Raw genomic sequence first — 119,037 nt, forward strand, 5'->3', positions numbered from 1 at the left:
ATATACAATTTGTATATATAGATGTTATATAATCATATGATTAGATTTAAAATTATCTAATTATATATTGATATATTTTTTATATATCTATGTTATATATAAAAAATACGTATACATAACAAATGAGCCTTGTTCACCCATGACAATTTTTTTTATGCCCATTAAGCCGTTTCCTGAGTATCAACTATGTTTAAACCTGTCAATGCGGCCCAAATCCATGCCAAGACCAGCTCTAAGCCCAAGTGCAACAAAACTGATATGAATACATTGGGGTAAATAGCAGCCAGCTGTGAATGAGATTGATAATATCCATGGATACGATAAGCATAATTAAGGTAGTTGGGGAAATTCCATGGTGAAGAAGTGGGCAATTTGGCATTGTCAAGTGGTCCAGTGAGTGGAGGACTGCGTTCTGGTTCTGGGTGGACCACATCAACTTGAACTCAGTTGGCAACAGACACCGCTCAACATTTCTTAAATCTTGAGATAATCTTTAGATATATATGTGTGTGCGCTATATATTTTTTATATAAATATATATACATATAATTACATCATTAAATAATTAAATAATTTTAAATTAATTAAACATTAGTTTGGATTAACTATGAGAAATGTATTTATTGTACAGACAAATTATGATTTGCAGGGGTTTGTAAAAGTAGGCCAAGTCAAATTTAAAAAAATAATTTATTTAGAATTTTAAATAGAAAAATAAACGTGTGAGATAAATGGGATAGAAGGGACTATTGATTGGACGTGATGATAGATCATGGGAAGCAAAGGTTGAATTGGATTGGACTTGCGAACAAGATATGATGTGAGTTGGGGGCATTTTTATATATAATAAATAAGCTAATCAACCCATTCATTATGATATGATTGAATGATGTTACTAAAATATATATAAAAAAATTTGATCAAAATTAATTTATATTTGAATTGAAATTAAAAAAAAAATACAGAATTTTTAACCAAAATTGCTTCTTATAAAAGAAATCTTGAACAAAATGGGATAACAAGTTAGTTTAAAGTATTTTATTTTTGAGATTTTTTGTATTTCTTTTAATGTTAATGGTTTATTTTTTGGTTATGATTTTGTTTATTTTTTATTTTTAATAATAAATGTTGTGATTTTGAGTGAAAGTTGATGCATTATTGATAAAAAGGTGACTTAGGAAAGGAGTATGTGTTTTTTGATTTTTTTCAAAAAAAGAAAAGAAAGTGACATTAAAAAAGGGCAAATAGGCCTATTAAAAATATCAGGCCTATGTGACAAAATGGCTAAAAATAATTTTCTAGGTGTACAAATTTGGAAAGTAAAATATAATTTTATTAGGGAAACTTATATCTAAATGGTAAACGATATTTTTTAATCGGAGAAATGAGGAGTTTAATGATACTTTACGTATTGTGGAATAAATTATATACATAAATAACAAATATAAACTTAAATATAAATTATAATATATTAATATATTATCGTTTGTATTCAAATTTATATTCATTATTTGTATATATAGTTATAATTTTTTTATATATTACTATACGCTAAGTTTAAAGGGGTTATTAAGAGTTGATGTCTAGGGTTTTAATCGATTTTTTTGGTTTTAGGTATATCTTTTTGATATTTGAAATTTTAAATAACAAAAGTTCTCAATTTTTTGGATATACGGTTACAATATATATTTACAAGTTGATTAATTCTCATATTATAGTTGAGATTCTAAAATATATTTTAAATATTTTTTGGACATTTAAAATTAGATATTATGATTCATACTATAATGAAATCATTTAGATAATAATTTCATGAAATCAATTTGGAAATTTAATATTTTATGTAATAATTTCATGAAATCATTTAGGAAATTTAATTAATTTTTTAGGCAATAATATAATGAGAAATTTTTAAAATTCAATTAATTTCACGAAATAAATTTGGAAATTTAATTATTTTTAATCAATAAATCATCAAACCAATTTAGAAATTTAATTATTAATAATTTGATAAAATCAATATGAAACTTTAACTAATTTTTTAGGTAATAATTTCATAAAGAGCAATGCTATGTGTATTTACTTTTGGTATATAATTCGTAGTAATTGAATATTATTTTATCTTTAGTTTAAAATAACTTAATCATATAATGATACATCATATATATATATATATATATATTATATATATAAAAATTATGTACAAAAAATTGGTGTACATAGTTTTATTGTTTTACGAAATATTTTGAAAATTAATTATTTTTTATAATACATTCATGAAATCAATTGGGAAATTCAATTACTTTTAGAAAAGTTTTATGAAATTAATATAAAAATTCAATCATTTTTTTAAAAAGTTTCATAAAATCAATTTGGAAATTCAATTATTTTTAGGTAATAATTAAATGAAATAAATGAAATTAAGTTGGAAATACAAATATTATTTACCGCTACATGTCAAATATCTTAAGACCACCATTTCATTAACAAAGTAAAATCACATTTTAATCCAACAGGTATAAGCATATGTCTTCTTTTCTCAATTTCAATAATTTTCAAACTTAAAATCTTTGATTAAATCCCTTTTACCTCTAGAAAATTAGTCAAAATTGTATAAACTCCCCAGAAAAATTCATCTGTCGGCGTAAAAAGTGGTAAAACCCAGAAAAGGGTTACTTGAAATGGATCAAAAGGGGGAAAGCGAGTCAAGCAACCAAGTTAAGATAGAAAGAAAAATTAAAATTGCCAATGCCTTTATTTAATTTGTCCTTTCTCCATGTGCATCTTCGCCCACTTTCCCATATTCTACCTTTTCTTCATTTATTAGTAATGATAATCGAAGATTAATCCTTCATTATCATTACTAATTGCCCGTGTAAAGGTCAAATGGACATCTGGGTCGGTGCATGTGGAGGAGATTCAGTTATGGTAAAGTGATGTGATGGGTGGTTGCCATCACTACCCACTACTTCCATTTTTATAAATAATTTTATATATATGAGTAAGTAATATGTGGATATACACCAAAATTGGCATTGATTAAATATTTTTAAATAGAAAATAAGTTTGATGTGATATTGCAATAAAATGATTGATGAAAAAACAATTAATATATAAATAAAAAACAATTAATTTTGGCACATTTCACCCGTTCTCATAATATTTCATTCCAAACATCCCAACAAACTCTTTCCTATTTTAAAATTTTATATTATCTCTCTTCGTATTTAATATTTTATATAAAATCATACTAATATGTATTAATTATTAAATAAAATCGTATGTATATAATTTAGATATATAAATAATTTATCATTATATAATTATATAATTTTAAATTAAAGATAAAATAATATTTTATCATTATTATCGAACCAATTGCATCAAATAAGATAAACGTCAAGATCAGTCAACTAATCACATCGAGTAAAATAAATTTTGAATTCACTGATTGATCTTATAATTATTAAATAAAGTAACTCAAAAATTTAATCTTGATATGTCATTTAATGAGACATAAATTTATGCTCTTTTATACAGAGTGTCATATTTTATCACTCAAATTATCTCTTGGGGATAATTATTTTTAAAACTTTACATTAAACTCTCACTAATATTTATCCTCGATAATCTATGATATTATGGAAAAAAGAATAATACGTGTGTAAATAGACAATTGTTACACTAATTAATAATTAATCATGTACTAAAAATATAACAAAATTGAACCACAAGGCTTAAATCAATTTTAGGTAATAATTAATATTGTGACCAAACAAATAGAGTTGGGAATGAGAAGGATACCCACGAGAATTGACCAAGACATGAATTATGAGATATAATTCAAGGCAAGAAGAACATTATAGGTTTGTTTGGAGTTTCAATCTCTACATGGAAGTTGATATTTTTTTTACTTTATTTAAAAAAAATAATAGAATAAAGAGGAATACTATTGGGTTACGAGGATGGGGGAAGTGACATCGTATTCCACAAGTAGCCAGACAAATCAAATCTGTAGATTTAAAAAAAAAAAAAAGGGAGAAAAATCATATACAGCAGAGCACGATCCTGCTAGATATGGACAGCATTCCTTCAGTATTAAGGAGCACCCAAAAGCACAACAGAGTCCTGCTAGATTTTCAATTGATAGCCACAAGAGTTAGATAAGGCTTCCCTTTAAGCCGAAGGGGTTCCCTAAAGCATAGCCAAATCCTGCTATATTTTCAGAAGCAAATCTTCTCTCTTTTCTGTGCCACCACATTGCTTTGTATATTGTCTATGCCTCTCAAACTTTAAATAGATTAAAGGCATTGAATTATATAGTGTGTTATAAATAAAGGCCGCCTATAAAAAGAGAACTAGAAGAGGGTTGCCTTAAACAGTTGCAGAGTTAGTCTCTGAAACGTTGAGTAGGGGCAGCCGCCCTGTAGGCAGTGCTTTTGGTACATATAATATTTTTTTATTGAAAATAAAATATTCCAAGTAAGATAGTATTAAATATTATTGCAGTAATAAAATAATATTGACATATCACCCTGTTAAAATGCACTTTTATGTTTAAACAAAAGCCAACAGACTTATTTCCTCCCAAGATATATTGAAAGCATTAACTTTTATAAATTTAAACATTTGAGATAATTTTTGTTGAAATTTTTAATTAAGATTAAAAATAAAGCTATTGTTTATTAAAAAAATTAAAGTTTTATTACATTTTTTTCTATAAGTTTAAAAATCTCATAATTTATCCTATCTAAAATTTGAAAAATGATAATTTTTTCTTTTAATTTTTTTCTCTTTTCTCCAATGACGATTCACCATCTCCAATTGTCGATTGTTCTCTCTCCGACCTTATCTCCCCTCTTGGTCTCTCTCCCTTTGCTCTCCAATAACAAATTGACGAAAATCATTTGGTCCAAACGATTTTTGTCTGATATCATTGTTCAGACAATTTTCGTCAATTTGTCACCTGAGAGCAAATGGAGAGAGACTAGGAGAAGAGATAACGTCAGAGGGAGGATAATCGATAGCTGGAGACACCAAATCATTGTTGGAGAGAAGAGGAAAAAACCCTAAAGGAAAATTGTCACTTTTTAAACTTTGGGTAAAAAGAAATTATGAGATTTTTAAACTTGAGGAGAAAAATATAATAAACTTTAATTATTTTAATAAATAACAGTTTTTTCCCTAACTCTAATTGAGATTTTTAATAAAAATTATCTTATGGACAAATATTTAGGGTTTTGAAAGTTTGAGGATAAAACTTTGGGTTTTCATGATACCTCTTGGGTGGGAATAAATCTTTTAGCCTAAATTAAATAAGAGAAATATTATATATATCTAGTTTTAAATATTCAATTGAATATTCAGATTATGTGATTAAATGTTCTTCATCCTTAATTTAGAAACATATCATCTAGGTATTAATTGGACACTTCAAATTATATGCAAATAGTTTTATTGATTAAACAAAAGTGAACAGACAAGCATAAATTGTAACAAATCAAAGGCGAAAGACTAGAGGAGAAATGATTGAAGAAAAATTGACATAAATCCAAATAGAATAGTTTGCCGCATGTGTGCTATGACACTTTCTTCCCCACCCTCAATCCATGTCGTAAGAGCAGTTGTGGGCTCGAACAATCCTCTCATCTTGATTAACATTAACAACTGCTTCTAAATTTGAAATTTGGACATCACATGCTCAAACCATCTTTTGATTGTGATTGACGACTATTTCCAAGTTTCAACTTTGTAAGTGTAGGACTTAAACTATTTTCTCATCTCAATCGACATTGGTGATTGTTTCAAGATATGAACTTTGCGTATCTAAAGCTTGAATAATCTTTTCATCTCAATTAACACTAACACTTATTTCCAAATCAGCAAGTTGTGACACTTGAGATGGAATTGATACATGGTGATGGTGGTGGTAGTGTGAGTGGTGGAAGGGTGATGATAGTAGAAATAGGCAGCGATGTGGGTGGCGGAACAGTAATTTTAAGACATTTATGTTTTATTAATCATTTGAATTAAAGATAATAGGGTAAAAAGGTTACTTTTTATTTTAATTGGTCTAAAATGTTAGTAAAGATAAAAAATTAAGAGTGTGCCCTGGAATCTTTTGCGAAACAAACAAAATAGTACAAATAGATTTAGGATGATTTTTATTACAACGAACCTATCGCACCAAAAAAGAACTCAACAGGACAGTTGAAGGGAAATGGTAGTACCCACTTAAGCCAGCGACAAAGCCCGGATGATAGGGCCATCCCCTCTCCCTTTAAAGTTTTAATACCAGATTTTTGTTGAATTTATTTTTTGCGATGTATTTATAAATTCTTGGCTAAATGTTGGGTTCTGCGATGTGTTATGTGTTTGTGTCCCTCCAAAACTCCTAGCCGCCACCACCACCCAACAAACACAAATTTACAACACACACAACTCAGACAGTTCCATTTCTAGTTTTTTTCCTATAATTCTTCTTCGCTTTTGCTTCTTCAATTCTTAATCTCTACTTTCTTCTTTCTGAAATGGATTGCTGGACTTCATCTCTTAGAGTTGATGATGAGTATGAGAAGCTTGTGCTTCGAATGAACCCTCCAAGGTGTCTTTTCTTCTTGATTCTTTCATTTTAATTTTGTTCTATTTAATTCTTGTATTAAAGTTTGCTTCTTTTTTTTTATTGTTTTTCTTTAAAAAAATTCCTTTTCTTGAGCTGAAATGGCGGCGCTTGAAAGGTTTCGGCTTTAAAGATAAGTGATTTTGTTTCTTGGTGATGTGGGATTTGCAGGGTCACTGTTGAAAACTCCTCAAGCAGGAAGGCTACTTTGATAAAGGTGCTTGCTTGAATTATATGGAATTCTCTGGTTATATTACTATCAGATTCTTGACGATTTTTATCTGAATTTTTTTCTTTCGAATGTTCTGCAGGTTGATAGTACAAATAAGCGTGGAAGTTTGTTAGAGGTTGTTCAGGTTTTGAATGACATGGATCTTATAATTCGTCGAGCTTACATTTCTTCAGATGGGGAGTGGTTCATGGATGGTTAGCTTTTGATTCTCAAAGGCTTAGCCTTAATGAATTTTTGTTCTTCTTGTTGTTTGAGTTGGGCTTAATTTCATTGTTCGTTGCAGTGTTTCATGTTACAGATAAGCATGGGAACAAGCTCTCGGAGAATGACGTAGCTGAAAGAATTCAACAGGTAGATCTGCAGAAACCTTGATTTCTTGTAACCAAGAAGTTTTTTGAAACATAATTACATAGAGATCCAAGTTGGAATGGAATTGAGAATATAGTTTTGATTTTTATTTTTTATTGACAGACGCTTTGAATTTTTTATTTAGTTTTTATCTGTTTTGAGCAAACTTTAGAGGTCAAAATGACACTTCAGAGTAGATTCCATTGGTTTTAACCATTTTCCGGAACTATTATGGAATTAAAAGCTGCCTTGTACAGTTTTATACTATCCTTTCTTTAGTTCTCAATTTAAAACTAGAAGAGGGATTGATTTTATCACATTCATACTAAAAAAATTGCTATTCATCATTCTTAATCAGTGACAGATTCCCATCCTTCCAAAAGAGGGAAAATTATAGAGAGGACAGAAAACAGTTTTCATAAAACCTTTGCTGAATGCTTTAATGCTGGGAAAAGAAACATGGCCGGTTGAATTGTACATAGGTACATATATGGTTTTAGAGCGGTTACTGAATATTTAATTGTTAGTGGGCTCCAATCTCTAGCTAACAAGGACTTGTCAAAATTAATGACCTTAATTAAATGCATAAAGAAGTAGATAACTGAAGGACCAGGCTGAGAAGAAACAGTAGTTCTGTTTTAATTGCTTTGTGATGTCGTAGCTACTATTTTGTGGATCCATTTGTTTTCTGTGAGGCGTTAATGATTGATTTTCATCATACAGTCACTGGGACCAAGGGCTCGAAGCTTCCGATCCTTAAGAAGGTCTGTGGGTGTTCAAGCTGCCCCAGAACACACAACCATTGAACTGACAGGAAGAGACAGGCCTGGTTTACTTTCAGAGGTTTTCGCTGTTCTTACCGACCTCAAATGTAATGTGGTAGCTGCAGAAGTCTGGACCCATAATTCTAGAATGGCATCAGTGGTTTACATTACTAGTGAAGCTACTGGATTGCCAATTGACGATCCTGATACACTTTCTAAGATCAAACAACTTCTTTTGCATGTTCTCAAAGGGCATAGAGATAAGAGGAGTGCCAATACCGTTGTTTCTGTGGGTTCCACTCATAAGGAAAGGAGGCTGCATCAAATGATGTATGCTGATCGTGATTATGATATGAATGATACAGTCGGGTCAGCAAGTAAGCGATGCAAACCTCTTGTAACTATTGAAAATGTTTCAGATAAGGGATACACTGTTGTGAACTTGAGGTGCCCAGACCGCCCTAAGCTACTGTTTGATACGGTGTGCACATTGACGGATATGCAATATGTGGTGTACCATGCAACTGTCATAGCTGAAGGACCAGAGGCTCACCTGGTAGTCCTTAAACTCTCTAGTTGCTTTTCCAATTTCTAAATGACTTTTTCTATTTTATTTGAGTTTAAACTTTGCCTTTTTTCTCAAAATGAGTGGCAAGTCATCGCGAATGTTAAATGGAATTAATTTGAGGCATCTCATATTAATATTGGCTTTACCATGTGTAGGAATATTATATCAGGCATATGGACGGGAACCCTATTAGTTCTGACGCGGAGAGACAAAGGGTAGTAAATTGCTTGGAGGCTGCCATCAAGAGACGAGCTTCTGAGGTACAGGCATTTGGAGATCTTTATTAGAATTTAGTTTCATTTCTTCTTCACCTGATCACTGTTTAATGTCATTGCATTGTTTTTTATGCAGGGAATAAGTCTAGAACTTCGTTGTGAAGACAGAGTTGGCCTTCTGTCTGATGTTACTCGCATATTCAGAGAAAATGGTCTTTCAGTCACCCGAGCTGAGGTTACTACCAGGGGTTCCCAAGCTGCAAACATTTTCTATGTGATTGACACATCAGGAAATCCTGTGAAGAGTGAAACAATTGAAGCAGTTCGTCAAGAGATTGGTCAGACTATACTTAGAGTGAAGGATGAAGCTGACTCAAATTCTTCACCTCAGGAGAGTGGAAGATTTTCTCTGGGTAATCTATTCAGAAGTAGATCAGAGAAGTTCCTCTATCAGTTGGGCTTGCTAAAGTCATATTCTTGAGTTGCTCACTGGGTAAACTAGAAGTTGCCAGAGCATGTACATGTTGGTTTAGTTTGCCTTAGTTATAGAGCCACATTGCAATGCATTTATGTTAGTCCCATCAAGACCGTCAGGTCGGTCAGGCCACACGCTTGTTCCAACAATGTAGAGCTTCATGTAAATACATTTCATATTTGCTTCTCTTTTGTCTTGAAAGATATTGTAAATGCATACATAACTCTTCTTCTACTTGGTAGAATTTTCATTTCACATTCCCAGTTATAGTTCTATAAGCATTCTCACCGGCATAGAAACAGGTAATGCAGTGCAATACAGCTTGAGGTTGCTGAATGGGGATTTGTATCCTCCCAATTATTTCATCAGCATCTAATAAAGGAAAAGTTTGCGTGCAAGAATGTCACGCAAATTTTTAGACTTTTTATAGACTGAATCAACCTGTTTGAATTGGGATCAAAATCCTCTCAATGTCAGTATCCAAATAAAGGAAATGTTTGAATGCCAGATTTTCACGCAAAGTCTTGTTTTTTTTTTTTTTTTTTGGGAGTAGTAGTGTTTTGCCTGTGCAGGCTGTGCTTGAAAATGGGAATTTATTTGTTGAGTTGAAGTCAGCGATGTAGAGAGCACACATTATGCACATCAGTCACCACAAAAAGCAACGCAATAGAAATGAAAATCCAAATTAATATTTTGTCTGAGTGTGACATGAAATTTTGCAATTTGATTTCGGCATTCTGTAATCCAAGGTCAGCCTAGCAGAATAGAGTAGACGACAATGGTTGTCCAGACAGGAAAGGTACTGAACTTTTCCCAATTTAACATTGTAATGTAATTCCACTTGGAGTCTTAGACCTCTTGCCAAGCTTCAGGTTGAAAGTTTGGCGGCCTACCAGATCCTTTTTCTTCGTTTATGAAAGAAATGAAAGCAGGCTCTGAGATTCCTGAGGTGATTATGATGTTAATGATTAATTGAGCCATCAAGATTGATTGTTTGAAATCGAATCTTTGCCTATTGGATTCATTGATTTTAATCAAAGACTTGGACATGGTTGCTTCTATCTGAATCCAAAATCATAAGTTAATTTATTATTTAATAAATTATTAAAATCTTAATTTGAAATCACATAATTTTATTCATTCTAATTCTAATAGTAATGATGTGGACAATAATAAGATCAATGAAAGACAAAATTAATCCAAAATAATTAAAGAATAGAAAGGTCAGTCTCCAGTCTGGTTGTCGTTTTATTAAAGGAAGTTGTGAAGACAGCTAACACAAAAGTACAGATGCAAGATAGGGATCGCAAAAAAAGGCAAAGGAAAGCCGCCAGATACGGTGGGGACCACGGTTATGAACGCACTTTTGTATTTCGCGGTGGAGGTGAGCGGAAATTAACGTAACAGAACATAGTCCAGTCCACCATAAAGTCACGTGACTATCCTAATAGCGGCACGTGATGTTTGCCTGTCACCTCCTTGCAAATGCAACACAACAGACTTTAAAGGATATGGGCAGATAGTCATCCATCATTCCAATCTAATAATCATAATGCCATCACGCATTGACCAAAAAAAGTGAAATCATAAATTCTATCACAACTTGATTTTGTGGTAGTATTTTTTGTAAACCCACATCATCAAACAGTAAAATTTAATTCAATCGAAAGTCCGCTGTAGCCATTCATACATCTCAACAATTTGACTGGTAAAAATTTACCAGTATCAATTTTAACTACCGATTGATTAATCTTATCTACTGAATACATGGGACCATACTCGACTTTCAAAAATGGCTCCAATCCAAAGTCATTCAATACAAGCCCATTAAACTGGAAAGGCTACTCCAATATTTAAAGCTGCAGTAAAACAACTAGAATTGATCTCATCATACTTCAGTCATGGGAAGCTCACCACAGTCACTAATGACCACTTTCTTTAGAGGACGGTCTCCTCTGTCAGTCTCTTGCGACTCAATCAGCTTAACAATGTCCATGCCTTCCAAAACTTGCCCAAAAACAACATGCCTCTGATCTAGCCATGGTGTCTGTCATTTGCCAAAATATCAGAGACATATCAATATGTCCAGTCAAACAAAAAGCATCTCATGTGTGCATTACATAACTAAACTGTTTACTAGCTAAAGTTATTCACCAAGGACAATGTGGAAAACTTGCACCAACCATCCAGCTTAATGACAATCTGTGTCATAAGGGTGCTTCCATTATCATTATTCAATGAAACAAATTTCAATTTTGAAGTACCAACATCACAATGAATAATGAATAAAATAACAAAGACAGCTACAAGAACTTAAGTTCATTGGACAAATGCAATATACATGAGCATGGAACATTTTCTCTATAAATATACAAACAAGTACACATGCAATTTCGATATTATGACATTGAGCAAGCTATTTGTCTAGTGATGTCTTTTTGCATTTCTTTAGTGGAAAGTCCCTCAGAAATTTTCATAATTAAACATCAGAAGATACATAGGAACACCATGTTTCATACCAGCAGTTCAACCAGCACTTTTGAAATAAAAAGTGAAGATCAAATACAAGTTAATTTTGGCCAACATCAGAAGAAGAAAGATAACCATGAGAACAGATCAAAAGAATCAACTTTTGACATTTCCACTGAAATATCTATTTCTTGGAATGGTAAAGTTTGGTTGAGAAATGCATATACTATTCCTATTCTAATTAGTCAGGTAGGTAGTAAACTTTATCAAGCAAGCGGATTCAAATACTATTCTTCTTGGATAAAAAAAGATTATTCCAAAATGCAGATTAAAGATAGCAGTCAATTATTCTTACCTCTCAAAGGTCATCCTGGAATATACATACAGAATGTTAACATGAATTGCAAGCAAATTTTTAACTTGTAATTTTTCCTTTTAGTGGGGAAGAAACCTGCATACCTTCACAGTGCAAATGAAAAATTGGCTTCCATTAGTGTTGGGACCTGCATTTGCCATGCTAACTACTCCTGGTCCAGTATGTGCCACTGCAATACATTATACACGTCAGACTTAAACGTGCGGAATTAAATGGATATAGTGGAAAATCAGTTTAACATGAAAAGAAAGGATCATATCAGGTAACCTAAAGCGCCAGTCAGTAATTCCCACAAAGCCATAATCACTTTTTAAATTAAATATACTGCTATAGGGCAAAAGTCTTAAAATGAATGAAAAAATGACATTTAATCAGATGGTCCTCCAATAATCTTTTTATTTCCTCTTGAAGTAAAAGGATATAGCCTACAAGAGCTCTATTGAGAAGTGTGTTTTACACAAGTAATGTGAGAAGGATCAACTTACATTTGAAATTCTCATCTTTAAATGTACGGCCATATATACTTTTACCTCCAGTTCCCTACAAAATATTTCATAGTTAGAAGCAAAGTTAAGTGAAACATAAGGGATCTAACTCAAGCTCATGGTAATGACCTAAATGAAAGATAATTCATCAACATACCTATATATATATAAAAAATTTTCTGATACATAAATATTGATCAAAGGTAATTTGGTTGAACGATTTGTCATATCAAACAAATATTTGACAACTATTAGGGGTAATACAAGACAGAAATGGAGCAAAAGGAACAAATATAAAGTATTTGCAAATTAAAAAACTAGCCTAATGCCTAAAAGTCAGCACAGCATCAAAATTAGTCGCATCCATTGCTAGTCAAGGGACAGGGAGAATGAAAACAGAAATATAACACCTAAGTAGCAATTGAAATTCATGAGAAGCACTAGCTTCAAGAATTCAGATTAAAAATCATATATAAACTTCAGAAAAAGGAGAAACTTGAATACTATTGAAATTGCTGAAATGGACAGGCACAAGAGGAGTACTTTTCACCTGAGGAGTTGGCATACAACTCTACAAGTGATATGTTACCCTCGTCTGATATATTTAATTATTCAAACATTTTTAAGACTCTTTGTCCACAGAGTGATACTTTACACAATCTTGGCCCAAAAAGGTGATAGTCATTCTCTCAATATAACTTGGTGGCATCAAACAATCTTACAATCCTATCCATGCAAAAAGCAGGAATAAAAGTCCAGAATAAATTCATGCAGCTGTGCAGTGAATCCATCATATTTTCAATGCCCGAGTTCCACCTTCCTAAGAACTATAAAGGTGGTGTTGAAATAAACTTAATCCCAACCAACATTTTTACCCTCAAAGTTATGGATTATAACCCACTTGATGCAAATAACCAAGCAGACCTACATTTGTTTATCCTATTCAAAGTCAGCTAGAGTTTAACTCTAACCTTGTTTGCCCTATATAGCAGCCATTTTTGTGGCAAGGACAAGTTTTGTCCCAAAAAAAAAAATAATAATATACCAAATATCATCCCAAAATAAGTCTTTAAATTCCATTTCAGAAAAACCAATTTCATCCATCAATTAAGTTAAAAAAAAAAAAAAACCCAAAAGTAAAAAAATAGCTTTGGGATCAATAATATTAATTGTATTCACAGGCTAAACACACTAGTCACCAATGTTCCAAAAATGAAGAGGGCATTGACCTACCTTTATTTATAATTTTCATGTATTAAGGGGAATTGAATTGGTAATACAAAATGGATAAAAAGCTTAGAAACTTGATTATCTTAAAACACAACAAAGAAAAATAGTGTCAGCCTTATCAGTATGATGCAAAGCCACTCTACTAAGAACCTTCTTGGAAAAACATGTAGCTCATTTCAAGTAGGGATGGCAACGGGGAGGGGCAGGGAGGGGATATCAATCCCCGTCCCCGTTACGGGGATAACAAAGAATCTGCGTCCCCTCCCCGCGAAGGAAAATCCCTTTCCCGTCCCCGCGGGGAAAAATCCCCTCCTCATACCCGTAAATATAAATTTTAATTCCTTCCTATATTTCAATAAATAAAATAAATCATACTTTTCCAAAATATCACTTGCTACAAGAGCTACAAAATATTCATTGTTATTTTAGTTCAAATATAAAGTTTTCACAAAATTTAACAATATACAATAATCAATCTCTTCATTAGTAACTCTTTATGTTGATATCATCATTAATTCTTCATGTTGATATAAAACAATATTTTAAAAACTAACTTGCAATAATCAATTTTAAAAGCAAAATTAATTTAAAAACAACTTGCATAGGAAATACTAACGAATTTGTAATTAAAAATATTAAACTAATTAAAATATACTAGTATTAGATTTAGGGGAACGGGCGGGGCGGGACATATGTATCCCCGTATTATGGGGATTTTTTTCATCCCCAATCGGAGAGGGTCGGGGCCCCTAAAATCGGGTCCAAATTGTCATCCCTAATTTCAAAAATTCAACTAATTAAATATGCAATCCAGAACTGTGAGAGAGAACCCACATTTCCTTTGTCAAAATCTCCTCCTTGAATCATGAAATCTCTGATGACACGATGAAATGCAGAACCTTTGTAGCCAAAGCCCTTCTCTCCTACTCATAGACACACAAATGAAATCAAATTATAAATACAAAAACCAGACCACTCTGGAAAAAAAGAAAAGAAAAGAGAAACAAGAAAAACCTGAACTGGTGTTTAACGTTAATAAAATAAGAATCATATGAAACTACCTGTGCATAGAGCACGGAAGTTCTCAGCCGTTTGTGGCACATCATCACCGTACAATCCAATCACAATTCTTCCAGCAAGTTTCCCTACAGGATTCCCAATGCTTATGTCAAAAAACACTTTATTGGTAACTTTGGATTGTAAACTTGCTTCCTGAAACAACCCAAAAACACAAATCAAAACCTCAAGTTTTCTTCTCAAAATACTAATTACATTAGCTTATTATGTAAACCCTAATGTTCCGACTTCAATATCAGGGCTTTTACCATTTCATAAAATTACATAAGAGACCCATATCAAAGTCCAAATTCTCAACCTGGAAACATTTTGCTAACTGAGAAAACGTAAAAAAATATAAGAAATAACAAAACCCTAACCTCAGCACTAGCACGGACCAAGCTACGATAACCGGGTTTCTTGTTGGAAGAAGTTAGAGGAACCGGACGAAACGAACCAGAGAAGAAGCTGGAGCAAGAAGAAGCATTGGCCGGCAAAGCAATCCTTTTGGGAATTTTGATTGCATTACACGTGGCACCCAACACTGTTGCGTGACAAAAGGTTGTTCGTGGACCCGATACCGAGCCTACTACGTTGAACTGCGAAAAACAAAAAAAAAAAGTCAGATTTATTTTGCAGCGTAAACAGAAATTTAAAAAAATTAAAAAAAAAAAACGAGGACTGGATGGAAGCGATTATACTTGGGTTGTGAAAGTAGCCGCCATGTTGTGCTGATGAAGATAAACTGATAAGAGGATGGTGGCGCTACTGGGTTTGGTGGTGTTTTGTTGAAACGTGGAATTCGAGAGACGAGTTGGTTCAAAATGACATATGTATCCTCCGATGGTATCTTATCTATCCAGTATCCACCGCCAGGCATTTTTGGAATATCCGTTGCTCTGGACGTCAATGACATTTCGCTAAAATCATAAATGGTTATTACTAGTATTTTCCCTGCAACTATAAAATTTATCGTATAAACTAATGCCTTCAAATTTAAAAAAAAAATAAAAAAATCGAAACTTAACTCTAATTAGTTTTATATTTATGATCGCAACGATTACAACTATAATTGGACTGTTTAAAGCTTCAGCCTTTCCTCATTTTCACTCTCCAATCATAAAAAATCACCATCACAGTCTCTGCTGAAAAAAATGAGCTCCAATAAATCACAGACAAAATCTTTTTCAATTATCAAAACTATCGATTCACATCTACAAGTACGAGTTTCACCTGAAGATGGTAAGTAGTAATAAGCAAATGGATTTCAAAATGCTTACAACTTTTTTACGCTGTGAAGGCTGCCATAAATACCCAAACTTTCCTGGCCAAGAACCCCTCTTTATACCTGGAAATGTTTTCTTGCTCCAGGTAGGCTTCATATCTTTAGCATAGTTAGTGCATTATATGTTATTTACCATCTGATCTTACATGGGTTTGCATCGACTTAAAATTTCATGAGTTTTGATTCCTGATGTCGTCGGAATTGGGTACTATAAATGTTAATTTGTAAAAAAAAAAATGTGTGAAAATATGATTATATGGTGGCTTTCATACACTTGGAGAACCTTCTTTAGTCCATGTCCTCTTCTTGCCCTTCACCACTATTTGATTAGAAATTTACAGGCAAGATTATGATTTCAAAGGATACGTAAATTCTTATTACATTGATTTGTTGAATATGAGATGGTGTTGTTTTGTAATATTAACGTGACAGAGATGTAATTCTTTTATTTTTGTGTCTTTTTTGTTCTTTTTGTGCATGCCAGAAGCGAGTGTGGATGGGGCACTCGTGCAGCCCACTGATCATAAATTTGAGCATTCTTTATTGACTAGGTTTGTTGAGTTACAATATCGCAAAATGTTAAGCTTATGATTTTTTTTCTCTTTTCCATATGCATATATGATACACATGAAAATTAACTTGATGGTTTTCATTTATGGCCTTGCCCCCAATGAGCTGTGCTTAACCTGAAGACCCTGTCACTTCCTCTAGACGTCCAAGTGAGAGACACAGGACAAAAGGTCCATTTGGAAATGTAGAGGTGGTTGTTTCTTTACTTTAAAGCTATGTTCCATCTTAGACATTGTCTTTTCGATCACATGTTGATTCACTAGAGTCAATTAACCTCAAAGATTCATCAAATGGTATAAATATTCCTTCATTGACATGGTATTGTAAAGTGTAAACTTATAAATTTAGTTTCTCTCTATCATATCGAATCTTTCTTTCCAAATAATCAAACAATTACAGATTGATCTCTTGCCCCAACAAGATTTGCATAGCCCTTTTGAGGCAGTTTCTGAAAGCTGATAAGAAGGAAATGCCCACGTTAAGTTAAAAAAAATTAAAAAAAATAGACAATGTTTTCAACATGATTCTATAGAGAAATGATCAGTCTGTACAAGACTATGGATGTAAAAAATATCCTAGTCCTAACCAGATTTCTTCCTGTATTAGCATGAACATGTATATGAAAAAAAATCAAATAATTTTCATCTCAACCTATAAAACTAAAAAAATGGGCATTACATGGAAACTACAAATTTACTTGGGCTAATCATCCAGGCGCTGGATTTCACCCATCATGATGCGATTACTTGTAACTTTAAATCCCAGGAGAGCCGGATCAATTTGCCTTCCTTTCTTTCCCCTTTTTTTACCACTTCGACCACCTTGTGTCCCATCTTGATCTGACATCCCCATTGTTGCATGAGTGTCGGGTGTAACACTTTTCTTTGTATTACTCTTTAGCATGTCTATGAATGAAGGCTCTGAAGCTTCTGCATCGCTGCAGGATGAGGTGCGGCAAAACCTCATTTCTTTCTTCCCCCAAGTCATGTCTGAACCTTGGCTTACAGAATTTCCTCCAGCATTTTGCCTAGCTGAAGATTTCAAATATATAAATTATTTGCCGGACTAATAATAAGAAATTAATTAATCAACTTAAAATTCCTTCTCTACCATTGCTACAAAGAAATGAAATCACGAGGATCCTCTACATTTGCTTCAAGCAAAGTTACCAACCGCAAGGGTGCCTTGAGTAAGTGACACAGAATAAAATCTTTTAAGGATTATGATTAAAAATTATCACTGAACCCAGCCCGTCCCTCTGGGAAACATATACATAAATTAGGAGATTTTAGAGATATCAATACCATCAGCACTAGATGAAACTTTTCCTCTCAAAGCTGGATTAGAAGTGAGATCAGACAATCCTTCCTGGGATGATGAAGCACACGAGACCGGTGGATGTCTCGGCAAAATATTTTCTTGAATCGCGGATGTGACCTGCACCCTGTTAAAGAGGATCTCAAGGTGAGAAAAGCATTACAAAAAATGTTATAAATGTTGCATGCACGCGGGTGTACAAGCACGCGCGCACACACACACACCAACAAGAAGGCCACACAAATTGTTATAAATGTTGCACATTTACACACACACACACACGTGAGACTGGTGGATATTCTAAAATGCCCAAATCCAGGGTAAAGATTCAACCCCGTCAAATGTCCTACTGATCAGAGGCATGTTCCAGTCCAGTCACCAAATAACTATGCTATATTCCATCCATGTTTCAAGCTCATTCATCCATTAATTACACTATCATAAATTATAGCATAGCCATGAAATATTATACAGTCCGTCATAGAAAAGATCACATATGCAATGGAACAACAAACTTGCTAGCTTCATACACCCAGGTCCAACTGCAATTTAGCTGAGAGAAATATGTTCAGGAAGCTAAGTATTAACTCTTTTCCAAAGGAGGCCTATCCATGTTTTTCACTACAGTTTCTCTAAAAGTGCGGATCTATATGGTTTTGTTTTTGGTAATACTTTTTCCCACACCTCAACAGCAACGAAATTCAGGGAAATGATACTTACTTATCCTTGGAAATATCTTCTGAGAAAGAATCATAAAAACCTGCATCACTACCTGAAGATAGATAGAGAAAATATCAAAATCACTCCAACAAAATACAGTGCTACAAAATATGCGAGAGAAAATTACCTGCAACATGTGAATTATGTCTGCTAAGAGCATTAGTTGGAATCTCCACCCGATCTAAAGTAGCCAAACTTACTTGCTTGGCCATGCCATCTTGAACCTCAAAAATGGAACCCTTAATCATATCATCACTCTTGGACCCATGGTCCGTTGCATCCACATTGGAGAACTCATTGTTTACAGATGACTGACCAATCATGTTAGAATCAGTGTAAATTACCCGATCACCATCATTCACACCCGACAAAAATGATTCTCCCTCGGATAATGTTCCAGATTCAGGTCTTAACCATAATTTCTCACTACTATCAAAACTGGTAGCCTTCCTTTCAGCTACATAAACCTGCTGTGGGTCAGATGAATTAGAACTGTAAGATCCTACAGTAAATGAATTGTTTGGACCTGCTTCTTGATCAGGATGACTACAGAATGGGTAACTGGAAGAGCTTGACTCAGAGTAGATTCCCGATGCTGACCTCTTTCCAAATGGTACACCATTCATATCCATGTCCAATGACTCGACAGGGTGCTGACCTGATCTCTTATGGAGCAACTCCATCAACAATTGCCTTGACTTGTCATCATGGGACCTATCTGACATCCATAAACTTGGATCTTCAGAACCCATTTTAACTTCTGGCTCCCTTATCTGCCGCTCAGCATTAATGTGCAACTGTTGAATTCGAGATTCCACCCACTCATTCGCAAGCTGCCCATTGTTTTCAGACCAGTGACCCTCCACTGCATCCAAATGTGAAGCATTGAACTGGTTTGGGGCTAGATTATGAAGGTGAACACTTGAAGGAAACGTCCCTGCATGACCAGCAGATTGCATACATGAGCTCAACTCCTTTACATCTAAACCATGATGATGAGCCACAGCATTAAGTGCATCCAAATTCATCCCTGGAGCACCAGCAGGCAAAGACAAGGGCCACTCAAATGACAGTGAGCCAGGCTCAAAAATTCCTTGCTGCAGCTGCTCTTGTAATGAAATATTCCTTTCAACTTGACCCAGCTGCTCCTCATGAGATGGCCTCTGTTGCTGCTGGTAAATATCTAGTGGGCTAAACCCTGAGGAGTGAGCACCTGAAAGATTCCTAAGAAACGGATCAGGCTCATCGGCTGGCCAAATCGAATCAATATGCATCCCCTCATGCACATTGGTTCGCTGGCTTAATCCCATTGATAACTGTCTAGCTCTTATCTGGTCCTGAAGAATCTGATGATCCAGCACTGACGTTTTTCCATTTTGAGCACGTGACATTATCTCAAACAGTTCTCTTTCAATATCTTGCGGTGGCACCTGACCCAATTTCATTTGCACAAGCTGATCTAAAGATGGAACAAAATACTTTTGAGGATGATGACACCGTTGTTGTATCTCATATAAGAGGCGTTGCTCTAATAAAGCCTGATCAAGAACATTGTTTGCTCTTATTGTGTCAATATGTGAGTGCCCAAGGGCAAGATCAGGCATTTGACCATGCATCAACTGCTCAAAAAGCACCTGTCGCGCTTGAGATTGCTGTCACACCTGCAAAAGCTTTTGTTGTTGATGAAACTGCTGCTGTTGCTGCAATTGATGATGTTGGAGTTCAAGCTGACGCTGTTGTTGCAGATGAACAGTCAAAAGATGTTCCATATCAGGAGCCAGATGGTTTGTCAACTGTTGTTGAAGAATCAGATTCTGATTTGGCAACTGTTCTAAAAGTGATTCATTAAGGCGTGTATAAGAAAGCATATTTCGTTGTTGGAGCTGCTGTTGTTGCAATTGTTTGGACAAAAGCTGCTCTGCTAGATCAAAATGGTTGGATTCCTGTTCCATGCGTCGCATATAGTGAGCAGCCATATGATCTTGATACACAATGGGGTCAGCAAGCATGTTTTTTCTATGAATATCCGCACATGTCTCTGCAGCAAGAGTTGGATCAGCCATAGCACCATATGGGGCAGTTCTTCCCATGTCAAAAGGGACATTTGTAGGTCTTGTGCGAGTTCCTTCAAGCTCAGATGACAGCAAGCCAAAAGGGTGCAACTTATTATCATTCTGAACTGCAATGCCAGAATCTGTCAACTCAGTTGGATGAGAGGGCTGGACACTAGTATCATGAATGCTCCCAGAAGATTTTAGAATAGGATATCCAGTATCCCCTGTTTTTCCTGGAAACAAGATTTCTGGAACAAGTAAAACACAACCAATTAGCATGGGATTTTGGGGACAAGGTAAACTAAACAATCCAAAAATATCAATGTACATAAATAAACCTTCATCTTGTGCAGCAAAATCCTGAATGCTTTGACCTTCAGGTCGGAGCAATTGTAAAGGAGCTTCAAGCTCTGATAATCCTGACTGAATATGTTGAGTTGAGAGACTGTCAAACTCAGACAAAGGTAGGCTCACATTATTTACCAAGGATGAAACTGCAACTGCTGAAACAGGTGCAGAAACGGGTAACGCAACCTCCAAATTTCCTCCAAAAGAGTCCAATTTTTCCAGCTCAGAATTTCGGTCAATAGTACTGACATTCCCATCTTTATCTTTCAAATGTTGCCACACCTCACCCAAACTTAGGAAAGGTGTTCCTTCAGGAGCATCAGCCAGGCGAACAGGTAAGTCTGTCCCAAAAAAACCTTGTTCAAACCATGAAAGAATGTCTGCACCAAGAAATGGACCCTGAGTTGCCCCTTGAGGATCAATGTAGTACAAAATTTGTTGCTCTGGTGGAGTACCCCTTAATAAGTCTTCCCCCACACTTCCGAAGTGCTGCATATTGCTACCCTGTTTTTGCTCAGATGATGGTGTATCCAACAGAAAGCTTGAATCATCAGGAAGCTTGGATCTAATGTCAAAAGCAGCAGAGTCAATGTCATCAAACTGAGGCTGTTTATTCAAACTTGAATCCTCCATTTGCCAATTTTCATCATAATGATAAGCAGCGTCAATGCCTATGGCACTGCTGACACCATTGCTTTTTGAGAGAGTTCAGAACCTTCCGTCTAAGTCGAATTTATGTTCCTCATAATTAACCTCTCTTCCTGAAATAGTACACATCCAATTACTTTCAGTTGCAAACATGTATAAATAGCCTTGTTTCAACATTATGGTAACAAACTAACTTAACTGCTAAAGTCTCTTGAACTGAAATCAAATCTTACTTACACCAAGGTTGGGAATTTGGCTTCAGTTTGGGAAACTTAATATAATGTAGACCTCAGTTAAAATTAACAAACCTTTCTTGAACAAGATTTAAATAATCCTATTTTCAAGAACTAGATCAAAATATTAGTCACTGTCTGAAACATTCACATGTAAACCATAATTCTTCAAGGTACCATTGTCATCAAATTGATATGCAACATTTCCAGTTTCCGACAATCTCTGAACAGTCTCATCAAGATCTTCAGGGAGGACTCCCATCTTTCCTGCAGTGGATTCCATGTCTTCAGGACCTAGACAAGAGACAGGCTGTTAGGCTCAAACAACAAGTGCAGAAGAATGGAGTAAATCAACAAAACTTACATAAATACCTGAGGCAAAATCAGTTGATCTCCCCTGTCCCTGTAAGTTGTATACCACCCCAATATTTGTGATCTTTCCCTTCCAAATATCACTAAGGACAGCCTGTCAGCATCCGGTAACCAAAAGTGTGGGACAAAAAATAATTAATTGAAAAGTATTTTTTTGTTACAAATTAAAAATCACATATCAGACAAGTCTTTAGTTTTTACCTCCTCTTCAGGGTCGGGGGCAACAAAAGCCAATGGCTCAATAAAATCTACTTGAGTTACAGGGGATAATTCCTCCATTTCACTGGGCACAGTAGCAGAAGATGGATCAGTCTTTTGCCTACGATAAATGTCAAGAAGCTTCCCCCTAGGGTAGCAAAAAGTTTCAGCTGAAAGGCCAGATTTCCCCGGGCCACTTTCACCAATGGGGCCTACAGATGAAGCCCCCCTCCCAATAACATTTGACCTTCCTCGTCCAATGGTAAATCCCACATTTGAACCCTCCACTCGTCCTCTCTCAAGTCCAAATCCAGGTGCAGCACGGTATGAACTGGAACCAGCAGAATGAGTATCCCTTCTATGGCGAGGTCTCCATTTATCCTGAGCATCTGTGTCACGTTCAGAAGTTGACTGGTTGCTACTTACAAAAGATGGGTTTTCATTTTGAGCAACTTCCTTCTCCTTCTCCACATCTGTCCTCTTCACACTTCGGGCTTCCTTCTCTTTTTCTTCTGGACCCCACCTAGATGACCATTTGCTATCGCGTCGTGTGTTACCATCATGCCATCGATCAGAAGACGCTAAAGCTCTACTCTCAACTGAATCTCTAGACGAAACAATGTCACTACGACGATCTACTTTCCTGCGATCTCTTCTACAGCCAGGTAAACCAGTTTCCCTTTCCTCTTCACGCCAGCGGCGGCTACTGTCACCATCTGTAACACTCCTCCTCCAGTCCTTTTTGTCCTCCAACCCTTCCAAACGCCCGCTCTCCTTTGGGTTGGAATCAATGGAGTTTCCAACAGAAACAGAAATTGGAGCACACACATCCTGTCAGGAAAAAAAAAAAAAGAGAACTCCAGAAAACTGTTTCAACAAGACATAATCTCTCCTGAAACAACTGATTACTACATATGATTGATGTGTGATTCTTTATGATGTCCATAATTTCTCTAAAGAACTAGAAGTGAATGCACAGGAACAAATTGAATAATAACATTATACTACTTCACATATATCACTACATAAATGTAAAAAAAAAGGGGGGTGGGGGAGAGAGTGGTTCTACACATACACACATGACAAACAGAATTAAATTGGGGAAAGACCAAAACAAGCAATTTCAAGAAATTAAAAAAAAAAAAAAAAAACCTCATAACAATTAGTCAAATCTAGATGATTGATAAGTGAATTAGTCAACAGTAAAAAATGCAATTGATATAATATTCGCTAATAAGTCATAATAAGATATTTTGCCGCCAAAAAAAAAAAAAAAAAAAACATACCATCTTGTTTTCACTTGATTTAGCATAAAGCCACTGGGGAGACAGCGGGGCACTGCTTTCAGAGGTCAAAGGATCTGCAGTTCATTAATCAACCACCAACCAAATCACCCATAGGAACACAAAAGCAAATAAATGATAATGAACACAAAATGAAAGATATATAAAAGGTGTTCCACCTTTGGAATCATCAAGTATCCCCAAGTACACCTTACCCTCATTTCCCCCTGATGCAACCCCTGGCATTACATGAACTACAAGCACAAAAACAAGATACAACTTAGGTTTTTTATCCACTAAACAATCGAGCAAATATACCATAACGATCATCCATGAAATAAGATATCTGCAGAGTCGTTTTATAGACATTCAAATACTTAATGCCTCAATGCCGGATTCCAATGTTACATTATATAAAACAAAATTAAAATATTAAAAAAATTCTCAAATTGAAATCAATCAATCAATTCAAAAAATATAAAGCATTTGATACGTTTAAAGCAGAAAATAAAATAAAAAGGTGGGAATTAAGTGTTGACTGGAGATAGCGATTAATGGAATGAGATATAAAATAGAGAAAACCTTTCGAAGTCCAGGGACGATCGGAGGGTTTAGAGGAAAGGAGATCGTTGGGTAGATCCAACTTGCCTTCAGCCATCGAATACAGTGATAAAAATCGAAAGAAGAAATGAAGTAAAGAAAAACGGAGGGCGAGAGAAAGAGGCAGGCTGAGATACAAGTAACAAAGTAAATCGAGAAACAAGCGAAGGAGAAGAGACGTGAATTAATAGGAAGGATGTAAGTATTTGTGCGTATAAAATGGTTTAAGTTTTTTTTTTTTTTTTTTCGAAGTCTTTGTCCAAGAGCCAAGGGAAAGGGAAACGGAGAGGGAGAGAAAGATTGAGTTCGAGAGAGAACAGAGACAAAGGGTGAAGAGTGCTCATTACAGGTAAATCAATTTAATCAACTTGAGACTCGGATTTGAACTCGACTGAAATGAGTTTCATGTCGAATAAATATATGTTTTTGATAAAATAAATAGAGTTTGAATAATTTTTAATTAAATTTAAAATAAAATTAATTTTTACTTAATTTGAGTTGATATTAAATTAAATTTTATTTAACTTCAGTTGGAATTAAATATAAGTCTAATCATAAATTTATAAATCAAATTCAGTCAATAAACCTACTTTTTTAATTTCACAACATAATTTTTTCCTTTTTTTTGTAGGCCAAAGGACTATTTACCACATAAAGCTTAGTGAAAACATAAATTCACATCTGTAAATTTTTAAAAGTATAAATATTTATTTATCTATTAAAATTTATTATTAGAATCAAAAATAAAATTGTAATTTAATTAAAAACATTTAAAAAAATATCACAATTCTTTTATAAATTTAATAATTTTTTAAATTTAATTTTAAAATATTATCTTTTTGCTATTTATTAAAAAGACAAAAAGCAGATGATAAAGATCCCCTTTATTAATAAAGGGGATTAAGCATTTGGATATTTATAGAATTAAGTAACGGTATTAGATGCAACGGTAACTCCAACACAAACAACCACTAACCAATTAAGATACAATTGTATCTTCAAACAAACTTGTCCAAAGAATTATAGGTCCTACGTTTGTAGCAGGCTATTCGGGCGACCTTACTTAAGAATTATATAAAATTCACAAACATTAGGAGCTCACTTTCCAAATTTAATCCAGGATGAATGAAATGCATTTCCGGTGTCCAAAGAAATCTCAGTTAACCATAAATGCAGTTCCATTGCAGAAAGTGTCATATAATATCTCTTGCCGCATTTCTTGATACCCAGTGTCGTTTCACAGTAACCAATCGTCAATTTCTCTTTTTCTTCCTCCTCAATCTCTCACACACGAATGCTTTCTCCAGCTGCTCAACCCTATGTGATAACGAGCTTAACAACTTCCACTGCATTTTGTTCCTCTCGAATAACTGCGCAATCATATCCATCATCTTCTCATTGTCCTCTATCATCCTCTCCAACAGCTCTCTGTTCCACGTATTCTCCTCACCTGTTCCATTTTCTTTCCCATTCACTTCCCTATGTTCTGCTTGATGTGTTTCAAAGGCGTTGTTTTCGTCCTTCAATGATGAATTAACATCTTCATCGCACGCTTCGATCGAACTTTCAGGATTTGCAGAGGAATCGGACTGTGACTCAGTCTGATTCGTTTCTACACTCTCTTCTAAACGATCACTTGTCGATGCCTTCAATTCACAATTTTCAACAACTTCTTTATCTTTTTCATTATCCACAGGTTCAGTATTGTCTTTCAAAGAACCATCTAGATTTTCACCATCTTCGGCACACTCCATCACAATCTCATCGGCACGATTAAATTCCACGTCAGCATTACCAGAAACTATTGCGTCGACAATTTCTTGCAATGATATCGCTTTCTTAATAACGGCTTTTCTACAATCCCGAACTCCTGAATCAACGCCTCTCACCAAATCCAACTTAAAGAGCAAACTCATTAACACCTCATTAATTCTTAAACGCTCCTTTGCGTCTCTTTTAATCAAATCTACAGTCTCTTTCTCTGAAATCCGCTTCTCGACCTCCTCGACTTGGCTCCTTATCTCCACGATCTTCTTCACGCTTTTTCTGACGAGGAAACCTCTGAATACCTTCTGGATCTTCACGGCAAAACCAGATCTATCCACCCGCTGCTCTGATCCGACGAAGTGGACTGGTATCCCTCTGACAATTGGAGACTGGAGACGGTGAGAGGGCAAATTCCAGTAGCTTTTGTAAAACGGAGCATCCATTGTCTCGTCGCAAAATAGAGAAACAAAAGATTTTTTAATCTTTTGAAGTGCTTTCAATGTGTATTTTGATTTTGGTTGTGTTGTGAGAGAGCTTTCGTGCTGTAGATTTATAAGTTACCATTAGTTGCGATTGAAAGTTCGAGAAGATTCAGGAAGGGAAGATGTTTTCGGATGAACGGCTGACCGCTTTATAATCTAGAGTAGTGGAGATTCTTCTCTCATTTTAGCGCGAGAGTAGTAGGACCGCGCGGTTTACTGAAATCGGATCATCTGCTTCGCGCAAAAGCCCTAAGCTGCTGCCACAACTTATTGGATGACAAATGATATCATCTTACGTACCTTTTAAATTTCAATTGGGGGTGACAAATGGACTGGGCCAGCCTGCTTCGGCCCGGCACTTGAAAAAAGCAGGTCGTCCAATCCTATTCTAATTATTATTCTTCTATAATCCTTAGTGTGCTGGCTAAAATCTTTTAGACCCCTCAAAGAAGGATAGTTCAAGTAATTATCCTTTATATCATGTAAATCGGGTCAGTTCTAAAATATATTTGATTTAATGATATAGAGGAATTGAGATAAGTGTAATACAGATTTGGTTAATTACAAGTGATTCAATTATGTAGTCCAATTTCATCTACTTCGAAATTAGTTGGCCCAACTACTTTACTTGATCCAGCGTAGTTTTGAGGCTATCTGTTCTATCTTATATTTTGTACAACCGAGCAAGCCGAACAGAAAACATTTGTCAATCACTTTATTTTATGTACATTACAATAAATAAGAAATGTGACCATTCACTGAATTTAGTCCATGTTTTTAAAAGTTGCATTGCACCTTTTGCAACTGAAAAGAGCGGCCATGCACTAAGGTTTCCTTCCACCATCTTTTGTTAGTCAAAAATTGGTGCCCAACGATCCAATCAAAGAGGCTTACACATTTACAGAAAGTACTAGAAAGGTCCACCAATGTCAACTGAGATTAGAAGTGTCGGAAATATATGTTAAATTTATAAATATAAAAATTAAAATATATATTATATAAAATTAATTTATTTGTATTAAGTTTTAATTCACATAATTATATATCATTCATTTTATTTAGTTTTATTATATATGAGATTCTTTTTTGTTTAGTTGAGTGTCAACACCTCCGTTCAAGTATAATCACTATAAATTGTTAATCACTATTTGATTTAATATATTTTTTATTAATTATGTTGTCACTTATATTTATAAACACTTTAAATTATTAAATTTATCATTTGATTTATACTCTAATAACATATCGAGACTTCTTTATTAATAAGATTTTATTAAAAATAAATAAAGAAACTAAACTCTAGTTTATGACCTCGAGTCGAAGATGAGAGAGAGAGAGAGTAAACAAAGGGGAAGAGAATGTAAAACAGTAAAGAAAATACATTTTTTTAATTAAAATGAACAGCTAAACTATAGTACATACATTTTCACGGTTTTCAATAGTCAATAGACAAAATAACACTTTGACCCTTTGCCATTTACAAAATTAAGTGAAGCACAAAAATATTATGAGCTAACAGCAAAGCACAGACACATTACAGAAATAACACTTTCACCCTTACATAGTAACATCTCCCCTTAAACTCAACCTTCTATACTTTCCAACAATACTCCAACAAGAAAAGAGCAAAATAATTGTTCGGAATCAAAATCGTAGTACAGTATCTAGTATTAGGATTATGGTTTCTACCTAGTGGTGGGTTGAAGCGTTTGTAATTTTAATTAAATATAATTACATTTATTTCTTGAAATTTTATAAATATGAGTCAAATTATCGTAATAAATTTTAAGTTTATTTATTATTTTAATTGAGGACGAGCTATTAAAAATTAAGTAATGTTATATACATAATTTTTATATAAAAATAATAACATATTATTATTTGATTAGATAGTTAAAAATTAACAATAAAATAATATCTAATTATATAATAATATATTATTATTTTATATAAAATTATATAAACATAATTATTGTTAAAAATTTATGGGATATTAATTAAAATAGGCAAAAAAAATTTCGCCTGAACGTTTTTAGGCAAACATACAATAGTTTTACTTTTATAAATAAATTTTTTTGTAACTCCAAAAATACCCTCTGACTTATTGTATTATTTTCAACCATTTCGTGTATGGAATGTCAAAGGTCGTACAAGGTGTGTGAGTGTGTGCAGAGTGCGTGGGTGCATACAAAGTGCGTGGGTGCGCATAAAGTGCGTATATATATATATATATATATATATATATATATATATTAAATATTATAGACATATAATTAAATATTATACGCATATTATATATTGTATTAAAAAATGATGACTATAATTTTACTCCGCATGCACCACACACCCTGCGCACTCCGCACGCACCCCCCGCACTCCGCACGCACCCCGCACTCTGCACGCACTTAATCATTCTTTCCCGAGCCTACGTACCCTGTATGACACCTACAGAACTGAGAGGGTATTTTTGGAATTACAAATAAATTTATTTATAAAGGTAAAATGACTGTACGTTTGCCTAAAAAGGTTTAAGAGGATAAAATTTTGTCTATTTTAATTAATATCCCAAAATTTAATAACAAAGAATAAAATTTAAAAGAAAAAAATAGTTGATGTTGTAATCAATAATAGATTATTAAAATGTTTTATTACCTTTGCAAGCAAACAAGTGAAACAAATGTCAGTATCAAAGGAATAATAATCCACCAAATTCAGGCAGCGCAAGAATTGTTTAAGCACTAACAATGTCAACTGTGGTGTGTGTACAGCACGCGTGCTAATGACATGACATCTCCATTACATATTATTATATATTTTCAATTCCATATAATAATTTGAACTTTCTTTCAACTACAATACATATTTAAATATATTTATTTTAATTGAAACAAAAAGCAAGGCTAGTGACAACAAATTATAACCAACTCACATGGATCGACCTTATCTTATGTGCTTCAAATCAACATGCATGATGTGTGAAAAACTTCCAGAGGTATCAACCATGATGCATGTAACTTTAATAATATGTCCCTATCATCACAACCACTCTCTTTACTCGGTCACTAACCATATTAACTCGGCCAAAAGACTTATTACAACCTAAGGCTTGAAGCATTCCCAATTTTTTATTTGTAAAGGTTTAAAATTCAAATGTTTATTATTCTATTAAAATTTTTATTAGAGTTAAAGGTAAAATCATTATTTAATAAAAAATTAAAAAAATTAAAATTTTATCTTTTTTTAATTAAAAAATTAATAATTTTTTTTACTCAAAGTTTGAAAAATTATATTCTCCTTAGGATTTGATTTTTTTCAATTATCACTTTTCGACGACCACTCAATTCCGATTGTCTGTTGGACTTTCCACCATCTCTCCCTAGTAGTTTTCTAATTTGCAAACCACCCAAAATCTAACCAAAATAGTCAAGTGGTATAGCACATATTTATTCATTATTTAGCCATTTGTGCATCGTTGGTTAGATGATGCAATAATGGCTGAAACACAGTGGTTATTGAAAAATGGTGATTTAAATTTTTTTTATTTTTTATTAAATAAAAGTTTTATATTTAATTTTAATTAAAATTTTATGAACGAAAATTCAAGAATATACTAAACCTTAAATGGGAATAAGTCTTTTATCTTATGAACTTTGTATTATCGTTAATTAACATGAACAACCGCCTTTTTGCATTATTAAAAAGTTAAAATAAATGAATTACAAACTAAACCAAAACCGACAAATTATAATTGACACAGTCTTAGCATACAACTTCTTCATAACAGTACTTTATCATCCTTCTACTACTGTACATGCTTGTTCATTGCTACAGATATTTCGGGTAGGCTCTTGACTGAGGAAATTAAGTAAACACTAGTACTAGAAGTGATTTATGGTGATCATTCGCGACTGGCTGAGGAGGCGATAAGAGCTATGGCTGCCGGGAAAGCCACAACCTTGACGAATCTCATCTTTTTCTGCATCCATTGCTGTTAAAACCTTGTAAAATACTTCAACTTTGCATGGAAGTTTGAGAGGACCTTCACTGTTGAATCCATATTCCGATTCAGCTTCTTCAAGGAGGATGTTGAAAAGTGGGTGATTCACATACTCGGTTTTGATCACAAATCTTTGTTTTTGAGGTCCGACGTAGACAGAGAAGCAGCCTTCAGGAGCCACTCGACGCTTTCTTAATTTTGGCTGCTTTTGGTGATGATCTTCTTCATTATCTAGCGAGGCTGAAGAAGCATCCTTTACAGTTAGAACTGGAACTGAGCGTTTCAGTTTACTGCTACGCCCAATCGATTTGCATCTCTCCCATGTCTTGAGGATCAAATTGGCTTTCTTTTCTTTTGCTTTGCTCATTACATCCATGGTGATTAAGGCAAGAATTTATGAAAAAACACCTGTGGTGATTGATGAACAATTTATGAAAGAAAAAAGGAAAAAGAAAATGAAGCAAAAGGATTTAGTTAACCTCTGTCATAAACCATATAAAACATGAACTCAATCCTCGGCCTCATTGTGTTACTCATGGATTCTGGATCAAACAAAGGCAATTCTGACAGAGAAATAGGCCAAATAGATAGTATAAAGCAGAGTTGAATGATTCAAAGTGAAATAACCATTTGCAGAACAAAAAAGGGATACTGCTTCAGGATATGCCATCTCAACTGCATATATAAGGCCCCCAAATCGAAATAAACAAAAACAAGATAATCCACTTGTCAAACTCACAAGGGGCGATATTTTTTTCCTCTTTTTAATTCTGGGATTTCTTTCAATGTCTACAATGATGTGAAAACGCTAGTTTGTGTGGGTTTTGGAGCATCCTGCTACTTCTGGATAACCACAAAGGATGATGGAAGTTTACCACTAGCCGCCAATGAACTCCTCACCTCTCATTGTTTACCAAAAACTACTTACTTACTAATTTTGATAGTGAAATCATCATATGACATTTTAGTCATAGTTTTATCTGGAGACCTCAATGCACATAGGGTTCCATAACAGATGCTATTTCTAATGTGGGAACTTATTTTAAGAAACTTGAGTTGACTTTGGCAAATCTTGAAAATGTTTAAATTGTGTATCATATTGATAACTTGTTTGTGGTTCCAATCCAACATTGGTGGATTTAGTCAATCCGCAAAGAATTATTGATTTTCGAAATAGTTTTAGCATAATGCAATTTGGATTTTGACTATAAAAATAGTTTAAGTGATAAAATGACGAGACTTTAAACATAAGAATAAAAGTTTAAAGTGATATCTCTAAATTAAACTCTTCATTTTGGTACAATGATTATAAAATTAGTCACGAGATACAAAATTTTATTTATTTGATACGATTGAAATTCAAATAAGGGTTATTCTTTGTATAAATATATATCGGGGCTTCTCATATATCTAATATAATTTTGGAACCCAAAAACATTTTAATCATAATTTACTGTGCCCACTATCGGATGTCTCCCAATCAATTTCAATTTACATCCAACACGGTCATGCGGCCCACTTCCCTGCTAATCAAGATCCCCCTTGTGTCTCGTCCTCTTTATCTATTTCATTTTCGTGTTTCTTTCTATTCACTTTAATTGTAAATTATAAGTCTATCCAACAATGCATTTGTAATTGAAAAATCTTTTTTTATTCAAACAATAGCTTCATTTTCATGTATATTTTATTATAATGTTTTTATTCATATAATATTATATGTATATACACATGAATTCTACACCATATGTGACAACACTAGATATGACCAAAATTAATCATCTCAATTATTGAGTTTTTTTGATTATTTTTAGAGTACTTAAACATTGGTATTTAAAGCTTTTTTCTCCCCATTAACGGTATAAATTACATATTTCCACTCGAAATCTAACTTTAACCACTAGATGTTAGTATACATAATTATTATCTGTTATTTCATTATTTTTAATAAAATATTATTATAATTTTTTATTATTTAATAAATCAAATAAAAAATATATTATTGAATTACTCTTTATATTATAAACCAAACACTCTCTTAATATTAAAATGGCTTACCGTTGGAAATTATAATTGCAATTATACATTGCAATTAAAATTTTTAGAAAAATTTGGTTCAAACCTCTCCCTCTTAGTGTATTGGTTATAGATTTGATCACTATATTTTGAATTTGTTTGTCCATCTAATACGAAGAGAAAAATAATAATTGGAATAATATTTTTGATTTACTATTCAAAAGATCGAAATAATTGAAAAAAAAACAACATCCAAAGGATCTTTATTTACTATTCTTCCTCAATAAACGATAATATATCTTTATATAATTGAGTGATTTTGAATTAAAAATAAAAAAATTCAAATGATCTTCATTTACTATTCTTCCTCAATAAACGATGACATGTTTTTATATGATTTGGTGATTTTGAATTAAAGATAAAATAACATCCAATTATACAGTCACATATCATTATTTATATATATTATTTATACACATAATAGTACTCTTTAATTTTGGAAACATTCCAACCTCAATAGTTTTGGTTTGTGCCACATGTGCATATAGCTTTTATGAAAAGATCAAATGACTAAGTGTAAAGAAACTGATTTTAGCTAGCCCGTAAATTTCAGCACAATTATTAAAGTTGAATGAAAATTTTGTATTTTTTAATATGAAATCCTAGACTCTCTTGACATATTATTGTTGTATTTGAATCTGTTTTCAATTACACAAATAAAAGCATCTACAATGATCAATAATAACATGATACCAACATAATATAACAAATATAAACCCAATACTATGGCTTCTGGCTTCGAGGGTTGTTAGGAGATGGAGGGATGAAAGGTATCCAAGTGGGGTTTCCTTAAATTAAATGCAGGCGGCCAGAGGAAGAGGTGGTGATTGAGGTAAAGGGGGCCAGAGGAAACCATATGGTGGTAAGTATTAAGGGAGAAAGAACTGTGAAGAGTTATAAGAAGTTTGCATTTGCAATCCCTTTTTGTTATTTCCACACAAACTAACATTTCTTTTGAACGGTTTGTAACTCAGAGCTTTTAAGCTGTATATACAAAGACTATCTTGTTTTGATTTTACTGATATTTCATTTGTTGCCATGTTTAAACCTGGAACATTGCATGTTGAAGATGAGCTCCCTATTAAGCTTGCTTGGCACTTTGACTCCATTGCTGTACCATCCACGCAGTCAACACCATCCACATGGGGTATTTCAAGCTTATAAACTCCATATTTATCAGTCGTTCTATTGACCGAGAAGGAGATCTGCTCAGTGGTCTTGGGGGAAATCACTTTGAATGTGCATTGTATGTGAACATCCACTCCTGATAAATATTCAAAAGTTAACTTCATTATAAAAAAGAAATAAATTGAAAAAACCAGTTGGGTCTAGGATTTTGTCACCTGGCAAAAAGTAGCTGTCTTTAGAGAAAGAATTGGTTGAACATGTGTCACAAAAAACAGCACCCACAACAGTGATCCGAGAGGTGGATATAGCTGGTGGTGGTGATGCAGAAAGAGGATGAATAAACAAGATAGCAAGGAGAACAAAAAAGATTTGATCAGACATGGGAGAAGTTTGAAGAAGCTTCTTGAAATGCATCAATAATTGGTGGAAGCTGTGGATGGGTAGTGTATGAGTAGCACATTGAGCATTAATGTTCAGCTTGAAAAAAAAAGCATCTAATGGAAGCCCGTGAATAGGTGGTGTCAGTACCAACAGTAAGCAGATTGCTGAAATGCATTATCTATTCACTACGGACAAAGACATGTGAAGAAGTCTTTTGGAATTTTGTGAGGGGCAGAGGGAAAAAGAGGTATTAGCAACAATGTAGCAGATTGACATGGTAGTGGAGATTGATTTGGTTCTTGTAGCCACTGCTTGTTACTGCACTTGTCTTCCCGTTTGTGGCTGCAGCACAAATCAAGAGCCACAAGACAAATGCGTATACTTCCTGTAAGGTGAAACTGTAAATAGTGAGATTTATGATGCATGTTGGAAACTTAATTAAGCAAGAAAAGCAATGACTTGTGAGGGAGATTTTGTTACAGATTTCTTTTGTTTTGTTCAACGCCGGATTTTGCTGGGGGGATTCAATTGATAAACAAATTTAAGTTAATCTCCCAGTTAAGCTGCCTAATTTGTTAAATTAATTGTACTATGGCATGTGGGCATGTGCTATGTAGAGTGACTGAAGGCCTCCTCTGCCTCACAATTTGTTTGGATTATCAATAAACACTCACTCTCTAGCTACAAAATTTAAACACCATTTCGACATCCGACCCAACATTTTGGTTCACTGTAAATATAATATTCACTTAAAATATATAATTCATTATGGATTTATTTCTAGTATTTATGATTTAAAATATGTTTTGACAATTTAAGAACTCACAAATTATTCAATCATTCTTCTCTTACTATTCTCAAAATGATGTGAGATATTCATACTAAATATTTTTTATATACTTTGTTGATATAAAATTTATCTAGAGATATTACATTCATTGTTCTTTTACGAGATTCAATATACTCATTGAAATTTCATTAAGGAGGTAAATTATAGTAAATTAAAAAAAAAAAACTTATACATGAGATTTTTTCTATTTGCCTTAAGATCACTGATACGACTGTAAAAATCATGAACTTGATATGATCTATAATTTTGTAAGCTATGCCAAAGTCGTGTGACCGATAATGATCTACAATTTTATAAGCTATGCCAAAGTTGTGTGACCGGTCCAACCCTTTTGATATGTCTAGCTCTACAGCTTAACCGTGCAGCTTCCGCTAGATTGCAGCCCCGAGAACAAATTAAATTAGTCGATAAAAATACTCATTTCTATGGGCCAGTCAAAGAAACTTGGGCGCCAGACGTTCATTCTTTGGGCCCAGAGTCGGTTTCTTGTAAAAGTTCTATTCGCTGAAGAATATTATGATAGGCTCTCCGGTATGGACACCAGATGGGTCATCTAAAATAATATAAATAAAAATAGAGAGACCCTTGTCTATAATTGAATAGGTATTTTGACGATAGCATATGGTCAAGAAAAGATAGAGTGATTATGTAGGTATATTGAAAGGCAAGTAAAAATAATAGTGTTTTGCTTGTCTTCCGAGAAACACCTTTCTCAGCTAATATCATCATGTTTACCATATTCAACTCCCATTCCACTTTCTGGTTTTGGTTTCATAGCACTTACCTCATGCTTACATGGCATGATGTTACCAATAATAAATGTTAAGTCAAAGTATCCATTTTAAATACTTAAATAAATATATATTTATATTTATATTATTACGTAATTAATTATTATTTTATCTTTAATTCAAACAAATGAGTATGCTTCGATTGTTTTGTATGGGCACAAATTTACTATATAAGCGCATGCATGTTTCTGATTCTACACTCTTTCAAACCAATCATTTTAATATTACATGGCATTCAGTTGCTGGATATCATGTGGGGTCAGTTCCATTGTGTCATCACATCTTTACACGTGGCGTATTAGCTGGAGTAAACTTGACTCCTTCCTTCCCCCTGAGTTCCATTATGCCACTGTCAATGGTGAAGTCCCTATTAACTGATAAATTTAAGTAGTAATGGAAGTTTAACATACATTAATTTCATTGCATTAGTTATATGATTAAGCCTTACACATTCTTAGCTCTATAAATTAAAGTAAATTAATCTGAGACATGGAGATCATGAAAAAAAAGGGCTTTCTCCTTCCTCCTTTATAATCTGCATTAAAATTAGACTGGTGTTATTATCAATTATATGTGAAAACTCAAAGCCAAAGTGCTCCAGCTTCCTTGAGAAGAGGGACTAAAGAGCCATTAATATGGGAAGCCATGACTCGGTCCATGGAGCCAATGAGCTTGCCACCGATGAACACAGTAGGAACAGCCGACGAACTTCCAAGCAACCTCATCAACGCCCTCTCAATTTCCTTCCCTCTTGGATCATGATCCAGCTCGTAGACAGTCGGGTTCACCCCCATTCCGCAAAACAGCCTCTTCACAGCGTGGCACATGCAACAACTACTCAAACTGAAAATCACCACTGCACTCTCTGAAGCCAGCCTCTCAACCCTTTCCATTGGATCTTCCATGCTCCTGCTCCTGCTTCTCATTGGAACATAGAAACCCCATGAGTCAGCCGTCTGGTACTGCATTTTTCTGAAGAAACACTAAGGAATTCGACTAAAATTCACTGGGAGTAACTTGTGTGATTTGGAAAGTAAGGTTTGGTGGGGTTGGTTATATAGGGTAGTGAAGGGGATGGTATAATGGTAATTAAAAGAAGTTTGTCTGTTGTTGTCGCAGCGCGTGCCTGGAAGATTTTGTGGATTTTGCTTTAAAAGGATTATTGTCTGGAGATACAAGACACTCCATCTCCATGTATACTTAAGGGAGAACTTTAGTGGAAGGAGAGGCTTCAGTTTTACAAGACGGCTATGCAAGTTGTGTCTACTCTAGAGAGTATAGTAGACAGGCGTGAAATTGTTACTATTAATTACCAATTGGCCAAAGTCTTCCCACCCTAAATATTTATAAGTACATGTTTGTAAAATTTTAAAAATTTAAATATTTATTTATAATCTAATTTTTATTAAAAATCTCAATTATAGTTAAAGATATAATTATTATTTATTTAAAAAATTTAAATTTTTATTATATTTTTTATTATATTTAAAAATTTAATAATTTTTTTCATTTAAAATTTAAAAAATAACAATTTTTTTCATAGAGATTTATCTTAAACTCTTCCACAACAATTGTTGGCCGTCCTCTCCTTTAATGTAGATTATCCTCTCTATTAACGATCAATGCACAACAAAGAAATCTCGATCTTCTTATTACTTTGTCGAGCCATCGTGCGATGAAAAAATTTTGATCTTTTTTTCGTGCATCAAATAGTGAAAGAGAGGACTACAAACGACTGATAACAATGAATTATCGTTGGAGAGTTTAAAAAAAAAAAACTTTAAAAGAAAAATTATCACTTTTTAAACTTAAAAAAATATTATGAGATTGGAGAGAAAAATATAATAAAATTTTAATTTTTTAATAAATAATAATTTTACTTGTAATTTTAATTAAAATTGTTAATAAAAACTGAATTATAATTAAATAATTAAATTTAAAAAATCTTGTAAATATATCTTTATGTTTTCATTAAAATTTGGGTGCAAAATAGTCGGGCCTCACTAATAAACAAAAAAAAAATAACAAACGAGGGTTTTACAATATAACTTTGGGACAAGGCTGCAGCCTGCAGGCTTTTTCAGGGAAAGGCCCCGACGGGGCTTTATAGGCGGCTGTCTCCGTCCTCGTTGTCGGTTCTTCGGATTACGATTTTTTTATTTATGACGTGGCTCTTACGCGCATGTAATTTTAATAATTATAATAGGCCAAAGACTATTTTCCACTAAGGTAAGTTACAATCTCAAGTTTTCACTTTTTATCTTTAATAATATTAAATATTTACTCATAAGCAGTTAGAATTAATAGAATATTAACCCCTTAAAATTTTATTTTTTTTTGTTCCCTTAAACTTGAAAAACTAAAAGTTTTTTTCCAACCTAAGTTTTTAAAAACTGTATTTCTCCTCTAGGGATTCCAAACTTCAGATCCAATTTTTTCAATGACGATTGATGATCTCTAAGCATTTACTCTCTCTCTCCGATGGCCCCTCCTTCCAATCGTATATTTTCGACGTTGTACGACGTTATTGTTGATGAAAACGACAACTCCTAGGAGGGGAAGACGTCATATGATCAGAAAGAAGAGACACTGGAGAGGAAAAGATGTTGTCTGGAGATCATCGGTCATTACCAAAAAATTCAATTGAAAGTTTAGAAATCCTAAAGGAGAAAATATTATTTTTGAAAACTTAGGTTGAGAGAAATTATTAGTTATTAGAGTTTAGGGGTAAAAAATAAATTAAATTTAAGTTTATTTTGAATATTATAGATAAAATGATGAATTTACTTTTGAATCTATTTTTTTTAACCATTTATAGGTAGGTAAATGACTTTTCAAAATTAACAAGTGTAAACTTGCAGAAAAAGTAAACCTTGGGTGGGATAGGGGTTTGGCCATTATAATATATTTCACTAACCCCAACAATAAACGTGAAGTTTTAAGAATGATTATCATCTCAAAAGTCCTTGGAGATTTGCAGTTTCAGCGCCTTAGGCTTCAGTCATACATACATGCCCGTGGTCAAGTCGGAAACTTTGGTTGTAATATTTTAATTCTGAAAGCAGTTGAATTGCAGAGGGCCGTCTAATTATAGAAATAAATGCAGTCCATTAATGCCCAAATTTAATGAATGGACTTGAAGAGAAAGGCAGGAGGGTAAGGTAAGGTAACCGTTGGAGTATGTTTACCTAGAGCAGAGACAATGTGGCAGTTGTGATTGACAGAAAGACTTAAGGCGTGGCCTGCCACAACAGGCCTATTCGGACGGCAGGTACGGATGCGCCGAATACGGCAGATTACCAGGACCTTTATATTGTAAAGTGGGTCGGGTTAGATCCGACCACAAGTTTACATTTTTTGTTTTTTTCTGCTACCAGCTCAGCTGGCTCTGGCTTTCTGGTTTCTTAACTAGCTGCAATATATTGAAATCCAAAGTAGTGTAAAGTATAAATAGTTGACCCAACTGCAATGCGCAGAGGCGGGAGAGATGTATAAAAATGGCTAAAACCTTAATATATGGGCAAAGGATCCACTCAAATTTAGTTACATTCGCAAAGGTACGTGTACAAAGTTTAAAAAATTCGAAAATTTACCAATACCATAATTGTTATTAAAATTTTTGTTAAAAATAAGAATAAAATTATTATTTTATTAATAATATTAAAAAATTTAAAATTTATTATATTTTTTTTCTTAAGTTTTAAAAACTAATAACTTCATCATTGTTTAAAATTTTTTAATTTTGAAAAATCATATTTTCTTTTCAAAATTTTTTTCACCTCTCTGACCACTATTTTCAATGTTGATAACATTCTCTCTCCACCCTAAACAGTTAGTTAGAGTATGAAAAACAACCTAAAACAGATCTCTTTATCATCGGATCTCTTTGTCTCTGACAAAGAGATTTATTCTAGGTTGTTTCTCATGCATCAGTCAATAGTTTTAGATGGAGAGGAGAACTCATCGATGTCAGAGATAATAGCCAAAGGGAAGAAGAAAAAAAACTAAGATTTGAAGGAAAAATGTGACTTTTTAAAGTTAAAAAATTTTAGATAATGTTAATTTTAAAACTTAAAAGAGAAAATATAATAAATTTTATACTTTTTAATATTATTAATAAAATAATATCTATATTTTTAATAAAAAAATTTAATCTTAATTAATAAATAAGTAAATATTTTAGTTTTTCAAAATTTTATAGGTATTATTTTAAAAACGTAATTAAACCTTAGTGTGACATAGTGCTTTGGCCTAATATATGTATGCATCGAAACAGAGTCAGAAAAGAAACACAGAAATGCACGAATTTCGGTGTTAATATCTCTAAAAATTAAAGAAACACAGAATGGTCTGGATTCTTTGGCAAACTTGTGGAGGTCTCTAAGCTAGGAAATTCTCCGTGGTTGAATCCATAGAGTAAATGGTGTAGACTTGTTAGTTTGATTTCAATTTGGGCCTTTTCTAAATTGGGCCTTCAGTTTTACACAAGCCTAATACAAAATACAACTAAGGCCGAAAAGAGACTCAAACTTTCTATGCTTAACCCATGATTTTTTTTTATAAATAATTTTTGTGTAATTTATAATAAATCGTAATTAGTGGTGAGGCGTGAGTGGAGATGTGAGTAATTGGGAGCAAAGGACAAAAAGAGGAAGAAGCATAGTGGACACAGTCACACAGTGCCCACCTGAGTGTGCTTTTTAAGTACAAATTCTGGCCTATATAATATATCATCTGAAAATATAAGTATAAGCAGGCACTCTTTAGTCTTCATTGAGCTATTCATCTAATTTGGAAGCCTTAAATCATGCAATAAATAAATGTGTGTACATCACATGAATTATTCTACAGGCAAGGCAACATTCAATGTAAATTAGCGGTGAGCACGTAGAGAATTCTTCTTGACTGTCTTTCTAAAATTCAGTGTGAAAGCTTCTTGTAGCCGGCGGCCCTCTAGTCTTCCTTTCAGATTTTGATTTGGGAAATTCTTTTTGGTCAAGTAAATTTTATCTAGTCAACTTTACCGTTCAAAATCCATCTAATATTGGTTAGACAAAAAGAATGAGAAAGACTAGGGGGGTTTTGAGTGTCGGTGGCATGCCAATGATGGATGATGCTGGAGTCCAAAATTTGACAGTTGACATGACGATTTTGACTTTTGGGGTCATTTTCAGAGGGCTGAGAGCTCAGTTTACATTTCATCTACGCCCCACGTTTGGTGTCAACGAAAATCAACGGGAAAATCAATCATCCAATTTCCTAAGAAAACGCCAAGTTTAAGTTGAATATTGAGACTTAATGAACGGGAGATCTTTGAATATATAAATAAAACAAAATCAACTACCAGATTTAACGTTTTTATTCGGGATTTGGGATCTGACCTAATTGGTTAAGTAATGACATGGGCATGTGTTTGGTTGAATAATTCTTAAGCTCACAAAAAAATTCTAAGTAATGTTGTTAAAAAAATTTAAGACAAGTACTGGAGGCTACCTGTAATTCCCCTTGTGCATTTCGTCAATTGACACGTGTCTTTTTACTGCGGTTAAAAATAAATTACGGCTAGTTAGTTTGGTTGTAGTAAAAAGTGGTGATCGGATAAAAAAATATTAAAGACGCACGGTCTCTGAGTGGCAGGGATTGTTATAAGCATATTGCATTTGTATTGTGTACACAACTAGTGTCCAGGAAGCCGAACACAAAGCCGGCTTCGTTTCACTTCCAAAACTTCTCTCTCTCTTTCAGTCATCACTGTTTGGCCTATCCCAACTCGAAGTCTTTATCTTTTTTGGATTCACTTGTTTTTGTTTGGTGTGTCTGCGAGATGCATAGATGCTTATTGGGATATGAACCGTTGATTGTGTGTGAATAAACTGATTTTTTTTCTTTTGTCTCTTTATTTTTGGGGAAGAGAAGGATTTTGATTTGATTTAAGGAGATGGGTTGTTTTTCTTGTTTTGATTCGAGGGAAGAAGAGAATTTGAATCCAGTTAAAGAATCTGATCATCAAAAGCAAGGCCAACCTACTGTTTCTAATAACATTTCGGGGTTGCCTTCTGGTAAGTTTTGTTTATAATATAGTTCTTTGTTATTGCTATATTCTTTGGCTATTGAGTTGATCGATCTGATCTGGGCCTGATTGATTAATTGGTGATTGAGATAAGATGCTGATGATGCTTATTTTGTTTGGTTATTTTTATATTGTTTATTTTGTGTAGTTCTGCATCATTAATCAGGTTGTTTAGATTTAGGAGCTATCATCATTCCCTTCATTTTTTGGATCATAACTAGATTGATTTTTGTTTTGAAAGACTTTTAAAACTTTAAATTATGGATTGCGATAATTACAAGTGAGATCTCATGATGAATTTAGATCACTCGGGTTGATCTGATTGGTGATTCAGTTAGTGGGATTGGAAACGGTTGCTTAATTTTAAGGTCAGATATTGAAAATATAAAAATTTCGTTCAATCATCTTTACTTACCATGATTAAAGTTCGAATCCATTATCGTTTCTCGATGGTTTGGATTGATATTAGTTTAATCAATCTTTCTTCCCTTGACCTATGTGGTAAAAATTTGTGTTCTTCTCTGTCTTTTTAAAGATAAGGAGCTTAATTCGTGACCTTAGTTGCCTAGTTGGCATTAGATAGCAGTTAGGTTGACTATTCTTTGTTTTGTGGAACCTGCAGGAAGAGAGAGACTCAGATCAAGAAGCAATGGAGGATCCAGAAGGGAATTGCCAGTTCCCAAGGAACTTCCTGGCGGTGCCAATATCGCAGCTCAAACATTTACTTTCCGTGAGCTTGCAGCTGCAACCAGGAATTTCAGACCAGAATGTTTCATAGGGGAAGGGGGTTTTGGACGTGTGTACAAAGGGCGGCTTGAGAGCACTGGTCAGGTATTTATTCTTTTTTCACTTTATTTCATCTATCCAAATCTGAATTAGATTATGTAGCTAAAATAAATAGACTTGATATCATACCTAGATTTACTGGCATTAGGTCTTTCATTCTTGTTGATTAATTTATCTTTACCTACCTATAAAGGAAGAGTAGGAAAATTTGTATACTGAAACAGCATGATAATTATGGCAATATAAGGCCAAATATTTGAAAAATGGAATGGTTTTGAATAAATTTTACTATTGTGTATATGTTTTCCAAATATGTTCTAAATCCCTTCTAGAGCACCAAATTGGTGAATCTGTTTAATCTGATCAGGAGAATCAATAAAATTATCAAGTGGCAAGGCTTCTCCAGGCATTGACTTGTGATCTTTGTTGGCATACACCTTTTTTGCCTAAGTTCCTACCCATAATTGATTCTTGAGCGCATACCTTACACCTGTGATGTGATATTATTTGTGGGGTTACTGTTGTATCTTGATCTAGTCAACCTTTCTGGAAAGAGAGCAGCTTTCTTTATGTGTTCGGATGTGATTTCTCTATTCAATAATCTAGTGAACATTTGATTCAATGTTGCTATTAACTTCCTATAACTGCATGCATATGCATTAGCTGTGATTACTTAACCACTTAAACAGAAGAAACGTCAGGAAGATGTAACTACCCCTTGCTGTTTATTTGGTTAATTCATTCCTTGCTTTTATCGAAGCTGCAATGCATGATAAGATTCTCCTAATAAAATTTGTAACAATACCAAAGAGATCTCAAGTCCTTTAGCCAACGTAGGACAATTCAAAGATTTAGACTTTCTGATTAAGATTTCATTAATTATGAGATTTTACTGTCATGCCTTCATGGTACCACTGCAGCTTCTGATCTTGATCTTATGTATAGAATAGTGAATGTGTTCTTGATTTCTCTCTCTGTTCTTGGCAGGTTGTTGCAGTCAAGCAATTGGATAGAAATGGCCTTCAAGGTAATAGGGAATTTCTGGTGGAGGTGCTCATGCTCAGCCTCCTTCATCACCCAAACCTAGTGAACCTGATTGGATATTGCGCTGATGGGGACCAGCGGCTTCTTGTATATGAATTTATGCCCTTGGGATCTTTGGAAGATCACCTTCATGGTAACATTTTGTTGCACTTCTGAGATTCCAAATCTTATGCTCTTTAATTTATTCATAGTTTCACACACACCTTGCACAACTCTAGAATCTATCAGAATTTTATCATATTTGAATCCTATTAGTAGGTAGTTTGAGATGGTTAAATGACAGTGCTATCATAGGTGACATACTGCTTGCTGAAATGATGAGATAGATGATAGGTTGATTGAATAAGATATTAGTCCTATGATTAGTCAAATACTTTGTTGCCAATAACAAGTAGTTGAGCTATGCCTCTGTAGTAACTCATTCTTGTTATGTTTGAATTAGTGCGATTGAAATAAATGAACTAGCAATAGGCAGAATTGCTGAAATCCTATTTGATGGATATATATTTTTGCCTTATACTATTTGGAGTGTTTCTTTGATGTGTTTGTAAACATTAGGCATTGTCTAAATGAATAGTGAGCTATCATGTTTTATGGAAAAAGGAGAGATAATGCCAAATAGGTAGACACAACTTAAATAATGGACTTTTGATAATCATTTCATTCTATAATTTTGCTGTCAACACATGCAAGTTGTTTCTTTGTCACAGATCTTCCACCAGACAAGGAACCACTTGATTGGAACACAAGAATGAAGATAGCAGCTGGAGCAGCCAAAGGTTTGGAATTTCTGCATGATAAAGCAAACCCTCCAGTTATTTATAGAGACTTTAAGTCCTCCAACATATTACTTGATGAAGGATTTCATCCGAAGCTTTCTGATTTTGGGCTTGCAAAGCTTGGTCCAGTTGGAGACAAGTCACATGTTTCCACAAGAGTTATGGGAACATATGGTTATTGTGCCCCTGAGTATGCCATGACTGGACAATTGACAGTGAAATCTGATGTCTATAGTTTTGGGGTAGTCTTCTTGGAGCTGATTACTGGACGAAAAGCCATTGACAGTACTCAACCCCATGGAGAACAGAACCTAGTCTCATGGGTAATATATTTAAATGTTGTGAACTGTTATAACAACTTATCTGATTGTTCTATAACAGTTCTTCCAGCCAAAAGTTCAGTCATTTCTTTATAATTGAGACTGATAGTGGTTTTATGCATATATAGGCGCGTCCGTTGTTCAATGATCGAAGGAAATTTGCTAAATTGGCTGATCCACAACTTCAGGGCCGGTACCCAATGCGTGGTCTCTACCAAGCTCTAGCTGTGGCATCAATGTGCATCCAAGAACAGGCTGCCACTCGCCCTCTGATTGGGGATGTGGTCACAGCCCTCTCTTATTTGGCAAACCAGGCATACGACCCTAATACAGCTTCACACGGCTACAGAGGTTCTGGGGAGAAGGATGATAGAAGAAGCAGGGATGACAGAGGTGGAAGAATATTAAGAAATGAAGAGGGGGGAGGATCTGGACAAAGATGGGACTTGGAAGGGTCAGAGAAGGAAGACTCTCCAAGAGAAACTGGTAGAATGTTAAACAGGGATTTAGATAGAGAAAAAGCTGTTGCTGAGGCCAAAATGTGGGGAGAGAATTGGCGAGAAAAAAGGCGACAAAGTGCCCAAGGCAGTTTCGATGGCAATAACGGGTAGTTTTTACCACTCCTAGCAATCTTATCAGACAGTGGAGGATACATTGGAAGCTTAGCTATAATTCCAGCGGGTTCATCTGGACAGCTTGACAATGCTTCTCTCCTGAGTGGGCATCGTAAGAGACTTGGTGCAACCATCTTTAAACTTTTTTTCTTTCTGTTTATCGTTTTTTATTTTCTTTGATTGGAACATAGAGGACGAGGATGATTATGATTCTGTAAAAGAGTGTACATTATCTGCTAGGAGAGTGAAAGCAGAACAAGACGTATTTATAAAAATTTTGAGAGTAAACGCGTCTTGCTCATCTTGTGCTTCTTCTCACCCATGTCCTCTGTGTCTTTTTGTCTTCTTCAAAGTACACTTTACCAACAACTTTACATAATTTTATCAAGCAATTTCGTGTATTAGTCATGGTAGTTCATTTATGCATACGCAAACTTTCTAAACAACCCCGTTTTCTACCTAACACTGTTTTTGCTTTTTATCTTGTCTGATTGCCTTCTTGCCACTTGTTGCTTCTTTTAACAATTTGGCATCAAAGATCTCCGTCACTTCCATATTATATTAAAATTCCTTATGAATTATTTAATTTCTTTCGCGGAGATGAGATAATTGCTTGCTGAATTTGAGCTTATCCGCAAGGTACAACAATATAAAATGGAGTACCGTAGTGAGTTCCATCTGGCATAACATAGGTGGAGCATTGTATTGGGGCATGAATTTTCAACTCGTGCAACATAGACCGTCCTTGAAATGGGTCCATCAAATATCAAAGTGGATTTCCTGGGTTCACGATTTTGATTCCAAGCGTCCAGCTTGTTCATGTGTAGCTCCTTAGTTTCTATGGGGTATCTAAGTCATTGATGCTTCTATCAAGATTCATGAGCTACCAATTGTCAACTATTGAACGCACGAAATATTATGTTTCTATCTTGCAATTGCTGAAATAGCTAAATAGACTGTAGATTATAAAGAAACTGAACAGCATGCATAAGAACAAACTTGGACAGCAACTGTATCTGTGACATGGTTATTGAACAAAACAAAGAACAATTATGAGAGTAGCTTAATTAAGCTTTCATTTTCGATTCATACGTGCATATAGTGCAAAAAAAATAACAGGAAAGGGAAATACACAAAGCTTCTTTTGTTGTGTGAGAAGTATGTGGGGATTAAATAGCTACGCATATTTCATTTTGTTGGACGCCATCCTTCGAAATTACTTCCAAGCTTATCTTCGGTTTCTGGGGCTCCTCTATTTGTTCATTGTGTTTTGCCTCTTCAATCAAAATATCTCCATTAACTTTGGCTTCGACTGGAATATCAACTGGATATACTTCAGAAGCTCCCAATGTGCCAAGTATAACGATATTCTTCAAGGGTTCTTCAGGTAGCTTTTTCTCTTCTGTGATCTTACTGGCTTTCGTGTAAATCGCGTAAAGGATCATCTGGAGTAATCCCAGGACGAAACCCAAGATGTTTGGGAGCTGGAGTATTATAAAAACAAACAAAATATGAGAAAATTTAATGTTACAGATGAAATAAAAGCCAAAATACGAAGGAAGATTAAACAACTTACAGCTATGCAGATGTCTTTCTGGAAAAGGCCATAGCCGAACCACATAATTGCACTCAACGTAAGGAAGAATGATAAGTTGAATGGCATGAACTTCACACTTTTAGTTCGAATAACTTGTGCCTGCAAAACAATTAATCAATTAACCGAATGATAAGTATAAAATACCCAAAAAATGATCTTTTCGAGTTTGGTTGTTAATTAGTACTCACCACAATGCTCAAGGGTGCTGCAAAAACACTCACTGATAAGGCAACACAAATCCAACCAAGAACTTGTATCCGAGTATCATCACCATGAATAAGATAGTGCGTAACAATGAAGATAAAAAAGAAGGCTCCCAGGTTCATTATAGCAAATAGTTTGATAGTTGATTTCTGCAGCCATATAATTAATAGGGTAAGTTGATTGTTGTTGATAGTCACGAAATTTAAAAAATAAATAAATAAACAGTGCCGTTTTCCATCCTGATTACCCGGCCCTCTTTTGGTGCATAAACAATGTACATAATGATGTAAATGGTCTCTACAAAACATCCAAAAGAGTTGATGGTGATGAGAAGAAAGGCATTTTCTTTAAGCAATGCATAGTAGAGCCATAGCAATGAGCTGAACAACGCCGCAAGATAAGGCAAGGACTGGAAACTCTCGGTTGATTTCTTTTTGAAAATACGATAAAATGTCGGCCTGTGAAAAGCGTATAGCTAATCATTTTCTTCTCATATCAAAGCGTATATGTAAATAATATTCCGTTTCTTTTCAAATTGAAAAAGCTAATAAAGGTAAATTTATACTTACACAGGAGCAAGATACACAAGAATGGAGAGGATGTTGCCTGCCATCGATCAATCCAAAAAAAAATTTTATTAGATGAATTCATATAACAATAAACAAATATTATTACTGCAACGACAATCTATGTGTATGCTTGAACAGTATTTTAACTAATAAACATTTTTAATGGTTCACTAGTTTTAACTTTTGTGCATAAAATATAAGCAATAGATATGTTACTATGAGGAAAGTTGATCATCTTTTACATGCCCGCCTGAAATTTACCAAACAAATATAATATTCAAAATGATTCGCATGTGTTATATTAAAGTATAGTGCTGTGTAGCAAACTAGCTGAGAAATGGACAGACTGGTAACTTAATATGAACTACGGACAGATTGGAGATTAAAATACAAGAAGGCTGTATTGAGATTAATGGGATTTTTAAGAAGGTGAGTCTTTGAGAGAGCAGGATTATGAAAAATGAAGAAAGACATATGCATGGTAAGGTTGTATATATGTATATATACCTAAGACGCCAAATGCAACTCCCCATTGATGGTGGCTGATACCCATAAGAGCCATCTCTCTAAAACAAAAGTTTCACAGAAGATGAAAGCAGCAGGGGCTGAAACAGAACCCTAGCTGGCTCTTTCTGGCTCTGAAGCACCCTCAAAATCGCATGCAAAACTGATTCGAATGCAATGAGGATGGCCCTTGTAGGTTTAGGAAGCGGCTTTTTATATACAAATTATTGGCATATATAGTAATGAAAAAGAAGGAGAGTGTGCGTCTTGAACTCATTCTTGTTGCATGACAAGAGAAGCTTTTAGTAGGTGGCGTTGCTTTAAATCATTCACCCAACTATTTTTTCACACCACCCCCCACACCCACACCACGCAACCCCCCCCCCCCCCCCCCCCCCCCCCCCCCCAACGTGCCTCTCCTAGTCGCGTGTCACTTATTCCAACCATATGCCATTAATCTTTTTAACCCATTTTCACCATTTCAGACTCCAATATTTGAATTCCAATTAGTAACATATACCTGATTACTTACTGTAATTCTTAACATTATATTGAAGCGTAATAAGGGAGGCACGTGCCACGAGAAAAGCGTGACAAAATAGTTTGAGAAATTATTTTTGATTATTTTGACACATGACCTATTCCCTAAAGATTAGTAAAACTAGTGAAATATTAAAATTTTTAAAATAAAAAATCTGGATTTGAGTTTCTATCATATTTGTGAAACTTTAACTTACCTAGTACAATGATTGTGGAGTCAATCATTATGTCCTAAGTTTACCTATTTAATAAATACATCTAAGGTAAAGACTTGAGTTTAAACTTTTTTTACGTTTGTAAAACTTTGAGTTACCTAATATAATAGTTGTATGTCTGATCATTGAGTGTAATGGTTATGAATCTGATTACTGTGTCTTGAGTTTTTTTATTTTCCAATAAATACGGATGATCCCAATTATTAAAAAAAAAAAATTCACGTGGCCTCTCAAAATGCAGACACCTTAAAAACAGTTTCTTTAATGAGAGAAAGATGAACAAGTAAACAAAACACGCCAGCAGCGTCAGCCCTAGATGGGGTTATTGTTATTGTTTGTATTTCTGTTTGTTTGATAATGTTCATGAAAAAGCAAAAGGGAAAAAAGGGTTTCGTGTGTGAGAGGATGATGAACAACTCGTAACTTTTTTCTTATTTAAAGCCTTTCTTTTTTCTGCAGTTATATCAAGTTCTAAGTAATGGACAAAACTTATAACATAATACCAATCGTCATCTTATTTGTATACGTATGCCAGGTGGAGATTAAAGGCTTCCCCAGATAATTCACTCATACCTCTCTTTCTCTATTTCAGTACTTAGCCCTTCATTTCTACTGATTTCTGCAGTTAATAATGCTAAAGTACTCATGCGCTTCTTCAGCATGACAACATTCATGGAACTGCAAGCAGAGATTGATTTATATGACTATATGATTAGCTATATTATTTGATATGTGATGAACAAGTAACGCGTGGAACTCATATATTTGGATTTGAAGACATCTCAGACTCCTCTGATTGAGAAATCTAGCTGGCTGTTTGCATCAGAAACAAGATATGAACGTTTAGTCAATTAAAAATTCGATTCTAGTGTCGTTTTGGATCCCCACTCAGACCAATATCATTTGATTATTGAGGCAGATGAGGTAATGATAGCAAGCTGGAAAATTGAAAGAAAAGATGTATTCTGTATCTTGTGGTTGATCCAAATTTGTAGTTCTATTTATGTATAATTTTAATTGCGCGTGAGCTGGATCGCCGAAATTCCTGCAAAATTAAATGTTATTAATTAAAAATACATCGTATAAGCTTCCGTACACAACTCTCTAATCCAATCATTTAATTATCAAATTGAATACTCTACTGTTTTTGGATTACTGCTGTAAAGTAATATCCCACTTATTAATATATATTACATCATTTTTTACAAACCTTTAATTGGTAGATCCTCTGTCAATCATGTCAACCAAATATTAGTATTAATATTTTCCTATATGTTGTATGTATTATAAGATATAATAAAATATATATAAATAATGATATATTTTAAAAAAATATATTATATCTTATAATATATATTATATAAGATATATTATTAATATTAATTGATATATTTTTTTAAAATGTGATGATGGAGTAGAAGTGTAAATAAAAAATTTAAAACTTTACAGAATAATTGTGATGTTATATGAGATAATGATGTAACAATTAGCATTTTTTATTATTTGATTATTCATGATTGTTAAAATTAAAACGTATTTTATAATATGATACAGTATGTGATATACTATACAAAAAATTATATTTATACAATCTGATACATAATTTGATTACCATACAACCAATGACTAATAAATAAGTGTTACTTTAGTGCATAGCTCAAAGACTAAGCCTCGGATAGGATAGGAAAAACCCTCTTTTAAAAGCCACCAATAGGAAATAGAAAGTTATATGTCTTAACACTTGTAATTTATATTAGATAAAAACAATAACAAAACTCATAAATAAATTAACCAAAATTTTATAAGTAAATGTACAAATATAATCCTTAAAAAATGCAATTAGAATGTTGAAAATTATCAATTTACCAATGCTTGGTAAAATATCTCTCTCTCTCTTTTTTTGTGTGTGTAATATCATCTATTGATTTATGTTCTTTTATATATAAAACTCTCGTTTTTATCACTTAAATTACTTGATGTAAAATATTATTATCTCTATGATAAAATAAAAATAACCCTTTATATGTAAAATATCAACCAAAAGACTGTATATGTAAAATAACATCTAACCCCTTACAATTTTTTATTATTAAAAACATCATTTCAATCATTTTTTTATTTTGAAATACACTATAAACTTATCGAATAAAAATAAAAATAAAAAACACAATCATTAAATAAAAAAAATTTTGAGTTAATATGTGTACAAATGTCTGAACGTAATAAAACTTGTTCCCTTTTTTTGGATTCGCGATGTTGGAATTTGAGTGAAAGTGTAAAAATAAAATTTGTAATGTAGGGTTTGGTTGTAATGTTGGTTTGTACAACATATTACTGTTTATATCGAAGGAGGTGCTCATTTTAGTATTAAATTTTGAGTTTTGATTATATTCATATAACTCTTAAAGATTTGGTCAATTTCATATACACCCCTTTAATTTTGATCAAATAATTCATAACCCATTTCAGAGGGGAAGGAAGTCATTTATCATATATCCCAAGTTATCCTCTTAATTTCCATATAATACAATATTGTTTTTTAATCAATAAAACTATATATATCTATTTTAAATATACAAGTATAATAAATTTATAAAAAAAATTATAATAAAGATATATTATTTTAAAGATTAATAAATTTAAATAAATATTGTATTTTATTGTAATAATAAAAAAATGGTAAACTGTAATTTTATTTAAATGTCTTTATTATATTAAACTAAATTTATTAAGACAAATTTTAATTAAAATTATGGTTATATTAATAATTTTTTAATAATTAAAGGGAATAAAATAATCAAAATTTTCATATATTATTTATCAAATCAATTTAATAATAAAAAATTATTAACAAATTAAATAATAAAAAATCAATAATAAAAAATAAATTACAGTACTTTCATTCATAATTTACATGTTAGAAGATTCATTATTAACAATCATTGTGAGTTCAGAGGATAACATTGTAATTGTGCAGGAAAATTACAACGTGTGTTAGTGAACTAATATATACTGGATTGGACCTTCGGACATCTTATTTCTGGACCTGCCAATTTTAGCGCTCGCTTCAAAGCCCATTGTGCCAATTTTAGGGCTCACTTCGGACAACGTGTGTCTGCCAATTTTACGCAGACAAACTGAAGAGAATGATGTTGCAAGCAAAGATGGACTTCATTGAATTTGCTGTTCAGGTGGTTAATTTGTTTTCTATCGTTTCTTTCGGTTATTCTTTCTTCAAATTTGGTTTTCCGATTAGTTTCCGGTGAGTTGGAGTGCCGGTCTAAGGTTCCCCGTAATTAGTTCACCAAATAAATAAAAAATTTATCTTAATATCAGTTTGTCGAGTCTTAAACTCAGTACCTCCTCGTACTTAGAGATTCTAGGCTAACACTATTCAAGCTATCCTTGGTGATAGAGTGGAGAGTTTGCACATGGACCAAATTAGTTCGTATTAATCCTAATATATTAATCTAATACATGTATTAAGATTTTTAAGGAGCAGGTGGTATTTGAGTATGCCAAGGACAGACTGTCTTGTTTTTGAGCTTTCATCCCGGTGCTGCTCTTTTGTTCAGGTATGTTTCTCGACCAATGGAGGGGCAGGAACTCATACAGATGTAAGAAGTGGTTCTTTGGATGAGGCCATTAAGGTGTGCATGGTTGGTGGCTTGCAAGGGATTGTATCTGATGTAAAAGCTCTCTTTAATACCAGGGGCAATAGCAAGAATCAAAGGGTGCAAGCTTTCTCTTGTAACTTGATTTAATTCTAAGAAGTTAAATTTGACGTGGAATTTCGCCAAGTCAAATGACAATACTTGTTTCTGACGTCTGCACAGTGAGGTGGTGTTCTTGAAACCGAACGTTTAATGGGGGTTGAAGGGTTGATTTTTTTTTCCCTGTTCAAGAGACCACAGAGGCAGTCACAGATTTAACTAGCAATGTAAACGGTGAAGAAGAGAGCTTGTTTGGAGAGGATGGAAAGATGCTACTAAAAACAAAGCCCCAAATCTCAAAGGATGAACTCTCATTTGTTTTTACAAAGCTTATCCCAGAATCGATCCAGTCTAATTGAAGGCATTAAACACTTACAGATGCGCCCAAAACACTAGTCTTCTTTTTAACAATTCCATTGTAAATGAAAGCCTTTTTTGTTCATCTGTACTGATTGTAGTCCACTCAAGTATGAACAAGCTGTTACTTAAAGACTTTTCATGTTTTGGTAAGTTTGTAATGTATTTACTAAGAAGTAATGCAGAAAAATAAAATCTTTCAGGATTGTTAATTTCTGTTGCAGGGGCTATTGAATTAAGCTCAGCTTCGAAACGAAAAATGATGATGCATCCTGCTTCTCATGAAGTGTCGATCTGAAATACTCTTTTAACAGCGGCATCTGTACATTTCCTTGGATATCAATAATGCTATGGCTTGGTCTTAGGCCCAAAAGGGAATGTCACTGGACCGTAGATTGGTTTAGGCCCATCTATTGAAGTTCTTACATACTTGAGCCCATCCCAAATACCAGTACAAATCCAACAGAAAAACGAAGGGGCATAAATTCAACCGTAAAGTCGGGAATTCTTTATTGACACTTGTAAAGAAAGTAGGAACTCTGCAGGTACCCGTGTTGGAGCAACGAAAGAAAAGTTGTAGAGTTGCATTTTTTAGGGAAGAGGACAATTTCCCACCCAAATTTTGTTGAAATGATAAATATATACCTACAGCAAATGATAAATATATACTTATAGCTCGTAACCTAAGTATGACAATCATCATCCAAATTTAGACAACAAGTATCATCAAAATCTAGTTTTTGTTTTGTCATCCAGATCTACACTATCTGGATAAAGGAGCATCGTCTAGAGATTTGGATGACGAGAGAGTACGCTCTCTCATCCAGATCTCAGGATGATGGAGAGTCAGCCATTCTGGATGACATTCATCGTTTAACCTTTAATCACGTCGGTCACTGGTGATTGGAGGGAGGGTAAAAATAAAATTAGGGATTTGGGGTCGGAGGAGGGGGGAGTCACTTTTCAATGTTCAGATATGAGAGTTAAATATTAATTTTTTAAAATCTGAAAGAGAAAATGAGATAAAATTATATATTTTTAATATTATTGTTAAATAACAATTTTACCTTTGTATTTAATGAAAAAGTTAACAGTAGTTTAGAAATGGGTAGACATTTGAATTTTTTATCTGTTATGGGTATATTTTTTAGATTGAGTTAAAATTTGGATGAGACATAGTCCTTTGTCCCATTTTTTAATAGCAAAGGCACAGATAATAAAGTGGCTACATATTACATGAAAAAAAGGCTGGAATAAAGTAAAAAGACAGATGCAATATGCTTCTCGGGACAGAATTTGCAGCTTGTAAGTTTTGAAGAAGAAGGGAAGTTACAGAACAAGAACAAGAACATTGTAGCTTTGTGTGATACAGCTTTGGATTCCAAGCTGGTGAAAGCAGATTTCCCACTTCACACTTATTCTCTACTATGTAAATTCCATATACGATTATACGTAGAAGCATCAAAATCTAACGATGGATTAGTCAGTAATGAAGAGATTAAGATACAATTCTGGTAGGCAGCCGTAAGTCTAGAAGAAAATAATTACTTGTAATTTGAAGACCGTCTCATTTTGACAAATTGTGTTTTGAGGTTGAAGAATATCACACGCATACTCTTTGTTATTTTGAGTCAATTATGGAACGGATGGCACAGACGGTTGTCAGCCAGCCTAAGCTGAAATTAGTAAACCCATTGAAATAATTAGCCTGGAAGAAAAGATTTTATTGGATTGGCAAATTGCTTGCCGGATTGGACCCGACAGTTGCCAAAGTGAATGAAAATCAAATAAATGTCTGAGGCCTTGCGGGCACGGGTCTTATTGGAAAAAGGGTTTGCGTAGTAAAGTAAAGCAGGTTACTTGTATAAATTATAAGACAGCAATCGGCTACATCATCTGCAAGTTGCGGTGTTAGTCTAAAGTTTTAATGATGTTTTCAGATTTCCTAAAATAATGACTTGCCTTTATTTGAAGAAAGAGGAGCTACCTGTTTTTGTGTTAACTGTTGTGTACTGAAATGTTGACAAATCTTGCTTTAAATTGAAGAAATCATGCTGATATTTTTTCATATTCTACTGATAAATCCATGAAAAAAGATTTGGCTTGTTAAAGGCAAAGGAATGAATGATTAAATAGCACTAGGGTCAACTTTGACATCTATGGTCACTTTTGATTTTCTCTTCTAATTGGGTTTTTCATATTTAAAATACAATAAATCATAGAAAATAATAATAAAGTATTTCATGAATTGATGCATAAGTGGGCGATATGACTGGGTGATATACATATTATATGATTCCTTGTGAGGATTTTTTTTTTTCCACTTTAAGTTTTAAACCTTATCGAGTCAAATTGAAAATATACAATTTGAATATATTAAAATAATTTACTTTTAAATATATATTATTTAATAAAATTAATTAAATAATAGTTCTCTAGAATATAATATAAACATGTAAAAAAATTACAAAATAAATATGAAAAATACAAGTTATACATATAATTATTTATTAAAAAATTTTATCAAATATAATTATATATATGTATTTAAAAAAATATAATTTACGATTTTGTTAATTATTTTTTAAAAATTTATTAACTTAAACTAAATTATTTTATAAATCAAACTAAATTTAACTATAATTTAAATAATTTAATTTAATTTTATAATTTGAATCAAATTATACGTACTACTATTTAGATACCCAATTCTTTATTATTATTATTTTATAATATCAGAATCATAGTCACAGTGAACAAGGAAAGTAACCACATGACAGATCATGTATGATAAATAAATGATTGAAATAAAGAATTCCAGCACTATTTCAACATCATTTGTCTATTTACTAGTACTTAGTAATTAAATTAAGGCTTGATTAGGTAATTATGTTTGTCTTAAAGGCAATCTGAATGCTTTTTTTATCACTTTTATGGTTGAGAAGCCATGGCAGCCCCTTTATGTGGATGCCAAACTCATAATTTGAATTGAAAATATATATTTATTATTGAGAAAAATTACCCATGTCAAATGAAACCCGCCCCATTTCTTGAAAAAATGGGACGCTTCTCAGCAAACCATGACCAAATTATTAAAATAAGAAAAATGACCCAAACTCAATACCAAACTAAAAAGGTCATTATTAGAAAAAAAAAAAGAATGGTTAAAATTATAAAACAATAAATTTATATTTATTTATTTTAAATATATAAATAAATACGTTATTACATATTTAAATAATTTTAAATTAAAAATAAAATAATATATATAAATATATATATTTGTATATTTAAAATAGGTATAACATTTTATATTTTACTCAAAAAACAATAATTGCGGCCTTTGACGTTGCTCTCTTACTCCTTAAAACCCTCTCCTACACCCACACGCAAACTCCTTTTGACTCTCGACAATTTATTTAAATATAATATAATGAAACAAAAATGAAATGAAATGCAAAAAATTCTGAGCCCCAATTAGGGTTATCATTTAATTATTCTTTTCAATTTAGTCCCTGAGATTTTGATAATTTTTAAAGAAGGAGTTGCCCTTTTCCATACGGAATCAGCCTACGTCTTTTGTCAATGTTTGAGGCTCCTGCTCAACTAAGTCTTAACTGTCCCACGTTACCCTCCACTTTACTTTTTTGTCCCTTATGCCATTAACTTTCAAGCAGCTTAAGGAACAAGTCTTTTTCTTTAATAAAAGAAATATATAATAATTGGGATTATATCCACAGGTTTAAAGTTTAAAGGGCTTATGAAAAGCTGCAAAAAGTGCAAATTTACATGTTATATGACAGAAAATTCAGAGCTAATACTACCAAAAAATGGGTATATAAAAGCAAAGAACAAGTAGCAAATAGCAATGTCAAAGGGGCAAATGTGTCTTTTCGAAAGAGATTCTCATAGACGATTTCTCCTAAAACTCGCCATCTGACCCCGATATAGTGAGACAAGAAGATTGAGAAAATCTTTACATGGGGCATTGTTTGAAGCTGGCGTTTTTGTCAGTTACCCCGAGTCGGACGGGGTTGCTCGTCGTTTTGGAGGCAAGTAGGTCCCGTCCTTATCTCTCACCAGGCCAAACCCACTTTTAAATGACAATAATGCCCCTATTTTTTTTTTTAACAAATATATAATTAAAGTCTAGAATTCAATATCTTTCAGAGTTCTTTTTCGGCTAAAAAGACTTTTTCCCACCTAGGGTTAGATGAATTCTCACACTAATATTCATTAATTTTTAAAAATTTATTATTATATTATAATTTACTGTTAATATTAAAGATAAAATTACTATTTAATTTTAAATATTAAAATTTTATTATATTTATTATATTTAAAAATCTAATAATTTTTCTTAATCTAAAATTTGAAAATTAATAATTTTTTTATAAAGTTTCAAACATTAAGGAAAAATAGAATTGAGAATTTTGTATACGCATGTTATCCAACCCATATTATTTTTCTTATTAAACAATTCTATGTCTTACATTAAATATATATTTAATTTTTTTAGTTATAAGATTTTTCTTTTTCAACAACTAACCTTTCATATATGGTTGTTACATAAATTAAATATTATTATTTTTTTAAAATTATTTTGGGTGATAAACATTCAGGAATTTATGCAAGTATAGATTAATAGAAATAATTTTGAAATAATTAAGATTCTTCCTCCTCCGTTGTTTTTATATATGGGCAACTCTCCATTCGAAATTAAAATATTAGCCTATGCTTCTCCATTTATTGTATCATATCATAACATTTTCATTGCTTTTTATGACATCCAATTCTAAGAACAAAATCTAACCACCAATATTCCACGCTACACATAAGAATCCAAGTTTATTTCAATTTTTAAAAGTTGAGTATTATATCAAAGCTATCATATACTATACATTGTTTATACAAATACCAATGTCTCACGAAATTATATACATTACATGTTAGTTGTCAAAAATGCTCATTCAATTTTGTTATAAGAAGAGAAATATTAAAAAACATGTGACAATCTAACTAAAATACTTTTTTTTTAAAGAAAAATTGAACCCATGTCGTATGCAATCTAATAATTTATAATATCCTAATGTTATTATTGAAAGGCCAAAGGACTATTTCCCACCCAAGGTATGCGCATTTCCCAAGTTTCCCTCTGTTAACTTTAAAAATCTCATTTACCCACCCGTGCATGGTTAAACCTAACGGTTTCAAGGGTAAAATCATCATTTTGTTTGTATTATAAAAAATAAACTTAAATTTGATTTAATTTTCCCCCTTAAACCTTAAAAACTAACAATTTTCTCCAATTCAAGTTTTAAAAAATGGTATTTCCCCCTAGGATTTTCAATTTTTCAGATTCAATTTTTCGGTTCCGTTTCTTCCTCTCCGACAACCTCCAGCGATGGCTCTTCCTCTCCGACATAGTCTTCTTCCAATGGCTCTCCTGGGAGTGGTTATCGACGACGATGAGGAGTCTTCGTCGTTGACAAAGACGACTTGTTTTCTTCTCGACGAAGATAACTTGTCTTCATCGATGACCGCTCCCAAGAGAGCCACCGAAAGAAGACCGTGCCGGAGAGGAAGAATCGTCACCTGGAGGTCGTTGGAGAGGAAGAAACGACATCAAAAAATTGAATCTGAAAACTAGAAACCCTAGGGGGGAAAATACTATTTTTTAAAACTTGGGTTGGACTGAAATTATTAGTTTTTAAGGTTTAGGGAGAAAAATGATATAACTAAGGGACTCAGTTAATTTTAATAGTCTATAGGTGGGTAAATAAGATTTTCAAAGTTAATGAGAAAAAATTTGAGAAATACGCATACTTTGGGTGGGAAATAGTCCTTTGGCCTTATTGAAATATCAAATTTATATTTTATGGTATTGGGTGGTGTGAGAATCTAGCAGTATAATTTTATGGGAATTAACTTGAACTCTCCTCAACCTTTGTCAAGTTTTGTAGGAGAGGGGAATTGTTATTGAAAATGGAAGTTTTGTTAATGAAATTTCCATATTTTAATTTTAAGATTAAAATAGTTTTAGCGTGTGAAATAAAGTAAGGTTAAAAATGGGAATAGAAATCGTCAGTTGAGATTCAGTGAAACTGCAGACATTTCGTGAAAGTGTTGTTGAATCCTAAAACAAGCAACTAACAACATCATTTGTTCAGGGTTACTTCCGTACTTTCATTTTAATTTTCAAGAAAAGCTTTCGTGACCTACAGCTGTGACCATGACAAATGGTGACTTCACCCTTACGAGCCATCAAAGAGCCACTCTAGTCCGTCTCTTTCTAACCAAATCCCCAAATTACCCCCCATCTCGTATTTCTTGCAGACCCATCTTGCGTGCCAGGACTAAATTACCCCTCCCACCCTCCAACTTCTTGTTATATTTTTAAATGATAAGGGTAAAATAGTAATTTAAGGAGGAACGGACACATAAAGAAATAAAAAAAGAAAGTGAAAACAGAATAAAAAGGAGAGCTTTAACAGCTGCGGTTATTCCCATACTCAGCTAAGCTGAAAGACCAAAAGCATTCGGTTTCGTTTCAATAAAAAAGTTTTAACCTTTTCCCAGAGACACAAATTCACTGCTTAAACGTATTGTTAATAATAATGTGGCGTCAAAGATTAAAGGAGTTTGAGTCTTTTTTACGCCAAATGGGTCGTCCTTGTTTATTCCCTCTCTGCTTCGCAATATAAAGAACCCACCCTTTTCCCTCTCAATATGCCAACCAACCTCTTCACCTTCTAGCTTTCTTTCCTCCTTGTTCTTGTTTGATTGATTATGTTTATTCCCTGTCTTTAATTTACTTTGAGGGTACGTGTATTGGAACCTTTTATCTCTTGCTTTGGATTCTGCCTCAATTGGATTTCAACACTTTGAACTGGCGGCTGCTGTGTTGCTGCTACAACTGCAACTACAAGGGCTTTCTTAATTTCTTGCTTTAATTTGTGTGTGTTTTTTTGAAGATGGAAAAGATTAATTTTGTTAAGAATGGAGTTTTAAGATTGCCACCGGGGTTCCGTTTTCATCCCACTGATGAAGAGTTGGTTGTTCAATACTTGAAGCGCAAGGTTTTCGCTTTCCCCTTGCCTGCCTCTATAATTCCTGAAGTCGATGTTTGCAAGTCTGATCCTTGGGATTTACCAGGTTAGTGAATTTACATGCGTAATTAGCATCTTTAGTTTGGCTTATAGATAAACAAAGTTGTTTGATTTTGGTACACGGGGTCCGTGTGTTCAGGTGATTTGAAGCAAGAGAGGTACTTTTTTACCACAAGGGAAGCAAAATACCCAAATGGAAACAGATCCAACAGAGCTACTGGCTCTGGTTATTGGAAGGCCACTGGACTTGACAGGAAAATTGTAACTTCCAGGGGCAACCAAATTGTGGGCATGAAGAAAACTTTGGTTTTTTATAGCGGAAAGCCACCACATGGCTCTAGAACTGATTGGGTTATGCATGAATATAGGCTTGTTACTTCAGAGACTACTCAAAATAAAAACTCAATCCAGGTGGGTTTTCAATCTCACAAGTCCTGCGATTCATAATTAATTCAACAGATTGCAAGTTACAGACTTTCAAGTTATGCTTCATTTGGTCATTTAATGATTTTAATTAAAATATGCGCAGAGCCCTGTGATGACAGTTGAAAATTGGGTCCTATGTCGGATATTCTTGAAGAAAAGGAGTGCTAAAAATGAGGATGCGGAAACTTGCAATGTTAATGGAGGTCGTAAATTGAGGACCAGCAAGCCAGTTTTCTATGATTTCATGAGAAAAGAGAGAGCTGACTTGAATCTGGCTCCTACTTCCTCTTCTTCTGGAACAAGTGGAATCACTGAAATTTCTTCAAGTGAATCAGATGATCACGAAGAAAGTAGTTGCAATAGCTTCCCTTGTTTCAGAAGAAAACAGTAAACAAATTATAAATTATAATTTCCCTCTTTAGTTGCTGTACCAGTAATTGTTGATCTGAAGATTAGAAAATCAGAATAACCCTTTAGCAATCTAATGTTTGGTCATTTAAGTCTCACCTCTGTTTTCTCAGATTATCACTTTACAGAATGAGATACCAATGAAAGAAAAGCCAAAACAAAAAATCGGCATTAGTTGTTATCAGTAATATAATTTCCAGCATTTCCTTATACTCTGATGTCTCCCCTTTCCGTTGGGTTTATCATGCAGAGCCGATATGATACTAAAAGGCAAAATTTTTGAAGGAATAGAATTGGAAGAAAGACAATAGAGAAAGGAAAAGAAAAACAAAGATAGAAAAAAGAAGGTGAAAGTTTTGAAAGAGAAGGCGTATGTATATATGCCTAGTCTTTAACTTGTAAAAGAGAAGTCTTTTAGGAGGAGCACACGAATGAGCATATAATATTGGCAAAATCAGCTTTGCATCTAGCAAAACGCAACAATTTTACACCAAAGAAATCCAATTCTTTGATACTATAATATGTATCAAAACTAAAATGGAATCTCCAAGAAACATAAGCCTCCTGCTCCAAGTCAAAATCTTCATATACACTCTACAACACTGACAAATGGGTTCAGAGGAACAAACATTCTTCACATATTTTCTACAACATTGGTTACAATGGTCCTCCTCTTCATCTAACAAAATACAAATATATTGGGAGGGTAGGTGTGTTGATATAGGAACTTTAGGGCAACCTAAAATTTGTGAAATTTACAAGACCAGTTGGTGAAAGTTTAGAGCTAGAAGAAATCAACTCTGGGGATTGGCAGCATTTGAAAATGGATGCTATGACTTTTCAAAATTTTAAGATTGCTTGTACAACCCTGCAAGATTATTAAGTTGTCACTATGCTGTCAAAGAAGGTAATAATTTAAATGGTCTAAGTTACTTGTAGTACAAGGAAGCTCACCATTTTTTACTTTTATATCCGTTCAAATGAAAACAGAGGGGTTCAGGATTCTCTTCCCTTTTCCCCCCTCTAATTATTCAACTAACTCTGAAATTTGAACTCGGAAATAAGTTAATAAATACAACAATAAAATTATATATATTTATTTTAAATATATAAATATATATATTTAATATATAATATTAAATATTTAAATAATTTTTAATTAAATATAAGATAACGTTTAATCATTTGATAATATATCATATATATTTATATATATTTTTAAAAATAAATATATATAATATTATTTTAAATATAAATTGATAATCAAACCCGTGTCAAACATGCAAGGGCCAGTACCCAGTTGACTCAAAGGACGAAAATTGATAATCATAATAAAAAAAAAAAAATCCATTCAATTGATTATAAAAAAGTAATAAAAACGAAACTTGTAAGGTGGGTTGTCAGCTGAGAAAATAAAATGATATCATATTAATATGCAAATGCAAGACGGTTGGGTCACAAGGCGTCTAGATGATGCCAAGTGGATTCCCGACAGACAAGGGACGGCATATAATTTGTTTGTTAATATTTGATTAAGAGTTTTAATTGTCCTTAAGTGAGAGTTAATATTAGCCTGCCAGTGGAAAACAAATAAATAAATAAGCCGACTACATAGATAGACAGATAGAGAGTTCCTTGCGACAGTGGCTTACAATTATTTACCAAATGTTGGCTGTTGGACTTCTCTACGTCACTTTTTCTTTCATAAAAAATAATAAACATATATAAATAAATAATATATATATATATATATATATATATATATATATAATATGTATTTATTTATAAAAATAAAAACACAAGATTTCGTTTTTAGGATTTGTGATTGAATTGGGTTGTCTTGTGGATTGCTGACTTGGGTTACAAAATTTGTCAATCACGTGGACAGCCCGTCATGCTAGACCACAAAATTTTAGCCTCACCTGATGCTTCTGATTAGGTCAATTCCTTGAAGAAATTTGCATAATTTCATGTGGGTAATTTTGACATTTCATTTAATACAATTATTTAAGTTGACCAATTCCTAAACCAACCACTTTTTTTTTCTGCTAAGACAAATTTAGGTTTCAAGGGTTTGCTTGCTTTGTGTCTCTGCAACAATGACATTTAATTATTATTTTAATTAAATTTAATTCACATAGACATCAAGATCCTCCTCTACAACCAGCCTATGTGTCTATGGTCGAATCAATCTTAAACCAATCCATTTCCTTCATTAAAAAGGAATCCAATTAATGCAAGCTAACCCAATTTCAAATGAACCGTCTAGAAATTGAGATTATTGGGTCAATGTTTCTTCTGCAGCTGCTTGCCTGTGTCTATCTTTATATTGCATCAAATTGCTGACTTCATTGACATAAGAAAAGGTTCATTGTACTTGCAACAACAGCCCGCAGAACCCTAACAAAAATTTCAACTAAAATTACTTTCTAACCGATCAAGTACAACATTTTTGGCAAGAAGACAAGTGCCACAACATGTCTCGATTTTTCAATCTGAATGCCGTACATAACATAAAAGCCTTATAAGCAAAAGGACATTATGTGAATACTTTGAGGAGAGGAATTATACATGTGATGGTTGCGTGCAAGAAGGGAAAGTTGGAGTTGGAGTTGGAATTGGAATTGGAATTGGACTGATGGGTTGGCCGCCAGGCTCCATAAATCTCAAACCTACATTGACAAGTATACATTTCATTAGCCAATTATTCCCAATTTTCATCCTTGTCAATTTCCATCTTCTTGCACTATATAGAATTTTCAATTTTCAACTTCTCTTTTGGTGGTTCTATACCCATGTTACCATCCAGGCCCATTTTCAATTCAATGCAAAACAGGACCACTTCATCTTTATGACAAGATTCACTGCTATCCTTCTTATGACCACATGAAAGATAAATGATTCCGTCCATCCATCAACAAAATGGACCAGCATTATGCAAGGCCACACAAATACATTTAAGTAAAACAATTAATCCTTGGTTCAATCAAACACGTGAAAGCTAATATCTTAACGACTCTACTCAAGATTCCATTATTGAAAAAACAAGGTCCTTTGAATTTTCGATCCAAACATGTGATTTAATTTGTGATTATATAGACTTTTATATGCTCCTGTTGAGAAAAAAGTGTTAGTTTTAAGGCCGAAAGAGAAAGGAATGTAGAAGACATTCCATAGCCTCAAATAAGTTTACCCTCAAGGCAAAAATTCAAATCATTAGCATGAGCATACAGACTTTTTCATTATTTAGACCGACTTCTTCATTGTTATCGACTCCATTAAAGGGGAGTGCAAGAGTGGACCAATAAGAGTTTTTCATCGTCGACTATCAAGAAGAGATTGGTTGGCCGTCTGACCTAGCTTCAGTAGTCACTGAAGTTGGAGCATACAAAATCACAATTGATTTAGATCCAATGCGTTATACAAGCTTTACAACTAATCCTTGCTCAAAATAGGAACCTCATAAACTAATAATTAGTTCTATTAAAGATAAAATACAGTTCACTTACAAGGTTGAACTAATTTTCAATTTGAAACATAACAAAAATATTTGGCATCATGAAGTCAGGAATCACAAAACACCTGCTCTCCAGGTTCATCTAATAGTCTTACTCAGATTTTCTTTCAACTTAGCTACTCCCACCATCTTTCTCATCACTTCCCTTGGCACTAGGCTCTGAAGCTTTTGAAGGTGGTGGTTCTGCACATGCCCTTAGGACAGCTTCATTCTGAAAGAAAAGGGCATTTCCAGAACTTCAAAAACAGGCCAATATCACATATTAAGAGTTAACATAACCTAAGAGATGCACATAAATTCCTAAATACTTAAATCAGATAACATGAACCAAGATTTAAGCAAATTTTGGAGGTCAAGCAACAAAATAATAAGAAGATTCATGGTTGAGTTTATATGAATTAGAGTGCAGATTTATTGCACAGGGCTTCTCAATGTGTGAGCTTTAGTCCTGGCTAGGACAAAGGAAGGCACAAGAATTATAAGCGGCCAACAATCATGGCTTCATGTTCCTGATGGCAGCACATGCATTCCATGTGCTGTTTGGCTTATGTTTGAGTCAGGTATTTTACAAACATTTTGCTAATTTCATGAACAAAAACGCAGAATCAATAACAGAAAACAAAATTATGACTTGAGCAAAAAAAATAAAAATACAAGAGCTCAGTCCAGGAAAAAAAGAGTTACTACAATGAAAAGTAGACACAGTGGATTCATATGTTATCCAATCAACCTGACCTCGGCATGACAACAAACAGAGGGCTACTGGACAAAAAAAATACCAGAAACCTTAATTTAATTAAGCCAAGCTGTAGCACAGAATTCATAGGTTCATTTGTATAATTCACTATGCATCAGTACTACTAACTTCCCATAACTATGCTCACTCAATAAGTTATGATTATGACAGCTGAAGTAAAGTGTTCAAAGATTAAACTAGTATGATTTTGACAAGCCCTGTGCTGTAGAACACTGTCTTCATCTAACAGACCTAGATAATGTTGACCTTAACCTTCAAGCTCTTACGACAGGCAATGAGAACCTCAATTCCCAAAGCTATTCTTCTAAATCAATATCATGATATTCTTGAAACAACCATCCACTCTGTATCACATTAAAACACAAGAACTATTATAGAAACAATATAACAATACTGTAGAGAAACCTATTCCCAGTTCCAACCCAGGTAAAGCCAGACTCATCCAGCCAATGTGATAATCCAATCAAATATCTAGATTACCAAAAAATTGCAGAATTAAGCCAAAACAAAATTTCTCAAGAAAAATTTGAAAGCAAATCCTAATTAAAAAAATATAGTAAAAAATACGAATTAATCAAACAATGTGCACCAATTAAACCAAGAATGCTATATTTTTAATGCTGAAAATATAGAAACTCAAATCTAATAGTACGATATACAATAACTAAGACAATTAATTTAAAGTGAAAGTTCACCACATTAATAAGACTTGTAAGTGAACAAATTTCTAATTCGCATATTGTCAGCAGCTCTTATCTTACATTCTATAAAGACCAATACAGACTAGTGGGCGCTTCAATATAACCCAATGATCTAACTGAAGCCATATTAGTCCAAAACAAAAACTAATTTAAATAATTACATTGATTGTTAAGCATAAACCCTGGAAATTAAAAAAACGAGAGTAAGAATGTACCTGCCAAACTCGAAGAAGACGCTTCTTGGCGTTGGCTTTACGAGTTGAAGTAAGCTTAATTCTCTTCCAAACAAGTCCACCAGAATCGTGTTTTTTCACAATCTCCATCGCCCTTGTCCCCCAAAATGCTCCTACTCCTGCCATCTCTCTGCCACTCCCACTCGTCAGTCAGTCCTTGCTCATTTCTAGGTATTGCTCCATTGGGTCAGTCACTGTCAATGAGTATTTGGACCCTTCATGTTTATGGGCCTTTTCTCTTCTTCGTAATGTCCGTCCAATAGTGTTATTATTTTAGGCCGAACCACTAATTCCTACCAAAGGATTGATGAAATCTCAAACTCATATCTATAACTTTAAAAAGCTTAAATATCTATATTTTTATTAAAATTCATTATTAGGGTTAAGAACAAAAATATTATTTAGCTAAAAAATTAAAAAAATTATCACTTTCCTATCTAAGTTTAAAAATCTAACAACTTTTCTCTACCAAATGTTTTAAAAGTAACAATTTCTCTTTTAAAATTTCAGTTTTTTCTTTTCTTTTTCAATGATTGTTTTCTGGCCAACCTCTTATACTGGGACATCCTCTAGTCTTTTGGATGAAAATGAATTATTGACAGAAGTTTGTGCAATGCATAGATCGGGTAGACAAAAATGTGTGTGTATTATTAGAATTTTAGCCCTATGTATTTTAAATAAATATTAATATAAAATATGGTGATAATTTTAACATATGTTCATGGCCATAACACTTTAATTCACATTTACAATTGAAAGGAAGCCTTAATCCTGGTTTTATGTTAGAACATCATATAATATTTCCATAATTGAAAATAGAAACATGATTCATTATTTTTGTAAGGCCAAAAATCTTAGTCCAACCCAAGGTATAGTGTAATGTCAAACTGATACCTATTTATTTTTAAAAACCCAAAGTCTCACCCATAATCTAATTTTTGTTAAAATTTTCAGTTAGAATTAGAGATAAAATCATCATTTTGACAGTAATATTAAAATATATATAATTCATCATTTTTTATATATAAGTTTTAAAAACTAATAATTTTACCCCTGGATAAAGTTTTCTAATGTTGAAAAGTCGCATTTCCCCCCCAAAATTTAGGATTTTTTTTCCTCTCCTCTCCGGTGACCTCCACAAAACTCTTTAACTCATCTCTAGGGTGTGAGTTTATGAAATAAAATAATAAAATATATTATTTATTATTTATCAAATTTATGAAATAAAAATTATGACAAACTCTGGGTTGGGAGTTTTAAATACGCCGAAGGACTTATTCCCACCCAAAGTATCTTCTAATCTCAAGTTTTCATCTTTTAATTATGAAAATCTCAAATACCCACTTATAAAATATTATGTCTGTGAGTTTCAAAGGTAAAATCATCATTTTATTTGTAATATTAAAAATAAATTAAAATTTAATCTTTTTTTTCCTCTAAAACCTAAAAAACTAATCATTTTCCCCATAGACAAAGTTTTAAAAAATGACATTTTCCCCCAAGGTTTACTTTTCAAGCTTCAGTGTCATTGTCGGTGGTCTCTCCCTCCCAAAGTTTCCTCTCCCTTCGACAATCTCTCTTTTCTTAGTTGGATATTCAATCGACGTCGAATCAAGCTAAACAGACGAAAAGTTTTATCAAGAAGACGAAACTCTTTGTCTTTTCAAACGAAGACAAAGATCTCCGCCAGGAAGATAAAACTCTTTCTCTTTGCAAACAAATATAAATATCTTATCTTTGTCTGTAAAGATGATCATCTTTTTAAAAGTCTTTTGAAAAGATAATCGCCTTCTCAAACGAAGAGAAGATTTTCATCTTCTCAAACAAACCCTAGCTTGATTTGATGTTGATTAGACATCCAACTAAGAGGAAAGGGATCACCGGAGGGAGAAATACTTTGGAAGGGAGAGACCACCGACAATAACATTAGAGTTTAAAAACTAAACTTTAAGGGGGGAATGTCATTTTTTAAAACTTTGCTTATAGGGGAAATAGTTAGTTTTTAGTGTTTAGGAGAAAAAATAAATTTTTAAGGGGTTAAGGTTTCGTTAATTTTAACTATCTATGGGTGAATAAATAAGATTTTTAAAATTAATGTGTGAAAACTCGGAATTAGAGGATACTTTGGGTGGAAAATAGTCCTTTGGCTACTTTATGAAATAAAAATGATGACAAAGTCTGGGCTGGGAGTTTTAAAAAGGGCCGGTAAGCAAAAACTTGTTATGTTTCCTTCAAGCCCAATCCGCTTTTCTTTATTTAATTTTTTTGATTAGCAGTCCAATCCGTTTTTCACTTGCTCTGGAAAAAAAAAAAAAAAGGAAATCTCATCTTTCTCTGCATTGAGTATGCACAAGTGGCCGCCATCATCTTCGGTTCAAAACAGTTACGACTGATTACAAAATAAAATATGATGTCATTTTAAAAAAAAAAAATTTTTTTCCTCTGTAACCGAATATAACAGAATAAATGGGACAAAAACAAGCTACGAGCCTACGACTATTATCGGATTTATATGTTGTTTTTGTTTTAATAAAAATTATTAAAACGATAAAAAACATTTAAATTAAGTAATACTTTACCTTTTAAATTTTTATTAAATAAAATTTTACTCTAATAATATTAATTTTAATATAAAATAATAAAAATTGCTAAAGCAAACATAGATTAAGATGTCAATAATGTATAATAATATATTTAGAATAAATTATAATTTTTTAAAAGTATCAAGAGTGTTCATGAAAATTTTAAGAGCAGTTTGTGAAATTAAAAAAGTTTGGGATTGTTTTAACATTTTTAAAAATTTAATATTTCTCTCAATAGTTTCAAAATAATAATTACAACAAAAAAACTATAAAAAAAAACATAATAAATTAAGAAAGTGGATGTCATATTATTAATTATTGGGGCAATAGTATAATTTCAATATATATTATTAATTATTAAAAATTAAATACTCCCACCCGAGGTTTGTTGAATTTTAAAGTAATACCTATTAAATAAAAAAAATTTAAACCTCTATTTATGAACTGTTAAAATTATTATAATTAATTAATTTTAAAAATAAAATCATCATTTAATTAATAATATATAAAATAATAAAATTTTATTTTATTTTTCTCTTCGATTTAAAAAATTAAAATTTTTTTTTATGATTATATTTAAAAAAATTATATATTTTCTTTACTAAGTCTTCATTTCTTCGATGCTCTTTCCTTCGAGTAATTAGATTGGACCTCCCTTATCATGATGAAGATAACATTTTTGTCTTCGATAAAAACAAATCATCTTTATTTTTTATAAATTTTAATCATTTATAAATAAAATTTTAAGTTTTTAACACTTCATAAATATCAATTTAAAAATTCATCGAATATTGGATGTGAATAAATCTTTTTTCCTTTTATTAAATATCAACAAGCCCAAAAAAGTGTTGGTTAGTGGTTAGGCGCGAAAGCACACATGACAGACCTTACTTCACCAACCTTTTTTTGTCATAATTGTCAAATTTCTTCCTCAAACGGCTGTTGTTTATAGATTATTCTCTGCGGTCACACTCAGCCTCAGCCAAATGCAATTATTTTTTTTTTTTTTAATGAGATTGGAATATTTGCATAATTAATAAATTTTAAATATTATGGAAGGCACCGTTGTTTGATCACCATCTATGTCAATTTTAGCCGACGGATTTACCGTAGGTGACGTAAGATCAAATCTGGACAGCAAAATTTAAGTGACCCAAACGGCCTACTGTAAATCATAGCTCGTCTGATAGGTATCCGCGAAAAAAAGTCAAAAGCTACAAATTAATTTTTTTTTTTTCCGGTAAGTTCCACAAATTAAATTGCTTTTCGTGTCAAATCTAAATTATAATAAAATAAAGAACTGATACATCTTGTTCATTTAGAATAACTCTGATCGCCGATCGGATCCTTACTAACCTTCATCTCGAGGTGCATCTGCGTTCAAATCTCTTCCTCTTTCTTTTGAGCTCTAAATGTCTAACAACACTCGTTCGTTTGATTTGCGTTTCGAATGATTTCTGTAATTTAGTATTATTTTGTTCCAACAATAGTTTAATTTGCGGTTTTGTTAATTGGAGCAGCTTTTAAGGGAAGGAGATAAGCATGTTTGGAATTATCAGACAGAAAATGGCTGCTGGACTTTCTCCGGCGAGGGTACGCCCTTTTTATAATTTCTTTTTTTGTTTTTATTCGATTTAATTTTTTTAATCTCTCTCTCTCTTTTTTTTTTTCCAGAGAATACGCCCGGTTGTGTCGGCTTTTAGGAGTTATTCGTCTGCAGCTAAAGAGGTGATTGTGCCTTGTACCTAATTGTTTTTGCGTTTTGTTTTGAATTTGGCATCAGGATGATATGTTTGTTTTACGATTATTTATAGGTTTGCATTGGGTATTAGGTTTCTTGTTCATACTGGTTATGGAATTTTGTTACAAGAACGGTGTGATTTATTTGGGTTTTAGCTACGTGGATTTAATAAGTTGCATGTTTATCTTCTTAATAATTATTATGTATATTTCCTTTATTTAACTTTAAAGTGTTTTCCTTTTTTGGGAGAGGTTATTTGAGAATTCATCTCTTCTTAAAGTCTTTCTTCTTTTAAGGCATACTGTGCTACTTCCTAAAATAACTGAAATATTGATTTTGTTGGAGCAGATGACTGTTAGAGAGGCTTTAAACTCTGCACTGGATGAGGAGATGTCTGCAGATCCTAAAGTCTTCTTGATGGGTGAAGAGGTGAGGGGAAATGATCTTGAATTATGTCTTTCGCATATTTGTTTATTTTTCTATTTATGTTATTAATTTCATTTATGCCTTTTGAGTGCAGGTTGGGGAATATCAGGGTGCTTACAAGGTTAGACTTTCTCCTTAAGTAGATTATCTTTCCTTCTCTATGTTTCTTCGAGGCCATACAAGTGTATTTGCTTCTATTTATCAGATTTTACCTTTTTCTGAGACAGATATCCAAAGGGCTTTTGGACAAATATGGTCCTGAGAGGGTCCTTGATACCCCGATCACCGAGGTGATTGCTTTTGTTTGACTTGATTATGCTTTGTTGTTACTGATTTAGTTGAGGAATTATTAATGATCATCTCTCTCTTGATAAAGCATACTACTAAAGCTTTATACTAATCATTAAAAATATGATGAATCTAATTGTTTCAACTCTTGTAGACAATTATTTGCACATTGTAAATTTTGTTCCATGGCTTGGCAGGCTGGTTTCACTGGGATTGGAGTTGGGGCTGCATACTATGGTCTCAAGCCTGTTGTGGAGTTTATGACGTTTAACTTCTCTATGCAGGTCAGTATCTTCAGGCCTAAAGTTCAAAATTCTTCTCATGCCTCATTAGTTTTGCATATAGCGCCACTGCCACAGCTGGTGTGGTTTGATGGTGATTGTTGGTTACTTTGAGCTCCCTGGATAACATAGATATTCAAGTCAGAGAAAGAATTACAGGGCAGACTGCATTATTTGGCTCACTTACGATGCAAATTAAGCTCATTATAAATGTAGATCATAGGTAGGTTTCAAGTAAATAGCATAGCAATTATAGTTTCTTCTTTAATTTGGGACACTTGATTCAAATGAAACCTAACATCTAAAACTAAAGTTTAAGGGAACTTGAAACAAAAAGAGAAAGGATAACGAGTGCAACAATTTCTGGTCAGCCAACATCTCACCAACTATGGCTCTCACTTTCACAAATTTTGCAACTACAATTAAAACTTTTGGCTTAAAAGTAAAATACCCTAAAACAAGCAAAACACATCAATTTATGAGAAACCCAAAATTTAAATGATTAAAACAAAGATAACACCATTGTAAAATGCAAAATGTATACAAACTCAAACACAACACTAGTAACTATAAGGTAAAAAGGTACTGACAATTCAACATATGAAATTATGCATTAGTAGTAGTACCATGTCAAATTGTCACAATTTGCAACTAACAGGTCTTGGGCCAATCCACACATTTCTACGAAATAAACACAAGAATTTCAATTAGTTTGTTGAAGGCATTGAATGATATATCTTAGAAAGATAATAATTTGAGATTATAATTACTTTATGAGCTATACAAGTTACTTGAATCAGTCAATTTTGCATCCTCCAAGTAATGTTTGACTTGGATTGGTGTAGTTGAAGATCTTAACTAATCTTGTGCACAAATTAAGGCTTGCACAACAGATGGAGTTAAACAACTCCTAAATTGGTGACACAATGTACTGAAGGTTGACTCAGAAGCTACAGTAAACACCAAAATAGCAAACACATCTCTTGACATAAGAGAGAGAACCTTAAATTTTGTTGCATTCTTTTTCCATCAATCCAGTAGATCCGACTCACTTAGACCATCTTCACAGTCCTCCACAAGGTGTTGTTCCAACTTTGTTTTGTTTTGATCTTGTCCTTCTTCTTGCATTTCCATCACAAATGCATGCTTAAGTGTGTCTTACTCATCGTCATCACAACCAACAATGCTAGACTGATCAGTAGCATCTATGGCCTGAGAAGAACTCAAAGCTTCACCTTCTTGTATATGCATACTTGAAAAAACATGTTCATAGAAACCAAACGTATGCTCTAACACTTCTTTGAAGTTATCATAAAACATCTCAACATTTTGAAAGTCATTGCCATATACTATTTTTAGCAATATCTCACATATTTCAACTTATATCGAGGATCTAATAATACCATGACAATTAACACCATCATGTTTGTTTTATCAAAACTTCCATAGTACTTATCAAATTTGTCTCTCAATTTCTTAGCCATGTTGTGCTTACAAGGATTAAGGTCATGTTCCCAAGCATGCAAGGATATAATAAGACTATCTCATGGAAATAAGTATTAGATGTCACACATTTTGAAGCCAACATCCTTTTGGTGTCCTCAAAAATTTTTTTTAAGAATTTTGCAAATGCAGTTGCATTCTTCCCATCCTTAGCCGAAGGTGTGTCATTTGACAATTCAATACTAAAGTATGTATCCTCATCTTCCAATCTTTGAAAACTTTTTTGAATTTCAAGACAACATCTAACATTAGATAAGTGAAGTTCCATCTAGTTGAAACATTTTAAACACAACACCTTTTTATGAAATTTTCTCTTGCTCAACACATTTTTCAAGTGCATGTGCATTTTTCAGATCTGGTTCTGAACGGATATTTTGCTCACCCCTAGAAATGACAAAGTAGGATATTTTTGTTTTGTGATCTTATCATCGTAATTGTAATTTCAATAATGAAACCCTTGTAAACTATGAGATGTTTGATGCATGGGCACAACATTTATAATTTCTCTTTTAGGTGTTTTCTATCTTTTACATTGGTGGTGATGGATTTTTTACCTGCTTAGTATGATTTTTACTGTCTACGTTGTATTATTTCCTAATGATATTTCTTTTGATGAATATGTCTTGTTTGTTGTTGTTGCTTCTGTTACAGGCAATTGACCATATCATTAATTCCGCTGCAAAATCAAATTACATGTCTGCTGGCCAGATTTCTGTTCCCATTGTTTTCAGAGGGCCTAATGGTGCTGCTGCTGGAGTTGGTGCACAACACTCTCAAGTATGGATCCTCAAATTTGTTTTTGTCCTTTCACTTTATTAGTTGTCTTTTCCTTCCAAGTCTTAATTGTGTCTATTTGTCTCCTGTATGTGACCTGTAATCACCCTTAAATTGCTTATGATTTTTCTAAGACATATTTGGTTCTTAGCACATGGGTGGGCCTTTTATTCAATAATGCTTCTTTTGGCATGCTTTACAGTGTTATGCAGCATGGTATGCCTCTTGCCCTGGGTTGAAAGTACTGGTTCCATACAGTTCAGAAGATGCTCGTGGACTGCTAAAAGCCGCTATAAGGGATCCTGATCCTATTGTGTTCCTTGAAAATGAGTTGCTGTAAGTAGTTTGGTTCAGTGTCAATTGTAATGTATAATCAGTCAACGATTTTGTCAACTTGCTATTTTGTGCTTCAGATATGGTGAGTCCTTCCCTGTTTCAGCAGAAGTACTTGATTCAAGTTTTTGTCTTCCAATTGGAAAAGCTAAGGTAATGGTCCTAAAACCTTGGAACTTCTGTTGAGTCTTTCTTGCTGTTTGTGTCTCTGCCATTAGTGGTTGTCTTTGTCACTCACATTCTGTTATGATCGTATCGTCTTTGCATTTATATTTGCTTTGCAATTATCTATATCTAACAGATTGAGAGAGAAGGAAAGGATGTAACTATCACAGCTTTCTCAAAGATGGTGGGCCTCTCACTCAAGGTTTGTTTTGGCATTCTGTAGCTCTTTTAAATGCAGAGTGCTGTATTATCATCTTGTATTATATGCTGTATTTTGGTTTCAGATTATATGAAGACTTTGCTCAGGCTTGTATTGACAGCACCTTAAATGACTATTTTTTTCACCTGATTTGTTGTATATTTTCATTTATATAAATAAACGAAGCATGATATTATAGCTCTCATGAGTCAGTGAATATTGCTGCGCTATGCTAGATTTCATTTACAGATCAACACTTGTGATTCCATTGAAAAATTTACATTTTAAGTACGTCAGTAGGTCATATTTTTCTTTTATTCATTTGGGTATACTTTTATTGCTTGTTTTTCAGGCTGCTGAGATACTGGCAAAGGAAGGAATCAGTGCTGAGGTATATTGATACTTGAAACGAAAAAATGTACTTTTCAACGTCTCAGGTTTTAGTTCACTGGATTTGATAACTGACTGTTAATATAGGTCATAAACTTGCGCTCAATCAGGCCATTAGATACATCCACAATCAATGCTTCTGTCAGGAAAACCAACAGACTGGTAACAGTTGAAGAAGGGTTTCCTCAACATGGAGTTGGTGCTGAAATCTGGTTTGTTTTCTTCCCACTTGGATATATAACCTCTGGTGATTAGTTTTCAGGTGCCTTGATACTCTTGCGAATATGCTTTTCTATCCAAACAGCACTTCTGTTATTGAAGAGAGCTTTGGGTATCTTGATGCACCAGTCGAGAGGATTGCTGGAGCTGATGTACCCATGCCATATGCTGCCAATCTTGAGAGAATGGCTGTCCCACAGGTCATCTATGTTCTAGAATTCTTGTTGTTTGATCACTTTTGCTTGCTTTTGAGTGCCGATGCATTGAGCTACATGCCACCTTACTGTTGGTAGATGTTTTTAAAGCATAATCTCTTGTTATGCGGATCTGTTCTATAGATAGATGTAGATCCTGTCTTGGTATCTTATGGGAATTGATATATTGGATATGCATGTAGGTTTAAGAGGTTTTTTATTGCCAGTTAATGTTTTTGTTATAACTTATTTTCTTGGGTCAATGATTTTGCAGGTTGAAGATATTGTCCGTGCTGCAAAGAGAGCATGCTACCGATCTGTGCCAATGGCTGCAGTTGCATAGTTTTATCGATTGAGCCCATAAATGGTATCAACTGCAGGTTGGCTTTATTGTTGTCTCTTTCAAGAAGTAACTCTTGTCTGAAGTTTTTTTCTTGTAGTTGGTGATTAAAACCTTGCAAATTGGGTTTTAGTTTATCTTTATGTGATCTACCTTGCAAACCCGAAACAAAACAAAACAAAAAAATCTTTTCGAGGAACTGGTTGAGGGATCATTCATTTGTCCCCTTCTCAACTCTATTGGGGAGGAATTTCTTTCTAAATAATGAGGAGATTGTTGAAGATGACAGGAAATTTTGTTGCTCTGTTTGGTCATGTTAATGTGGACATCAGTTTGTAACATGTTCCAAAATAAGTTTTTATCAGGAATCTGTGTATGGAGTCTCCCAGTTCGACATTGCATGATACTTGGTTTCTGTACAAACTAGTGACTTTGTGGCCATATGCAATTCATTGATCTAAGGCTTTTTGAGTGCATTTGTAATTCTGTAGGACTGCTAGAATTTTATCATAGCTGAGCTGATGCAGTATTGTTATGGGGTTGCTGGTCTTAAAAAGTTCAGTTATACTGGACTTAACCATTGAAAACGATGTACATGGTTGCGTGATCAGGTTTACTGACTTTAGGTAATTATATAACGTGGAAGAGAAACCAACAGGGTTTCTGTACAAACCAACGTGGATGAAAAATAAAAAAAGACAGCTTTTGGTTATCTTTTGTATTCAAAACATTATTGAATAAGCACTAATTGACCGGGCGATGTCATAGGGTTGGCTAATGTTGGGCAACCATCTTGTCTCAGATTCTGAAGCGACGTGACTCGTGAGCTGTGAGGGCGGGGAGCCATTTTCTTTAATAATCTGACCCGAAATATTTCAGTACCAAGGGAATTTATATGTCAAATATAACTCAACTGAAGGAATAGAGATTTCATCGGGGGCACACCTAACCTTTTAAAGGAAAAAGAATAATTAAGAGCTCATTTGTAAAACCAGATTTCAGTGAGTGAATAGAATGATGTAAAATGACAGTCCAGAAAAGCGTATGTAAGAAAATTCTTACTAGCTTCAGAAGGCCATCCATGTGTAAGATGTAGCATGTACAGCTGTTTCTTTACTAGCAGGGTCACTCTCCTGCTCCATGCTTCTCCCCTTTCAGTTTTGCAATAATTTCTCTTACGTTTTTCTGGTTCTCCACTTGCTTCATCAAAAGAAATTAGGACCACTGGGCTGCGTTAATGCCAATTCTAAGAATTTTAATTATATATTTTTCACTCTAAATTTAACATCTATCCTACAATTCAGACATATCTTATGTTCTGAATTTTTCTTTAGCTCGGGAGATTGGACTGCTATCTGATAGGTATGAAAATAGCAAAATATGAATAATTTAATTGGCCAAAAGACTTATGCCCACCCAAGGTTTGGTCTAAACCCAATTCTCATATATTAATTTTCGAAAATCTAAATATCCATATTTCTGCTTAAATTATCTATCGGAATTAAATATAAAATTGTTATTTAAAATATATAAAAAAATTAAAATTGTATTTTATTTTCCTACTTAGTTTAAAAAACTAATAATTTTTCTTTATCCAAAATTTTGAAAACTTACCTTTTCCCTCATAGGGTTTCTAATTAACTTTCTTTATTCTTTGGTGCCCTTTTTGATTGGCAACTGGTATTCTTTCTCTATCGCAGATGACAACCTTCTTTCTCTAGTGCTCTCTATCATTCCTGACGACACACAACGATTGAATCGGTCTTGGTCTCAACTTCTTTTTCATCCTTCAATCTCGATTTTTAGACAAAAGGCTTCTTCTTTGTTCATCTATCGGTCTCGATTGATTTAGTCCTAAAAAACCATTCAGCTTTATAATGAAAATTGATTAAAATCGAAGAAGAAGGTTGTCGTTCAAATTGAAGAAGAAGAACAAGTGCTAATACATGCGACTTCACCAACACGAGTTCAATCGCCAAAGAAGAGAATTGGGTTGAAGTCGACTCAGTCTCAAGTAGAGAGGAAAACTGGAGACAGAGGATGCTAGTTGTTAAAGAGAGATGACAATTTATAAAGAAGGGACAACTGTGAATGGTTGCAAAAATATAGGGTGGCGCCTTTGATAGGAAAAAATATGTGACGGTCACAAGATTGTCAAATAAAAACAGAGAAATCCTAAAATTTTTAAATAATATTGTTACTTTAATAGTAATAATTAAATTTAATAAATAAATATTTAAAATTTAAAAAATTATCAATGGAGAATTTAAGAGTGCAGCCAACCCTCGGTGAGAATTAGTGCTTTGGCCTACTTTTATTTAGCATTCGAACCTCTTGTTTTGGACCATTTGGTGGCGTAGGGACCAAATGATTACTCACTTCACCAGAGAGATTGGACGTACCCAAGATATTATGATCAAACACTGGAGTTTTGACCATTTGCGAATCTGGCGATTTGGTTTTGTCTAGAAGCTAAAAGGGTCCCATGAAGATCTACACAATTACAGTCTGTCCCATACTGATTATTTGTCCCTAACTTGTATCGTGGGAATTTTGAATTTTGGTCCAATTTCTCAAACATAGCTTGAAATGCTACACCATTGTTGAATTTTTTGTCCTAGTATAATGACAATATGTGGAAGTGGAAGTGGATGTGGATGCAGCTGTGGGCAAACACACATGAATCTTCTAAGCATGCAGCAACAGCTGCCCTTTTTAGAGTTTTTTTTTGGTTTCTCTGAATTTGAAGATGCAGAGACATTTACATATCCAGCTCCTTGGCCTCCAAGAAACGCGTTTTGTTGACCGGAGAACGCCTTAGGTCTAAGTCTTCGTCTTCCCTAATTGTTTCGTTCAATTCCTGTGTTCTTTTGGCGTCATCTAATTTCAATGAAGCAATCGTGGGCCAACACACTTTTGAATTTTGTGGAAAACATTCTAATTTCACGAGAAAAAGCAACATCGGTTTCTTCTTTTCTCAGATTTTCTCTCGAAATGAATTATTATTATTATTATTATTTCATTTTCTGGTCAATGATTAATTTTCCTCTCCACCAATAGCGTAAGCTTTATGACAGGGGAAAGTGGAGCTTGAAGAATATTAATTGGGTATAATTAACTTTATCTGGTATAATACAGCGACTCACATTAACTACTATTAAATCTATTAAGGACGTTTAATCATAATAAAACACAAATTATAGAAGAAGTCAAGAAACAACAATTTATTATTATTTTTTATGACGTAAGCCTACCGGTAATGTAATTTGAAGTTTGGAAGATTGAATTGTCATTTTGTTTCAATAAAAATTTGTGGTGTCTCGTTTGGCAACCAACAGAACACCACACGAAGGAGAAAAGAGAACCTGAGGCTTTGCAAGGAAGAAGAAAGGTATACTCATCCAAATCCAAAATGAAGACTTCGCTGAGAAGATTGCGAGGCTTCACATTTCACCACAGGCACGGTGATTCTAAGGACCGACGAGATCTTCGGCCTCTCGCTCAATTGGACGAGTTCGCTCAGGCTTATCGAGTACACGTCTTTTTCTTTATGCGTTTGTTTGCTCCTTGAAAAATTTGACCGACACGATTTTTTTTTTAAAAAATTTCGACTGTTTTCTTTTCATTTTCAGTTGACGTACATGCGGCTAGGGTTATATTTGTGCAATGTGTTATTTTATATGAATTTTGAAGAAACTGAATCATTAATGTTTTGTTTTTGTTTAATTATGAGATAATTACACTTTTAAAGTTGGTTCTGGATCTGGATGATTATTCAATGTTAAAACGAAGCTTTTAGCAACATCACTATTGTTGAGTCAAGTTTTGAAAAGTGAAAAAAAAATTGAATGGTTAACTATAATAATCTAACCATTTAAATGCATATATGCGTTTAGTAACTTGGATTGTGTGTTTATAGGACATGAATGACATTAGGGACTGCTATGACAGCTTTCTTTCGGCAGCTGCAGCAACAGAAAATAGTGCTTATGGTACTTTGATAATGTTGATATACCTCTGAACTAAAATTTTCATATTTGTAATATTATTTGCTTGCATTACGGAAGCTAAAATTAATTGGCATTATGATTTAATCTCCACTTAGTTCATTAGAATTGTCTTATAATCGCTTTTTAGTACTTTGGCTTCATCTCAAGAATTATACTCTCTGTATCTTTTTCCCTCAGAATTCTCAGAGTCATTGCAGGAAATTGGTGCCTGTCTTCTTGAGAAAACTGCATTGAATGATCACGAAGAAAGTGGTACATGAATTTAGCTTGCACTTCTGCTATTGTTTCATTTGATAATTCATTGTGAACAGATATCCTGGCATAATTTGTTTAGTAGTTTTTCTGTTTCGCCTCAAGATTTATTCAAATAGAATTTTATGCAAAGATGAGTTTTCATTTGTAGGTTTATATTTATTTCTGTTATCTATTTGAATATAAATATTTAAATATATGGATTTTATTTATTATTATTATTTTTTGCCTTTGTTGCACTCCTCAAATCTGATAACTTGAAGAGTTATTAGGCCTCAATTTAATATTCGTTTGAACGTAGTACAAACCATAGTGCATACTATATTCTTGTGAATTTGAACTTGTTAAACCACATCTTAACTCGTGTCTTTGATTATATATGTTAACTTTACTCTCCATTGATGTTGTTTTGTGTATTCTTCAAATGAAATAATCCATTTGCTCATCTACTGTTATGAAGTTGATGTTTCTCCAACGTGGAATTTGTGAATTGTTTTCATATTCTTGTTATGATTCAGACTGTTGTAATTATTTAATGACAAGTTATTACTTGGCCTTCTTACTCCAAAACAAGTTATTACTTAGTTTTCAAGTTCATTATGTTGTTTCTCAGCATTCAGAAGGAGAGAAATTGAAAATAAAGTTTTTTGTGTTTCTGCTCAGGTAAGGTGTTGCTAATGCTGGGAAAAGTGCAGTTTGAACTTCAGAAACTTGTTGATAACTATGTGAGTCCTTTTTTTAACTTTAAGCTGTCACAAAGTTGTATATCTGACTACCCTGGTAATAATTGTTATTTTCATATTTCAGCGCTCTCATATCTTCCAGACAATCACAATCCCATCAGAGTCTCTTCTTAATGAACTTCGAACAGTTGAGGTTTGTTCTTTATGGAGTCTTTGATTTTCTACCCAAGCACCAATGGCAAGTTTGATGTATTACGCCATATATGAAACCTGCCTGTTAGCTTTTTTATCGTCCTATATTGTGAAGAAATTTGTTGTTCTTTTAAATAATTATGTATGGCAGCTCATCCTTTTGATTTAATAATTTAACTAGAATTAGGCAAAGAATGCCAACATCTCAACCAAGATCTTTAGTTGTGTTCAAACACCCTAAATTTTGTGCAAGATATACATATATATTCTTCAATACATAGGAAATGAATATTGAATATTTGTTTGTTGGAATTTATTGGTATCTCAAAATTTTCTTTGCGACGACATCTGTTCTTTCCAACATTTGGCTTACCATTTTCTCAACTAGAAAATGACATTCCCAATCAATAAAATTTCCATGGGAGAACTATTTTATTCTTATTGTTGTTTCTTTTATATGTATTATGGCATTGTTTGTGTATCACCTGTTTTAGCACTTTACTGAATGAATATCAAATTTGATTTGTAATTTTATGATTATGCAGGAGATGAAGCGACAATGTGATGAAAAGAGGTTCAAAATTCATTTTTAAGTGCACACTAATATGAGCATAATAACCTTTTAGAGTACTTGTTTTCTCATATTGGTAAATGATCAACAGAAAAGTATATGATTACATGGTGACAAGGCAAAGAGAAAAAGGAAGGCCAAAAAGTGGGAAAGGAGAAACTTTTTCTTTGCAACAGGTGCAAACAGCTCATGATGAATATGATGACGAGGCAACCTTATTTGTTTTTCGTTTGAAATCTCTGAAGCAAGGACAATCCCGGAGTCTTCTTACACAGGCCGCTAGACACCATGCTGCTCAGGTTTTTCCTTTGTTTTTTTTCCATGTCGTCTTTATCAAACGCACTTGTGTTGGATAATGTTTAATATGCTTCTTTTCCGTTGCGTGGAAGCAGATGTGTTTTTTCAAGAAGGCCCTTAGGTCTCTTGAGGCAATAGAGCCACATGTAAAAATGGTTGCAGAACAACAGCACATTGATTACCAATTCAGTGGACTTGAAGACGATGATGGGGATTATGGTGATGACGACTATGACAGCTCTGATACATATGGTGATGGGGAATTGAGTTTTGACTATGGGCAAAATGACCAGGAGAATGTTTCTTCTTTGCGAAACTCAATGGAGGTAGAAACATAATGTGTTCTATATCTGGCAGAGAAAACTAATTAACTTTTTTTCCATTAACTCCCTTATGGATGCAACTCATTTGAATGCTTGCAATCTTAACTTTCTGGATAATAGTTAGGGTACCAAATATGCCCATATCTTGATATTTTCATTGTTAGGATAACAAGTATGCTCATAACTTAACATTTAAAATCATAGTTAGGCTGGCAGGTGTGCCCTTACCTTAACATTTTGAATATAGTTACGATGCAAACATACTCATAGCATTTTGAAAATTGTTTGTATGACAAATTTGCTCATATCTTATCTTTGGAGCCATAGTTAGGATGACAAATGTGCTCCATACATCTATTCTGACAAGTCTAATAATCATCTAGCAATTTCATGTTTTATATTGAAAGTAATGAGAGATAAGCCAAATGTATATGTGAAGCTAATTCATGCATGAAAAAAAGAAATTGTCTTATGGTTGATCAATCAGCATTTGTTTCCTGGGTAGAGAACTACTCTGCCCCTATAGCACTTATATAATTACTGTTTTGCACATCTTAGAGTGATCATACAATTACCTTGTGGATCATAGTCATTTCTACATCTAGAGATGAAATACGTTAGACCTGTAACTTGACTATATATTGATTAATGCAGTTGGATGAGGCAGACATTACATTTCCGGCAGTTGCTCCTGTGGAGACCGCAAAGGTATAGGAATTTGTGCTATTGACAATTTTTATGTGATAATATAGCCCTATGGGTCAAATCAGATAGGTATTCAATTTTTTTTAAAATTTTTTAGTAGTTTTTCTAAGTTTTAATCTTAAATATGATTACAATAAAATTATGTGCACAAACAATAACTTGTCATCATGTGATTGGGTGTTACTTTATCTCTAATTTAAAACTATCCAATCACATGGTGACATGTTAATATTTGTGCACATAACACCACTCATAGGATTAACCCATATAGTTGACCTGGCAAAAGTTGGTTTTCTGACTGCGGATAACTTTTACTCAATTATAATTTTTTTGGTTATTTTATTAAGTTATTTTCATTAATCAAGAGATTTGAATTTGATATTACTAGATACTTGGTTAATCATTAACACAAAATAAAATTCATCTACTAGAAATAGTTGAGTTACTACTAAACAGAAAAAAAAAATTATCTCCTTCGTACAGCATAAAAAATAATAAACAACCCTCTGTTATTTCATATTTTGTGCATCTGATCTTTGAGGTGCAGCAAAGAAATATTAATGGGTTTTATTCTACTACTTTGGCATATGTACAGGAAAATCTGGATAGAGGCTATAGGAGATCTATTTCCTTTAGTAGGAATGTTAGGCTTGGAAGCCATTCAGTGCCTATATATGCTGAATTTAAATCTGATCCTATTGACAAGATTACGCAACTGCAACCATCATCTTCGCGGAAGTTCAGCACATATGTGCTACCAACACCAGTAGCTACAAAGGGTTCAAATTCTCCAGGACCAAGGAGTCCAGTTCCTCACCCACTGAAGTCACGTTTGAGTAGACATACTCATAATGAGTGGCATTCATCCCCCTTGGACCGAACAAAATTTGATAAAAGTTTGGGTGATGAGAAAATTTCCAGATCTTTTGCACAGTCTGTTCTCAGAGAGAACAACAATATAACTACATCAGCTAGACTACCTCCTCCTTTGGCAGATGGATTTTTTTCACGGTTTGATCCTCCAGGTGCTTCTGATTATAAAAAAATCAAAAGACAATCCTTTTCTGGTCCAATTACAAGGATGCCCCCAGCTTCAAAAACTGTCTCAAAGGAACATCCCCATTTGTCATCTGGACCAATTTTACGAAGTCCAATTGCTCAACCACCAACCTCAACTCCAAAAATTTCACCAAGTGCTTCCCCTCCTTTTATGTCTTCACCCAAGATAAGTGAACTTCATGAACTTCCAAGACCCCCTGCCAATTCTATTTCCAAGTCTTCAGGGCCTATGGGTTTGGTTGGTCATTCAGCTCCCTTGGTGCCCAAAGTTCAAATGCCTTATGCTACTGATAGATCACCTGTGTCAAATGCAGCATCTCCACTGCCAACACCTCCTCTGGCAATCACTCGTAGTTTTTCCATACCCTCAATGGGTTTTAAAATGACTTCCTTAGATGTTTCCAAGCCACAGAATTTAGGGGTGGCATCGCCTCCTCTATCACCAATATCTTTAACCAACAAGAAGTTACCGTCAACTGGTTCCGAATCTGCTGCCCAGTTTGTTGAAATTACAGGTAATTAAAAAACCAAGTGCTGTATTATTTTTCTTTTAATCAGTATAATTTATTTCACCTAACATGTCAACATGACAGGAGTTGAGGTATCATCTGGGTAAGTACCAGAGGAGATTATCTATTAACCAATCTCTACTCTTCTATTGGATAGTAATCAATTTTCATTAATGTATTAAGAAATAAAATATGTTAGTGTTAGATATTAAGATGCAGATTGATGATGTTAATGAAGTGAACTTGAGTAAAGTATTCTTTGCAAGGTATAGGTTGTATTTGTAACTAAGTAATGTGGATTTCAAAGAATTTGTTTTAGGACTAATAGCATATCTCTCCTTTGTATTCATCATTTTTTATCTGTATAACCAAAATGCACGAAATCAAAGAGTTATGTATATTTGGCAATCTGGTTTTCCTTCTTCCTGATGATGTGGTGTTTTCAGATCATATGGACACAGGGACAGAGTAATTGTTATGGCTTGTAGGTATTCCCCGACTTGACAGAAGCATTTCCGGAGGTGAGATTGTCTCACACAATTTCGTACAGGCAAAAAATGTGTATATATCTCTTTGTTGGTTCATTTTGGTCTGTACTGTGTCATCCTTTTCTTTATTTATCTTGAACAGTGGGCATTGAGTTAATTAAAAAATTGGCCTTGTGTTCCATTATTCAAGAAGGAATTTTGTATCTTCACATAGGATTGAATAGGTAAATACCCTTTTTTTATCCCGGCAATGCCATTCAAATAATACTAATTCTGTTGTGTATTGCAAGACGACCTTCAGAAAATTCAATTTGCACAATGTTGACAAATTAGAATTATGAATTTTATAATGTTATGGATTTTTAATTTTATTTTATTATGAAATCACGTTGAGTAAATAAATAATCTTGAGCTATTAGTTAATGGTTTGGCTTATTTTGATGAAAAATAACATAACTTTGACGGTTGAGACTGAGTGTCTGGTGATTGAAAAAAAGAGTGGTTCTGTTTTATGAACGACCTACCCACCTGGACATCATGAAGCAAAAGATATAATACTATATATAAGAGAAAAAGACAATTACATATAGTTGAAAATAAGGATATCTCCATTAATACAAGAACAACATCTTGTTGTATTGCCCTAATTAGTTAATAAAATTAGAAAAATTTGTCGCCATTTCCATATAATGAGACATTACTATGGAATTGGTCATGATGGTGGCCTCTTTGGTGCGTCATTTACAGCCTCCTGCATCGTATCTCACAAATCCCATCAATTCTGGTCCCTCCAGTCTTGGATTGTTCATAAAACTGCATTCACAAAATTAACAAAAAAAAAAAAAAAAAACCAACTAAGAATTTAAAGCTAAAGTAGCTACCTATCTAGTAGGGGATGAAATGTATCTATCACCTTTCCTCCGAGAACTTTGAGAACGTGCCCCAGGTTGGAATTGTTCCACACAAATCATTATTCGACACGTCGCTGTAAATTTTCTAGATTGATGTGAGAATAAGAGAGATAAATTGGGTTTTATGGGATTAAATTATGTTAAGACTCACAGGATCTTCAGGCTTCCAAGTTTCGTAAGTTCCCTTGGAATCCTTCCAGTCAATTTGTTACCATTAAGTCTCCTGTATACAAGATTACGTGAACCATTATAGATTGCTTGATTCTTAACCATTTGATTCCAATCAGACGTCAATCAATCTAAGAATGAAACCAAGGATCGAGCAGGGTTTTTGATGCTTACAGGAATTTGAGATTAGAGAGATTAGAGAGTGAAGACGGAATGGGCCCTGTAAGGTTATTGTGATAAAGATCCAAGCTAATAAGGCTCTTAAGTCCTCCAAGCTCCTGTGGTACAGAACCAACCAAGTTGTTCATGTACAGTTCCCTGTACAATAAACGCACACCAATCAGTTCAACTGCTATTAAATGCATCACCACCGACATTCATCATTTATTTCACAACCTAATTTCATTTCTTTTAATGCCTCATTTTGTCTCAAGAAATTAAATAAAAAATGATTTAAGAGCTTCAAATATATTCAAGGGTAACAGTAAAAAGCTAAGCTTACAGATACTGCAAACGTTCCAGCTTCCCCAACTCGGGAACTAGTCTGCCCGACAGCTTTCCATTTCCAAGATCTCTACAATATACAATATACAGTTTTGGAAGAGTAACATAGTTGTTCATTCAAACATTAAATCACATGCACACGCATGGAAAGCACTAACAGAGAGAGTCTGCTTGTCCTTGTGTTTTGTTTGAATTTTGACGAATCAGATTTCACGGGTTCTTACTTTTGCTCCAACGTGGATGGTTCCTTGGCGATATACAAAACCGCACTTACATCTAGGTCTAGCTTTTATATATATATATAAAACTAAACATGAATGAACGAACAAGTTTTGTCAACTTTACAGGTAAGGCTTTGACTACTTGTCCATGACAAACTGTAGGTAGATATACTCAAGCTGTAAAATAAATAAACAAAAAGGAAAGATTGATTATAAGAAACTTACAGACGGCTAACCCGATTCTCAGAGTCACAAGTGACATGAAACCAAGTACACGGATCCACCAGAGTCGGATCCCAGCTTTCAAGAACACCTTGTGGATCATCAACAGCTCTTCTCAACGCGTATAGAGCATCCCCTTTTCATTTACACAGCCATTAACAATATCAACAAAAAAGATTATATATTATAGAAAAATAATCGCAGAGTTTATATCATCCATCTATACCTTCAGTGTTAGCTTTTGTAGTAGCCAAAGCAGTTGATATAAGCAAAACAACAAGGGCATGAAACAGAGTCGAGATTGCCATTACTAAACTTGGAAAGTTGAAGGTTATTCTCAGCTACTCCAAAAGAGTGAAGATGCCTATGGAGAACTTTGAGATGGAGGTGGAGACAGTTGTGATATTTTGTTTGTTTAAAGCTTGGAGGCAAGGAATCAAGCCTTTGTTGGGGGGAATTTATAGAGCCCCATAAAATTGAGAACGGCTGGCTTTATGGCTATACAATAATTGCAACCCTTTAATTTTTTTTATAAGCTCCATTTGCCAAGTCCTATCCCATCCTTTGTTTAGTTGTTTTCATGTTCAGGGCTGCAAGTTCAAAAGTGTCCCTCGTCACAGATCTATAAGACGATTCTGTCCTCATTGCCTCTATGTAACCCTTTTTTTCTAATGACAAGCAACGTCTACTCTATATCAATACTGAACAAGTAAATCACAGTTCAATGACTAATCTCATCCCAACTAGCTTGTCCGATACCAACACTGAACAAGTAAAACTACAGTCTAATGACTAATCTCGCAACAATTGAATGGGTAATTCAAAGTTTTATCTTGCTTATAAAACTATTTTTAAATTACTCTCATAATGAAACTCAGTAGCTTTGGTGACTTACTGACATAAGTGATTCAGAAGATTGCAACTTAGAAATAGAAATAGGAGTTGAAATGGCAGAAAAAATAAAGTTGTGTGGGGCAAAACTTCCAGTAAAATTTGGACCACCATGTTCTTCTCAGGGTTATGTTACATCACTCAGGAACGAAGATTCAAAGACCCAAATGAAGTCAGAGTATTTTGCATGCACAAGTTAGATGGATTTCAGGGAAAATTGCTCACTCACTCAACCCTTTTCCTATTATATTCTGGTAAGTTGAAATACTGAAGATAATTGTACAGAGGGTTGCGTGCATGTCAGTATTGGAAAGGGTAATGGGGTTGGGGGAAAACCAGGCAAATCTTTTGAACTCTATTGGAGCCAAAACAGTATATGCAAGAGAATAATTGATACCTCACCATGTGTAGTCTGGCATCTGTTCTTTTAGCAGTTTCGATGCTGTTTTTTTAATGTATTTTATTAAAACGTAAGCATTTTGAAGTTTGGATAGTTTTGTTGAGAAGTGTAAAGAGCCCAGGCACAAGAGAACAGTGTTTGGAAATCTGTACTGGTCGGATACACATTTTATATTATAATTTTATTCTCATAATATTTTTATATATTTTACTTCCCCCAACAAATTTCTTTCCGAGCGAACTCTGTCGTATTTCTTTTTTTAATTTATTTAAATAAGATTATCATTGTCAGATTCGGTGTTCAGTGGCATAACTTTAGAGATGACAAATTGTTTTAAGAAGTCAACCAAATTAAACAAAGGAATTTGCTTTGCTGATAACTCAATTGTGCTTCAAAAGAAGCTCTTAAATGATATTGAAGCTGTCTATTCTGGTTCATATATATATATTCCTTGCTCTTTTCAGATCAATCAATAACATTTTTGTCCTTCGGTTTCTCTGAGTTTCTGTTTTCAATTTGAATTACAGTCATCATGTTCAAGGTTCTGATGAAGTTGATGGCTTACCAGGTCCCTCCTGAATACTATTTAATACAACTCTGGAAGATGAGAAGCCAGTTGGACAATTAACAATATTTGATCATGGAGTAAACCTCACTCGAATTAAATTATCTTTTTACAGTTAAATAAATTATATTGAATAAATAAAATTTGAGTTCAAATCACAATACTAAGTAAGTTAATAATGTAAAATATCATAGAATTTGCATCATATCTATTATATGATACCTTTCTATTATCACTCAGACTATATTTGAGAGGGGATACCCATTTTCAATTGTTTTGTTTGGGTTCCATTTGACTTAACAAAAGCACTTGTTGAGCAAAATTAGTGGGTGGATGAGATCTTATGATAAGTCTTTCTCCTTAAAAGGAGTGACTTGACTAAGCCCAGCAATGGGCCTTCTTCTTCTAACACAAAAGCTTTCCATACTCACCATCGAGTATATAAGCAAAATCCCATTTCTCTTTAAAGCACCCAATACTTGGCCATTCTTTTCTCATGTTTAAAATGAAAATGAGCATGATATGATCTGTATAAAGATGGGAAGAAAAGATCTTTTTAGTTTGAAAAATGAAAACTGATGATAATGTTAACACTAAAGGCAACATCACAGCTGTTTTACCTCCATATTCAAATTCAACTGGTCTCTGGGGACATCTAAATTCAGAATTTTCATTTAAATTGTAATTTTCTTAAAATATCATCCTTGAAGGATGTGATTCTTGATATACTTTTGATTTAAGTTACTTTCTTGTAGATTAGTGTTACATAAAGAACTTACAAGTTAAATAATCAAAGCAAATTGGGTATCTTTATCCTGTTGTTAGGAGGGCTTCATTGTCAAGAACGAAGACTTGGAAAAATTTTCTAAGAATAAATGTACAGTTAGGCACTGTTTCCCTCAATAATAACCTCGGGGACCATCATTCCTAGAAAGAACTTGAATGAATTAGAGTGGAAAATATTGTTCCCCCTTTTCGGTGAAAAACCTAAACATAATCACATAAGATTTGAAATTCGCATTACAAAGGAATTTTGAATTTACAGACTGATTTTAACATGAATAAATGCAGCTGTACAATCGAAAATTAAAACCCAGAAAGGGGTTGGCCTTGCGCATATAAGATTTGGGTCAATGCTTGATTCATGTCTAATTATGTAGATGTGAAAACCAAATTGGGCTTCGAAGAGATACAGCCTATCTTATGAACATTGCCCTCTAATAAGAAAAGCACTAAGAAGAGGAGCTTCCAACACAAAAACACTAAAAATGATTGAGAGAGCGATAAAACTCAGAAAATAGTGACATGTTATTATTGATACATAAGTTTGTCACAGATTTTTATGTCTATAATTTTACAATGGATAAAATATTTTAAATCACAGATTTTTACTTCTGTGCAAACAGATCCTTTTGCTTGATCCATTTAACGGATATTATCAGCACAGGTGGAAGACATTTGTCAAATTTCAAGAGGGAAATAGTCATGTAGCCTCCAAAAAATTTATAGGAGTTGAAGACACTGTTATATAATTGGAAATTTATATAGATAATAATTTTAAGTGATGTTTTTTCAACTAAAACACTGTTGGTGAGTATCAATATATTATTTTAAAGAATAGTTTCAATGATAAAAGAGGAGATTCTATAGATAAGTGAGTAAATCAAACTTTAACTTAATTAAATTGGGTGTTAAAAAAAAAGGGCAATATGCAAATAGTTAATTGAAAAGTTGGTATTATTTTTTAATTTTCAGTAATGTACATGCTTGTCCAGATGAATGTGTAGGTACATTCATCAAATTGATCTGCTGCAATTGTCAGTGGAGGCATCAGAATCCATTAAAGTGAAGTGAAGTTTCAGGCCAGCAGCTTAGAGGAGTACAAGTAAAAAGCATACTTTGCACCTTCACCTAAAGAGCCCTCTTTCAATTTCGTCTCGAGGCTGCAATTGGTGTCAATTTTCTGTTTTTGACTGTCCATATGACATGTTTTTTTTTTTTTAAACGAGTAAACCTTATTTGAGTCGAATCAACTTTTCGAAAATAAAATGAAACCCAAGATTAATGCAGCTTCACAATCATTGCATACTGTTTCTACATTAATTTGCTTGGTGTGGATTCTACATCCTATCATCGTTAGCTTGTAGAAAAGAATCTGACTGCTACAAGTTATGCTCCTACACTACCAACCTATTACCGCTCTTCTCCGTCTGCAGCATTTGCCAACTCTTCTACATTGTTTCAAGCTACACGCTTATGCTAAACTCACACATGACATGAATAACACAGAGAGATGATAATGCAAAATAAAGACTGCTGAATTATGCATCAATCATAGAAAGAATGTAAGAAATATATACAACAAAGCAAGCAAGGAGCATCTATTTCTATCCTAGCACAGGATTCAACCATCAGGAGCTTCGCTAGCCTTCACAAATCGACCTTTCACTCGCTTCCTACTATCGGCTCTTGCCTTCCTTGATTCATACCGAATGTGCTTCTCATATCTATCCATCAATTACATTGAAAATTCAGAAATCTAATAATTTGGATAAGTGAGATCTCAAATAATGACAAGGGAAGAACCCACCTCCGTGTTTTTTTCTTCTCCTTGTAACGTCGCATTGCATTGCCTCTATTTTGAGCCAGAAGCTCCAGATCAGCTTTGGTTGCTCCAGCTGCTGTCACTCCATCATGTCTCTCAAGAAAAGACTGTTCAATGAACCGGATATGTTTAGAGCTCCTGGAGTCCCTGGGCTTACCAAAAACTGAACCTGATGGTGGCTTTGCTATCAGTAGATTGTTGCTTTCAGAGGTTTTAGGCCCCTGAATGACTGTTGGGTTATTTGAGTTGTTCTGGAATTCAGAAGACAAGACATTAGTACATCATGCTCTAATGAATAAACAATTACAATCAAACTGAGATACAGTCATGACTTACATTAGAAGAAGCTTTGTTTTCATGTCCCATGGGACCATTCTGGAACATATTTGTAAACATTACTGTACTAGCAAAAGATGTTTCTTTCATAAGTTCACCAAAATTCTTAATCATGAATACTGCATCGCTTCCACCATATGTAACTTCTAGTTGGCTAAATTCCTCAGTGGTCCTCGAGCATCCTGAATTAAAATCCCATATCTGCAAAGTGAGCACTATAAGATTCCTATTAATCAACTACATCTATTTTTCTCACACAAAAAAGTACAGGAAGTTGAAGAAGGAAAAAATGAAGTACAGAGAATGCCTCAGCAAATGCATTTTTATCACAACATGCCTGCTTAAGATCTCAATTGAAACTTTAAGGCAATCAAAAACAAATAATTGAAAGAATGAAAGAAGTAATCCAAAGGGTTTAAAACCAACACCTGAGCTCCCTGACCACCAGAATTACCATCCCAGAACATATCCCTGTTAACAACACGGTCACCCTCTTTGGCATCCATCTGTTCCTGCATCATAAGTAGAGACGTAAAAGGCGTTTGTTGCTGCAGCGATTCTTGAGCACAACTACTAACTTGAGCCTCCGTTATTGTCACCAAATTCTCTGCATCTCTATAAGCACTAAAATTACTGTTTTTAACATTATCATCATGGTTTATTTCACCAGCTTCATTTCCCATCGAATCACTCCTCAACAACTCAACCAGTTGTTTATGTATCACTTGTCTAAGTTTTCCACAACTCGGACTCTGCCTTTTCGACATAGCCAAAACCTTTCCGTTATAAAACATACCTTTCTCATTTGGCACCATCAAATCTTGAACACTTACTCCTGAATTGTTGTTGTAAATCGACGAAGACTCAACGGGACTCATCATATCTAGACAACCGCTCCAGTAGTCAATCAACGGCGCAGATTCATTGAGTTTTTTATCATCAAGAGCGAAACCCCACATTGCGGCGAGTTCTAGAGCTGAGCGACAGCCAGAGAAGCCTTCAACCGGAGCACGATCGTGTGCAGTGGACACAGAGCAGCTCCCGTGCGCATCCCAATCACACTCTTGACACAGGGCCAAATTGTCGGTCGCGCACCGGACAGAAACCGGTTCGTTGCAGCAGTTATCGCAGATCTGTGACCGGAGATGTTTCTTTGACAGTTGGTTCGCGGAGTGCACGTGTTGGTCGCAGAACAAACAGAGCTTAGCTGAGTCAGCTCTACAGTAAAGAACCGCAATCTGGTGACTGCAGAAATCGCAGGGTACAGTTTCTTTATTGTTGGGAGTCTGCATCTTAAATTTTCTTAAAGAAAAACCGAACTGAATTCAGAGTTTTGTAAGAGACAACAAGAAGAGAATGTATCGATGTTTATGTAAGAATGAATGAGATGAAGTGAAAACATTTCTTAACCTTTTAGTGGGGGGCACTTGACATCACATCATATGAGAGGACAACAGCACCTTTTTTACCTTGTTTAGTAAGGGTTAGATTCAGGTTAGATTTTAAAATTCTGCTCTGACAATCTATCTTACATTGTTTATAAGATTTAGTCAATCTCTCTGTCTACTCTACAAGTCATCACATTTATAAAGACAATGATATTTCAACATGTCATAATGCAATAATTAATCTAGATATTTAATTCAACTCCACTTCTAAAGCTGAAAAAAAATTTTAAAACTGAAAAAAACAAATTTCACATATTAGATAAATCATAAAAATTAATTATTAAATATGTCGAGTTTTCCCCTCTTTTTTAGTAGTTTAAGATAAAAATTGACTTACACTTGTGTTTTGAGTGTGTTAATGATGTATTTAGTTGTCTTTTCGTGTTATTTTTATGTGTTCAATTAAAAAAAAGTTAGACTGAACAACAATTATATATCATCTTATAATCTATTTAATGTTTATAGATCTAAATCTGCATATAGAGACAAGGGGTATGAAGTTATGTTGTAAAAATACGTTTTCGAATATGTGTTAAAGTGGTTTAACTCACTACTTGAGAATTTAAGTCTTTTGTTATGTTATTCGTATTCTCCAAAATTAGTATAACAATAATATAAATACCAAATTTGTCATTCTTCTACATCACTAGTTTGCATTATATATAATTATATAATGGACAAATTAAATCTTAATATAAAAATAAACCTAGTTATTTAATCAACTCCACTTTTATAAGAAGAATAATTCTATTATCCTATTTTTGTAAGAAGTAATTCTTATCTTATATAAATACAAGTAAAAATGGAATCAAACTTCCAAACTATAAGAAATGAATTTGGAATTTTAAAAAAATAATAAGAATAATTAAATTTTGTCAAATCTCACACTTTTCATTGTTTTAGGATAGAAAAGACTTATACCAAAGTTTTGGGTTCAGTTGTGCTTAGAGCCACATGAATTTGACTAAAAAAAAATGTGACCCACAACAATAATAATGATTAAGTGAAAACTTAATGATGAGAAATGATGAATTATGTTTCTATTTCAATACAAAGTAATTGAGATTAGATATGATTACCAAAATGTGGACATGGGAGTGATAAAATAAGGTCAAATAATCACGTGGAAGGCATAGGGGGATGAATATTTCCTTACTAATTTTAGAAGTGTGCCTCTTTAGGTTTAAATATTCAACACTTTTTACATCTTATCGTTCATGACGCTCTTCTCTCTCCCTCTAGATGATATGACAAAGATAAACCTAATGTTTATATAAGAAAGATGAGTGTTTTGGTTGTATAATTGGATGGCAACCCAAAGATGATGATGATGATGATGATGAGGAGGGGAATGATGTTGGTGAATGAGAAATGAAAGGCCACCTAATTTAACAAACCAACGAAATTCCATTTCTCTTCATTCGGATTGGAGGCATTCATTATCAGTAATAAAGAGGCATAAGCAAGCCACAACTTTCTGTTGCAGAAATTCCCCCACCCCAATTAATAGTTTACCTTAACCATTTTTCTTTCTCAGTTTTTCGGCTTTCACTTGCCATATTTCCTAACAGTAGTCATGTCATGAAACCAACCGATTATGGCTATTCTCGTATATCTTACTGCAAGCATGACAAATACATTTGAAAATATCTAAATCGCTTTCAATCCTGAACTTCTCTTTAATCAGATTTTTATTTCACTGGAATTAAGAATTAATGTGATAATTATTTATGAACTTCTCTTTAATCAATTTTTTTCTGATGAACTGTGACATCTGTGATTCCAAAGATCCCATATTTGATTGATTTCCTCTTTGCTTTAAGCTTTATTAGATTGTAAAGAATCGATGGTATTTTTGTCCTCCGGATTGTTAGGACTATGCTAGAATGGTTACAGAACAAGTAGCATTACTAAAGGCTAATCTCTCTAATGTTTTTCATGTCCAAGTTCTCTATTTTGTATTGTATCAGGGTTAAGTTTTAAGCATATTTAGTTGCAAAGATGACATCTCCTTCTACCATAATAGATATTCTTGTTAGTAATTATTCTAATGTAGTCTAATATTAATTATAATTTTGGTTTAATAAAATTAGATAATTGAATAGTTGAACATTTATAAATGGACTAATAGATTAATAAAAATAAGTTCAATACATTTATAAATTATGATTTGGATAAACGGTTCACTGCAGGACTTAAAATTTATCGGACCTTACAATTCTAGCTTTACTGGCCTTGACAATATTCTAGGTACTGGCAGTTTCCCCATCGTCCCATTTTGGGAGAACTGCAGGGTCTGTTCTAGTTGCTGCACCTCAGGTAATTTTTCAAATCATGTCCCTGGAACAAGCGTATGAATAGCTTGACATTCCAATCCTTGCTCTTCTCTTCCGCGGAATGGTTGTGAGTGTATATCTTGAAAGAGATGATGCGTTTAAGTAGTCGAGCAAGGTGCTCACATGGAAGATGAATGGAGCAAAGGACTTGCTTTGTGGAATATGCTTAATTTCTGCCATCACAAGTGCTTTCTTCATCAATGATACAGCTTGAGCAGTACATCACATTTTGCATCCCCAAATGATCAGGAACTTGATCATGTTGAAACTACAAGTTAGTATGAGATTCATTTGATGTCTATTGATGCATGGAATTCCAGGAATTCATATTTTTTGGAAATATGGAAAGGAAAGTTTAGGAAAACATGTGTTTACCCGCATTATTCTAGGAATGTCGATTGCTTTGCTTGCGGGTCAAGATATATTAGTTTCTGAAAGCATATTACGAACAAAGTTTGTGTATTTAAATTAGCAGCAGAACTATGGCTAAATTCGAACCAAGTTGCTCGAGCCTGTTAACTAGTTTGGTTTGAATAAGTTTAAAATAAATTTGCCTAAATTGAGATCAAGTTGTTTATTGAGTTTAAAGGGTTTATTGAGTTTGAAAAGCGTTCGATTTAACAAGTTCACAAATTTAGAAAAGTTTGACTCGAATCTATTAATACGATATTGTTTTGATTAATATGGATCAAAATGATATCGTTTCGATCGATTTTGACTCATTACAATATTAAATCAAATTGTAATTGAATTCAATTCGATATTATAATCAAATTCAAACTGAATTGAAGAGGACTCACTGAGGTTGAACTTAGCTCCTCTCAAATTGAGTCGAATTTGAATGAATTCAAATTCAAACTGAACCATTTCCTTGGTAGTGGAGTTGAAATGGTTGCCCTTCAATAATCAATGCCTTTATTTTGACGGAACATTAACCCGCTTAATGGGCAAATCGTGTATTGATTGATTTTACCAACTAATGACATCATCAATATGTCAGTGATAAATAAAATTTTACATTAAAACTAAATTAATCTAAAGAAAACAGTTTAATAACAAATTTGTTACCTTACAAACAGATTCAAATTTCTTATCGTATGTATTGGGTTTAAATCCTAAGAATGAAAAAATTTTACAAAATAACTTGTTTTACCCCAAGTTGATGATTCGACTAAATTGACCCTATAGTTAAACAACATTGATCCAAATTAGACTGATTATCAAGTTTTGGTCGAAACCGGTATTGTCTAGGTCTAAAAATACTATCTCCAATTGGTCAATTATTTGATAAAAGGGTCAACTTCACTATTTAAACACTTGCTGGCGTTAGATAATTTTCAGGTTAATTCAATGGTTCCTGATTGCTCGGTAACATTATCAATCTATAAATATTATGAAATTTGAAAGTAGTATGAACCCATAAAACCTGAATTCTCTGGTAGATTTCTTTTGCTATTCTTTACTGCATATTTTAATATGCAGATTTTGTTTGCCCGTCAATGAAGTTACCTCTTAAAAGCATCCTCAAGTTTCTTTCTCTCTTTTTCTTTATCTCTTTCCATTTTCATATTTTAGGTCTTATTTTTCCTCGTTATCTTCTCTGAATCCTGAACATTTCCCATAGAACAATCTGCCTTCTACCTCATAATCATTCCATCTATCTCTGCAACTTCAGTTTGAAGACTTGTTTGTTTGTATCTCCTCTTTCCTTTGCTTCAATCTTTCTTTCTCTTATCACCCAAATATTCCCCCATGAATCTTCAAACAAGCTGCTCCTTGCTGTTTTTGTCGTCTAGAAATTCATACTAATCTATTTTTGAATTCAACCCTTTTGTCTTCTTCTTGGCCCTTCAAATTTGAATCCTTTTCTTTCTGCTTTTCTTTCCAAGTTCTTGAATATTCAACCTCCTTTCCATTGCTTTTATTAGTATGTGCTCGGAGACAAGTCCTAGAGTGTCATTTTCCCATGATCTTTGCCAGGCGGAAGCCGTAGATGTTTTTATAGATTTGAGTATGTTTGATGTGAGATTTTTATTATTTTATTTTTATTTTGAAACAATAGAGGGATATTTGCTTAGAGCAACTGAAAGAGTTGTCTTTAAGTTTTGGAAAATTGGTTTCTTAAAATTGAAAATAAAGATAAAATTGGTATTAATTTAGATTTTTCTTTTACTAAAATTGTACAATTAAAAGAAATGTGATTAAAATTTTGCGAAGGAATTAAAAAATAGTTAAAATAATTAACTTCCATTCAAAATGTCCTAAAGAGAGACCCATGAGTTTGCTTTGGGTGCTCCAGTCTAGTCAGTAAGGTAAAGGCCATTCAAAATTGCACACACTTTAGCTAGGCTTTCAGCCTGTGGCTACCTGCCAGTTCCACACTAAGCATATTAATTTAAGCTGAGATGAAGCCAGCCCAATTTATTATTTTGTTACTAAAGTACAAACTTCAACTTAACCATGGGAGTAAAAAATAAGAGATTCTAAACATACTTATAAGAAAAAAGAAAAATCTAAAAGATGAGAGTTTCGACGATATTTTAAGAACAATTAAAACAAAACTTTGGCCTCCAGTTGTTATAAGTTGGTGTAGGATGGAAGATTTCTAAGGAATTCCTCAAATTAAACATTAATATTAGTCAATTGAAAGGAAAAATGCCGCCTAAGAAGTGGGGTTAATAATTAGCCACTAAGGTATGTTCCCCTAATGTTGAGCTACAGCAGGAAATGAATTGGGAAACTCGCCAAAACATGTTGTATACTCAATTTAATAATTAAAAAATAGAAGCAATTTCTTTTCTGAAGAAAAAAAATATATATATATACGTACAAAAATACTGAAACATCCCAAAAAGCCAGAGGAGAAGGAATATTAGTGGAGCAGAGAGAGAGAGAGAGAGATGGATGTCAGAAGTGAGAATAAGATTCCACAAGAGGGAAAACCATGTTCATTTTGGCCCCGTCTACTCCAACCAATGCCCCTGCCATCTCGTGAACTCACGTCTTCTCGGATTGTTACATTTCCTTATTCGTATTAAACAGTTTTTTATACCTGATTAATTATATTAAATACATAAAATTTTTATATATAAAAACTTTCTAATTATTATTCAAACTAAGACAATATAGTGATATTCGGCTTGCTGATTTTAATTTATAATTAATAATAATTTAAAAATATAGGTAATATTATTCTTCATTTACCATGTTCTTGTCTAGTTTTTGAAATCCAAACATTCAATTTGCTACTTGTCAAGACGAAAATTTGGACCTTGAATTGCCCTAACTACACTTTTATTTTTGTCAATAAATATTTTATCAATAATTAGAAAAAAAAACCGTTCTACTTGAAACGTCAATGTTTCCATATTTGAAGGTATATGAAGCTTTCGTTTAAATGGGCATTTGTTTATATCATTTTGACTCTTAAAAAGCTTTCTTTTTTTTAAAAAAAAAAAATTGGTTCGACTTAATCTTATGTGGAGCTTTCAAACACTTTCCTTCTATAGACCAACTTCTTAGTTTCAAAAATAATAATAACTATAATTATAAAGATAGATACGGAAGGAAGAATGAAGACCCCAAAACAAAAATGCTGAATTGCACAAAGGAGATGAATCAGATGTATGAAACGGAGGTGGCGAAAGAGAATTAGACGTTTTCAATCCCAGCAATCAAGAATTGCGGCAACTTTTTGGGGAAAAAAAAAAAAAAAAAAGAGAAAAGTATTGAAGAAAGCTCCGGCATTCTTTTTGGTAAATTTTCATTTTACCTGCTTCCTCCTTGTTTTTCTCATTTTTTACCCTCCAAGACTAAAGTTTTAGCTTCAACTATTCAACACAATTCGGATAGCTCTTCCCACCACGCGGCTCTCTAGTGCGTGTGTTCCTACCCAGTACACTGATGCGGGGCAAAATGGAATGGTTTCCCTACTGCAGACGGTATTGGGCCCACTAAGGGTTCTCTCTAACACGGCCACGCGCAGTTAAAGAGATTGGAGCTTGTATTTCTACCAACCAATCCTCTCTTCAAAAGACGCGACGCGAGAGCCCAATTCTTCTTCGTTTTCTCAACTTTGTTCCCTACAAAATCTCGCTCTTCTCTCTCTTTTGTATTAGTTTTCTGCTTCATTTATCTTTTTGATTTGTTTTCTTGGATCTTGGGGATAAAGTGTGAAAAAATGAGAGCACCAAACATGGCAACGATCACTGAATCGTTAGAGAGGTCTCTTCAGAATTGTTCTCTGAATAACCATCAAAGAAGCACCAGCGTTAATTTAGGCCTAAGTGCTGAAGAAGGAACAGGAAGGTCATCAAGTTCAGATGAAAACAATCTTCACAATACTGATACAACTTTAGAGCTTAATTCGCATCTTTCCCTCCCTTACCATTGGGAACAATGTCTTGATTTAAAGGTAAAAACTTTTCTTCTCCTTGAACTCTGAAAACAAAACCAGAAAAAAAAAAAAAAAAACCAGGCAGATCTTGTGCTTTCTGTTTTACTTTCTGAAACTGGAATAATTTTATATTTTAATGGCTTTTCTTCGCTGTTTTGTATTTATTACTTTTCTGTTCGGTCTCTTTTTGTCCAGCATAATCTCTGATTATTAGATCAAGATTAGTTTTAAAACCTAAACCCTAGAAAGGGCGTAAGCTTTTTCCCTTCTGATCTTATTTTCTTTTGTTTTTCCTTTAAAAATGGAAATAAACTTTCCATGAATTGACCTTCAATAATTTTTTTTGATGACTAAAAAGATATCTAATTTTTTAAAATATAAAGGAGACAGATTTCAGGGTTTTGATCAGTTCAATTATACTAATGGCGATGGGTGTAAAAAATGCAGACAGGAGAAGTTTATTACATAAACTGGAGGAATGGGATGAAAGCGAAGGAAGATCCAAGAACAACCGCAGAGTCGAGTGGCGAATACTATTCTGAGGAAGACGATAACTCATACGATAGTGAAGAGTCATCATCAGCAAGATACCATAATCGTGGAGGAGACAAACACAACGTCTTGGTGGTGGCTGGTTGCAAGAGTTGTCTTATGTATTTCATGGTCCCCAAGCAAGTTGAAGATTGCCCAAAATGTAATGGTCAACTACTCCACTTTGATCGATCCGAAAATGGATCTCCTTGAAGCCCGGTTCAATTTTTTGCTGCTCCTTTAATTTATCTTTTCTTATTTTTTCCCTGTCCCTGGTTTTTGTCTCTAATTAGAATCTTTCTTTTTTCCAACGCCTGGAGAATTTTCAGTATGAAATTCAAGAAAAGCCTAGATAAATATCAGTTATAAGTTTACTGTTACACGTTCTTCTCCATACCCTTCTTTCTCCTCTTTTTAATTTGGTTTGTTTTTTAATTTGTTTTCATTTGGGACGCCATTGAAGTTGCAGAAATAATTGATAATTCTACACTCCAGCGGCAAGCTCAATAATACCCAAAATGATTAAGAAGACGTCTGCCGTCTCTCCTTCAATCTGTTTATACAAGTAATATTTTTCATGTCCTTTAACTTTGTATGGCTACCACCCACTTTAATAATTCAATCTTCTGTGTTTGTTTCAAGAGCTTTAGTTAGTTCAAACACTATACATTCCATTTGTTTTTATGGTTGCAAACAAGAATTTTCTCCTTTTTAAGAACTTGATGTTGACAAATTTACCAATCCAAAATTTCAAGTGGGTAGCAAATTTTTACTTTCTCAGTCCACAAAATACAATGGATAAACAGAATGAATCTTCAACAACTAATTCTTTGCATCTCCTTACCAAACTTTCATTTATTTTAGCCATTTGAAACCAATATTCTTCTTTCATTTTGGGTTTATATTATTATTATTAGTTACATAAAAGGCTAAAGAAACATATCTTCTGCTCTACATGTGAGATGAAAGTGAAAAAGTTAGTACTTTAAAAGGGAAGGAAACTACAATAACAAACCCTAGAGACTGTAAACTTTTTAATTTGTTATAAGACCAGCTACTGCAGTTAAAAGTTAAAGCTTGAAGAAGCACAGAAAATACTAATGGATGCACAATATAACCCTAAATCCTTTTCAAGAGATATCAAAAGAGAACAAGTGTTCCAAAGTGGACAAGTGACTCTGGACGTGGTGGGTCTCTTTACGCAAAGCAAATATATTAAATGTTAGAAAGTAGAAACTAGTGTGGAAAAATAGGCGTACACCATTTAGCATTTAAATATATACGAATTTTCGGCGTATGAGCAGGTTTTGGTTTTGTTGACAGCCAATTAAGTGGCAACGCGTACGGACTCATTTAGTCATTTAGACTCATTTTCCTTTGAGCTCTTTATGGTCAACTGTGCAGCTTCATAGCGGACAGGCCGTTATCACGCAAAGATTGGTCAATGTGACTCATTGGGAAAGTTGAACTTTTATCAGACTGTATATAATTTTCTTGTAACATATACGAAGCCAAATGACTATGTCCCACCCAAGGTTTGCTTAAATACCATTTTTCACCCTTTATGTTTTAAAAAGTCAGATTCCCATTCTTCATTTACTTTCATTAGTAAAGTATATTATGTGAAAAGGTATAAAGATAATTTTACATAAAATTTTTAATTTTTTTCCTTTTTAAAATGACATTTGTTTGAGAGTGAACTAAATTTTTTGAATATATTAGGGGTGCTAATAAAAATTTTTAAGGGTTTTTGAAAATTTAAAATTTCAACATGTCCTATAATAGTTTTAATAGTTTTTAAAATAATAGTTACATACTTAATGAATTGAACAAAATATAATATTTTAAAGTTGATCAGAGTTTTGATATTTATAAAAGTCTAAATGATATATTTTTAAATTGAAAAGGATATATTAGTAATTTAATATTTATATTAAGTGTTAATAAAATGATTTAAATGAAAATGAAAACCAAATAAATTCTATGGAAATGAATGAATAGTGAGAATTTACCTTTTTTTTTAACCTTAAATGGCCAAAAGGGCCCCGGAGGGGGGGGGGGGGGGGGGGGGGGGGGGGGGGGGGGGTGTTGATGTGTTTTAATTATTAACAAACTTTTACATGCATTTAACATAATAATTAACACAAGAGCAAATTGCTAGTTCCTCCCTGAATTTAACATGATAATTAACACAAGAGCAAATCACTACTTCATCCCTGAATTTAAATGAAATGATTTCTTACGTTTGAAAAAATTATTTACGCAAATAATTATTAAATTTGTTAATAAAATTTGCTAAATTTTCTGTCATGATGTTGATGAAAATTACCTAATCTTTACTCAAGTTAAATAATATTTTGCTGTTAAAAAATTTATAAAATATTTATCCACCGACAATTACTCAAGTTCAACGGGAAATAGTAAGGCGGACTTAACACAGCGATAATCACGGACATTAAGAAAGGTTTCTTAATTTTTTTAGTTAGAGTATTAATTATTGATTATTTTATAGCCTTCTCTTCACAAGTCTCCACCTCCCCTTCATATTAGTTTTTTTGCTGACGAAAATGATAATTATTATGACGTGTTTATAATTGAATGAGTTGGACTAATGACAAATCATGAATAAGTGGCCAAGTTTCTTGCCGGGTTGCAGAAAAGCTAGGAATTTATATATAGTTCCAGGGAAGCTTCCGAGTTTTTTTCCAGTGATAATTTGATGTTTATGAGTAAAACTTTGAATAAATCATTCATAAGAGAGAAACGTTAACGCTTTGCCTTGCAGAATGGAAAACTTTGACAATATGAAGGGTAGCTTGAAATGATCTGCATGTAAACGGGTGTGACATGGTACAAAAAAGATTCGAAAGTTTCTCAGAGAGAGAGAAGAAATGCTTTAATATGGTACAAAAAGGAAGAAGATGGTCCATGGGAGGGGTAGCTCAACAGCTGGACTGGCGACAGTAGAGGAAACAAAGGAACATTTTCTTTTTCAGAAGAATAGGGAATCTAGGCAGCGGTATTGCTCACCCACGGTATAGATGGAGAGGCCGTTGATGTATAGAGTAATCAGTGGTTGATCTGTAAGAGAAAAAAAAAAAAAAGCAAGAATAGTAATAATAATTCAAATCTCTCTCTTTCTCTCTCTCGTTCTTTATGTAATCTCTCTACTCTATCAATATCATCAGTCGGTCAAAAACAACAGAAACTGATACTTGGGTACTGAGAAAGATACGGACCCTCATACCTTGTTCAATATTTTATCCCTTATCACTAGATCTGTTGTTGTAAAGGAATCTATGTAACTTTGTCTGTTTCGATGATCCTTCTTCTTGTGTTTTTCTTCCGCTTTGCATCTTTCTACTGTTTTACAAATCAAATTTTGAACTGTACGTTAGCATTGAGTGGTTGGAATTATATTTCGTTTGGACCATTATGAACTGATTCCCTGCCACAGTTAGCTAGGTCAAATGAAGATGCTTATATTATATGATTATCTCCTCATTACACTTCATGGGAAATGTAAGCACAGGACAAAATATATTAGTTCATCTTGAAAGTGAGTTCACCATCAGAATCAGTCCTTTGAATTTAGTATCTCATCAGTTTCAGTAGAAGTTCCCATGTGTGCTTCACTATGTCTAAAACATTGAAAATCCTCACGCCCTCCTCTTAAACCGTAACCCAACCCAAGAACAACTGGGTTTAGGGTTTTTAGGTCCATGGACTGGGTCTAAATATTATCACTGGATAAATACTATTAACTTTCCGGCCTGTAGCTTCTGTGCTTTTTCAGGAAACCGACTCCGGTAAGCAAGCGACACCATTCTCGGTGAACTGCCACATTTAGCACAGATGGAAGTAGACATGACAGTGGACTGGACCAGCCAACGTGGAAAAAAGCATAATCCGTGTTGACACGATCCATAATTTTGGGCGGGCCGTGTCTAGGGCTTGTAAGTAAGCCTATGACTGAGCACGACATGGTCCACTAAAAATAAACAAAAAATTAAAAAAATAACTGCAACAAACTCCTCAATAGTTTTCTCAATCATTTGAAGTTGACCCAAGGATTACATCATTATTTTATTTTAATTTTCCATATATAGTTATATACCATCCCTAATTTATAAGCTCTTCACACAATTCAATTCCTAACTCAACTCTCACTCAATCTCAATATCTCTATTATCAATTCTCAAGTTCTCAGTCAATTCTCAATTTTCAAAATTATTTTGTTTTCAATTATTTTTAATTTTTTGTCAATGCTACCGCAGTCCTTGAGAAGATTGACTTGTGCATTGCTTATTAAATGAAAAATAGAGCTTTGACATCCTTCCTCTTAATTGCTCTCAATCGTTCATTTATAGATCAAACTCTTCCATATTAGTATATTTGCATTCAACTATGTCTCGTAATTCTTGAGACTTGAACAAAATCTTTAATTTGATATTCCAAAACTTATATTTTTCACCATTGAAGATGGGTATGGTTGGGGCTATAAAAAGGTTGAAATTATGTTTTTCACCATTTGGGTCTTGCTTTATTGCCCAATCAAAGACTAAAACGAAGCTTTAAACCAAGAATGTAGTATTTGGAGGAGAAAGATAAAATCAAATAAAAAATTAATGCAAACGAGACATTTTTAAGAGAAGAAGTGTGAAACACAACATAATGAAAATTCACGTACCTTTTATAGGCTACTCCTAGCTTTTCTAAGCATGTTACCCACTCTTCACATGCCCTTCATAATAGTAAGACACATCACATCATGGACTATTTCAATCCAAACAAAAAAACTTATGTGTTTATTTAATAAAGGACTATGAATCACTCTTCATCAAGGAAAAATAGAAAAAGGCAGATCACAATCTAGAAGGAAAATTGTCATTTTTCTTAAGTAAAAGTATGTATTGGTCCACTTACGTAATTTGTTTTCACAGGCTATTTCAGTAGAAATGGGAAAATTCATTCATGTTTAATACTAAGCTTAGAATAAAATGGTTTGCAGGTTTGCCATATAATCAGAAGTCATATAATCCACTGAACAAGATTAGCTACACTTGCTATTATTTATTTATTTATTTTTAATGAGAAAATTTTATTTAAGCTAGACTGTTGCTCTGGAGAATAACCATATATCAAGAGTGATTTGAACATTTACTCTAATATTTGGAATCTCTTATCTTTTGACACTTAAACTATCATTTGAAGATATAATCATCTTTGTTTTAATGTTGATATTTCGTGCATGGTTAGTTTTAATATATATGACAATAGTGTACAGGTATCAGGGATATAATCCCCATACTTGCCTCATATTTTCATGCAGACGTTATGTCAGCATCATATTGCACTTCCTGAAACATCCAGTATGTTGCAAAATTTATTGCCTTTCCTCTCATTTCTGAATTGTTAAACATTTAATATCAGATTTACAGGACGATCAACTTTTTGACTTGGAGATTGCTTCTCGTACACGGATAATGTTTTTAGTTTAGGTGGTATTGGATGGAGAAAACTCAACATCATAAGATTACAATATAGATAATTTATTTTTCCTTTAGTATTTAGACTGAAGGTTTTCAATCCTTAAGTTGGCGAACTTCAGATTATATTCTGAAATAGCTCTGATCTTTAAGTGTAGGTCGACTTTCTATGTAAAATTCTCTCTTTGCTGTATAGTTCCAATTCTCTCTTTCAAAGGGATTCAATGAGACTGAAATTCTGCTCTTCTAGGCAAGATTGTCTTCACAAAGGAATGGACAAACCAACAAAATACCTCCTTCCCGCTTCATTAATTCAGCCATATTTTAATTTAGCCTATTCGATCATTTCTAAACTATCATTTGACTTAATTTTGGTTTTATGCCTGTGATATAACATCTAGGATTAATCCACCTTCATATGAAGCACTAATTTGAATAAAAGCCCGAATTATTTGGTGCCCCGTCACACTGTCCTGTTCTTAGGAAATTGCTGAATCATACGAGTGGGAACCCATCCTTGTTTAGAGGATTATTGAAAATGACTCTGCTCGCTTATTAAATGAGAATAGACCAATGTGATTTGTAAGATTAACATTCATGGAGCTTCGTTATTTTTTTCAGGATTCAGTGAGATCTATAGAACTACTGCTTTCATTCACACACTAAAGAAAGTTCAAGCTTCAATGGAACATAGATAGTTTTAAGAAAGGTTTAGGGTGGAGAAAGTATTAGATTTAGATATAATTTTGTTCATGTAATTGAGAGTGAATCGTTTATGGGCGACATAAAGTCTGTACCCCATGTGACATTTCTTTAAATTTCTACTTTGATTGTTCAATTAGGCACAATTTCCATGTAATTTTATTATATGAACCAAGCTGAAGATAGAAAAAAAGTTGAATTATGTGGCATGGAGATACGTTAGATCACAATGATGTCCAAAAGATCATTATTATAATTGCCATACAGCTAAATCATCCCTCAATCAACAAGCTAGTCATAACGTATTCCATTAATTTACCTTCACATTTTGTCTTCCTCCTATTTGATTTCTAAACTTTTGACTTTGATTTCACAAGCCCACTATAGATTTGTGTTGTGTTTATATGAATTACAGACAAAACCCATAACCGCCATGCAAAAGCAAAAAAGATACACGGGTAATGGCAGGCTTTCACTCATTCTCACAAGTAAATTAGGAATCTAATGCAATTATAATTAAGGATCTTTTTGCATTAATAATGGACTTCAAGCGTATCTTATTATACGTGTTGACAAAATCCCATTTGTCCAGAAAAAGCGCAACTCCAGCTAGCGTTTTTGCAACAGTTTTAATTGGTGGGTTTCCCCCATCTCATGGATGGTAGTGGTGAAAATATTCTCTCGTGGGTTGACCGTAAAATCAAACGTCGACGTGACACAACCATGACAAACCCAATCCATCCAGATTTGAATGAAAAGAGAGAAAAAGTCAAATTAAAATATGTTCTTCATGGGACCCATAAAGAATATTAAATTGCAATTGTTAAAATACGTGTTGATTAAAGTTGTATTCAGTGAGGGTCCGCAGGAGAGCCCCCCATGAAGTTCGGCTTTGCACGCGCAGTCAGGAGATTGGGGCCCACTTCTTCGGCAACTAGCATCAACCCCGCTCACGTCCATGCAAACAAAACCCCCCATGTGACCATGTTCTGTCTCACAATTTCAAGAGCTACCGTTCTTATCTTGAACCCTCAACTAACATATAATAATTTCATTATTAACCATATGCGCAATGCCCATCATCATCGTTACTCTGAACAGAGTCCACGTGTCATGTTGTGATTTTAATAGGAAAAATAATACACAATCATATATCATTAGATTAGATTGTATGAACACATTAATACAATTTATTTATCCATATAATTTTATTTATGTTTTATGGAACATTTAATGGATGCTTTTTAAGAAACTAAAAATATATTAATTATCTTCTATATGTAAAGAATTGTTAATTGTTATTTGAATTCGAATTAAAATGTATAAGTTAAATTATAACTTCACCACTTCATCATATAAATAGATTATTCAAGAGAAAAATGAAAAACAGGAGATTAAATAGAAACATAAATTAGATACATAATTTCGTATAACTAATATTTGATACTTAGCGGTACATAAAGATCATCTTAAATTAAGTAAGGAAGCTCTCATAGAATTCTAATAGTTCTCTTCAAGATCTTTATTCATAATTGAATTTTTTTCGAGACATCTCTTTTGTAAATTTTGTTCATATTTTAACAAAGAATTCTTCCATTGTTCTAATATCATAATTGTTATAAGTTAGCTGACACACTACCTTGTAGCCACCAAATCAGCTATCAACTACAAAAATATAAATGGAAAGGAATGAGTGAAAATCACTCGTTAAGTAAGATTTTCTAATCCTATATTGTTTTTTTTATTTCCTTTCTTTATTTCTAATCTCGTATTCCTATTCGTATTCTTTTTTGTCATCTAGTGTATGTCTTTAGACCCAAACTATGAGGATATGAAGGCAAATATAATAAAATCATTCTTTTACAAATTCTTCGGTGAAATAATTTTTCAAAATAATTATCATAATATCATTAATATCTTTATATCGATCAGATTAGGTTGAGATATAGATTTGACACCTTAATCACGTGACTTATTCTTTTAGGTTATCGTAGTTTATAATATATATGAATTTATCTTAGTTGCGCTTTGTGGGTGTCAATCAACAAACTCTCTTTAAACTCCTCTTTGTGGGTGCATTTGATGAACAACGTTTCAACTTTATGGGTACAACATCTTTCTATGGGTGCATAACTAATGTTATGAGTGTCTATTTGCAACAACTTTCTAGAAAACATATTTAAAAATCATAGTCAGAAAAACATGTTTTTATGGATGACTCTAAATCTCTCTATCTATTGGAACTTTATGTTCCTCACATGTTCCAAAGGATCTTTGTGTCCCAAATGTATACTATGAGGTCTCATGTCTTTACTCATCATCATTATATTTGAAACACATGTAAAAAACTATTTCTCAAAATAATCAAACCAATAATATGTTTTCTAAAATCACCCTCTCAAGCCCATGTAAATGTATTTATTATAACTTTCACCTATCATGTACATGTTCTTATTATAACTTTCACCTATCATGTACATGTTCAAGATACCTATGCCCTATCTTATTCTCTCGCTTGAGCACATCTTGGTATTTCAACATGTCTCTATCATAACTTAAATTCTTATCGGACAGTTCTAAGAATAGTTATTCATTTACCATAAACGTCATACATTCATTAACCATGAACGTTCATATGCTAATTAGCGTGTGCAATCGTTCATATTCTTAAATGAGCATTCATTCTTATGTCATGAACTAGTCTCCTCCTTCATGTTCTCATTTGTACATAATCTTAAAGATAAAATTGTTATTTTACTAAATAAACAACTGTATACTCTTTTGCATAGGCATTCATCACGACTTATCTTAAATATCATGAATTACTGTACATGTCCTTTATACGACCAATAACAAAAAGGGATGAGCAGATGAATATGAGCAGAATTAATGGAGACGTGACCAGATGTGTTGTTCATTGGCTTTGGGAAGGTACATACAGTATATATTAGGGGAGATCTTAGTAAGTGTTAACGACCAGTAACAAAGAAGTTATGTGAGGTGAAAGAAAACGTTATGCTATATAAGTTTTTGTTTACAAATATTATGTAGTGCGTGATCTTTTTTTCTTGTTAATATAAATTGAGGTATTTTTACTCGCTCTCTCTGTGTTTTCTTGGCGAAACCCTCCTCTTTCTTCATCTTTCCTGATCTCAAATCGGCTCAATCATACCTCCCTAATACAAACAGCTATAGCTGAATTTTATATTTACACGTACGGAGATACAGAACAAGTTGATGAAACATTATGATTGTCTTTAATGAGGGTTAGAATTAGGGTTAGCAGCTTGAAAATGGGCTAAATAATGACAATTCATGGGTGCTTTAATTTAATCGTATTTGCATTATTTTAAGGAAAAAATTTTGGTAATATTTTAAAGAGGGAAACATGTGTATAAGATAAAACCGTAAAGCGATTGGTTGGTTCGCATAGAGCCAAAGAAAATCCTTGGAGATGCTAACTGAAAAATGTGGAGAACATTAACACATATAGTTGGCATATTTGAGGTAGGGTTTGGTAACATGAATGCCAATTAGTAAATAGAAGTAAGCAAAAGCTCGTGGGTATCGTCAATTAGAAATAGAATTATTTACTATGTAGTGGGGGCTAATTATATTACTTGAATATATCACATTTTTAATTAATAATTTAATTTCTGTAGGACATATATCCACTATGGCCTGCCTTTACTTTCAATGCAAACAGCCAACAAAACAGCTCATAGATCATAGAAAATTATTTTGTCTACTTGTGGCTATTATGATGATATCCTATTTATAATGATTTACATAATAAATAACACTATGGTATATCCCTGATTTTATGATGTGTTAGCCCCTCTATTAAATTATGATTTTTGTTTTACCCAGTGAAAGTCATGGGTTTCCTTTAATCATTTTTATTATCGCGTATTGATTATCATATCATTACGTGTATGCACAAAGTGGCCATGAAATGAAAACCATTTAGAATGAGTGAAAAGAAAGGAAAGATAAAAAGGTTTGTTTGCCTTGCAAGGCCACTTTAATTGAATTCAATTTAATATCCTTACACGCCCTCGTATGAATACGAAATTTGTCCCTTTTTCTTATTGGTCAAATATTTGTTTGAGTGTTTAAACGTTTACCTCAGCAAAAATTTTAATCAGATGCGGAGCTCATAAGGTAAACTAAGTACAAAAGACTGGCTAATGTGTGTGATGGTGGACTTATAATTAACTTGCATATACAAAGTTTAGAGTTTGATTTGAACCAAACAGAAAGTAAGTTTGTTTTGACTTGAGTGGAGTCAAGTTCAAGCTAACTCACCTCAAAGGTGTTTGAGTTTGACTCAGAAGAGTTGAATTCACGTTGGAGTTTGGACTAAACTTTAAATTCGACTCAATACTATAATTGAGCAAAAAATGAAACCGTTTTGATATATATTAATTCAAATGATGTTATTTTAATTAATTTATATAAAAAATTTTCAGGTTTATGAGCTTGATGAACGTAACATCTTTAAAGTTTAAATTTAAAAATATTTAATTCATATTTAAATTTAAATAAACTCGATTTAAACTTTATCTAACAGAGTTTATGTTAGGTACAAATGAATTTGAAGAAGTATCGCATTGTTTTAACTTGATATGCCGATGTGAGGTCATTGATGTAACGACACATGAAAATTTTAAAGTGATTTGATTTGCATATAAAGTAGTACATACGCGTGGTATTGTTTGCCTAATATTGACAAGGGTTGACATGGAAAGAAACTGATTGATTCCAATGCACTGTAATTGAAGTTTCAGTCTTTTGCTGCTGTAAGTGGATTAGAGATAAATAAATTACCTGAGCCCGGCTTATTTAATATTAACATGTATAGGCGATTCGACTATAGATTTGTGAAGTTGACCAAGATGCTATATATAGATAAGGCCAAAGGATATTCCCACCCAAGGTATAGTGAATTCCAAATTCCCAGTCACCAACTTTCAAAAACCCAACACCCACCCATAGTTTGGAAAACTAACATTTACCCTCCAAAATTAAGATAAAATTAAGGGCAAAATCATCATTTAATAATAATATTTAACATTTATATCATTTTATCCCTTTAATTTGAAAAATTAACAATTTTACCCAAAATTAAGTTTTGAAAAGTGACATTTTACCCCTTATCTAGGGTTTCCAATTTCGCCGATGAATTTTCGGCCAATGATGACCGATCTCTCTTCCTTCGATATTCAATATTGGATCGATGACGTTTGGATTCCATCGAATCTAGATAAAATCTAGATGAAGAGTTGAAGCTCTTTGTCTGGATGACGATAATGGTTCAAAAGAGATCGATCTCCTCATCTAGACTGTCATCGTCGTCCAGACGAAGACAACTTCGTCTAGACGACAAAAGTCTAGATGAAGAGTTTCGATTCTTCATTTGGATTTCGTCGAACTCAGACATTATCAGTCTAATATTGAATACCGGAGGGAGTGACGACACGGGAGGGAGAGAGATCGGCCATCGTTGACGGGAAATTCGCTGGTGAAATTGGAAACCCTAGGTAGGGGGAAAATATCACTTTTCAAAACTTAATTTTGGGCGAAATTGTTAGTTTTTCAAATTAAGGGGGTAAAATGATATAAATGTTAAATATTATTGTTAAATGATGATTTTGCCCTTAATCTTATTTTAATTTTGGAGGGTAGGTATTAGTTTTTCAAACCATGGGTGGGTGTTTGGGTTTTGAAAGTTGGTAGGTGGGAATTTGAGAATTCCCTATACCTTGGGTGGGAATAAGTTTTTGGCCTATAGATAATAGACATGGGGTATGTGAGAGAGTCAAGAGTGAGGGAAAAAGAGACTGCAAAAGGCAAACTCGTAAGTCAGTTTGAGTGTAATTGCAAGTACCCTTTTGGTAGTAACACTAATAATAACAGAAGCATAAAAATGATGATCGAAAGGACGAAAGTGGTAGGTTTATAAAGAAAGAAGTCTGAACCACAGCCGGCCATAAAAAACAGAGAGCGATATATATATATATATGTAATTAAAAAGAAAATTAAGAATAGGAAATAATTAGTAGGCCTTGGTGATGATGGTGAGGGGGAAGCAGTGAAGATGAAATAAAGGAATAATAGAAAAGGAAGAAAGAATATTTAGGGTTTGGTGACATGCAAAGGATGCATTGCAGGGAGTGCGTTTGCTTCTGTTTAACTTTTTAAAATTTATTCATTATGTGCTCTCTGCATTCGTAAATTCCTATGCATGTGTCAACCAAGCGTGCCTGAGATTCTCATAGATGAATGAACAGTAAACTCGGTCAAATTGGGCTGCTACCTCTGCCTCCTGCTACCTGTATATTTATTGTATAGTTTTATACGTTTATCCGGGGGAGAAAATTCGTTTCTATTAGACTAGTATATATACTTTATCCTCGTGCCAAATCGCAGCTTTTTTAAATCTCAAAAGACAGTTTGCACAAAATCTCTCGTATACTTGAATCGGAGAATGTGCATAGCACATCTCCTAAATCTCTTTGATTATGTTCAACTATAAAGTAATTTTAAAATGAATGAAGAAAGAGTTTAGGAAGCATAAGGTCGTTTCACAATAATACAGCAGTCATTAGTAAGATTTATAACTCAGTTTTATATATTAAATTAAAATTAAGAGAAGAGGGCAAACGGTATTAATTAAGGTTTATGTGTTGAAAAAATGGAGTGATCACATTTGGCAGTTTGTCATTTAAAAATATAAAAATATTCTGTAGACGTGTAAGGGTTTGCTTGGTTTGAAAGGGGACATGCAATGACATGTGATCATCCAAAAAGCAAAGAGTTTATAGAAAGTTGGCCCCCTTTTCACCACCCACATTCCACTATGCAGACCTAGCGCCATGCCGACCTATCTACGAAACACCATCTCCTTCTTACATTTTTTTTTTTTAATTTTTAAAAATCCTCCACCTAAAAAAGACGCAACCCTACCACACCAGTCTCTATCACAAGACTACAAAAGAAAACATACTGTGTGTTTTTGTTTGTGTGAAACGAAATTCGTGGAAAGAGAGAGAATCCAAGCACTTCACTACTGTATCTTTGTCACATAATCACATCTCATTCATTTCAGACGTAGCTTCATTGAAATTATTGCTGCGACTCTCAATTCTCATCTATCTGATACTAAATTTCAGGATTTCGGCTGTGAACTTAGTATTTTTGTACTATGAAAGAATTCTATATCAACTTTGTTTATCGTGCTTTCATCTTGTTCATAAGAGCTGCTTATTACTTATTTCCCTTGCTTTAAGGAGTGCAATTAGTCTAACTGAAATTTCAATGATCAATTATATTTTGTGGTGGGAAGGCAACCGATTGAAACTAAAATTGAAAATTAATTTAATAATATATCTATGTTCTTCGTTGGCCAATTTTAGTTAGAAAAGTTTCCCATAAAACAACATAATTTGTTTTCAGATGGGATTACCTTATATTTGAGCATTATGAGGATGACACAAAAAAGATAACCTACATACAGGACGTAGACAGTCCATTATTTTCTCACTTTTAAAGCTACATGGAATGATTAAACATAAAATAGTCCTTTGGCCTATCTTCCTTTCCTTTCCATCCTAGGGATCAACCACATATTGCTCTAGTCCCCTTGTAGGGAAAATTAATCTCATAATTCGTAATTCTGGTTTAATTCTCACAGATTGACCTTTATTACCCATTTCCGAATCAATAATATAAAGCTTTCTGGATAAAGTCATGTATATGAAGAATTTATACAATTTAATTGTCCAGGGATTTTTAATTTGTAAGAAATCCATCGAAGAAAAATTACACCATCCCAACATTTTCTTGATTGGGGAATAGAAGATAATCATGTGATCATGTCTCCTCCTTAATAAATAAAAAAGATTTTTATATTAGGAGTCTTTTGTCGATTATTACCCTATGTGATACATATAGTTTATGAATAAATTAATGTTATAACTTATAATCAAATATTTTCTAAATTAATGATGTCTCTGAAATAAGAACTGCAAATTTGATGGACTATTCTAAATGCACACAACTAATGATAGACTAGAATATAGAAAGTTTATTTTCGTTTTCAAATTATTCGGCAAAGTAGTAAAACCCATATTATGAGCTGATAATGACATTTTTTTATGTTCTCTTGGATTAGAGGAAAAGGGGACGCCTTCGTTGATTTTTTATTCCGGTTTGTCTGCTCCAAGAGGGATAATCGGGGTCAACCATAAAACACTCTAACGAGAGGAGAAAATAATAAAATTAAATGGATAAATAATTTAATAAACTTATTCGTATGTATTGAAGTGATAATTTATGATTAGATTATCTGATTATTTATATTTTTTAAATCTTAAAATTACTCTTTTAAATTTTATTGTCTTAATATATATAGATAAGTTTATATAAATTATTTGTATGTACGTTGAAAAAACCAGAAAAGACCCAGAAACGGGAAAAACCGAACTAGTCCCTGCACTTGTATATATAGATCCATCATTTCGTGGTCCTAATCTTTGAATTTCGTAATATAAATTATGTTGACTGACATTGACCAAGCAGCACTGAATCAGGTAGATATAAAGTAGGCACATGCATTCAATTCAAAGCCAAGAAAAGGTACTGTAGTATGCTAAAAAACCCAGACAGAGAGAACGCCTTCCATACGCCATGCATTAGATTCTCTTCCTCTCGGTTTCAACAATTTAAACCCTCACTTGTATCACATGCATGGACTGACATTACCACTCATTATATCACATGCACATGCAAACAGATTATCTCTTTTGTTTTTTCTTTTTCTATTCTCCTTCTTGAAAACTTTGACCCCTCCAACTCCAAATTGAAAGAATTAGACAGAAGGATCAAGTTCATATATAACTAGTTTGGTGTCTGAACTCTGAATTATATGGACAAAGTGATGATGATGGCATTGATGATGGTATGATGACGAGATTAAATATTATTTGTTTTTTAAGTTTTCATTGTTTTCTCGCCTCCCAATTCTATTTAGTGGGCAAGAGAAAAAGAACCCCACTTTCTCTAATGGGAACATGCACATTAAAAGGCTATTATAATTTGGTCCCCCTTGGGTACGGTACTAATATAACTTCCATGGATTCTGATACATGAAATCTCTATCTCTTTCAAAAGTCATCAAACCATTCAATTCCATGCATGATTATTACGTCTACACCAATACATGCGTTCATATTTTCCTCTTCCCTTCGGCTTCTAGCTTTTGATTTTAGTTGGTTTCCTGTTCATTTGGTGGGCTTCCAGTTACTGTGGAGTCAGTAAGTATATACTTTAGGGCCCCAACTAGTTAATGAAATTTATCTCTTTGCTTTCATTTTCACACATTTAACGAGTCCTGTATAACAAAACTATAGTTTTTTTAATTATAATCTTCAGTTCCCAATTTTGACATCTGGCAAATTTATGAATTATGATTAATGAATGCTGCTGTATTTTGAAGACAATGCAGTTGATATCTCCTTCGGTTTATTCGTGCATGGCTTCACACATAAATACCTGCAATAAATGACAACCCAGCTGAATTATATCAGATAAAGTGTTGCCATAATGACTAAGCAGAATTCTCTTTCATTAATTCCAAGATGAAGAAAGGTTCTCTTCAAATTAATTACTGCAAGCCATAATTCTTGAATCTTTGTAGTATAAAGTAAATTTTTTTAGATAATTGCGTTGTGGGCATCACCTAATCGAATTGTTTGTCCGTGAGAGTGAGAAAGAGAAATTGGGCGGGGTGCCCACTTCCTCATGTCTTGAGGGACAATTTTTGGTAGAAAGATATCTCCATCAATGCTCTTTGCTTTCATGCTTTTATTCCAAGCTTAAGTCATATTCCTTGCCCATGCACTGTCACCAGAGGCCACGTTTCCCATCTTTTTTGCTACTCCTTTGTCTAGACTCATCACACGCTCCTCAATTTCTTTATTCGGCAGCAAGTTTTCCTCAACACAGTAATATAAAGTTGCAATATTCCATTATAAATAGATAAGAAAGCTGAAGAGATAAAGTGATGAAGCCATGGAGTGAGAGTCAGGTAATTCATAATCCAGGTCCTATAAACATATAACTACAGGCCACGTTTAATGGGCTTGAAAGGAGGTGAGCAGCTTTTCAGGAAGGCAGCAGCAGCCATTGTCGTTCAGGTTAAAATACGACTTAGTTTTTGAAGTTTTAACTGAAAAAGCAAGCATCAGAGAAAAGAATTAAAAGATGATATTTGACAAATCAGAAGTGGTACACATTTAATGCAGGAAGGGTGGGAGGCACATGCTTAAGCAATGAATGCCCTACAAGCCCACGTCGCTGTGTTTTGATTCTTCATTTTTTCCTGGTAACGTTTTTCAATCCACCCTGCAACACCATAATTATTAAATTTGTGTTTAGATTCTTGGGTTGTGGGGAAACACCATCATGCAGGCGTAACTCTCCATTTATTTGTTTATAATTACCCTATTAATAACTTACTCTAATGTGCTTCTTATGTTAATATTTTTATTTTTTTTCCTCATTGACAGGCATTGTCATTATGCCAGGTCAAAAAAAATTCTAAATCGGCACGTTGCTTTGTCTCACATTGAGACATTAATTTTTTAATAATACAAATCTTTTAATACATAATTGGGTACATAGATAATATGTTATGATTTAATTAAACGATTTTAAATTAAAGATAAAATAACATTCAATCATATGATAATATATTATCTATGTATCCAATTGTATACATAAAAATGCATATACATAGTTTTGTGCTTTATTTATTTGCATGCTATGTAATCATTTTTGTATAATTTGAGAGAAAATTAAATTATGTACTAAAAATCCAAATTCATTTATTTGGAAGAAATTATTTGTCCTAGGATTATGATATTTTGATTATACTATTAACTTCGGATTAATGATATATAATTAATTATTTGTTAATAATATTTTCATAAACAGCATCAAAGAACATGAAACGCGTGAGATCTTGACGCTAATAAATAAGGTCAACCCAAGACGTGATTAATGCTTTGGTGTCTGATTTAGATTAGCAATTAATATAGAGGGATTAACATTTTCTCAGGTTTCCTAAAAACACTTTTCAAGTCTAACTTTTTTAATAGGAAAATTATAATAAAAGGGTTAAATCATCATTTTTATTTACTAAAATTTGAAAAAAAATAAAAAGACCTAGTTATCTTTAACGGAAGCTTTGCGCCGAAAATGCCACCAAATGAATTTGCTGGGGATACAAGTCTTTTATTACAGTGTCACTGAAGGGGCAAATGGTGGCAATTTTATAAAAACTTACAAGTTAAGGCAAGGATTTGTTTGTTGACGGTAATCACACTCGCAAAAATCACTAATCACCACTCATGGAAACTAAGGTTGGGAGCAATTGGATGTGAGGGAGGACGAAAGCTTTTCGGTGACAACGCCACCAGACGTAGTGGTTGGGGATTAGAGTTTTTCATTGTAGTGTAATTTAAGGGGCACTTGCGGTAGCTAGCTTTAATTTGTAGAATTTCATAAGTGAAAATTGATTTGATTGTTGAAGGTAAACACCCTCGCAATAATCACTAATTGCCACTCATGGAAACTATGGATGGGAGCAATTGGAGACAAAGGATGACAAAAGCTTTATGGCGACAATGCCACCAAACATGGTGTTTGGGAACTAGAGTTTTTTATTGTAATGTCACTGGATAGGCGGATAGTTGTAAATTTATGGAAGTTTAGAAGTTAAAAAGGGAGTCGACTATTGACGATAGCCACACTCACAAAAAGCGCTAATCACAACTCATGGAAACTACGGCTGAGAGCAAATGAAAGCGAGGGAAAGCAATAGGGCAATTTGAGCCTAAGCCACAATCTTGCAAGAAAGTAACCCAAGCAGTGTCGCCTAGGCCACAATCATTAATACCACAAACCCAATTTGATGCTCCAGGTGACCAAAAAAGAAGAGCATGATGAGTTCCAATGGTAGAGGTGCAGGGAAACTAGGCTTGGGAGTAGTTGGGGGTGAGGGAGTGCGACAAAGCAGTTAGAGGTTGAAAGTAGACGAAGAACGTGGGAGTAGTTGTAGTGACTTCAATGGTAAAGATGAAAGAAAATTAGAGTGAAAGCATAATTTTTCAAAAATGAAATAGCTAGGGTAAAATGAAAATTTAACTTTTGATATTCCATTACGGTAATTTTTTGAAAAAAAATTGTGATTTATTTATTAAGAGAAAAGTGTTTTTAAGTTAAATCTTAGGGTGGGAAAGTGCGAATCACACTTAATATAATATAATTAGGAGTCTCTAATTGAACATCATAATGTATTGGAGCTAAAAAGGACCTTTTTGTGATA

The 119,037-nt window shown here is 33.4% G+C and overlaps 16 protein-coding genes and 2 long non-coding RNA genes across 24 annotated transcripts; 8 read left to right on the forward strand and 10 right to left on the reverse strand.

Moving 5' to 3' along the window:
• The first annotated feature begins 6,206 nt into the window (after nucleotides 1-6,206).
• Nucleotides 6,207-9,476, forward strand: LOC123217194 (ACT domain-containing protein ACR4-like). Its single transcript, XM_044638014.1, has 7 exons — nucleotides 6,207-6,604; nucleotides 6,791-6,836; nucleotides 6,931-7,045; nucleotides 7,135-7,202; nucleotides 7,923-8,519; nucleotides 8,687-8,791; nucleotides 8,883-9,476. Exons 1-7 carry the CDS (start codon nucleotides 6,531-6,533, stop codon nucleotides 9,225-9,227), a joined length of 1,350 nt encoding a protein of 449 aa, XP_044493949.1. The 5' UTR covers nucleotides 6,207-6,530; the 3' UTR covers nucleotides 9,228-9,476.
• Nucleotides 9,477-10,858: 1,382 nt separating this feature from the next.
• LOC123217452 (photosynthetic NDH subunit of lumenal location 5, chloroplastic-like) lies at nucleotides 10,859-15,703 on the reverse strand. Its single transcript, XM_044638490.1, has 7 exons — nucleotides 15,539-15,703; nucleotides 15,218-15,436; nucleotides 14,843-14,993; nucleotides 14,616-14,704; nucleotides 12,552-12,606; nucleotides 12,150-12,235; nucleotides 10,859-11,268 (listed from the first exon to the last, which is right to left on the reverse strand). The coding sequence occupies exons 1-7, from the start codon at nucleotides 15,560-15,562 to the stop codon at nucleotides 11,110-11,112; spliced, it is 783 nt and encodes a 260-aa protein (XP_044494425.1). The 5' UTR covers nucleotides 15,563-15,703; the 3' UTR covers nucleotides 10,859-11,109.
• A 143-nt stretch (nucleotides 15,704-15,846) lies between these two features.
• On the forward strand, nucleotides 15,847-17,051 carry LOC123217453. The gene is made up of 2 exons (XR_006502489.1): nucleotides 15,847-16,208; nucleotides 16,607-17,051. It is a non-coding gene; the product is annotated as an uncharacterized LOC123217453 (long non-coding RNA).
• Nucleotides 17,052-17,202: 151 nt separating this feature from the next.
• On the reverse strand, nucleotides 17,203-24,853 carry LOC123216370 (protein ESSENTIAL FOR POTEXVIRUS ACCUMULATION 1-like). Its single transcript, XM_044636795.1, is given in 11 exon segments — nucleotides 17,203-17,723; nucleotides 17,997-18,136; nucleotides 18,730-18,781; nucleotides 18,857-21,031; nucleotides 21,122-21,841; nucleotides 22,148-22,306; nucleotides 22,385-22,478; nucleotides 22,586-23,413; nucleotides 23,869-23,942; nucleotides 24,045-24,119; nucleotides 24,448-24,853. Coding segments are annotated over 11 exon segments (4,722 nt in total). The 5' UTR covers nucleotides 24,524-24,853; the 3' UTR covers nucleotides 17,203-17,394.
• An 865-nt stretch (nucleotides 24,854-25,718) lies between these two features.
• Nucleotides 25,719-26,675, reverse strand: LOC123216371. The gene has a single exon (XM_044636796.1). It carries the CDS (start codon nucleotides 26,673-26,675, stop codon nucleotides 25,719-25,721), a length of 957 nt encoding a protein of 318 aa, XP_044492731.1.
• A 3,678-nt stretch (nucleotides 26,676-30,353) lies between these two features.
• Nucleotides 30,354-31,443, reverse strand: LOC123216072 (auxin-responsive protein SAUR71-like). Its single transcript, XM_044636429.1, has one exon. It carries the CDS (start codon nucleotides 31,085-31,087, stop codon nucleotides 30,593-30,595), a length of 495 nt encoding a protein of 164 aa, XP_044492364.1. The 5' UTR covers nucleotides 31,088-31,443; the 3' UTR covers nucleotides 30,354-30,592.
• A 1,953-nt stretch (nucleotides 31,444-33,396) lies between these two features.
• On the reverse strand, nucleotides 33,397-34,395 carry LOC123216193. Its single transcript, XM_044636585.1, has 2 exons — nucleotides 34,128-34,395; nucleotides 33,397-34,048 (listed from the first exon to the last, which is right to left on the reverse strand). Exons 1-2 carry the CDS (start codon nucleotides 34,324-34,326, stop codon nucleotides 33,654-33,656), a joined length of 594 nt encoding a protein of 197 aa, XP_044492520.1. The 5' UTR covers nucleotides 34,327-34,395; the 3' UTR covers nucleotides 33,397-33,653.
• A 1,921-nt stretch (nucleotides 34,396-36,316) lies between these two features.
• Nucleotides 36,317-36,979, reverse strand: LOC123217573 (glutaredoxin-C1-like). The gene has a single exon (XM_044638667.1). It carries the CDS (start codon nucleotides 36,900-36,902, stop codon nucleotides 36,516-36,518), a length of 387 nt encoding a protein of 128 aa, XP_044494602.1. The 5' UTR covers nucleotides 36,903-36,979; the 3' UTR covers nucleotides 36,317-36,515.
• A 4,618-nt stretch (nucleotides 36,980-41,597) lies between these two features.
• LOC123216543 (serine/threonine-protein kinase PBS1-like) lies at nucleotides 41,598-45,951 on the forward strand. Its single transcript, XM_044636985.1, has 5 exons — nucleotides 41,598-41,993; nucleotides 42,627-42,835; nucleotides 43,778-43,967; nucleotides 44,545-44,936; nucleotides 45,062-45,951. Exons 1-5 carry the CDS (start codon nucleotides 41,873-41,875, stop codon nucleotides 45,542-45,544), a joined length of 1,395 nt encoding a protein of 464 aa, XP_044492920.1. The 5' UTR covers nucleotides 41,598-41,872; the 3' UTR covers nucleotides 45,545-45,951.
• A 595-nt stretch (nucleotides 45,952-46,546) lies between these two features.
• LOC123216544 (bidirectional sugar transporter N3-like) lies at nucleotides 46,547-48,616 on the reverse strand. The gene is made up of 6 exons (XM_044636986.1): nucleotides 48,425-48,616; nucleotides 47,918-47,954; nucleotides 47,596-47,806; nucleotides 47,333-47,497; nucleotides 47,124-47,243; nucleotides 46,547-47,031 (listed from the first exon to the last, which is right to left on the reverse strand). The coding sequence occupies exons 1-6, from the start codon at nucleotides 48,477-48,479 to the stop codon at nucleotides 46,717-46,719; spliced, it is 903 nt and encodes a 300-aa protein (XP_044492921.1). The 5' UTR covers nucleotides 48,480-48,616; the 3' UTR covers nucleotides 46,547-46,716.
• A 3,349-nt stretch (nucleotides 48,617-51,965) lies between these two features.
• LOC123216154 lies at nucleotides 51,966-53,910 on the forward strand. Of its 2 annotated transcripts, XR_006502198.1 has the most exons (3): nucleotides 52,038-52,367; nucleotides 52,752-53,395; nucleotides 53,471-53,910. It is a non-coding gene; the product is annotated as an uncharacterized LOC123216154 (long non-coding RNA). The 2 variants fall into 2 exon arrangements; XR_006502197.1 differs by lacking the exon at nucleotides 53,471-53,910 and having other exon boundaries at nucleotides 51,966-52,367; nucleotides 52,752-53,381.
• A 5,999-nt stretch (nucleotides 53,911-59,909) lies between these two features.
• On the forward strand, nucleotides 59,910-61,399 carry LOC123217328 (NAC domain-containing protein 83-like). Its single transcript, XM_044638294.1, has 3 exons — nucleotides 59,910-60,401; nucleotides 60,495-60,766; nucleotides 60,885-61,399. The coding sequence occupies exons 1-3, from the start codon at nucleotides 60,221-60,223 to the stop codon at nucleotides 61,170-61,172; spliced, it is 741 nt and encodes a 246-aa protein (XP_044494229.1). The 5' UTR covers nucleotides 59,910-60,220; the 3' UTR covers nucleotides 61,173-61,399.
• A 3,253-nt stretch (nucleotides 61,400-64,652) lies between these two features.
• Nucleotides 64,653-66,598, reverse strand: LOC123216023. The gene is made up of 2 exons (XM_044636369.1): nucleotides 66,380-66,598; nucleotides 64,653-64,917 (listed from the first exon to the last, which is right to left on the reverse strand). The coding sequence occupies exons 1-2, from the start codon at nucleotides 66,521-66,523 to the stop codon at nucleotides 64,819-64,821; spliced, it is 243 nt and encodes an 80-aa protein (XP_044492304.1). The 5' UTR covers nucleotides 66,524-66,598; the 3' UTR covers nucleotides 64,653-64,818.
• A 3,521-nt stretch (nucleotides 66,599-70,119) lies between these two features.
• LOC123215608 (pyruvate dehydrogenase E1 component subunit beta-1, mitochondrial) lies at nucleotides 70,120-76,308 on the forward strand. The gene is made up of 16 exons (XM_044635779.1): nucleotides 70,120-70,219; nucleotides 70,302-70,347; nucleotides 70,500-70,572; nucleotides 70,654-70,707; nucleotides 71,069-71,149; nucleotides 71,241-71,267; nucleotides 71,374-71,436; nucleotides 71,632-71,718; nucleotides 73,870-73,995; nucleotides 74,195-74,328; nucleotides 74,406-74,478; nucleotides 74,627-74,692; nucleotides 75,042-75,080; nucleotides 75,167-75,291; nucleotides 75,384-75,498; nucleotides 75,767-76,308. The coding sequence occupies exons 3-16, from the start codon at nucleotides 70,522-70,524 to the stop codon at nucleotides 75,833-75,835; spliced, it is 1,110 nt and encodes a 369-aa protein (XP_044491714.1). The 5' UTR covers nucleotides 70,120-70,219; nucleotides 70,302-70,347; nucleotides 70,500-70,521; the 3' UTR covers nucleotides 75,836-76,308.
• A 2,391-nt stretch (nucleotides 76,309-78,699) lies between these two features.
• Nucleotides 78,700-85,295, forward strand: LOC123215607 (uncharacterized protein At2g33490-like). Of its 2 annotated transcripts, XM_044635777.1 has the most exons (11): nucleotides 78,700-79,364; nucleotides 79,752-79,824; nucleotides 80,020-80,094; nucleotides 80,758-80,819; nucleotides 80,902-80,970; nucleotides 81,515-81,543; nucleotides 81,632-81,839; nucleotides 81,933-82,163; nucleotides 82,815-82,868; nucleotides 83,461-84,439; nucleotides 84,880-85,295. In XM_044635777.1, exons 1-11 carry the CDS (start codon nucleotides 79,245-79,247, stop codon nucleotides 84,903-84,905), a joined length of 1,926 nt encoding a protein of 641 aa, XP_044491712.1. In that variant the 5' UTR covers nucleotides 78,700-79,244; the 3' UTR covers nucleotides 84,906-85,295. The 2 variants fall into 2 exon arrangements, with proteins under 2 accessions (XP_044491712.1, XP_044491713.1); XM_044635778.1 differs by lacking the exon at nucleotides 79,752-79,824 and having other exon boundaries at nucleotides 78,704-79,364.
• A 164-nt stretch (nucleotides 85,296-85,459) lies between these two features.
• Nucleotides 85,460-87,458, reverse strand: LOC123215609 (leucine-rich repeat protein 1-like). Of its 5 annotated transcripts, none has more exons than XM_044635782.1 (7): nucleotides 87,174-87,458; nucleotides 86,951-87,083; nucleotides 86,503-86,574; nucleotides 86,175-86,318; nucleotides 85,984-86,055; nucleotides 85,835-85,917; nucleotides 85,460-85,734 (listed from the first exon to the last, which is right to left on the reverse strand). In XM_044635782.1, exons 1-7 carry the CDS (start codon nucleotides 87,253-87,255, stop codon nucleotides 85,727-85,729), a joined length of 594 nt encoding a protein of 197 aa, XP_044491717.1. In that variant the 5' UTR covers nucleotides 87,256-87,458; the 3' UTR covers nucleotides 85,460-85,726. The 5 variants fall into 5 exon arrangements, with proteins under 5 accessions (XP_044491717.1, XP_044491716.1, XP_044491718.1 ...); XM_044635781.1 differs by having other exon boundaries at nucleotides 85,803-85,917; XM_044635783.1 differs by having other exon boundaries at nucleotides 85,803-85,906; nucleotides 87,174-87,457.
• A 3,639-nt stretch (nucleotides 87,459-91,097) lies between these two features.
• Nucleotides 91,098-93,167, reverse strand: LOC123216199 (zinc finger protein CONSTANS-LIKE 15-like). The gene is made up of 4 exons (XM_044636596.1): nucleotides 92,173-93,167; nucleotides 91,745-91,945; nucleotides 91,394-91,659; nucleotides 91,098-91,310 (listed from the first exon to the last, which is right to left on the reverse strand). Exons 1-4 carry the CDS (start codon nucleotides 93,034-93,036, stop codon nucleotides 91,208-91,210), a joined length of 1,434 nt encoding a protein of 477 aa, XP_044492531.1. The 5' UTR covers nucleotides 93,037-93,167; the 3' UTR covers nucleotides 91,098-91,207.
• Nucleotides 93,168-99,328: 6,161 nt separating this feature from the next.
• Nucleotides 99,329-100,835, forward strand: LOC123216029. The gene is made up of 2 exons (XM_044636378.1): nucleotides 99,329-99,942; nucleotides 100,372-100,835. Exons 1-2 carry the CDS (start codon nucleotides 99,709-99,711, stop codon nucleotides 100,666-100,668), a joined length of 531 nt encoding a protein of 176 aa, XP_044492313.1. The 5' UTR covers nucleotides 99,329-99,708; the 3' UTR covers nucleotides 100,669-100,835.
• Nucleotides 100,836-119,037: the final 18,202 nt, after the last annotated feature.

This window comes from Mangifera indica, chromosome 5 (genome assembly GCF_011075055.1).
Source record: "Mangifera indica cultivar Alphonso chromosome 5, CATAS_Mindica_2.1, whole genome shotgun sequence".
Classification (NCBI taxonomy): Eukaryota; Viridiplantae; Streptophyta; class Magnoliopsida; order Sapindales; family Anacardiaceae; genus Mangifera; species Mangifera indica.

Coding starts and splice junctions, on each gene's coding strand:
- LOC123217194 (XM_044638014.1), top strand. CDS start 6,531: ATGGATTGCTGGACTTCATCTCTTAGAGTTGATGATGAGTATGAGAAG. Junction 7,046..7,134: donor TGGGGAGTGGTTCATGGATG/GTTAGCTTTTGA, acceptor TGTTCGTTGCAG/TGTTTCATGTTACAGATAAG. Junction 8,520..8,686: donor AAGGACCAGAGGCTCACCTG/GTAGTCCTTAAA, acceptor TACCATGTGTAG/GAATATTATATCAGGCATAT.
- LOC123217452 (XM_044638490.1), bottom strand. CDS start 15,562: ATGGCGGCTACTTTCACAACCCAA. Junction 12,236..12,551: donor TAAAGATGAGAATTTCAAAT/GTAAGTTGATCC, acceptor AATGTATTGCAG/TGGCACATACTGGACCAGGA. Junction 11,269..12,149: donor TTTTCATTTGCACTGTGAAG/GTATGCAGGTTT, acceptor GGCAAATGACAG/ACACCATGGCTAGATCAGAG.
- LOC123216371 (XM_044636796.1), bottom strand. CDS start 26,675: ATGGATGCTCCGTTTTACAAAAGCTACTGGAATTTGCCCTCTCACCGT.
- LOC123216072 (XM_044636429.1), bottom strand. CDS start 31,087: ATGGATGTAATGAGCAAAGCAAAAGAAAAGAAAGCCAATTTGATCCTC.
- LOC123216193 (XM_044636585.1), bottom strand. CDS start 34,326: ATGCATTTCAAGAAGCTTCTTCAAACTTCTCCCATGTCTGATCAAATC. Junction 34,049..34,127: donor AGACAGCTACTTTTTGCCAG/GTGACAAAATCC, acceptor AATATTTATCAG/GAGTGGATGTTCACATACAA.
- LOC123217573 (XM_044638667.1), bottom strand. CDS start 36,902: ATGCAGTACCAGACGGCTGACTCATGGGGTTTCTATGTTCCAATGAGA.
- LOC123216543 (XM_044636985.1), top strand. CDS start 41,873: ATGGGTTGTTTTTCTTGTTTTGATTCGAGGGAAGAAGAGAATTTGAAT. Junction 42,836..43,777: donor GGCTTGAGAGCACTGGTCAG/GTATTTATTCTT, acceptor TGTTCTTGGCAG/GTTGTTGCAGTCAAGCAATT. Junction 43,968..44,544: donor TTTGGAAGATCACCTTCATG/GTAACATTTTGT, acceptor TCTTTGTCACAG/ATCTTCCACCAGACAAGGAA.
- LOC123216544 (XM_044636986.1), bottom strand. CDS start 48,479: ATGGCTCTTATGGGTATCAGCCACCATCAATGGGGAGTTGCATTTGGC. Junction 47,244..47,332: donor CAGCACCCTTGAGCATTGTG/GTGAGTACTAAT, acceptor ATTGTTTTGCAG/GCACAAGTTATTCGAACTAA. Junction 47,032..47,123: donor AGAAAGACATCTGCATAGCT/GTAAGTTGTTTA, acceptor ATAATACTCCAG/CTCCCAAACATCTTGGGTTT.
- LOC123217328 (XM_044638294.1), top strand. CDS start 60,221: ATGGAAAAGATTAATTTTGTTAAGAATGGAGTTTTAAGATTGCCACCG. Junction 60,402..60,494: donor TGATCCTTGGGATTTACCAG/GTTAGTGAATTT, acceptor CCGTGTGTTCAG/GTGATTTGAAGCAAGAGAGG. Junction 60,767..60,884: donor AAAATAAAAACTCAATCCAG/GTGGGTTTTCAA, acceptor AAATATGCGCAG/AGCCCTGTGATGACAGTTGA.
- LOC123216023 (XM_044636369.1), bottom strand. CDS start 66,523: ATGGCAGGAGTAGGAGCATTTTGGGGGACAAGGGCGATGGAGATTGTG. Junction 64,918..66,379: donor GTCTTCTTCGAGTTTGGCAG/GTACATTCTTAC, acceptor CTTTTCTTTCAG/AATGAAGCTGTCCTAAGGGC.
- LOC123215608 (XM_044635779.1), top strand. CDS start 70,522: ATGTTTGGAATTATCAGACAGAAAATGGCTGCTGGACTTTCTCCGGCG. Junction 71,437..71,631: donor TTGATACCCCGATCACCGAG/GTGATTGCTTTT, acceptor ATGGCTTGGCAG/GCTGGTTTCACTGGGATTGG. Junction 74,693..75,041: donor TGGTGGGCCTCTCACTCAAG/GTTTGTTTTGGC, acceptor CTTGTTTTTCAG/GCTGCTGAGATACTGGCAAA.
- LOC123215607 (XM_044635777.1), top strand. CDS start 79,245: ATGAAGACTTCGCTGAGAAGATTGCGAGGCTTCACATTTCACCACAGG. Junction 79,825..80,019: donor AACAGAAAATAGTGCTTATG/GTACTTTGATAA, acceptor TTTTTCCCTCAG/AATTCTCAGAGTCATTGCAG. Junction 80,095..80,757: donor GAATGATCACGAAGAAAGTG/GTACATGAATTT, acceptor GTTTCTGCTCAG/GTAAGGTGTTGCTAATGCTG.
- LOC123215609 (XM_044635780.1), bottom strand. CDS start 87,255: ATGGCAATCTCGACTCTGTTTCATGCCCTTGTTGTTTTGCTTATATCA. Junction 85,907..85,983: donor CTTGGAAGCCTGAAGATCCT/GTGAGTCTTAAC, acceptor GAAAATTTACAG/CGACGTGTCGAATAATGATT. Junction 85,735..85,834: donor TCAAAGTTCTCGGAGGAAAG/GTGATAGATACA, acceptor TTGTGAATGCAG/TTTTATGAACAATCCAAGAC.
- LOC123216199 (XM_044636596.1), bottom strand. CDS start 93,036: ATGCAGACTCCCAACAATAAAGAAACTGTACCCTGCGATTTCTGCAGT. Junction 91,946..92,172: donor CTGGTGGTCAGGGAGCTCAG/GTGTTGGTTTTA, acceptor CTCACTTTGCAG/ATATGGGATTTTAATTCAGG. Junction 91,311..91,393: donor GAGAAGAAAAAAACACGGAG/GTGGGTTCTTCC, acceptor ATTGATGGATAG/ATATGAGAAGCACATTCGGT.
- LOC123216029 (XM_044636378.1), top strand. CDS start 99,709: ATGAGAGCACCAAACATGGCAACGATCACTGAATCGTTAGAGAGGTCT. Junction 99,943..100,371: donor AACAATGTCTTGATTTAAAG/GTAAAAACTTTT, acceptor TAAAAAATGCAG/ACAGGAGAAGTTTATTACAT.